General features: G+C 38.3%; 2 protein-coding genes across 9 annotated transcripts; one reads left to right on the plus strand and one right to left on the minus strand.

Moving 5' to 3' along the window:
- The first annotated feature begins 3,283 nt into the window (after positions 1-3,283).
- Polr2C (RNA polymerase III subunit RpII33) lies at positions 3,284-11,304 on the plus strand. Its single transcript, XM_083138497.1, has 5 exons — positions 3,284-3,455; positions 6,109-6,280; positions 7,341-7,521; positions 9,037-9,243; positions 10,847-11,304. The coding sequence occupies exons 1-5, from the start codon at positions 3,370-3,372 to the stop codon at positions 11,026-11,028; spliced, it is 828 nt and encodes a 275-aa protein (XP_082994623.1). The 5' UTR covers positions 3,284-3,369; the 3' UTR covers positions 11,029-11,304.
- Positions 11,305-12,326: 1,022 nt separating this feature from the next.
- Positions 12,327-117,255, minus strand: LOC146001547 (uncharacterized). Of its 8 annotated transcripts, none has more exons than XM_083138999.1 (8): positions 117,025-117,255; positions 94,426-94,463; positions 42,647-46,493; positions 33,529-33,592; positions 28,986-29,109; positions 25,456-25,615; positions 23,063-23,219; positions 12,327-17,961 (listed from the first exon to the last, which is right to left on the minus strand). In XM_083138999.1, the coding sequence occupies exons 3-8, from the start codon at positions 46,396-46,398 to the stop codon at positions 15,091-15,093; spliced, it is 7,128 nt and encodes a 2,375-aa protein (XP_082995125.1). In that variant the 5' UTR covers positions 46,399-46,493; positions 94,426-94,463; positions 117,025-117,255; the 3' UTR covers positions 12,327-15,090. The 8 variants fall into 8 exon arrangements, with proteins under 8 accessions (XP_082995125.1, XP_082995128.1, XP_082995127.1 ...); XM_083139002.1 differs by lacking the exon at positions 117,025-117,255 and adding an exon at positions 96,890-96,924; XM_083139001.1 differs by lacking the exon at positions 117,025-117,255 and adding an exon at positions 96,375-96,460.
- Positions 117,256-144,179: the final 26,924 nt, after the last annotated feature.

The raw sequence follows: 144,179 nt of genomic DNA on the forward strand, positions 1-144,179 counted from the left end.
ACTACTCTCTATGAAAAATTGTGTTTGTTTTTGTGTAAAAAGCATAATGGCACCTTGAACTATGTTTCACAATACACAATTGGTAAGTACGAACCATGCGAAACACAAAATATCCAATTTTAATGTGTCTCCGATATAACGAACTGTTACCCTAAACTCTTTACCTATTTACACTAGAATGCTTTGGTGCACCAAATTAATTTTTAAAAAATCATGTTCTAATGCAATTTCCTCTCATTGTTTAAAAAATTACGAACCATTGTTATAACTGTATCTTTAGTCAAAACAAAAATAAATGTCTGATGAAAGGAGCGTGTGTTCTCCTGAAACGTCAGAAAGAAAAACTGTTTTCTTATGCTTGTAATAACCGTAAACTACAGGAAAATATTTCCTCTCATGTATTAACTATTTTGAAAGTTATGTTGTTTTACAATAATTGCTACCACAATTTTTTAACCGTTAAAAGATTAGTAGTGTTACATAATTAAACATGAATGTGCTGAGGGGTTGCCAATAGAGGAAATATAGTGCTTCTTGTTTATAATAGTGATATCCCTAATATTTTATATGCATCGAAAGATGTTTTATGCTGGCTGATACAGGATTTGAACTGAGAAGTTTATGTACAATACACTTCCCAAGCACAAATCCCATACCGTGCCTTGCATTAATGCTCCTGAGTCTGGATCCCAGGGAAGCCAGAATGAACTTGGAACCTGAGAAAAATAAAAAATATATACCTATATAGTTTGCACATGGTAATGAACACATAATCGTCACAACAAACTCTAAATGTTTACATGTGTTTGTGTCAGTACAGTGTACTGTTTTGTTCTAGCAGATAATATGTGCTCTATCTACACTATGCCCTAAGTATACAACGTGCTCTATCTACACTATGTCCTAAGTATACAATGTGTAAATAAAACCTGCTGTAAAGTACAATTTTTATCCACATCTAATTTTTAAATGACATATGTTTCAACAATTTGTATTAATGCATGATCATTATAAAAATTATTTCATAATAAATGCATAATTATTGTGCTGTGAAATTTAGTTATAAATTAAGTAAATGCTTAATAAATTTATGTAAAACTATATTTCACACAAATCTTGAGCACTGCACAAAGAAGAAAAATAGCTCTCATGGGACTTCATTGAAGCCCATGTTAACAATTGAGACGGTTAGGTTGATTTGATTTGCTTTATTTTGCTTCACTTTTGGCTAATTTGCGAAGATGGGAATGAGGGATGATATGATGAAATTGATGGATGGACACTCAGAAACAGCCATGCCCAGGTCAGGATTCGAACCCGGAACCCCTAGCATCATAGCACGATGTGCTAACCACATCGCTGGCAATTGAGAAGGCGAATGGAATGGCATGGATAAATAACAATAATAAAAACATCATCACAACGATTGTACATAACTGGCAAAAATATAGGCTGCTATGATAAGTGGTGTGTGTACTGTGAACATTTTCGATGCATGCGTTTGTATGATTTAGCAACCTTAAGTAGCCTATCAAGAGTTTTCATTTCTTTTCAGAAATGTTTTCACTATTTACTTTTGTCCTGTTACAGCCATCGATAACCTATGCACATTTTTTTTTCACTTAAGTTTGTGCTGCTGCTTCTCATCCGTCTGCCTGCAAGCACGTTCGTACAAAACCAAACTGCATACTGTTGGGGCTTGACTTCCGTATAATTACGATTTTGTCATGGCTTATGGAATGCATAAGATTCAAAATGAGTCGTTATTATTTATGGTCTGTAGAAGATGAAATTGCTGTTTTTAAATCGCATGAAATCCTAGGTAACAGTTCCGAATGTTTCATGATTTTTCACAAATTTTATAGGAGTATTAGGAAGTGTTTACAAAACTGGAAATGATTGTGGGAGTAAGTTAGAAACTTGGAGAAACTAATTAGCACAGTTAAAAGTTGCACAAAGTATTAATTACAAGATAAATTATGTTTTGAAATGTATTGTGCACGAGCAGGAATGCCTGCAAAGAGGTGCTAACAAATTATGCCTACCAAACTTAATCTGCTCGTGGAAGTGTATTTTCATATAAATTAATGCAAGATATGGATAATTATTATTATTACTAACTTGGATTACAGGAGGTTGAGAGAGAAACAATCCTTTTGTTGGGAAAATGAGGTTCCACAATTTTGATCAATCCGGCACCTCCTGTTCAGTGACAAATTACCATGAAGATATTTTCGAAACAGAAAAAGGATTTCCGATATCTCTAAGATGTGTTTTAAGTACACGCAAATGCCCACTGTCATTTCCTTCTGCTTTTCGAAAACGTGAAAACACAGATTATGGGCCATTTTGGAAGCTCTATTTTCTTCTTTGAAGTTGGATGTCATACACAAACACAGAATATGACGAATGTAGTTCGCTGTAGCCCGCTTTAGGAGGGTTAAAAAGGGTCCTACAAGAACTGTCTACAACTGTAGCCCGATATGTAGTCGACTGTAGCCTGTAGACCGCTGTAGACAGTTTCAAGAATCGCAAATTCAGGAAATGACTACAAATTTGACCACAAGCCTGACGCGGCTACATATTAGACTACATATCGGACTACTAACAGTTCGTGAATCGCGCCGCAGAGGACGCAGCACACGAGCGGTGCACACTAGCGATCTGTGCTTGCTTTTCATTTGTTAAAAAAATGGACGTCTGAGGTCAATCAGCTGGTAGTTGTAGTTCTTCCATTGTGTGGAAATGTAAGTAAACAAGTTTTTAAAATACTATGTAATTTTATTTATTGGTTTTATTCATATATGCGTGGTTTCTTTCTTCTATAGTGAGAAGGTGTTTAAAAGTGAGAAAACAATTTCTTTTCCCGCGATCGTAAACCATGTTGCGGAATGTGTGAAAATTAATTTGAAAGAGCAAATTTCTTTTATATTTCTATAATTAATAACGTGCTGTGTTATATAAACTGCACGCCGAGTCATGTGTGTGTTGTTCATGGAAAACAAGAGTGGCACATACAGTCGATGTTTGATAATTTTAGTTTCGAAGCAACTTTTGTTGCATTCCTCACTTGTGTTGGCGCTGCAGTCGAAGTGCAGTTCGAAAGCTTTCCGCTTCCAGGCTTCAAAACCGCACTGCGAGTATGCTCTCGAAGTATGCTCGCTTCAAGTATGGTCTTGCAGCTTTCGGACACAGCCTTAGCTAGAGAGGGCCAGATGTCCAAGGCTTGTGTTTGTGTGTGGTAAACTGGCAACACTTACTTTTGATTCCGGATGGATGAAAAATATGTTTTAACAAACTTAAACTGTCATCGCTGTCACTCTCCTCGTTAGGCGTGAAATCGAACTGCATATATTTTAAGAAATAAAAATGCCTTATGCTAACCAGCCTTCTGTACATATTACAGATTTGACGGAAGAAAATGTTAAATTTCAAGTTGAAGATACTGAATTGAGGTAAGTTGAAAATAAATATGCATATTGTAGTATTTCATAATTATCTAAACTGATTCGGTTGAAAAATTGCCCCTTGTACTTTTAATTTGGTTAGTATGCATGCATCTGTTCTACATTGCATCAATTCAATACATGGATAAATTCACATGATCTTGATATTCACACTTGTGTCCTGAAATTTATCCGGACAGTCTTCAATGATTGTGACAGTGAAATGAACATAATTCAAAGAAAATATGTAATGAAATTGTGAATGCTACTAATAAACAAAAAACAATTTGGAGTATTATAAATAAACGGCGAAAGGCAACCATAAAATATGAGGATAACATAAAAATTATAATTAATGATGAAGAAATAACAACCAGAACTAATATGCAAGGTAACAGTACTATAAGTCGGAGACGGATTTCTTAAAATTTACAGGAGAAAAGATGAGAAAGTACTTACGGAATTGTGTTCTTGAGGAATATGCAACACATTCAACAAATATTTTGCCGATTTCCCTAATATAAATCACAATGTTGTTAATGATAATGACACAACTCGGAATCCAACACATAAACATGTTATAAATAGTTTACTTATTTCTGAGTTAACAATAAGCGAACTTAATGAAGTCATAAGAGGAATAAAAAATAAGAGGACTTATGGTCCAGATGAATGGTCACATGATTTAGTAAAGACATGTTCACAATTTTTTGAGACACCATTGCTTTATGCAGTGAATTCCTCAATCAGAACTGGAATCTTTCCTAGAATATTGAAAACTAACAAAGTTGTACCTATTCATAAAAAGGGAAATAAAAATAATATTGAGAACTACAGACCTATTTCACTTACTTCTACATTCTCAAAGATTCTTGAAAAAATTATATCTAAAAATATACTCAATTTTTGCAACAAATTCAATGTATTAAATAAATGGGTATAATTTAACAATACAGGGAATTTCTCCAATTTGTTTGAAATTTCGGATACTTACTAATTCGGGTCTTCTAATTACGAATCTGCACTTAAAATTTGGCGCTCACGTATAGAAATTCCTGAATTATGGCTAGCCCCACGGACCATTGGCGCTAGCCCCACGAACCATTGGCACGTGGTTAGGTTAGGTTAGGAAACATAGTTAAAAAATTTTAGGGTCGTAGTAAGTATTCGAAACTGAAAATCTTGCGATAAATAATGAGCAATTGTGCATTGTCGGTTGCGATGACTGACCCTCTTATTTTGCAAGTTTGACACATGAGCGCCAAATTTTAACTTCAGATTCGTGATTAGGAGCCCTAATTTAGTGAGTATGCCAAATTTCAAACAAAATGGAGAAATTCCCGGTATTGTAAAATCGCTCCATAATTACTTATGCAGATGATACAACAGTTTTGATTAATGACAAAGATATTACCAATCTTGAAATTAATACTTTTGTAAAAACTAACCAAATAATTCAATATCTAAACCTAAATAAACTAACTATTAACAATAATAGAACTAAATTTATGACCTTTAATCCAAGTAAAAACAACAAAAATGTCCCACAAACTACCTTCATTGATAATATAGAAATAGAAGGAGAATATTCTACCAAATTATTGGGTGTTATCATAGACAATGATTTAACATGGGACGAGCAGATTAACAATATATGTAGTAAACTAGCCACAAATCTTTATCTTTTGAAACAGCTAGAACATTATAACGTAACTGAAATCAATAAAACTATCTATTATGGACTTATTTACCCTCATATTGAATATGGTATTGTAGCATGGGGTAGAGCTTCTCATATTAAAATCTCCAGAATACTAAGACTTCAAAAAAGGGCATTGAGAATTATGTTTAAATTAGGTTATAGAACTTCCTGTAAAGAAACTTTTAAAGAGCAACGAATAATGACTGTTTTCTCTCTATGCATATACAAAGTCATCTTATTAGTTTTAAATACAGGTCTAGTGACCAAAAATTACCAAATACATGACCACAACACTAGAAGCAAAAATGACTATCATCTAAAACAAAACAGACTGCAGTTATCAAAAAACACACCATTGAATTCTGGAATATGGTACTATAATAATCTCCCAAACAATATTAAAGTACTCACACCCGAAATTAAACAAACATTAGCTATAAAAGACTATTTTCTAAACAAAACACTGTATAGTCTAACTGAATTTTTGGAAAATCCAGGTCTAGAAATTAACTAATGATAGGCTACCTCTAATTTTTATCATATGTAACTACACCATATTTACTCATTTTATATATATATATATATATATATATATATATATATATATATATATACTTTGTTTTGTATTAGTTGTAACATATATGCCCTCATGTATGAAATTCTGTTCAGTAATATCTCCTTTTGTGTATGATAATTTTTATGTAACTTTTTTAAGGATATACCATATTCTTAACAATCATGTATCTTAAACTATTTGTAGAAAAACTCTCAATAATGCACATGTAATCCTTGACGTTTTCCATACCTATGTATTGCAGGTTTACGGAAATAAAATTATTATTATTATAAAAACAAAACAGTAGGATTGTGTTGAGCATAACTTATTTGTTTTTGATTTACATTTCCGAAGTTAGTGGGTTGGAAAGAATAATGTGTATCTGTAAACTTTCATATTTACAGTGTTGCCAATAGTATGAGAAGAGTATTTATTGCTGAGACACCTACCATGGCTATTGATTGGGTTCAGTTGGAGGCAAATTCCACAGTTTTGAGTGATGAGTTTCTGGCACATCGTATTGGACTTGTACCCCTAACATCTGATGAAGTTGTTGATAGGATCCAATACACAAGGGTTAGTATTGAAAATGTATGAAAAACACAAAAATATCTAATACACTTGTCTATAATAAATAATGTTTTGGAGCAATTTTACAATACCGGGATAATTCCCCGATTTCCTTCATATTTCTCATACTCAATAATTTAGGGCTCCTAATCACGAATTTGCAGTTAATATTTGGCGGTCACATGTAGAATTTCGAAAAAAACAAGGGGGTGGTCTGTGATCACAACCGACAATGCACAATAGCTCATTATTTACCCATTTCCAATACTTAAAAAACGAAATATACATTCCCGATATTACTACAACCCCAAATTTTAACTATGTTTACCTAACCTAACCTTACCGTGAATGGTTTGTGGGGCACCGTAAAAAAATGTGACCGCCAAATATTAACTGCAGATTCGTGATTAGGAGCCCTAAATTGTTGAGTATGCGAAATATGAACGAAATCGGTGAATTATCCGGTATTGTAAAATCTTACCTAATGTTTTATGTTGTAACAATTTTTTGCAGGAACAAGGATTATGTGAATTATCCTGCAATATTGGTAGAACCTTTCATAAATGCAGTCACATTTGTTGTGCAAATGCTTGGTTTGTTTGTTAGATAAACGAAGCATAAATGCACCATAAATTATGAAAGTAATCACTATAAGGAACACTGAAGTAGTTTAACATGTTATTTCTTCTCCAAAGTGGTGATTTCAACTAACCAGCCACCAAAAGAAAGTTTGTTGTTTGTCAGCTCAGGATACAGATCAAATTCTGCAGCTGTACATAGTTACAAATCAAAACTAGAAGAAACTATTAAAAAATGACGTTTTACGCAGAATTGTTCAAGTATGAATTTTTAAAATGTGTCATGTTCAACATGGAATAAATTTAAATGTTGAAATCTGTTTTACTACTAAACAATAATTTATCTACCAAAGAGTACAGAATTTCACCATTAATTCATTAGTGGGAATGGTTATTGTCAGTTAAAATTTTCATGTGTTTTTATCTGCATTATGTAAATAGATTGCTTGAAATAGACTGTAAATAACATGCATGTATCCTGTTTCAAGGATTGCAGCTGTATAGATTTCTGCCCAGAATGCAGTGTTGAATTTTCTCTGGATGTGAAATGCTCTGAAGATCAAACACGCCAGGTGACTACAGATGATTTGAAGTCCAGTGATCCTAGAGTACTTCCCGTTACATCCAGGCATAAAGAAGATGAAGCTAGTGAATATGGGGAAACTGATGGTATGCTTAATTTGTTATGGTGAATTTCTTAATACAGTTTTTACAGCCGCAGGATTTCTTTTCTCATGTCAGTTACTTTTTTTTAGTATGAGAGTGTAATGTTTAGTTGTTCAGAAAATGGGTAAGGAAAGACAAAAGGTCTGCACAAAAATAAAAATAAAGCAGAGCATTAATATTTATCTAAAGGGCTATTAGAGGCAATTTTCTGGGAAAGCACTTTGTGAACTTCTTTTCCATGCCATAGACTCTGCACACAGCATTCTTGTAGACAAAAAGACTCAACTTTATATCAGTGATGTACAGATTTCAGTTCTTTGATTTGTTTTACTTTTTCCTTGATAGGAATATCAGCTTTTAACAATGGCATAGTTATTTTAGTTCTTCAGTGCATGTCTGCCTTTCATTCACTGATTGAAACTTCTGTTAGGCATGTGGAGTACCAGTGTCCCCCATCAATATTCATTGCGAGATTATGACACTGTGAACTATACTGCTCACGGGTGCATTTGTGTAGCTGAACATTATCTCTTTGTCTTTTCTCTAAGTACAGCAGTGTTGTTCTGTTGCACTTCTAAGCCAGGTAATATTATAAAGGTAACGTGAGTCGCTTGCTTGGGGGACACATGTACTAGAAAAATATCAAAGCGTTGAAAGACAGGGCACACAGGAGATTTCAGAAAATGACTACTTGACTGAAAGCGAACTTGACTTGGTATGTATTTAGGTGTGTGCCACAAGTGACGTTAACTTTATAGTACTATGTCCCTTAGAAGGTGCACAAACTGGAAGAAAGACAAAAGGAGGATTACGAAAAGTATAACCTAGACGTGACATAGGAGAAAACAGCTAAAAGAAACTAAGGAGAAGGAAATAGAAAAAGAAGTTGAGAAATTTAGGGGAGAAATCGGGTGTGTTGAAATAGTCAGCAGAAAATTGCTGCTGATCTTAAAAGAAAATCAAATAAAGAACATTGCACAGTATAATTCATGGTGTATTTCATACCTTAAAGATACTTAAAGGGTTGGGGGACAGGTGTACCTCCACATGCCTATGTATGTTGCAGAAATTTATGCCCCTCACACAGGGTTAAATTAATTCAGTTTCGTGTAATACAGGGGCTCATGTCCCGGTATTGATTGATTGATTTTACTTTGCTTCGCTGCCACTTTTCGCTAATTGCAAAGATGAATGAGTGAGGATATGATGAAATTGATGAAGACACACTCGCAGAGAGCACCCATGCTGGGTTTCAAACCTGTTACTCCTGGTGCCCTAGCATGCCATGTTAACCACTCCGCTATGGAAGGCCAGCTTGTGTCCCTGTATTAGGATGATACAAATAGCCTCAGGGTTGATACACACAGCATTATTTCTTCATTATTGGTTTGTTGGGGAAAAAAGTAGAAAAAGAAATATCAAATTACGATGGGGCATCATTTGCTAACTTAACCATAATGTGCATCTTAAGAATGTGATGTGTATTTTTACATATTGAGAACTTGCATTTGTTTGCAGACATACTGATAGTAAAGCTTCGCAAAGGACAAGAGCTGAAGCTAAGAGCATATGCGAAAAAAGGATTTGGAAAGGAGCATGCCAAATGGAATCCCACAGCAGGCGTTAGCTTTGAGTATGATCCAGATAATTCCATGAGACACACGTTGTTCCCAAAACCGGACGAATGGCCTAAGAGTGAATATACAGAGCTGGAAGATGATCAGTGTAAGTGAAGATAAAAATAACAAAATCTGAGTAAATCTTAATTTGACCTTGAATTAATATTTAATTATCATGACTTTTTTTCAACCAGATTGTTTATAGCAATATAGGATTAGTAAAATTATCAACAGACAACTACAGGTACTAATTGCTGATTGGAATTTATGATTTTGTTCTCCATACTTCAACACACAAATATTTTTAAACTTATCATTGGCAAAGGGAAAGAGACAGTCTGTGTGTTTGTATATTTGATATTTATGTGTGTACATTTTTGCATGTGGGTCGCATCTGCAGTCTTAGAAAGTTGGCGGAAACAGAAGTGAACATTTTACCTGCAAAGTTGCCAGGACGAAATTGAAGATATAGTTGGTACACAAAAACATAGTTCATAGTTCTTTTGCCAGGCTCTTTGAAAACTGAGCGGTATGGTGGGAAGCAATGAGTAGAAGGGAGAGAGGGTTGAGAAAAGGAATCAGGGGGTGGAGATGCAGTTGTTTGGGAAAGTTGCCGAGTAGCCTTATTCAGGCCAGAGGATGTGATTGCACTCGTGGCCTATTTTCTGTCCTATATATTTTATACCGGTCATACCACTTCCACATGGCAGCAATTACCATGTCATTTCTTTAAACTACACATTCTGTTCCAGTTGTCTTTTTTCTTCATTGGTATACATACAGTATGAAGGTATGACATATTTGAATCACAAAAACAATATATCCATTGTTATGAGGTAGATCTTTTAAATGGGCCATTTACTCTTCAACCACCGCTTTTTGCTGATATATTTTACTTTTACATGTAATCGTGAAAACAAAAGAACATGTTCACAATGTTCCAGCAGGAAAACTTCAAATTTTTCTAAATTTCTTGAAAATTAATTTTTCTAAAAAAAAATTCGTTTTCAATTTTTTGTCCTTCCCCTACCCCAAATTTTGGGGGTGAGCATTACATGTCCTCAAAGAGTTGTCTTTTGTTGTGCTTCCCTGCAAATTTCGTCCATCATGTGTTCATCCAACACTAGAAGCGATTCTCCAAAAAATCTTTCCTTAAGCTTGCAAGACTGCTTTTCTAACACATTATAATTCCCCCTTTCCCCAAGAAGTGTCAGCCTATTTCAATGCATTTTTGTATGGTTCTAGGAATCTACCACTGCTATTGTGGTGACCACAGGGGTGTGTTAAATTTACATTTTTTTCTTCTTCCTTTAACTTTCATTGTTGGGAGGTACAATGTATAAATTTCACCTCTGCTGAAAGCCATGTCATTCCAGGGGACAAAAATCATATCTCCATGACAATGAGTTCTCAAGTTACGGATATTTTTTTTACATTGCAGCACTGTTGAAAATCACACACTTGAAAGGCTCCCTTATATGTGGGTTGAAATTTTTATGGTCTTTAAATACAAAATACTGTGTCGATATCATTTCTGATGATCTTATCAGTTTCCACTGGTATGATGCAACCATGTAAATATGCCCTGTTTCAGAAAAGGATTGGCTGGTATCTGTGATACACAATAAATCTGTGATACATGATAACTGCTAAACCCTACCTGAGCGCATTACAGAGTGAATTTGTAAATTTAATTTTTCATTTTACAGATCAGGCACCTTACACCTGGGATGCAAAGCCTAACAAGTTTTTCTTCAATGTGGAAAGCAGTGGTGCTCTGAAACCAGAGAACATAGTTATGATGGGAGTGGCTGTGTTAAAGAACAAGCTGTCAAACCTTCAAACGCAGCTTAGCCACGAGCTCCGTAATGATGCTTTAACCATCAGTTGAACAGGAAGTTTTACTACCATTGCATTCTCTGTCAATATGTACACACTAGGTCTGCACGATGGAAAAAATGTAATGTGCGTTTCACCTTTAGCTCTTTTTCTGAAGAAGATGCTGGTAATGACTTAAAGAGGTGTGTATTATGTGTACTTAGAAAGAAAAGGGAGGGAGTATTTTATGAGTGACGTGTATTCCAATATCTGTTCAGTTCTCAGTTGGATGAATGGCAGATGTATTTCAAAACATGTATAAAAGGTTAAGCCAATAAATTATCTAAAAAATGGAAGTACATGTTTTAGTTCTGAAAAAAAATCTCTTATTTCCTCCCATTGCATCTAAAAATATAAACATTTTATTATTGTTCTTCATAAATGTTGGCATTAATGCTAATTTGATAACTGGTAAACATTGGTAAAGTCTATGATACAAGATGGATACTATACATAAGTTCATAAGGCTTAATAATACTAATTTATTTAATGAACATGTATGCTGGTACCTTTTTGGAATGTGTTTTTAAATATGACCATAAAGAACCATTAAAGTTTTACTTTGCAGAAATAGAAAACTGAAGAATCCAGCAAGAAATGTCTCTTTGGGCTATTAAGTATTCCCGTTGGAAAGTCATATGGATAAAGAAAAATCTTCCATAACTAAAATGAGGTCTTGTGTTATTCAATAGTAGCACCAAAATAAAATTTTCACATTACTGAACAACGGTGTAGATGAGTTGTTATGCAACATTTTTGCTTCCACTACAGTGCCAATATTTCAGACCAGAATAATGCACACATTATGTTCAGTCATGTACAAAGATGAAGAGCCGTGGTGATGTATTGTCAGATTTTTTCAGACCATGTCCACGCATAAAGTGGCTCTGGGGCTTAAATGAATGCGTACCTAGGGGATAAATGTGGCCAGAGCATGGTGCTGATCACATCACCTCTAAAATGGTAGAGATCGAAAATGTGTGCCTTCATAGTACGGTGCTATATCCACAGGGGACTTTTGTTTCTATGTACAAAAAGATGTGTGTGTCCATCACGTGGACAATGCTTATGGTGTTGATCTAATACAAAGTAGCAAATGGTTGCAACGGAAGCTATTGTGTAACCTTAAACTAGACAAGGAATACTTTATTTCTGTACAAATTTTCAGGCCTCCTTCAGGTGATAGAAAAAAAGTAAAGACATATTACAGACAAATATCCCAAGTCAAGGTTGAAGTTTTATGGCTATTACATGAAATGAGTTTCAGTTTGCAGGAGAAAAAACCTTAGACAAACATCTTTTTTTTGAGTAACTTTATTTAACACTGGATGTATACATAATTTTAAAAAAGTTCATACATGTGCAACGGCACCTACATACTCACTTTTTTCACGCACGCACACACAAATTATATTTGTGCATGTATTACACATTCACACACACAAATGATGCAAGAAAACTTTTTTTTTTCACACTCAATGATAACCACATTAGCACTTTGACTAGACATACCTCTGTTATGCAATCACCCAAAATAACGATTATGTAAAGCCATTGTTAACCACTCTTTGCAACTGCTGTGTTTGACTTAAATGTGGAATCAAGTCTTCTATTACATTGAAATGGGCGAAGGAAACACACTACTAATTATACACAAACATTGTAGGTGCAATCTTGCATCATACATATCAGTGTTTCACTTCTTATTCACAACAGAAACAAGAAAATAATATTAGTTTGTTTTGTTTTACGATGCTTACATTGGCACTGAAATTATGAATATTTTTTTTTGTGTGCGAGTTTCTTATGCCGATAAAATACCACAAGAGTATATAAGAAGGTAAAGCTCTGCAATAGATTGTCATATGAGATCAGAGTATACAATAAAACCACACTTCTCTCTCTCTCTAAGAATCCTGAATATAACTGAACCAAGCCAGATTTAACAGAATTTGGAAAAGTTGCATATTAAAAAATATCACATAGTTATATAACTGAATGACCGCAACTCAAAATAAGCTGTAACCAAATCATCTGGTACCCATGAACATTTTATATTAAGTTCTCCCTTGCCCCCACCCTATTATTTAATGCATATTGGTACTTTTGTTTACTAAGTGTAAAAGCACTTTGATACACACAAACAACGTAGAATTCAAATGAAATGAGAAAACTGCTTTCATACAAACAACCAGAATGGACAATGAGGGAAAAGCGACAATTAAAATTTTTGTATCCTGCATGTATTGTATTGTATTATATACCAAAGTTCTTACGAACTTGGGGTATTACAGTGCTTTAAATTGCACTTCCTTCATCGGATCCTTGTTTCAAAACCAGAAATCTAAATGAAATGTGAATCTGCAACACTGAAATAAATGATAAAAGCTTGTTTAACAGCCATTTTTTTTATCTTAAAGTGTTACATTTTACATTGCATCAACCGTAATCTTTATATTTCTTGTTCTGAAATAAAGATCTAATAAACTCGGCATGCGATTCACGAAACATACCAGATCGATGTCAGAGCATGTAATATAGTTGAATAAAAAAAAAAACTATATGTAACTCGATGTGTTATGCTACACAATATGAAACTCGCCTCATTCCTATTGGCGAGTTCTCTATTTCCATGCCATTGTAGTAGCACCAGGAAAGTTGCATTCTTTTTTTGATTGTTACCTAATGCACATCATTTTCAAAGAGAGGTATAAATGGCTTGTAATCAATCATATATATATAAGTATAAAACACATATGAACATTTGGTCCACCTGAACTTGACAAAAATAGATAGTTCCAAACTTTAAAACCATAACAACACACTGATTCTAAGCAAGAAGCAAGATAATTTAAGCATGCAATAAATATAGGTGATTTCTTTGAACATACTTTTAATACATGTATGGATAAATATGAAAGAAAATATAAATGAATGGTATGTCCTAAAGTCGTATTTTAATGATATGGTAACACATGTGCAACATGGCCACAGAATCAGGTTATGTTCAACATAAATATATACCTGTTGAGCATATCATTTATGGCACATTTTACAAGTGGCACATGCAAAAAAAATGACTGATTATGTTGCAAAATCACAATGACTTGAACTGTTGCTTTACAGTATATGAATTTCCTGTTTCTGTGCCTTGTAGGAACTCATATTACCCCTGTCAAGGAACAAAGATTGTGTTTAATAAACAATATCTCATATCTAAAATGCGAGAGATTCCACTTTCCATGTGGATCAGCTAAAGTTAAGCTTCTAAATCTGCCCAGAATGTTCAGACATTCCCACACACAAACACAAAAATAAATAAATAAAATAAAAACATATCTTTCCACTGTGAACCATAACTAATCATGGTGCACTGCTTTTTACCATTGATTTTTCTAGGTGTCTATCCATTAGAATACATTTCTTTCTTCAGAGAAAATAAATGAACTTTAGTGTTCTGGTAAATTCACTAAAATTCTACCAAACATGTGTTGTTGCAGCACTATTGATGGAACTCGAAGAAATGCATATGTGGTGTAAAAGCATGCATAAATTAAAGTATATTATTTCTGTTCTGGATTACTGGAGTTTTTTCCTCCACAGGATTTTGTATAACACAAGTTAATTGGGGTAATGGTATTCCCATTGCAATGAAAAAAACATGAAATTATAATCACTTGTGAACAAGAATATACATAAAATTTTCCCTCCTTGACAAAGAGTACTATCAAGCCACTCCACATACACAAACAGGAATGTTTTTCACAGTTGTAAATATTTGCATTTGCTGGTTCTTTAATGCAAATATTTGTTACATCAGTCATACAAACACCCCTCTCCACCAAAGGACTGGAATATGCTTTGGCATAACTTCACGGACAGTATCAAAAGACTAACTTGTGCAGTAAAAACTTTGGTATTCACTAATCGGTGGCAGTGTTGCATATGAAATATCAGTCTATAAATTACACTCACATTGGGAGGAAAAGTTCTTGAAAGAGTCAGTTATTTGATACACTTTTGTATATAATATATCTACATATCTTTTATGAATTAGGACTAAAACAACAAAAAATTAACTAGATGTTATCAACTTATCTTCCACACACTTATCATCACAGTTCAATAAATCAACCCGTTTAGACTCGCTTGCAGGTTCTATAATGGCCTCACTACCACATTTTTCTGTAGTTAATAATTTACTCTCCTCAGAGACATCCTTACTGCTGTCATCTGATTCTTTGTTGTTTTCTACTTGAGAACTGCTCTCTGTCTCCACAACACTAGGATCTAAGTTTGAAGGTGTCGAAACACCACTATTTTCATCTTCCTCCTGGACTTGTTTTGTATCTTTGGACTCGTTAGAATTTCCACTTGTGCTACTTGTACTGGGATCAGTCTTATCTGAAACCCTGCTTCTTTGCATCTCCTGCTTGTCGCTTACTTTCTCACCATTCCGAAGGTCGATGTAAACAATTGACTGATCGCATTCAACCTCTGGTTCTGCAGTTGGGTGAAATCTTTCAATTCCCTTCATTCCATTACCCTTATCTTGAAACACCATCTGCTTTTCAACTTTATCCGTGCTGAAAGCATCAAAGCGATCCATGCTGAAGCTCAATCTTCTGCTCTCGGTTGTATCGACAATATCAACCTTATTTTCTTTCCCTTCTTCATCTGGATACGACCAAAGTTCCATTTTCTCGCACTTCATGAAAGCTTCAGGCTTGAACATTTTCTGCTGTCTAAAATGCAGCTTATTGTGCTCTCGCAGGAAATGAAACTGCGGTACGGTGTAGTCACAGTAATTGCATATGTATGTGCTTCTGCTGCCATTCACGCTAATGTGTCTCCTCATGTGGCTTTCTAGCGCATCCTTCCGGTGGTTATTGTATGGACAATAGGAACAAGAGAACATCTTCCGTTCCTCCTCTTTCACTGCAACTGTCACTATTCGTCTCTGCTGAAGCAACAATTGTTGTCTTTCTACTGTCGACAGTTCTTGAGTGGGGTGCAGTTCCTGAGCAGCTCCGATGTCTGCTCTTGATGTTTTTCCTGATGGAATGTCATCTGCTACTGACACTGCAGATACCCCAACTGGTTCGGATTTTATTGCATGACTATTCTCTGAATTACTTGTTCCCTGTGCCTCTTCACTTTTCTTATGCTTTCTCATATGTTGCACATAATTTGCATAATACTTGACAGAGTAGTCACACTTTTCACAACAATATCTTTGATTTGATCCATGCAATGATAGGTGGACCTTATACTGCTCCCGTTTCTCAAATGCAGAAGGGCATTTTGGGCACTTGTATCGTTTTTCCTTCAGTTTTCCATTCTTCAAATATGTTGGGTATACAAATGCTGGGTTACCACGCATCATGCTAACCAACAGAGGATCTTCAAGTAAAGGTGGTGGTGATCTGGCTGGAATGCTGTTCCTTTGTTCCGAATTCTCATTACTCAGTTTCTGTGCCTCTCTGTGCTTGAAGAGTTCTGTTCCTGACAGTGGAACAGAATGTTTATGCTTTGCTCTACGTTTCGGAATCACTGATTTCACATCAGCACCTTGTTTGTGGATCATTTCGTGTCTCACTAGATTGCCGTAAGTTTTCACAGCGTAGTCACATTCGCTGCACTTGTATGGACCCATGCCACCATGTAATGATAAATGATACTGTAAGGCCATTGATTTGAAAAACTTAGCTGGACACTTTTCACATGGATACTGTCTCACATATGTGTTACCTGAGTCCAAAACTTTTGTTTCAGAATTCTGGCCAACACTCTGCTCCTGAGCATCTGGGGTTCTTGTAGCTCTTGGTGAACTCACCACCCAAGCATTTTGTAAACCAGAAAAACCTACACATTGCACAATGACCGTTGGAGGCATTGGATGTGCAGGGGAAACATCATGTATCTGGACCAAATTGTTTGTCCTGTCTTGATATTCTTTTTTATGTACTTTCAAATGTGCCAACAAATGTGGTTTCTGTCTTGCAGCATAGGAACATACCTCACACTTGTGAGTCAACCGTATGCCATGAAAACGCGTGTGAATTATAAGCTCCTTTTCAAAGAAGAATCGGGCAGGACATTCCTTGCAGAAATACAGCTGGCGTTCTTCCTCAGGTTCAGTTAATGCATTGCAGATTGTATTCTCAGAGGTGTTTACATGAAAACTGCTATTTTCTTGATTGTTTCCCGGTGGACAGTTCTCTTCAATAATTGAATCTTCATATTTTCCTTCTGCACCCAACTCATTCAACTGTGCTTCGTCAGTTTTGCTAGAGTCAACCAACCCGTGAACGTGCATGTACGAGCTTTGGTGAACCTTCACGTGAGAAGACAAGACACCTGCATTGTTGCAGCTGTAATTGCAATTTGGACACTTGTGCAGCTGCATTATAGTCTTCTTGTGACGATGCATCTTCTCATGCTCCTGGATGTTAATTTTTCGAATGTTAACATGAGGACAATGGCGACACTTGAACATTTTGAAAAACTTCCCACCCCTTGACACCCACACCAGTGGAACATCAGACATCCTGCTTGTTTCAATGAATTTTGGTTTCGGAATGTTCAGAACCTCTTGTTTCTCAGGTTCGTTCTTCTCCTCGTTCCAATCGACAATCTCCTCCTCTTCCTGCCAATCATCCACTTTCTCAGTTTTTATTTCTATCTTCCACTCCCCGGTGCCTTTTGCAGGGCTCTTTTGAGGTGGCACCGTGATACCATGCACCCTCAAATGCTGATGAAGCAAGTGCCTACGAGTAACACTGTAACTGCAATAGTTGCACTTGAATGGTGCACCCCGAGGTCGGTGGAACTGCTTGTGGTACAGGAACTGGCTTTTGCTGTTGCTGACGTAAGGACAACTGATGCACTTGTATCTCTTATTGCAGTCTGAGTTTGGTCCTGTGAATGGTGCAGTCGCTGGCAGCTACAAAGAAAATTAACAAATTTGTATAAACTAAAATTGTGCAACAAACACTACACAGTATATCTGAAAGTTACAATGCAATATGAATATATCCTTGAAAACTGATATGTAAGGATCTTTCAAATTTTCTCATTTTTAAAAAATTTAGAAGTCAAGAAACAATTATTAATATTATACAAAAGTTTCAGTAAATCTGCAGTCCACTTTAGTCAGGAGAATTTTAGTAGACAGTGCACATTACATTCACTGAAACTGTCGAATAAAAGATTGAAACCACATTTGGTAAATGTTATAATGTTAATACTCAATGAAGTACAGAGTGTTCCGTTCAAATCTCCCTAATTTCAATTAATTACTGTGAACGAAGTACAATGAATTGTGAAATAACTGTAACACCAACTGAAAGGCCAGATCTTCAAGTTTTGTTTTCATGACTTGAAGTTGTCCGTTTGCTCACTACGCAGCGCCACGGTCGCGTAAATAAGAATGGTGACTGTTCAACAACGTGCGCAGGCAGTGGTGTGGTATGCTGAAACAAAATCTGTAATTGCAACACGACGAAATTTCAGACGAGTGTACGGAGGAGTTGCACCTGATGCTAAATCAATTAGGCTGTGGTTTAGTAAGTTTCTAACAACCGGCAGTGTCCTAAAACAATCTCGCCCTCGTGTGTCGGAGGAAAAGGTGGAAGAAATTTGAGCGGGGTTTCAGAGAAGCCCGAATAAATCCATCCGCCAGGCATCTAGGCAATTCAATGTGCATCCAACAACAATGCATTGAGTTCTGCACAAGTGGCTTCGGTTGTATCTCTATAAAGTGCAGATTGTGCAACAATTGAAGCCAGATGATAAGCCGCATCGCAAAGAATTTGGTATGGAAATGCTACGTCAAGGATCGTGTGTTTGCGACTCCAGTGAATAACATCCCACAGTTACGAACCCACATACGTGATACGATTGCAACAGTAACAGGGGACATGTTGGAAAGAACATGGCAAGAAGTTTAATACAGACTGGATATTGTTCGTGTTACCAATGGGGCACATGCGGAGGTGTATTAGTGTGTGGAAAACAAAATTTATGAGTTTTTCTTCAATTCTCTGAAATTTCATTTCTCTATCATTCTTACTTTCTTTTCTACGATTAATTGAAATTAGGGAGATTTGAACGGAACACCTGGTATGAGAAAATACAGACTGTAACAGACTACATGTATTTTCACATTACTTGCAGATAAAGGGACCAGTGATAGGTTGATTACTGTTTACTAATGAAATGCATAATACAGTAATGTTTAGAAAGAAACAGTAGTTCTGTCTAGAAAGTAAACAGCAAATGCTTTAGAGCTTTCTATTTTGTAAGAAAAAGATTACAAGCATAATTTTACTTTCAAACAATGCAATTAAAAATAACACCATAAATATTATAAAAGTTTTATGGTTTCTACGAGAAAAAATCATCCATTAAGTATTTGCATACGAGGTGTGGCTAGAAGAAAAAAAACGGATTGATGTTGCTGTCGACAAACAACAAGCACGTCAAGGTCAAGCAGTGCGTTAGTGTATAACGTGATATCCTGCCTATCGACACAGAAACTTAAGGTTTGTTGAAGGAAGTATACGGAGATGAGTGTTTATCACGTACGCAAGTGTTTGAGTGCTTTCAAAGGTTTAAAGAGGGACGAGAAGTGATCGCGGACGACTCGCATCCTGGACGGCCTTGAACTTCAAAAATGGAATCAAACATTGCAAATGTCGGTGAATTGATTCGAAAAGATCGTCGCTTGAGTATTCGAGCTATTGCAAAATAACCAACATTATTAAATTACGGTGCTGATGACCCTTCGTGAGCGAGTAAGAAGGCAACATCCTGATTTGTGGAAAAGCAAGTCATGGATTCTTCATCAGGACAATGCTCCTGTCCACATGGCATTGTCAGTAAAGGCATTTTGGCCAAGCATGAGATCCCAGTGTTAGAACATCCACCCTATTTGCTGGATATCACTCCTTGTGACTTTTTTTTATTCCCAAAGGCAGGGCATGAAATTTCAAGTTTGAAGTCAGTCGCCGGACTAAAATCTTTGGTCGCCACTATTTTATATTGATAAATAATAAAAATATGAGCAATTATTAAAAAGAACATACCTTAGGAATTAATGTTTATGTAGCGCTGTCGTTCGGCACTGAAGTACCACTTATCAATCGCAACTGCTGGGTCAAACACTGACGGGGGGATGGGGTTCATTTACGGAAACTCTGAGCAAATCATCCAGTGTCTCAGTCTTTAGAGAGTTCCTGTAAATAGTCTTCGAGTCTGTTGTGACAGCTGAAACCTCTCATGAAGCTGTGCTCACTGGTAAACAGCACAAAATGTCAAAATCTGGAGCAAATTGGGGAATCCTGCTGAACACTCCTCACTGTGAATCTTCTCCAGCATCTGATTCAAAGTCAGAGAAGGAAACAAAAGTTTGTATCCTGTCCACTCTTCTAATAGAATATCTATTTTCTCATTATAAAGGCTCGGGTTCAAGTACATGTAGAGCTTCTTTATTTCTTCTATCCCAAACTGAAGAACATTTTCTTTGGGAGGCCAACCAAAGGTGTCGAAAACATGCAGAGATGCAATCACATCTGTTGATATAGATTGCAATCTTTCTGTGATGTACACCTTCGCATTGTTAATTAAGTTTCCTCTAACAGTCTGAAACTCTTGCTCTCTATTTTGAATGTTTGTGAGCTGCACATCCCTGATCTTTCCTGAAATGGATACATGGTCCAAGAAATCTTGTTCGCTTGGTCCAACATTAGATTCCAGGTCAGCCAAAACTGAAATACAGTGTTCAATTCTTATTTTCAGAGATGAAATCAAAAGACACTTATTTAGTAGTGCCACGCTTAAAGGGTTCAGTTTCCTGTAAAAATCCAAAAGGAAGTACAGAAGCTTAACAAATTTAAATTGCTTCAAACTTTTCAGCAAACCCTTAGGTTTAGTATTATCATTGTCTTTTCCATCGGTCACCTGTTCAAGATGGATCACAACAGCTTTCCATGATTGCAAGAGTGCTGGCTAACCACCTAATAGTGTGGATATCACTCAGTTTTAGAATTTCTTCTCCTATAACTTCTGCCGTTTCTCTCAAGAGGTGAAGTCTTTAGCAGAGCCATGATAAAACTGAAAAATATTCCTAATCACGGAATCAAATGCTCTAAGATATTTAACTCCAACACAGCTAACTGCAAACGGTGTGCAAGGCAGTGAATATTTATAATTTTATTACAAATATCTTTCATTTGCACATCCAATCCTGATTTGTGCCCGACCATATTTGCTGCACCATCAGTACCCAAGCCTACAATGTAATACTTGTTTCTGTATTTATTTGAACCTATTGCCCAATCTAAATAATCAGTTATGGTTGTGAAGTGACCAGCAGAAGTAGCGTTTGGGAGCTCTAATACTCCTAAAATGTCCTCTTTGATGTGACCATCAATTGCATCCACGTATCGAACATACACATTTGCATGCTCGACTGACTATCTATCTGCGGATCCATCAATCAGAAGGCTGATGTATGTACTTTTCTTTATTTTCTCCACTAGATCTAACTTCAAAGTTTCAGCTATGAAATGAATAAATTCTCTGCATTGCTTTTTATTGCCATACTTAGGTAGAACATTCACACTTAATTTTCCTGCCAAACACAGCAGATCTGCAAAGTATTTAAATGGTTTCTCATGTTTAGCTACATAGTACCCTACATTAAATAAATTTGTAAGATGGGGTCGGCATTGAGCGGACACGGGGTTTTCAATTGGCTCGCTTTCCAAAACCATGTATGAATGTTGGATTGAGATGTTCGGGCATGTTTGACACACATTTGAAACAACAAAATTTTAGTCGCCAGCCCCAAACGTTTGGTCGCCAATGGCAACCTGGCGACCGGAAATTTCGCGCCCTGCCCAAAGGTCAAATCAGCACTGAAAGGAACCAGATTTACGACCGTAGAATCTGTGAAAACAAAAGCGACGGAGGTCATAAACATGGTTTCAGAAACTGATTTCCAGCATTGATTCCAGCAATGGAAGATTTGTATGGAGCGGTGTATCGATAGTGCAGGGGAGTACTTTGAAGGGGATAATGTTCGTATTGTACCAAATAACCAATAAAAGATTCTGTAGCAACAATCAGGTTTTTTCTAGCCACACCTCGTATTGTGCTTTTCTTGAATACATGCATGCTTGTGCTACCCAGGATGAGAAAAATAATGCAATTGCATATTCTATTACAACTCTTGAAGCTAATGTTTGTCTGATGTATTCATGAACAGTATACATCAGTTAATTTATTTATTTATTTACAAAATTTAAAATGAGCCCTCATAGAAACTTACAAGTTTTCAGATATATGAATTAACATTTATACACTGCATCACAAAAGGAAAGATATTAAATGGAACAAATGTTACTTTCTGATCAAATATCCTTCATGTTCACTGCTCTGAAATATATAATTTTTAACAGTAATTCAGTTCAAACAGGAAACCTCAACTCTTTATTTATTGTTGTTATACAAAGTAAGGTTGTTTCATAAATAAAAATGTCAGAAGCAATTTATTCCAAGAATGAATGGTAAAGAGATGGGGTATATTGAATTTCAATTTCTGTCTGCATATCTAATTGATTGATTGATTGATTTGCTTTATTTTACTTCGCTTTTCTGCCACTTTTGGCAAATTTGTGAAGATGGAGATGAGTGATGATATGATGAAATTGATGAATGGACACTCACAGACATCCATGCCCAGGCTGGGATTCGAACCCATGACCGCTAGTGTCGTAGCACGATGTGCTAACCACTCTGCCACGGAAGCTGGCTGCATATCCAATTGTAATGATTAAGTTTACATAATCAAGAAGACTTAAAAAAGATCTGGGTTGTGAATTAGGTGAAAATCAATGTTCAGGATTTTAACTGCAATAACTGGGTTGGAATGGCTAGTTTTTTTGAATGGACAGTGATGAACTTTGTTTCTTTGCAGCAGTGAATGAGTAAATAGAAGAGTTTAACTGTATAACATTTGAGGACACAAATCATAAACTTACATAATCCACAGTGTTTTCAGCAGCTTTTTCTTGAACAGTGTTTCCATCTTGTACTTTGGAAGGAGATCGTTTCTGCGGAATTTTTGCCTGCATAGCTTTTGATATATAATCTTCTGGTTCCTTAATTCCATGAAGCTGCATGTGCTGAAGCAAGTCCCTGGAATATCGCATAAGTTCAATGTTAGAATCATTTGAACGTACCACTCATTATATCTATATATAAGTTAAGTTGAGTTGTTACCAATATCAGTATCAGTTTCATTTTGTCACGACAAAAATGAAGAAAAATTAACATTTATGAGAGTTTCATAAAGGAAAGGAATATCATAAAATATTGGGAAAATTATGAAAACATAATGAAAACGTAAAAGTTACCAGAATACTGAAAGGTGCTTTTGACAACACAAGAGGCATGGACAAGATAATAAAATACAAACTAGAAGGAGCCAGAGTACAAAGAATACAATGCATTGATGTAAAATAGCATATACAAGAACAACAGGAAGAACAAATATAAAAGAACACCTGAACAAGATCAAAGAAGGGAGAATGGCCTCAGGAATCGACAAGCATGCTCTTATAAATAAACATTAGGTGAAACATGATAATTATAAAGAAAGATGATGAAAAAACAAGATAGGTATGCAAAGCTCATAAACATAATAGAAGGCAGAAAGTGAATAAAAATGATAGAAATACGCAATTATTGGATTAAAGTAATCAATAAATAGATGATACATTACATCTATATATTGAGAGTAGGAAAAATAAATTAAGTTAAGATGATAAAGAAAAAGAAATTTAAAATTAAACGTAACAATGTAACTGTTTTTAATGATTTCTTGTAAAGCTATATTGTTATGTCCATGATAACTGTCTTCTCAGCCTATATATGTTATTTAAATGTATTATCAACATAACTCTTGGAACGGATGCACACTTGTCGCATCGAGAATATAGAACATTGTTTTTATATTCAAATCAAATTAACACTGTAGTAAAATGGACAATTGAAAAGAATACTCGCATGCAAATTTACATTTTAAAGCAAACAGTCTGTTTAATATGGCATAGTTGCAATCACTGTGCGAATTAAGCTTCTTGCATTGGGGGATGCCCACTTGCGGTGTATTTGCGATTTCATTTTGGCAGGTAGGTTTTTTTTGGGTATGCAAATTTATACATGTTACCAGTCAGTAAGCTAACTATTGCCTTGCAGTTATAAATACCTCTCAAACTTGATATCCATATAACCTATCTACAAGTTTCTTGTGAACACTTTCATGTATGTGAAATACCAGCACTATGCCATGGAAATGTAGGTGGAAAATAGCCTGCTGTGTCTTGGTTTAGTGAGGTTGGTCAGTTGGAGAATGTGTCCACCTTTAATCCACAAAGATGCATACTTTTCGGCACAGAAATCTTTGATGACTGGACCATTTAAGGACATGAATGATTTTTAAGTTAAGAAATGGTATAATATGTGCTTTCATTTCCACATTCTTTGGGAGGGGGGATAAAAGCATCCCTGGCAGGAATAAAAGTAATTTTCTTTTGCCAGGGATACCATTTTTTTGTGAGGGGGGAATCCCTGGCATTCCCCCAATAAATTTGCACACCGGTTGCAATAAAAGTTTTTATATTAATATTTACAAATATTCTGAACAACTTTTAAATTGTTACAATGTTCATTGTCAATATCAGTATCAGTATTGAAGAAAAGAGCTGTAGCAATTCAGATCTCACACCCCCACACAAATAATTATTTTAGAATGAAGTAATATCTGAAGTTCTTCAACTAACTGAAGTAAAACATCACAAAATATTATGTTTCAAGTGGAGGTTTCTTTTGCCTTCTCTATAAATATTCTGTAGGGACTAGAGGTTTCAACGCAGGTTTCAGTTCACAAAACCATCATTTTCAGTTAAATGTGTAAAAGAAAAGTAAGGTGCTCCCCTGTGCTTTGCACCATGCCATGAAGGCATATAGGGGGTGTGGAGTTAGGGCTCCACACTTTCTTGATCACGGCTGAAGGTGTGGGTGATGTGATCAGCACCATGCCCCTGGCTGCCTTTACCCCCCAGAGTTTCCTCCAGGTACCCACTTTATGCGAGGCTGGTGGGCGTGGGCGCTGGAGCTCCTTGAACAGGCGGGGAAAAAATCAGTTCTCCCCTGCTGGGATCAAACCCGGGTCTCTTGCATGGTAGTCAGATACCCTAACGACTGAGCTACCATGACTCTAGGCTGAATCACCAATCAAAAATAAACTGTTTAGTTGTAAATTTTGTAAAGATTAATTTTATCAATAAAAGAAAAGAAACTGGGTACAAGCAATGTACAATTAAGAACAATGGCATATTAATTACATTCAATGGAAAAAAACAGAGCATACCTTTTGAGAGGAACGTAGAAGGGGCAGAAGAAACACTTGAAAATCGCTCCAGGCTGCGCCACATGCTGCTTTTGATGGGATATGAGGTCATCTGAATTCTGGCCAACAAATGGACACTTGTCGCATGAATATTTACTTCCGCTTAGAACTCCATTCTCACCTAAAAGACAATAATTTATTCATTCACAAGATACAATATGGGATATTCATCAGTGTCAATATTAATGTTATGTTTTTTCAACATAATATATCATGGGTTCAAGTTTGTGTAGAGCAAATCTGCAACAGAAACTAAATAACTCATGAAAGATTTCTACTGAAGATGCTCATTTCAGAACTGTACGAAGCAAATATTATTATACATCTTGCATCATAACTATTTGTGATCAAATCAGGACACAGTTACAGCACATAAATCAGCATAAAAATAAAAGGCCATCAATATTTTTATGTCACCATTGTCCGGATAAATGCAGCCAATACAAAATATTTAAAAACTACATGTCGAAAATTATCTTTTAGCATGATCAGCAATAACAATAGTCAATATGCTTACTCCTTAATTATTTTCAAGGACTTTGAAGACAGTACTAAGAGCCGTATTTGCAACACCTATACCTGATCCAAATATGCAACTCTTCAAGCAATTCAGAGACTGACGGCCAAGGAAAGATGTGTCAACATTGGAGAGTGGAGTTGTATAAGAAATTGTAGAGGAATCTGTTCTTAACAACACTCATGGCAAAGTATCACAGTTATGTTTGAGTTCTCTGCAACAATGGCAGTATAGAGATGACAAGAAAACTCCTGGAGTTCACTGTAATGCTTCTGGGAAGGGAAGGGTCCTTCTAATGGTACTCCACTCCACTACTCAGGTACCTTTCATTATGCCAGGTGGGAGTCAAGAACAATGCATTGCTAAAAAAATCATGTTCATAAATAATTCAGGAAAACAAACACTTTGAGTGACAAGCTTGTTTATTATAACCACTGATCTTGCCCAAGAGAGGAACAGGTGGAAAACTTTTCTGCAGCAATAAACCTTTAGGTTTAGGAATGCCAGAGTGTTGGTTAATTAGTGGTATTTTTTTAAATTTCAAGAGAAAACCATGCCTTTGTTTCTGAATATAGAAAAAAAACTGCTTTGGGTCAGGTACAACAATGTCAGTGCTACTGTTTGGACTGGAATCCACACGTGTATGTACATGTAAAATCAAGAGAGTATTTCATCCATAACTTGAGAGGGCACTGGGGCACCAATCTAATTGGGTTGAAATTTTATACACTTTAGTTTCGTCATAAATTAATTGACTTTATTTATTTCACTTTGCTGTCCTGCTAATTTGCCTAATCAAATATGTAAGGATGAGTAATGACATGATGAAATTGATTACGGGACTCTCACAAAGAACACTCATGCCCAAGCGAGGAATTGAACCCTGGACCCCTGGAATCATAGCACACTGTGCTAAACAATCAGCAGTTTCATCATAAATAGAAGCATTCTAGAGGGTGCATTTCAAGAGATCTCAAAATCAAAAAATAAGGTCCACCTTAAAATATATGCACATATGATATATATGAACTGGTAGAAAAAACACATTAACGGAGAGAAATTCTACTTTCAAAAGAATTGTAAACCACATGTACCTAATAAATATTGCATGTAAGAAATACATAATTGTCCAGTTTATATTTTACATTCATCAGAATATTCTTACAAAATATCTAATCTGTTGACAACATACATTCATGGACTAACACACTTGTGACCAAATTATCTATCTATATATAGTGTTCATAGAAGTTCAGTTGTTATTGTAGAGTTATAATTATTGATGAACTGTTGGAGGAGGATTTATCAACAGGAAGTACAAAAACACTGTTGACCTTGTTGGTCCTCAAAAACCATGCTCACACATGCAGTTTGAAATTATGACTTTTATTCCATATAACGTGTATTTATTGTACTTTCAGTCTGTAAAATTATTGTTCTCATTCAATGTTCAATGCATTAGATTAAAATAAATTTTTAACTATATCAGTAGAAAATATTTGTTGCGTATTTAAAATACATAATATTTCTACCTCCCTTCATATGCACTTCTTGGTGCTATATTCTTATTGATAATTAAGGGATCTCGAGTTCAATTTTCCATTTTGTGCACATAAAGAGGACTTAAATTAAACTTCTTTCCTTAATCTAGGAAAAAAATAGTATGAAATTGTACTTTTCCACATAGCTATTCAAAAAGAGCTTGAAGGCTGTATTTGACACCATCTGCGATTAATTTTGAAAGTTAGGCGGTCTTATATGTTGTGTACCACAGCCAAAATGTCATCAGTTTAGTTTCCCCACCTGTGTGTGATCGCTACCTCCTCTGCATTCTTTCTACTTTCTTCCCAGTGTGCAAGTGGTCTATGGGTGCTGTTGTAAGTTGTGTTCAAAGTAAGTGTTTCAAGATAAGTCTTCTGATACAAAGAAGACAGTTTACGTTTCATAAGCCATGGTTAGAGCAAAAAAAATTTCACCTGTGTTTGAAGGACTTTTCAAGGATAATTGATCCAGGACAAGTGTAGAAAGTAAGCATGGCAAAATACACATCATTACATATTTTCTATTATTAAAAAAAAAAGTTCTAATTTTTTTTAATGCAGTCTCCCAACTTCCCTACACCTGCTCCTTTCCACACCTTTCATTTCTTAGTATAATGATGGTTATTTAATTTTTACAATTAATACAGAAAAAATACAAAGGTAGAAAAAATAAACACAAATAAGTTTATAAAAAATTACCATCTTGTATTACAAATAAACAAGAATAATATCCTTAGAAAATTTGGAATATTTAGGATAGCAGACCCTTTTTCTTAACCATTATTATTATCATCATATTGTCTACCTCTGAGCAATACAAAATAATACAAAAACGCAGGGCATTATACTTCAATCACAAACATAAAACTTATCACAAAACTATGACTACAGTACACAGCAACGTGACATAAGTAACTAAACCACTGTCATGACACTGGCCTGTTTTAAATGAAAACTTATTGTAATTCATACAAATAAAATGGGGCAAAGGAATTTCCAGGACATTCTCCAAAATTCCAGGTACAGCTTGGAAAAATGTGAAATTTCATAACATTTCCATGCCTGGAAAGAATATTTTAAAATTCCAGGTTTTCCAGGACATGTAGGAACCCTGGTACTGGCTAAATATAAATCAGATTGCAAATACTACAACAAAGAATTTTCAGTGACACATGGCAGTCACAACATGCTCGAGAAATGGAGTACAAGAATACGCAGTATCTTCTAAACTGGAGCATCTATTAATAGTTCTTATCATAAGAAAAAAACTCTTTCTAGAGATGAAAGGGTGAGTATAAATTCTTACGATTTGTGATTTGGTCCCACATTTTCATCTTGACAACCATGTACTTAGATCAACTGGATGGCAATAAATAAGTAAATCTTCGATTACAATAAGCCCACATTAAGGGTGATAAAAAAACCATTAATACCTGTGGGCTGGAAACTTCTTTCTGCTTCTTGCTCATCTCCGATGACTCTCCTTTCAACTTTCAACCCATCCTTCAGAGTATTAACAACTCGGACATCTCCACTGTGTTTCAGGCGACAATGTCTCTGTAAATGGGAAATTAATTGCAATAAGTGAAAGGTTACAAAAATTCAGGTATGAAACCTGAAATATAACCAAAATTATCATTACTCTTGAGCTGTACAATAGCCTAGTGTAAGAACTTTGAGAAGTTAAATTTTGATATAATACCATCAATATCAATCAAAACACTTATGATATAATTACTCCAAATTACTTATAAGAACGTACCATGCCTGAAGTTGAAATTGACAGCCAGTAAATATATTAACTAACAGCAAATGAACTTATGAAATGGAAAATAATTGGCTCACACGCACATATACAACATCAAATTCACAACACAGCTTCATATATCACATCAATAAATATGAACATTCTGTCATAATCTAAGCGCTTACACCAATACATTCTCCAGGAGCTGGAAAACCAGATGCAAAAACTTAACAAAATATCAATCCAGAACTAAAAATAATCTACATATCTTCCAGTACACTAAAAACAGCAATACATGAAGCTCTTTGGCAAAACCTTTATCGCATAATCAATAAAATATGAACACAAAGCAACACCAGAGATCTAGCAGAAAATTTGTATTGATAAATATGAAAATGAGTTGTTGCTATGAATTTCATAGTTTAAAAAATACACTGGCCATTGCACTTCTATTTATTGAAACATTAATCAGTTTAATTTCAGTTGTCTTCATCTCTAGTTGGAGCAATTTTATTACTTACAAAGCAGACAAGTTCTACTCTCTCAATAATGGTTATTTATAATAACTTCATATAAGTTTCATAAATATTCATTTCAGTAATCATGAGATGTTCAGATTGTTCTACACAACAGAATCTTTAAATTATTACTAAGGAAAAAGAATAAATTGTAAAAAGAATACACCTTCTCTCATGACTGAATCTTGAAGAAATATGAAAAGAATATGTAAGCTGAAGCAAATACCCAATGTGGAAAATCTGTCTTACCTATGCCAAGAGTTCAGAGAAGCTGAAATGTAAACACTTTGAAAAAGAGCAAAGGTGATTGTGACAACCAGTTCATCGTATTTAAAATGTGATTACAGTTCTATTCTGAAGAACATCCTCCAAATAGATGCATTTACTTTGAATCTTATTTCTGGTTCTAAAACTTCTCACTGCCTCATGTAGAAAAATGGTATATTAAGTACAATATGACATTAATTTAAGATTTTGAATTACATAAACATCAAATATATGATTGTGATAGAAGAAACCTATTTGTTCTGAATGAAAAGAAATAAAATTGTATGCGATGGCTGTGGCTTAGACTTTGTGCAGCTACATTTATCCTAGCAACGTGAAAAAGTGCAACTGGTTAATTCACATACATAAATGCAATGTAGCAATTTTCCCTCAGCTAGCAAATTTTCACAAAGCATCCCATCAGATGTCTCATTGTCACCATGTTCAGCAACAGAGGCATTTCCCACACGGCTCCACCGAACATACTTCCCCCAACTGACACTTTCAACTTCTAGAGCTGGATTCGGGATTTGAAACTCTGACCTAAAGAGGCTAATAATATCTATATTCCTAACTGCAACTATACTTAGAATGGTATTCATAGAGGCAGTGTTCGAATTGAAGGGGGTGGGGGAAGAGAGCCAGGAAATTTCCTCCCTTCTACTTTTTTTGTCACCGGCTCTACATTTATACACTGACTTCCAAAAGTTAAGTACGCAATGCAAATTTTCGAAAGCATATGTGAATTTGAATGGCTGAAAATCGCTTCAGATATAGATGTCAGTTTATGTGTGTAGCTTCCTTTCTGTAAGTAGAGAGTGAATCATCTGTACCTAGGTGCTTAATCTGTGCTCTTGAAATAGCATAAAAGCGAGGATTTTGTGCAAGAATCATCACCCTTTCGTTCAAGACACCAGATATTCTGAAGGGTTTGAGGTGCATTTAAAAGCTGATACGAAGTGTTTGTAACTTTTGTAGGATTATTTTTGATAATATTCGTGTTTCTATGGCTGAAAGAAGACTAATAACAGATAGCGAGCGCTGGTGTGCTGTCAGATGCATTGAAGCAGGACAATCAATCCAAGATGTTGCTATTTTCTTTGGCGTTGATCATTCGGTAATTTCTCGATTATGGAAACAATTCCAAACAAGTTTAACAGTTGTAAAAGACCTGTGCCCAGTCATCCAAGGAGTACTGCCCCCTCTGATGATTGACATATTGCTATAGTAGCCAAGCTAAATCGACGAGCGACCTCCACAACTGTTAAATCCATGGTTGGAGTGGCACTTGGTAACTTGGTAACTTGGTAAGACAATATCTGCCAGTACTGAGTGCTGAAGGCTCAACATGAAGGGATTGTAAGCCCGAGTACCACGTGTGTGAGTTGCACCAACCGTCCAAGACATAGGGGCAAGATTAAAGTGGTGTCTCCAACATGTCAATTGGACTGTCTCACATTGGTGCAACGTCCTGTTCACGGACGAGTCCAGATTTGCCCTGGAATCAGATGATAAGCGTGTAAGGGTCTGGAGAGAACGAGGCACACACAATCAAGCCAAGAACATCATCAAACATCACGCATTCAGAGGTTGCAGTGTCATGGTGTGGGCTGGAATTTCAATGGGATATCGCACCGAGCTGCACATCTTTAAAGGCGGTTCTGTGATGGCTGCGCAATATCAGGATGAAGTCCTAGACCCCCATTGTGAGACTCTATGCTGCAGCAGTTCGTCCTGATTTCCTCCTTATGGACGATAATGTCCGTCCCCATCGAGCCAATATCGTTGACAAGTACCTGGAAAGTGAGGGCATTTCTCATATGGAGTGGCCGGCATATTCCCCCGACCTTAATCCCACTGAAAACCTTTGGGATGCCCTCTGACATGCTATCTCTGCATGTTTACCTTCTCCAGCCAGTCTCAGAGAGTTGGAACTGCCCTAATGGAGGCATAGTCATTGCTCGCATCTGCGATGGTTGATCACCTCATGGAAAATCGTTGTAAAGTTTGTGTGAAGGTCCGGGGTGGTCACATCCCATATTACTGTAAGTTTTGTTTGGTTTGTTTGCCTTTAAACATGACCCAAATGTGACGTCATCATATAACTTACGAAAAGTATTTTTTTTCCTTCATCTTTGTACACTATTGTTTTCTTTAATGCATAAACACATTTGCTACCTTCATGTGCAATTTTGTGTTAATCAAAGCTTACTTTTCCATTTTTGTTGATTTTACCATCACGTGCTTAACTTTTGGAAGCGTGTTTATTTTCATTTCCAACCAGGGAAAGAAAGTCCACCCCCTCTGAATGTGTGTTCTTTATTATTTAGGATTTCATAACAGTCATTCACTGTTTAAGTCATAAATTTGAGCTTGCTGTTCACGATGATGTGAAAGAAGATACAGTCACTGCACTTTATTTTATATTCAGTCAAAACAGCAAAAATCAAAAGGATCTGTTCGAGAGTGGTCAAGCAGTGGCAACAACACTGATGGAAATTAACAAAATGTTTGACATTTGTTGAGTGGCATCTTATCAATCTGTGTCTGCAGTAATAAATAAATAAATAATTATCTCACCCTGGTACATTTCTTTTTGAGTCATGCACTCAGTGCAGATATCAGTTGAAAAGAACGAGAAAATGGACAAAAAGTTGGGGGGTAGAGGGCAAAAGCCCCAACAGTTGCCATCACAGTAGTTCTGAAGTCCCCTCTGCATTTTCTTCAATTTGAACACTGCATAAGGGGATAAGATTGTACATTTCCAATGAGAAGAAAGACTGCTGGAATTTCTGGAAAGGTTTCAAATTCCACACACTGGCCATAGACAAAACTTAGGGAGGGGGCAAGGGGGACAGGACACTTGCTTCCCCAAAATGTAAGGCTTGCTATGATTTACAAGTTAGGGGTATTTTTTGTTAACTTCCTGAAACGTATCCTTCCCCCACCCCACAACTACTAGGCTCAATTATTGTCCTCACACTGATTGTACGGTATACTGTGAAACAGGTAGTGTATGTACTCATACAAATCGAGGAGGAAAGAAGCACTGCTTGCCTTCAAAAACAAGAAAATGTTTTTCAATTAAAGGAATATCATTAAGCTATGGTCCAAACAGATGCCTAAAGAAACTGTACCTACAAATAACCAATATCATACACGCAATACAAAAGCTAGAACTAACAGTTCATTACAACAGCTCTGACACAATATAATTTCAGCAATTGTACTTTCAGGAACACACAAGATGAGAACATCTCTACAACATCTCTTTTCCTACTTACATGCAGTTGCAGGGCGATTCCACCCAGAACAGCTACAGCATGCCCATGCAACTGATGTAGGGGTATGAAAAAGTGATTATACCTGGATTACATGTTTCCAATTTGATACCTGAGCACAATGCCCGCACCGATATGGTGCCAGGGCTTTAGAATCACTTGCCTCTGCCTGCTGCTGCTGGTAATGTTGCCGAACATGAGCCAACACCATCTCTCTACTAGCATCTCTGCAAGAATAAAATTAAAATTCTGTAATATGATAGATAGATGAATCATGATGATTCAAACAAACACAAATTTACAATAACAAACTGTCCTACACCTACATTATGCTATTTACCATATATTTGCACCAATACAACAAAAAATACATACAGTTGCACATGTATGTCATGTATCAACACTCATAGGACATTGTGTTCAATGCTTCCTAGTGTGAATCATCATGCAGCTCTCTTTACAAATATCTGAGAATGTCTAAGAAGTTTGCAAAGTTCTTTCATTTATTGCAACTTTTCTGTTTGGAATTGCTTTGAAAAATATGGAAACAAAATCTTCATAATGTTACAAGAAAGCTAGAAAAATTCATCGACTTTCATACTGAAATATGTTATATGTAACAAGATGACGTGTTCTATATGAGCAGTAGTCCACAGAACGAGAATAAATTCCAATTACAATGCAAGATGAAAACCCATATACTAAGTATGATATTATACTCATCGTCATCTTTGCGATTAGCCAAAATTAACAGAAAAGCCAAAGTAAAATAAACCAAATCAATCTATCAATATAATACTAACATATACCTAAATACTGTAGCACCAGAATAGCTATGTCCTCGGAAAATATGCAAAGTACAGGCTTCCCTGTGGTTTAATATTTGACACTGCATCCAAACTAGAGCTACAAATATGTTGATGGATCAGTTCTCTATTTTATTGACATTTTGTTCAGTGCTGGGAAATTTACCTGCTTCATTGCCACCAGACTGATTAATACAAGCAGCCCCATCCTATCTCCAAGCTTCGAGGAAACATCCCCACCTTCCCTACGAATTTCCACATCTTGTATAGGTTTGTTTTGTCTGAAGCAAAACAGTTTAATTGGCCTGTTCTGAAATCAATTGCAAATTTAAGCAATCATAATTTATTTCTATTACCAAAATTTAGTGACCTGTGACTTCATGAAAATCCATATTGAATTTTTTTCGAATATATGAAAAAACAGCAAAGGTGGAAATTTTAAATTTTGAATGATAAATAAATTCATTTTAAATTTTGGATCTGTAATATTTTTAAAAGTTGAAGAAGAAGTCTGCGTGCACAAAAGTTAGAAAATAATGACCACCAGTATCTTGGCCTTCTAGTATCTTCATATAGATAACTTCCCACAACATTTCTTAGGGCTGAGGAATACCACGACGATACTCAGATTACTCCGATGCATATACAACATGAAATATTAACGGTACCAGTTTCATAGATCGGACACACATTAAAATCGAATATTTTGTGTTTCGCATGGTTCGTACTTACCAATTGTGTATTTCAAAACATAGTTCAAGGTGCCATTATGCTTTTTACACGAAAAAAAACAACACAATTTTTCAAATAGAGAGTAATTTTTTTGACTCCTTTTTTGCTTCCATAACACAGAATATGGCGGGCAAATCTTGACTACCGTAGTGGGCATGCAGTGTTTCCAACATCCTTCACCAAAAAATACCTACTTTCATGTTCGTCATTTATGCAAATTGTACATTATGCACTGGTAGCTGACTGATAGCCCCATGAACCATACATGGATAGCCCCATGAACCATTCACGGATAACCCCACAAACCATTTCCGATAAGGTTAGGTTAGGTTTGGTTACGTTAGGCAAGCAAAGTAAAAAAAAGGGGGGGTTTGAAACACTGACAGGGGCTTACGTCATCAAACGTATGCAGCATCCAGTTGTCGTAGGGCATGCAAATGAAAGCAAAGGCAATTGTGAGTCGGTGAGATATTTCTCTTGAAAAATACATGATTTCCCAGTCAAATATATTCCACGATGAAAGAAAATACCTCGACGAACATTGTGAACCTTGGAGAAACTCATTTCTGTAAGTAGTTTCTTGTGTAAAATCGAAGAAATGTGTCTCCGATGTATGAAACTGTTACCAAATTAACTCATCCGTTGAAGCACTATGACTTATACTTTACTTTCACTTTACTGTATTCATAAAACAACACTTGCCACATTTTTTAGCATCTTTGCATTTATGAAACAAAGTGTGTTTCGCTAAAATACATAAAACTACTGTTAATCTGGTATTTAAATATGCATGGACTAAAATTATCTGTAAGCAAGCCAATGGAGCTCTTTGGCCACTACCACTAATTGAAAATCCATACATATCTCCTCCCCCCCCATTAATTTCCCATGGATTGGTAAGTGGGAAGAAATACATGGCTAGCAGCAATGTAAATTAAAGTAAGGAAATTATTGGTTTAAAATAAAAAGTGTATTTCATTATTCCAATTTCCATTCATTTATCTCCTTGTTTGAAAATAACGTAAACCCCTCCCCCTTTGGAAACTTTAAAATCATTCACCCACTTTTCCAGTAGCTATGAAAAACCACATCATTTAAATATATGAAATTTGTGTCCACCCACAAAAAATATTTCTCATCGCTTTTTGAACAACTCCATATTTGTAAACAAATGCCCTTTGCCTTAAATTTATAAATATGCCCAAGAGAATAGGCTATATTGCATTTGTGGTTTCCTTAACTATCTCTATTTAATGTTGATACTTGAAGAAAATATTTTCCACAACATTTTTGTTATGCATAGATTGCGTAATATTGTCAGCTAGGTATTGCTGGTGCAAGGAGCAAGGGAGTCGGTATCGCTCAAACAAGAAGAGGTGAAGCCTTTTATTGATTGCTGGTGCTTCCACGCATCTCAGGATGTTTTCACGGGAGGACGTTCACCCTTCGCAAGGGGAAAAACAGAACAGAACCTTCATCCAACACCACAGTTATGTAACGTAAGGAAGGGAAAAGGTTTCTCGCTCAATATTACTGCCTTCGAAAGTCACTAGAAAGAACTATCCATAGCCCAATAACATAGCTATGCTGACATCAAAGAAAAGAGGAGCAAAGGTGACAAAAACATCACGAAAGTGCAATTGGTTATTGCCCCGTTCCCCTAGTGACGACGTCTCAGTAATCCAAAATTTAGAAATTATTTGCCATCGGATATCCCCATCTTTGCACTAAATAACGTGAAGATCAATTGATTTTCGACAAGTAAACAAATAACATTGAAGTGAGCCGGCTACTTATAAGTTAAGGGCATTTAATGCTTATTTTTCTACAAGTTATACTTCCACAGTAATGTAACCAAAGACAACATGAAAAGTACATTACCCTGCTCAGAAAGCTTGACTGACATCACATAACAGGTTTAAGACAAAGGCGTCGAACTCAACAGTTCGAAACATTAGTGGTTTTCTTTACGATATGATACCAACGAACGCGTAATTCCGACACAGGTCGAGATTAAACATGTATCCATTTGGTATTACTGACTGTCGTGGTGAAAACTTACGTGTTGGTTGTTCTGTTTTTCAATGAAAGATGCAACAAAAACGTACAGACGCGGAGGTCCTGACCAGAAGCTGCGTTGGGGTAGAGGTTCCTGCTATCGATCCCGCTTTGCCATTTCTCGCGATCCTCCTACTTGGAGGGCCACCAGATACAACACGCCAGGGAGTGCAGTTCTCACGGACCTTCTAAACTCATTCAAAGCCATCGAGTTGCGTCACAAGCTTTGTTGTCAAAGTGAGGCGCGCGCACGCACTAACACATCAGCATAAAAAATATCTTATCTTGGTTCACCTTCCCCCACCTCTACTCTCCCCTCCGGAGCAGATCTACTTCCACGTAAAAAAAAATGTACATGTGCGTTCATTCACGCTCTGCTGTGAAGTAGGCATCCCCAGCGTCGCTGCCAATCTGGTCACCCCCTCGCTGTTGGGAACTCAACCAACCAAGAATGCAAAACCAGAGAATACGCAACATTCGGCCAACGCGGAACAAATTAAAACGCGATCGACGACTGCCTGCACGAAAGTCTCAACAACTGTAAATCATTCGTGAATGTTTTGGTGGTGTCCACGCAGGGTCGCTGGTAAATGATGCTGTACAGAGCCGCAGGGCGTCTGACTGCCACGCGGGAGACCCGTGTTCGATTCCCGGAGTGGGTGATCTAAGGACGGAATTTTTCCGGCCTTGTCTCCTCATAAATCGGCTTTGGGGCTCATCCAGCCTCAAATCAATGGATACCTGGGGTCAAACCTGGGGAACAAAGGCATCCGGAATGTAGTGCTGATCACATTACCTCCAAAATAGCCGAGATCGAGAATATTCCCCAAATGTGCCTTCGTGCTACGGTGCTATATGCACGGGGAACTTTACCTTACCGTAATGCATATTACCAGTGCGGCATTTGAAAGATTTCCAGTAACTACCCTTGAAGCATAAGATTGTTATATAAATTATGTATAAAGTTCACCCTAAGATTTGGTTGGTTGAGTTGGTGTTTTAAGTTGTTCACTTTATGCAAAGTAAGGCTAATTGGGACTGGACCTACAGTTTAAAGTGGGATCCGAACCACTATGAGCCTCCAGCGGGTATCGAACCCGGGACCCCTTGATTACAAGGCAACGACGCTACCATTGCGCCATCGGGGAGGCCCTAAGAGTCAAAAATTACAAACCAAAGGAGAGATGCTGAAACCAGAGGAAGGAATTCCTCTTCATCCCCCCCTTCAAATATCACCATGAAATTTGCCCTGCCTGCAAGGATGCTGATATTACACTTTCTAAAACTGGCGTTACTATCCATGCCGATCTCCGTCGCGGAGTGGTTAGCACAGCGCGCTACGACGCCAGGGGTCCCGGTCTGGGAGTAAGTGTTCTTTGGGAGTTTTCCTTCATTATATCATCACTGATCCTCATCAGCCAAAAGGGGGCGCTAAATAACAAAAATCGAATCAAGTTGTCCATTAGCTACCTTACGCACACATTTATTATGGGTGTCATATAAAACGTGGCAGTGACTGGTGCGTGGCATTGTGAATTAATGAAAGTTACAGTGTGCTCTATATTTTTCTTAAGAAACTTGTTGGAGCTACATTTTCCTATCCTTCCAGATCCAGCTGATTTCTCTACTTGGCAGTGTCGGTCTCGTCTCGGTTTATAAACACCCGTCTTAGTCTCGAAGGGCAAGTCTGGTCTTGTCTCGAAATACATTGTAAAAACGACATATCATATCAACGTGTCATCTTACAAATTTCCACATCGTACTGACGTCATTAAGGTACTATTCTCTCAACAACTTTTTTTTTACTTCTCGTTTTGGCTAGCTACGAACCCTCGAAAAACGGAATATTATCTGAATATTATATATGGAACCAACCACGCATCACAGACGCACAGATTATTACTTAAAAATATTGCATATCTATAAATACTAATCAGGTAGATATCCGCTTGGTATATCTGTAAAGTTAATTTGGTTGAGATCGATTTTTTAATATCATACCGAAGTCTCGGTCTTCTCGTCTCAATTTTACACAGGTCTGTCTCGTTCTCGGTCTTGTTTCGACAGGTCTCGAAGAGTCAGGTCTCATTCACTTCTCGATTTTTACAAGCCCGTCTCGGTACTGTACCAGGCGCGGTTCCACGTGGAGGGCGATAGGCACCCCACCCAATTGCCAGGTTTCTGGATCTATTACTGTATTATACCTAATACTTTTGAAGACTCAAATGTTCTCTTTCTTTATCACCAAGTGTAACAGCTTCGATATTTTTAAAACTTCATTTAAGCCCACTTTATGCTCATAATAGCCTAATCGGAATTGGACCTACAGTTTAAATTTGGATCCGAACCACTTTGCAACATGAACCAGAGACCTCTTGAGAGAATAGAGTTTTGTTTCCTTTGTTTATTGACTTTTTTCCACATATCTGATCATTCCGTTTACAGTGGAAAGGTGGTGAATTATGTATGATAACCATCTATTCCAGCCCTAAACCCCTGTTTTTGCAAATCAAAATTCTAACCTCTAGAATACGGAAGTCAGCTTCGTTCCTGTTCACAGTACTATCCAATGGCGGTGATTTGCGTGGGAGGCAGTTGCCTCTCACTTTCTTTGCCCCACACTTTGGTCTCTTAATGTTAACCTTGTTTACCAAGAGAGTAAACTGCTATTGCCCCCCTCCTCCCCAGTTTTGACACCCAATCGCCGCCACTGATGTTCACATAAAACAGTGCAAATGTAGGCTAATGTTGATTCTCCGTAAGGTGAGGTACCAGACCAAAATTCGCCCCTCCGAACTGGAACTTCTGGATCCGCCACTGTACCATACGTACATCGTTGCAAGCCAAGCATCGGAAGTTGATGATGGAAAGCCATTTCCTCAGGACCTTGACGTTAATAGTTCTTCTTTTTTAACATTAGAACCGGGGAAAATTGTTTGACTTCAGTTTTATCAATTTTGAGGTCCGTTACCTGCATTTTGCTGATTTATGCATACTTTCGTGCATTTTAATCATATTTATTTCTTCGAAAATTGTACAATGGAAAAATCTATATTTTACTTCGGCTCATGTGCAAAGAGATACAGCAGACATAAGAACTTGAAAGGTTATTAGCCTACCCAAGCCTCAAGGTGTATTGTTGTATGCAAACTCAACTCAGGTCAAGAAGTACAATAGCACTTGCATCTTTCTTCAGCTTTAGTTTAAACCAGGGTGCGAAATCCTGGGTGGGACAGGGGGGATTCCCCCCCCCACCAACAATCTTGACCTCAAAAATCCCCCCACCAAAAATCTTCCGGTTTTTTGTTTTCTTGTAACAACAAAATATAAGCAATTAGTATTTACTTCTTATGTACTTTACTAAAGATAATATGGAAAATACACAATATACAGGGTGGCTCAAAAGGTCACTTAACACCCTCGGTACAATGCCACTGCAGCGCGCAACGTGGAAATGGTGATGACCAATCGTTGCCAGGCCAAGAGGAACCACAATGAACGCCACCCGCGTGGTCAACGGCCATCTTGTTGTCCGCCTCTTGAATTCAACTTCAGAATTTTAAATGGGAAGGGGGTGATATATCAAATCAGGCTAGAATTTCACGAGAAATGCAATGGTGAATGTTTTTTCGACATATCTTTAACCAGTAAAAAGTTATGATGAATTCTTGTACCAATTTGCTCCTTTACGAGGTGTTAGAAAAATGCCTTAAAATTTGTTTAGCGCATCGGTAACGCATCGAGATCAAAGTGACGTCTAGGGAGAGAAGTTCGCATGCCATTGCACAAGATTTTAATCGAATACATCCATGAAGAGCTGCGCATTATGAATGGTTGTCGCGAACAATTACAGTGTGATGCTTCCATTAAATTAAAAGTCCTTCACAGTGACAAGACTAATGTTTATGTTCATAAGGAAGTTCATAAACAGAATATTCGATGCTTTTTATCTGATAACCCATTTTTGACAGATCAAAGCTGAATGGTTAGTGCTGGTAATTTAATGATGTGTGGAACACGATTGGTTAATCAATTTTCCATCAACGGAACCTTAAATGCTTAGGGCTACTTGGATTTGTTAAATTAATAGGTTTTTTCATCCTTGCTTATGGAAGAAGGTACCTTTTACAGAGTTTTTTTTTTCAATAGGGAGGAACACCAGAACACTATGGGAACGTTGTGAAGCAGTTCTGTCCAAAGTTAGTTATCAGATGACAAGGGTCGCTTGTAATGAGTGCAGAATGGTTTCTCTTTCTTTCAAGAGACTATTACTCTGTCTACATCAATAACAATATGCTTGCAATAAAAGAAGAATGCAAGTCAAACATAATTATAAATTATAATAGTTTCGTAGTAAAAACTAAACAAAAGCTTCTACATAACACAACTATTTCGTAATTTATTGACATCTTTAACCAGTTAGTAAAGCAATTAATTTGCTACTGATGGATCTGATTAATTACTTTTGTATTTAATAATAATGTTTCTTCAAAAATATTTAGTAATTAATTGACTTTTATATTTAATAACATTATAAATATCCATATCATAATAATTTATGTATATATGTATGTATATTAAGATTTTCTCCCCCCCCCCACCAGTCTTCAATGATTTCGCACCCTGGTTTAAACCGCCAAGTGTCGAATTATTCAGACACTCTTTTACGCGTACAAGTACGTGAGTTGTTTGGCATTTTTGAAAAACTGAAACTTCTATTTTCTTGCCCACAGAACTTTGTAGGCGACTTATTAAAAATAAGTTTAAAGTCCTTTAATATAATATTTTTTAGTATTTTTATAGCATGCAATACACTTGCATATTACATAGTTCTGAATTATTTGGAAGGGATGTTCTTTCCAACCGCTTCCCAACAGGAATATTTCTGGAAACTGCATACTTGTTCACCTGTTTGTGACTATTTGTCAGTCGAAATATGGCGTGCGGAAACAGTAGGCGCCAGAAGTATAAACAACTTACCGTGTGTGTTTACATATGTTATCAAATCGCCTTTTCTGTTAAGTAACATTTTCTCTTGTATTAAATACTTCTACACCAATTGATTCGCTACTTGGTAACTGTTCTCGAGTGAAGCAATATTTCTTCTCGAGATTTGGGAGCACGTCATAATATTCTTGCAGCTGGAACAACGAATAGGCAAACATGGCGGTGGATTAAAATAAATCCATAACATCGATGCTACAGTTTCCGAAGGTGTTATCAGTACCATGACTCACCTGCCTTTATTCCCAAAGAAACAGCCAGAAACTATTTTCATGGAAGACCGAATGTAGCCTGGAGAACTTTGGAACAGGATTAAAGATCCAAAGTCATGCAGAGATACATAATATCTTATCGAAAATGAGTTGTCAAATTGTTGTCAAGATCTATTACAAGTTAATATAAAAGATCGCAAATCTGTAATTAGCATGCCATGCCTCATATTGTTTCTTCAAAAAGTTGAAGTACTCAGGTCTATAATGGACAAAAAAAAAAAAAGATCCACCAGCAGCATCCCACCCCTCTGCGCCAAATGTAAAATATTTTGCACACTCCTGTTCACATAAAGTTGCACATTTTATAAGGCTGGACAGTTGAAGTATGTGCCAATTCATCTGAACAGGAGTATACATACCATATTTGAAAACTACATTATTAAAGTGGAATAATGCTTATTACACTTACCTAAAGTTGCACTTCTTGCATTTGAACATAGTCTTCTTCCCATCTGATGCAGCAAGAGACGGTGCAGAAAATCCTTCATCTTGGCTATCTGGTGGCGATGACGTTAGAATTGCAGCATTCTTCATCTCGGCCAGGGCAGCTTTCTTTCTCAGACCGACTTCGTGTTCATAAATCTTGCCTTCATCGTATAGCATCCTGGCCGGCCTCTTTAGCGACTGACGTGGTCTCAGGGTGGACAGCTCAGACAACTGGGATTCGTGTCTTTCTCCAGGATATGGCGGCGGGGGTGGATATTGGTACGGATCCTGGAGGGACATTCCCATCACTTCTCCACCGGAGAGGAAATCTCTGCTTGAAGGTACCACAACGCTCCTTTGCTGCAGACGCTCTTGCAGAAGAGAACTAGTGTACTCTATACTCGGAGGAGACGTGTACATTGCTATTGACGGCATGGAAACTGTATCCGGTGAACAAGTGATGGAAGCCATTCTGCTCCCGAATCTCGAGAAGACGTGTTGAGCTGCTCGTAATGGCGGCGGTGGTCGTAGAGGAACAGGGGCACGCACGTGCGAGGATGGATTGCTTGGAATGGGGTTGGGGGCTCTCGTAAGGCGTGGCGGTAGAGGGAAAGTTGCGATTGGAGTGCTGCACGTCACTTGTGATGATGAAACAATTGAAGGTGACGAGGTAGCAGACGATACATTCAACTGTATGCAGTCTGCTTCTTGACTAGTAACCGGAGAAGGTGAACTTGACTTTTTCTCACTTTCATTGTTGTTCTCGGATTTAGAAGCTCCGCCATCGGCGTCGTGCACTTGCATCACTGTAAGGTACTTACCATACTTGGAATAGTTTCTTCGACCAGTTTCATCAGTCATAAGCACGCGTGCCTTCAAGTGGCCCGAATCTCTTACAGATTTTATCTTGATATGTTTGGTTATGTCCCATCTCCAATTGGAACGATATGCACACAAGGAACATTCGAAAGGTTTCTTGTTCAGGTGGCCAACAATGTGGACATGAAAGCGAGAAGCTGTCGTAGCCCAAAAAGGACAATCGGGACATTTGTACACTTTCTTCATCGATGATGGACCCTTTGCTTCAACTTCGATGTCCTGCTCTGCTTCAGATTTACCCGTAACAGCTCCAATGCCTGGACTAGTTTCAACCCCAACAAGACTACTGTCACTTGGTGATTTGCTTCTAACAGAATTATCTTGACTCTCATCTTCTATCGATAGTTCAGAATTTATGTCATCTGGGATTTCCGAATCTGCTTTCCGTGATTGATTCAAGATTTCATTATCATTTTCCACTTCTGTATCCATCTGTGCACAGCTGTTCCACACAAACACTTTATTTTCCATTGGGTGTGGCTCCCGTTTCTCTCTCGCTTCGTCACTTAAAGTTTCGTCGGCCACAGAACTCTCCTCTTTGGGTGTCTGCTCATCTGTTGAAGTTTTATCCAGGTCACTCACGTCATTCAGAGAACTTGAAAGTACATCTGCTTCACATTTCCTTTGCATTTTCTCGCAAGTTTGTAAATGGACAACGAGATCGGCGCTTGTCTTGCATCGTTGCCTGCAATATGGACATCTAGTGGAGGAAAGAGTCTTACTGTTGATATTTCGAGAAACATTCCTGTGAAATTTCTGATGCCTAACCAGTTCCGAAAGACATTTAGATTCATGCCCACATTCACAGCATACTAAATTAGAGCTGTCAGTCTTAACTAACTTCTCCTTCAACCTATCGAAGAATGAGGCGTTCTTTTTCTTAAAAGCCAACCCACCACGAGTTTTTACCTTACCACTTTTGGCTTCTGTTACATCTTCTTTCGGGGCAATCTTTGGCTCGTTCTCATTGACAGTGGAGTCTTTGCCAACTGGTTTGTCGTCGTCTTTTCCAAGTTCAGAACTTAGATTGAAAGCGTCTGAGGCTCCGATGAGCGAGGCGAAATCTTTCAATGAACTGTTTCTGGATCTTGCACAGATTTCCTTCATAGCTGCTTCGCTTATAATAGGTGATGGTTGTGCATTATCTTTATTCTCTGCCTGCGATGTCAGAGAGGACCTTCTTCGAACGTGAGGGATCTTCAAAATTGGCAGTGTGTTCTTCCCTTCGGAAACGTTCTGAATAGGAATCAGGTTTGGCACGGGTCTGGGAAACTTCTTGGGCTTTATTGGAGAAGGGTGGACTATCCCGTGAGCTTTACTTTCATGTCTCAGAATATCAGTCTCCCACGCAGCTTTGTAGTTGCAGAAATTGCACTTCAAGTTTTTGATGTACACGTTTCCGTTCTTGTGTATGATATCATCAGGATGTATAAAGTCGCTTTGGAAATTGTGCCTCTCGTGCTGCTCTTGGAAACTGCTTGCTTTCGTTACCTTCATCTTCTTGAATGTCATTTTGATTTTTGGTGTCTTCTTGTCGTTAACTGCCACGGGCTTTCCTTTCTCAGAATTTTCCGCTGAACTACTCAGTTCAAAATTAGAGACTTCAAAGCTTGGATTATCAGGTTCCCCACAATTCTCTCTTTCCATGCGCAGCAATTCCATCTCTTCTCTATCGATATCACCTCCGTTTGTGTCGCTGGCTCCAACCTTATTCCTCTTTTTCTTTGTTTTGTTTGGGGAAGCATGGTGATTCTGGATGTGAACCGTAAGCGACTGTTTGATATCAGCAGTGAAGTTGCACATGGTGCATCTGTACGTACCATCGCCAGTGTGGTTCTTGTAATGTCGATCTAGGTTCCACTTGTAAGGAGTCCTGAAATCACACATATCACATTTAATCATTGGCATGGAGTGATACTTCACATGCTTCGTGTACCGAGCTTTCATGTGGGTTACATAATTGCATTTGCTGCAACGGAAGAACTTTTTCTTCAAATGTGCAATATGCTCGTGCCTCTGGACAAGTATTTTGCTTCGACTCGTAAAGTAGCACACGGAACACTTGAACTCGTTGGAATCCCTTAACAGTAGCGACTTTATGGTGTGAGGAACTGGTACCTTTTTGACAACATATTGTGGTGACTTATCTTCAGTATCTTTGGCAGTATCAGTCTCATTGTTATTCTTAACAGCAGGTGCTTCTTTCTTAGCAATTATGCTGTGCACTGGTACAAGGGGAGGTGGAGCATCCTTAACCTTAACTTCCACATGTTTGTCTTCGATTGTCGTTTCCGGTTGTGACTTCACACGCTTCACTCTTCTCCCAATTGGCTTTCCCGAGCTCAATTTCCCGGTTAAACAATGCACGGGCTTATGGATGACTCTTCTGGCTCTCGGTTTGGGAACCTTTGTGTTTTTCGACAGGTGCACCATGTGAACGTGGCGCTGCAGTTTTTGACTGTGCTTAGAGGCATACAAACAATGCGGGCATTCATACACCCTAATCTTTTCACTGTGGACATCCTTTAAGTGATACAAATAATGACGTGGGTTTTGTGTATGGTAATCGCAACGGTTGCACGCGTAGTTTCTCTTAACTTTACACTGTGGTAGATTTTCCTCTTTTAAAATAACGTCAGCATTCTCCTTAAATATTGTCTCAGCTGGTTTTTCTGATTCACTAGTAACACCTATTTGTTCACCACAATCCTTTCGCGTTATAACCTCTTCTTTATCAGTGTTGCATTCTTCATCGCTTTTTTCTTCTGTTTTGATCTCCGCGAGTAGTGGCGGAGAATCGTTCACTTTTGTATCTTTGGAAGATCTCCTGACAAGTCTTTTACCCGCTGAGGACATCCTTGTTTGATGAAAGTGTTTCCTTACATAAATAACCTTTGGTATGAAATGGAATAACTGCTACAGAAATGCTTCTGGGTTCTTGGGCTTGACACCTGCAAAAGAAAAAATATCGTGTTACCATGTTATTTGAAGGTGTACAGTTAGGATAAATGGAGCTTTGTTGTGGAATTATTGCAATACACACTGATATTCTACAATTTATACCCTTACTGAAAGAACATATTGTACTATATTATCCCTTGACTTCTACCGTTATTTGGGTTATCTTTCAGGTAGATATCGAAAGAAATTGCGTGCGTGTTTTAATTAATGATTCCACAACAACGTTAAATACTTAAAATACATATCTTGAGACAAACTTGTACCATTGTCATATATAATACAGAGATAAATAACAAAAAGGGGTTCAATTTTCAATAACACAATAACCTCGGGTAATTGCCAATAGTCCTAGTTTTTCATTGGATTTAATGTAGTGTTCTTAAAGAAATTCTCAAACACATACATGTACAAAAATGGCATGGAAACTGATTTATTGAGAATCAGATTTATTTCTTATTTACATGTAGTATGCTACAAGAGGTTTTCTCACGTCCGTATATTGATTAACGTTTTCCTCGATTATGGGCTATGTAGTTTTTTCCCTGCCAAAAGTGGAAAGTTGTATCCATTTGATAATATCTAAACTTTCAATATTAGTCCCCTTTACGAACAGATATGCTAATCCAGATTGGATCTACAGTTTAAACCAATGTGTTTTGTTCCTGTATCCGGAAAAGGAAACGATATATTACTAAATGCGGCTTGCAACGGCTCTCATCGACGACACTCTCGAGAATTTCGTAAAGAAGAGGATGACTATAAGCCTTTTTTGAGCAGTCGTTGAGCCAAAGATTAGAGAATGTGACCTCCACTAACCCCACCCTGAGCACCCCAGTGGACCTCAATACAACAACAAACCTTGACAAAATAAACTTTAAATCCAACGTGACAACGAATGTCGCAAGCATTATGTCTCTTACAGTTTACGGCCGAGCTAAATGGGTTTGTTATGAGGTTTTTTTTTTGTTTTAACTCCACTTCATGTCATGTACAGATAGGGTAATCGGGGTACTCGAGCCACTCTGTGCCTCCAGCAGGTATCGAACCCGGGAAACCCTTGATTACAAGGCGACGACGTTACCACGATGCCAAGTTAAATGGTAAACTGTGGTTGACAGTGTCTACAACACTGGTACAGCAAGCGGCAAAAGTAAATTTTCCATCATTATTTTCATTCTTGTTTATTCCGGTACTTCTGTTGTTTTAAGGAATGTAACTCCGTTGACTGAATGATAGTGGAGATGGATACTATTTATTTTGTCGCTGAGTGTACAAGTATAGTCAGTATTGAGAGAGCATGATTTTTATATGTGTTATGTGAATCTTTGCACATCACTCCAAAACTACCAACGTAAACATTTAATTAATTTAAACATTAATTAAAAGTGAAGCTACCCCTTGTGCATTACATCGTGCCATCATGGCACACAGGGAATGTGGATATTGGTTCCCAACACATGATCGGTATTGGCTATGAAGTACGTGATGTGATCATCATCACGATCCGGTCACCTTACCCCGCCCCTTCCTGAGAAACCCATTTATTGGAGGTTGGGTGAGACGTAAAGCCGATTAAATAGTAACATTGTCTGAAAAATTCGCTGAGATCACCCACCCTATGAATCGAATCCGGGTCTCCCACGTGGGAGGTCAGACGCCCTAACTACTGGACCACCGCAGGTCTAATAGTCAATATAACCAACCATACTAGATATCTGAAGTCGGCGAGTCCTGGTCCTGGTTCTTTTAAGGATCTCATTCATCAATTTCATCCTCCTCGTCGCGAATAGCCAAAATTTTCAGAAAAGCGAAGCAATTCTTTTTCAAAAAGCTGTGCCATGAAGACACAATGCGATGGGGGCACACGCATTCTCGACCTCCACCATACTGGGGGTGATGTGATCAGCGCAGCACTTCTCCCTAGGTCAACTCACAGGAGGTTTTGAGGCTGGATGGATGAGCTCCTTTGTGCTAGGATTGTCGGGGGGCAAAATCAAACTTGAGGAATGGAGCATAGTTATTTCCTTAAGAACTTTTAAATATATAATGTGCAGAGTAATTGCGATTTTCTGCGTGGAAATATATAACGAAATATTCAACAAGCCTTGCACAGAGTAATTTTTTGTCACAGTGTTGTCTAGTTTGTCATAAAACGCAGGCAACACTGTCGTGAAAATTCAAAAAAAATTACATTCTAAGAGAAGATCAAGTACTGGCATCTTGCATTGTCCACATCGCAGCAAACATTCCTCTCTGTGCATTCCACGTCTTTTATGGATGATATGCAACTGGAATAACGGAAAAATAAAACCTTTATTGTCGCTGTTTCACTTTAGTTCCACTGCTCATGCATGGTTCACGCTTGCTGCTCAAGTTCCAAGACCTCGTTCCAAACATGGCTCTACGCGCATCACGTAGCCTACCCATATGGATCTGATCACGGCGTCAAGGACACGCCCCGAAGAAATAAAATGGTTACCGCGCACAACAGAACGCCAGTATTATAATTCGAACCTTTTCGTTTGTTGGTTAAGATGGAAATATAACGACCCGTTAGAGGTTAGAGCAAACCGTAAACGCCAGAACGTTGACTGTCGATTGGTACTCGATTGTAGAAAACACAACTATCGATTTCTAGTGCACATGAGTGAAAACCTGGTCTTGTTGAATTGTAGGCATGGCTCAGGACACTCTTTAACAGTGTTTCAGAAATAAAGTTATGCTATGTCGGTTATGCCTATAATTGTGAGTATCACAGAGTATTTAACTAGAAAGGCCTCGCCCGCACTAAAACTGAGAAGAAAAAGAAATGAGCATTGATAAAAAAAAAAAGAAACGTGCCATATCATCCCCTTTACGCTACATCCACCATTACAATTATTCTGGTCGATTTCTTAAAATTTTGCACATAAACAAAAGTATATGTTCAGATAGGCTAATCGGGACTGCTCCTACAATTTAAATTAATAGCCTTACATGTAATTTTCTGTGGTAACGATTACTGAAAGACGCTGTTCTGTGAATTTGAAACCCGGCAAAGACAATGTGTATTTGCTCTTTCATCTATTTATATTCGTGTCTCGTACGCTCAGAAATGACTGATGTACGAAAGCTACAAATGAAATGGATTATGGACAAATGTTTCATTCATCGATGATACGGCCTTTCATTCATGCGGTCTTGTCCCCGCATGCAACGGCTCTGGGGTTCACCCAGCCTCAAATCAATGGGTACCTGGGGACAACCCTGGAGGGTAAAGGCGGCGGGAGCGTTGTGCTGATCACATCACCTCCAAAATGGCAGAGATCGAGAATGTGTGGGGCCCTACCCAGTATTATTGACATTGATCTGGAGATTTGAACCCTGAAAGCTGAATTTGTGCCTTCATGGCACGGTGCTATATTACCGGGGATCTTTACCTTACTTATTTGCACAAGCATGTGAACTCATGAATGCACATCATAGCATTCTCAGATTCTAAGTTTCTCTTCTAGGCATTCATTAGCAAACTTGAATGGTATATCCTTCCATTACTGTCAACAAGAAGTTAGCTTCGAAATTTGATAGACCTCCTTGGCCTTGCTTTGTTTCCATCAAGATAAACAACAACTATAATATGTAATGTATGCATGCATGTACAGTCACCATCAATAAAAATGGGACCCCAGATACTGAAATACAGGATTCTCTTCAATGCGTTGTGTGTGTTGCCCAACTATGCGGAGATGGTAGAACTTCCTATTGAAAAGTTGCTATTGAAGCTGACTCATCGCCGAACATCCGAGTGGTTATCACAGCGCGCTACGACGCCAGGGGTCACGGGTTCGAATCCCGGCCTGAGCAAGGATGTTCTTTGTGAGTGTCCCTTCATCACTCATTATCATCTTCTCGATTAGCCAAAAGTGCAAGAAAAGCGAAGTAAAATAAACGAAATCAATCAATGTATGGAAGCCCCGCGACAGGTTCAGTTTGCAGCAGATTTTATGTATTAATCCGCGCGAGAACGGCGCTCAGAATCTTCCTTGCCAGTCTCGCCTCAACCGTCGAGCTGTTTATGTCGCAGACAGTGATAAAATCGGCAGTATTGCAGCGGAACTATATTCTGCGCGCACCTTTGGGTCTATATATGCGAAACGTTGCTGCAAACTTAACCTGTCGCGGGGCTAGCTTGTAACTATTGTTCACCTTTATGAAAGAAAAAAAAACAATCCAAGGAGGATTCAGAGTTTCTTTTCTAGGCATTAATTCGCAAACTTGAAACTGCATTTGTGGCACTGACAAACCTTCTTAACTGAGGTTGATTCGCTACAGTTCATCTAATTCACCCCTTCCCTAAAAGTTATTTTCCTGTTCACTTTCCTATTTTCTTGTACCTGCGCCTCAAAAAGACCGATATGTAATTGAACTTGATTATGCTCTCTCTACTTTCACGGGCTCTGTCCATGTGAGAACGCGGATAGAAACGAAACAAGAACGAATACAAACAAACAAAGAAACAAAAAAGAGGAAAGGAAGTTTGTAGCTGTATATCGTTGAATACTATTCATTTAGCTTTATAAGTATATTCTTCAAGGTCAACACATATTTTACAACTGCACATCTTTTGCGCCCTTCCAAAGAAATTCGTGTTTTCATTTGACCATAGCTACTCAAGAAGAAAAAGGATATGTTCGCTACGCAATAGTTAAAAATACTATAATACACAAGAACAATGCCCAAGCGGAAAACTGGCATTCCTTCTTAAAGCAAGTCAACACAAAAACTTTGGTGATTCTTCCAAGACGTCTGTTGTACGAAAAAGCAAAGCAATAATTATTCAAGTTACCTGTGATCGACGTCCATGCTACAGTGTGAAAAGAGTCTCCCGCAATTTCTACATCCTCCAATGAACCAAAGAGAGAAGTTAAAGGAATTAGCAAAGCCTTCTACTTCCACTCAAACGTTCGCACACCTGAGGCCTTACCGAAGCTGGGCTGTCTGCAGAGTAAAAATAGACGACGCTTCTGAGAGCCAAAAGACCAGTAGACAACGTCTCAACTGAAAGTCGTCCAGGGAATCGGTGGCCCTCTTATACACACAGAAAGTTCTTTTGCTGTAATGGCACGCCGGACGGCGAAGGCTTGCCTGGCTAGCAGCAAGTCAACAGAAGACGTGGCAGTTTCTTCGCCACGTACATACAAGAGAAACTTCCACTTCAACGTAATCTTATCGGTAACGTCTGCCGCCTTCCTTCTTTTCCTTGATCCGAGAGTAAAAAACAAAGAAGTTGCTGCAAGTTCAATTCTCTGGGCGTTCCTTCTCCAGTGCGACATATTGGAACTGGAGATCGTTCATAACATTATCGCTACTGATTTGCAAGCGCATACACATACTATCGACGATTTCTCCGATATTCTGAATTTTCTTCTCATCAACATGTAGAACTGAACTGAAGAAATGGTTATTTAATTGACCCGCCAATTTCTGTTTTCTATTCAGAGAAGCAAAGTATTTGCAAATCATTTGCTTTGGCATTTCATCTATTATGACAGAGAATACGGGGGTTTCCAGGTTTCTTGCTATTATTTAACTCATCTCTTCTTTCGCTTTTTAAGATATTTATAATATTATTGACATTGATCTGGCGATTTGAACCCTGAAAGCTGAATTTGTGTTTAACTTCTATTTATGTACAGAAAGGTTCATCGAGACTGGACCTACAGTTTGAAGTGAGATCTGAACCACTACCTTCACCAGGTATCGAACCAGGGACCCCCTGAATACAAGATGACAACGTTTAGCACTGAAAGATTGTCCTCTTCGACAATCACTAGGAAGCCTTTTTGACCCAGCATTCCTAAAAAAAGAATGTTAAATGGAGGAAAAGATGGGAAAATATAGACAGACTACACAATAACGAAAACGTGCCCCTCCTTACGGAAATCCTGGGCACGCCAGTGATAACAATCACCACTATTACGCCTTGTGCAAAGATTGAAAGTTGATGTTAGCCATCTCCAAGAAACGAACACGATATGAAACAACTACAACACGGTATATGTCGCTCATCGATAGTGAAACTGCTCACATGTGTGGTAAAGGGATACTGGCAACACGATCGCTGATCTAACCATTTACTATTACCAACTTCCTTCTTTTTTTGTAGGTTGTGCATCCTCGTTCTCGCATGAACAGTGCCACAGGACATCCTGCTTCCCTTACCAAACCTCTTCTAGACGCTTTACGGCGAGTCAATTGCTTTGTTGCCAAGCACTAATTGATACACTTGCAGATGCTGAAACAACTGTGAGCATATTTAGAAACAGGCCACTTATGTCCTGTCATCCAGAAGCGGTAGAAAACAAGATGCTAATAGATTATCATGGGGGTCGTCAGAAATATTGTAGGGGGGAATTAGAATGCCGATAAACTTGAATAATAGTAAAAGTAACAATACAACAGTAACTATTGTAAACCTATCTTGTTCTAAATTTATAATATTATATTTTTATACTTGGAAAGACTTTTCTAATATATCCACCATATAAGTGGGTCCAGCATAACTATTTTTCATTATTCTTTACAATTCGTAAATACAGTGTACTGAAACGCATATACATTAATCTCGTTCACCTGGTTTCTGTATTTTACACTCACTTTTTTTTTTTTCAATCTAACACAATTTTTACTTTTGTTATTCTGTTCGAATACTAAATGAGGCCTCCCCGATGGCGCAGTGGTAGCGTCGTCGCCTTGTAATCAAGGGGTCCCGGGTTCGATTCCCGGTGGAGGCACATAGTGGTTCGGATCCCACTTTAAACTGTAGGTACAGTCCCGATTAGCCTTACTGTGCATAAAGTGGACTTAAAACAACAAATCAATCGAATCCAATCGAATACTAAATGAACTTCATTTATGTTATTAACTAGAAAGCTTTTTTGTTTTCGTAACTTGAAATAAACGATGCCAATTTCCGGTTCAACCTCACACCCTCGACGACCATGTAAACTATAGACAAGGGCTTACCGAGAGGGTGGGTTTTGCGTTGGGAATTGTGTGTGCTGAAATAAAAATATACACAAACACACACACAGTACATCTGAAAACGATGATCCTGTGAAAGTCCTTCCCCATACCTTCTGGACACAGCCTTCACTATATATGAAAACGATAACGATATGAAGAATGAGTCTCCCACTTACTGTGGCAAGGCACTTTTTCTTGCTTACTTTGCATGCAGAAACTAATCGGGACTGGAATTTCAGTTTAAACCTTAAGCGAAACACTGTGTCGCGACGAAGTAACAATGTTAACCTCTAGCCTATCGAAGAAACCAGAAAGTTACTGACACATAATTATACCGATTATAGTTTCACAAGACTGGATGATATGCAGTATGAAAATAAGGTTTTTCATTTTATCATCGTTATATGGGTGCACGCAGGAAGTGTGGAAAGAAGCACGACTCATTCCACACGAGGATGGGTTGGGTGAACGCCAGACCGTCTTTATCACTGGACCATTACATCTCCCAAATATGGCGACCATTCAGCTACTGAATGTGAGGAAAGTTAATAAACGAAACGACGTTTGCTATAAAGAGGATCATGATGACTGCCAATGGGTCCACGGATGACTATTGACAAGTATTACAAATGTTGCACAAAAAGTACAATTGCAAATTGTGATACAGTTCGCTACCCGGTGGACGTACACAGTGGTTCGAATCCCATTTTAAATTGTCGGTTCAGTCCAAAATAGCCTTTCTGTGCATGAGGTGGACTTTAAAAAAAAAAACAAGGTCGTGATACAGACACTCCCAGCATGTCCCTAACACCTCCCCCACTAATTTCCTGTATTTTGGCATTCAATTTACCGTCACAGCCACCTAAAAATGGCCTTACATCCCCAAATGGGAAATTCTGTATAAATCCTTCCCGCAGAATAGAAATGAAATGGAGCACGAAAATAGTATTGCCAGTAGTCTGTCGGCTCACAATTTTGTACTATATTGTGGCAACAGTCCTTACCTCCCTCGCCGCCCGCGCACACATAATCCTATACTTCTGACAGCGCACAAAGAAGTTTATCCCAGACAAATTACTTGCTTGTTACTAAATTAATGTTATTTGTGAAATTTACTTTTAAGCCCATTTTATGCTCTAATAGGCTAATCAGGGCCAGCCAACAGTTGAAACTTCCGCGAAGTTGGGAACTACTGTACACTTCTACAATCTTTCGAAAAAAGAGTGTGGCCCCTGACGCAATCCTGTACGCGCTTTTTTCTTCCCAAAAAATGAAACTGGGTTGGCAATGCCGACGCATCTCAAGCAGCATCTGATTCTACGCTCTCGAAAGAAATAAACACCTGACACAACTCTCCTAGAGAACGCTGCCGAACGCAGTGGTGGAAATGGAGAGACATAAATATTCCATAAGCCGGCCTCCGTGGCGGAGTGGTTAGCACAGCGCGCTACGACGGCACGGGTCCCGAGATGGAATCCCGGCCTGGGCATGGGTGTTGTGAGTGTCTCTTCATCAATTTCATCACGTCACCATTCATCCTCATCTTCGCGATTAGCCCAAAGTGGCATAAAAGCGAAGTAAAATCAAATCAATCAATCAATATGCGATAAGTAAACACTTTGCCAATAATGTTTGGTTCTAGCTTAAAACTATAGTAATAAACACCCCTATAATGGCAAAATCAGCAACTCATTGTAATGTGTAGAAATACGAACCACTGCCCCATTCCTCACAAACACGAAACACACGTGAATACATGTATACATGCACAATGACCAGGCACGTAGCATCCTTAACATCACCGTGCGAGTACAGTAGGAATAAAGTTTATGTTGTACAATAAACCATAAATGATTATTTACTTCAGCTCTTAGTTACTTAGGCCTCCCAGATGGCGTAGTGGTACCGTCGTCGCCTTGTAATCAAGGAGTCCCGGGTTCGATACCGGGTGGAGGCACTTTAAACTCTAGGTCCAGTTCCGATTAACCTTACTATGCATAAAGTGGACTTAAAACATCAACTCAATCAATCTTAGTTACTTGTTCACGATGGGTGGGGGGGAGGCGAACACCTTGGACAGTCTAAATGCGTATTTCCTCAAGGACTTACTTGACGTAAAAAAAAGGTAAAGTTCTCCCCTCTACTTAGCACCACGCCATGAAGGCGTATAGGGGGTGTGGGGGTAACGCCCCACACTTTCTTGATCCGGTCGTGAGTGGGGGTGATGTGATCAGCACCACGCCCCTGACCGCCTTTACCGCCCAGGGTTTCCCCCAGGTACCCATGTCATTCGACGCTCGGTGGGCACCGGGGCCGCTTCCAAAGTTAGAAAAGTTCCCGGATTGGAACCGGCCGGGGATAGAACCCGGGACCTTTGGCATGGTAGTCAGACGAGTTACCGACTGATACATACGAATACGTATACAAAATTCTAATGATATAATATGTGGGAATCTGTGGAGCAACGCCGCGCATAAAGGTAGAGAAGAGGAGAAAGTGAGTAGGCAGAGCGAAGAAGTACGCGATGCTTCTGACATAGTTAACTCTTCATGCAATACAATCACTTCCACTCTCACACGTTCATTGGTCTAGCCCTCTCGAGACTTGTTTTCGTTCGCTCGTCCCAGAGATTCGTGGGATAGAGTATAGTTGTTCTGGGAATGAACAATTTAAGGTAATTCATCACCTACTTCGGGCGGTGTCCTCACAAACTAACCTTCTGTATAAGTAATGATGTTGACGAGGATGACAGGGTAGCGAAGTGAGTTCGATTGTCCGTCTACCCCCTGTTTCTCGGAAGGTTCAAACGAAATAATACAACGCTTGTTAGAGCTAGCTGACGAACTGCTAAGTATAAATCATGACAAATATACAAAACGTCGCCAACTAACTCATTTTTTAGTTGGTTCCATCCAATTTATTTACTCAACATCGTCATGAAGAACAATAAACCTCGTTGTTACAAACAAGTAGCCTTAGGTGGACAAGCGCGTTGAGTGGTCGACTCACGATTTCGCCATCGAAGATTCCGAGATCGAGCCTTCGTCTGGGTATAGGTGTTCCTTTGTGAGTGTTCTCACATTTAATGCATTCATCATTCATCCCTATCATCACGATTAGCTAAAGCAGAGGAGAGCCGTCAAAATAACAAAAAAAAATCAACACATAATTAGCTGTAGAACTTCACTTTGCTGCTGTGCATTATTTGTTACTATCACTAACGCTCTATTCTAACACGAATAAAACGCACAAAAGTTAATCACCCGTGGCGGAGTGGTTAGTACAGCGCACTACGACGTCAAGGGTCCCGGGTTCGAATCCCGACCTGGACATGGGTGTTTGTGAGTGCCTTCATCAATTTCATTGTATCATCACCCATCTTCGCGATTAGCCAAAGGTATCAGAAAAGCAAAGTAAAATAAACCAAATCATTGGAGTGTTTTCTACATCATTGTAACTAGAGGGGTGATTTCCCCCATCCCCCTTCAAATACCACCCTGAATTTAACCTGATAAAAGCTTCGTACGCGAAGCTGAAACATTGCTAAATAAAACGTTTATGCTTGTCTTTTTGTATGGAAAAATAAAATATTAATAGTTCTAGAACTTCTCTAAATCCTTTCTGGAGAGAGCGCCATTCTGAAAACATCTTTGGCACTGGCGCATGCCTTTATCTTCCTATATACCCTAAGTATCAATGACCTTACTATGTCCGACTCTCATGATATGTGAGAATGGATGACTTACTGATAAGACGTCTGAATCAACACCATATAGTGCAAGACTCGCTGACGAGAAACAACAAGCTGAAGAGCGGCATTGCAAAGAATCAATGGAGTTCTTTATCCTGGCTTTCAACGATATATTCCATAGTCGACTTTCAAAAGAGGAAAAATGAGAGCGAAGCAACTCGTGTCTCCTCCTGCGCACCATGTACTTTTCTTGCCATATGTTGTCCCAGAAACACCGCTGACTGAATACTTCCATATATTTCCTTGGAAACTTGCGGCCTGCGGGCCTTCGTTGTCCTCATATTCCATCTGTAATTCCTTTAATCTACATCGTTATATACACTTGCAGGCAAGCAACCAATCCGCATTACCTGCTTCTTCTGAACATAGTGCGTAGCCTATGTTCATGGTAGATATCCACGTACCTATATATTTCTATTTCGGTTATTTTACATCGCTTAGGATGAACTGGTGAAATGGGCGATAGACAAACACAGTGTTAAATCCGTGCTTTACCCAAGCTTCGAACTTGAAACCTCATGTTACGCTGACTAGTCCGCTGCGGAGGTCGGTAACCTAAAGAAGCTCGCTAGAAATAAACGAACTCCCATGCTTTACAATAAACAACAAATAATTACCTACTTTGTGATCTTAGCTACTCTTTCAGGGGGATAAAACCCTTGGACCGTCTAAATACGTCTATCTCAAAGGAACTTATTTGTTCGTAAATAAATTAAGAAAAGTTCTAATGATACAATAGCCGCCTAAAGGAGTGATCAATTTAAAGCAATTCATCACCTACTACAATGACAGCCCAATAACCATTCGCTTTGTCAACTTCCAATTCTGTTACAGCACCGGAAGATCCCAGGTGTAAATACCCGAATGTCGATTCTGCGCCAGCGTTGCATCATCAACCTGTTGGATCAATACCATCAAAAGAGGCAGCATTCATTCCAGTGTTCTTGGGCACGGAACGCATTGGTAAGAAATAAGTGTGAAAGGAACCATCAGCGACCATTGGCTAACATCGTAGGCCGAAGCATAAAAATAGCCAACCACCACGTCGCATTCTAGAAAACATGTCTTCATTTATGCCCACTCCTAAGATCTGTCACAGAACCTGTTGCCAGAGGACTGCAATGGAAACTGCAGCATTTGACGAGGCGAAACGAGCAACCCACTTCATAAATTTGCTATTTACAGAATGTTGTTATGAAAATCACTAACTTTGATAACTGCTTGACTGAATTTTTAGTGTAAATCACAAAGCTTTCCTTCTCCAATGGAAATTTCCCATATATTCCTCACTATTTTCATAAATCTTTCGCACATCGCCGCACTTTATTTTCAGATTTTAAGAAATGCAGTTAATTTAAGTTTCTGAGTAATTACAAGATGCAATACTCTATGCATCAGTGGCACAATACACATCAGATTCCAGGCATTAAAACAATATCCGGAGAGTGACCTTCCCTAAGTTTTAAATCTGCTTTTAATTCATCATTATTTTAAAAAGTGAAACACTCCTGGATCAGCGTGGTCATTTGCACATTTTCCTAAAACAAAACTATTTGAAGTTGTACTACACAATTCGTTAATCATTGCATATGATTAACACAGATGCCGATCGTGAGGTTTTGGAGTAAGTTCAAACACTGATGCTTTTACGGAGGACCTCACCAAGAAGAATGCACCGAAGAAATGCAGCCGAAATTTCAAATTTATTTGGATTTATTAGTTGGTGTTTTCATAAATGTACCCAATACGAACTAAAATCTGTTGCAGAGAAAGAAAGGTTGCAATGTCTCAAATTCAGTACTGGAGGGCTGTCATGACCCCGAACAATATCGTTGCTTTTACTCCATTATGCACGTTACAGAATTTACATTTTCGATACAGTTTTTCCATTGTTTTAACAGAAAAGTGGGTAAAGGAACTACATCGTCACATTACGTCATTGAATTCCGTAAAAGTAAAATTATTTACATTCCATAGATTTTGTTAACAGCTCTGACATGTTTTTAGAACATTCCTTCGATGTTGCCTCATGGTTTACGCTTTTAACATCCTGTTGGCTACAACAAAGGTTGTTGTGAATGTTTCACCACACAAGAACATGAGCAATAATTTTATCAGTCAAGCCACGGCCAGGGACGTTGGAATTACACATTAAGTACACAACTTCTTCCAGGTCATATTTTTGGTATGATTCATTCGAATCGAAGTAAAATTGTTCCCAAAGTATCTGCGCATAAATTAGAAGTAAATTTGCCAATATTGAGACGATGTGCTATTCGAATAATCATGTACAACATTAATTACATATAATACGAGTCATCTAAGCTCATAATTGGCTAGGAGATAAATAAACAATGAAAGGATTTTTTAAAAAAAATTAACAATAAAATCTTGATAGCTGGTGACACAGACGTTGTAACAAGATGTTATAGAGATCTAATAGAAACCGATATGGATTTTGCATGTGGGCCAAAATAGGGTCACGTGATATGTGTTGAAGGAATCGTTTAGTCGGAACTGAAAACGAGGAAAAACAACACAAATATCCAGGTTCATTTTCTCCTTTAAAAAAAAAAGAACGCCCCCAAATTCTTAGAGAATTGAGTTAGTTTCGGGGTACAAAGTTCGCCAATTCGTTCCGCTCTTTCGGGGTCTTTAATTTTACGACGCTTTTCTACCTCCTGGGTTAATCGAGGCGATGAAGATGAATGATAACTGATAAAATGAACGATAAGACTAACAGAATGATAGTAATGTTCGAACCTGTGACCTTTGGCTTCGTGGCGCACTCTGCATTAACACATTTTAACAGTGGCGTGTCCAAGGAGGGATTGGTAAAGGGGTTCATACCTCCCCCCTTTGGCCCAGTATTTTTAAAAAAATGATGGCACAATGATGACTGCTAAAAATGTATACGTAACCCCTCCCCCCTTTTCGAAAATCCTGGGCACGCCACTGCATTTTAATAATCTGGAAATGTAAAATTCACTAGGCATATATGCGACTTTTGTAAGAATTGGATAATTCTTGTGGAGAACAATAAATGTTCTCGGGCAGGAGTTATTCCGTGCATATCCCTGCATAAGCGACTCTGGGGCTCATTCAGTCTTGGATCAATGGGCACTGAAGGACGACCTTGGAGGGTAGGGAGTTGATCGCCGGGCCGTGATGCTGATCACACCACCTCCACTATGGGCTAGATCCAGAATGTTAGGGAACGTTGCCCTAAAAATCCTCCTTGTGCGTTCATCTCATGGTGCACCGCACAAGACCAACTTTACTTTTACTTGAACGTGGGAAGTGTCAGATTGGTTAACCCACACAAACAGAACAAACGTTTTCTTTTTTGCTTACTGAAGTTTGTTTCGATTGATTGATTGATTTGGTGTTTTAAGTCCACTTTATGCACAGTAAGGCTAATCGGGACTGGACCTACAGTTTAAAGTGGAATCCGAACCACTTGTGCCTCCACCGGGTATCGAACCCGGGACCCCTTGATTACAAGGCAGCGACGATACCACTGCGCCATCGGGGAGGCAAGTTTGTTTCGAGTCCACTTTATGTACAGAGAAACTAATCGGCACCAGTCTTAGAGTTTCAAAAAGGATTCGAACCAAAAAGAGTCGGCCTCCCCGATGGCATAGTGGTAATGTCGTCACCTAGTAATCAAGGGGTCTCGGGTTCGATACCCGGTGGAGGAACATAATGGTTCGGATCCCAATTTAAACTGTAGGTCCAGTCCCGATTAGCCTTTGTGTGCATAAAGACTTCAATTCAATTCCAAATTGTGCATTCGCCTACATACACTCATGAACTTGTAATATGATCTCGGCACTTTGCTAGAATTTTGAAAGGCATGATTTTACCAACGTACCAATACGGAAATCGAACGACCATTGAAGACAATATACATAACTAACAGGTTAAAAGGAGCCCATTTGCCAGCAAATAGATAAAATACTGAAAATCGTATTCCATGTGATATTGCAGCGGCAATAGATAGGTAATAAACATTAGCTTAATCAACAGGAACTTCGCACCATGGCATCTACTTCATGAAAGTTGTGTGGAATACGCTCGCAAGCTGTAACGTCAATTCAGTTCCTATCTCCGCCAGCCATCATCCTGCCTTCTGCCATTTGATGAAGGTCAACGAGAACGGTCACTGTCTTCACTCAAAGTTCCTCCGTTCCCATACGCTACAGCGAGTTCTGTTCATGGTCCGCTTGCTTGGGTCCCCTTCGCGCTCCCGTCCCACCAGAAAACCCCCAACACACACACGCACGGGCAATGGAAACGTCCAGGCAACCGGTTATCGACAGTTGGGGGACTCCTGCATTATTATGTGTGAAAGAGATTATGCTTGAAGACCACATCAACAATTCTCGTAAAGAAGTTTTTACTGCAGCCAAGACACACCTAAATGGGTAATACTATCGCAATAAAGCATTACTTTCAAGCAGATTCTCTTCTTAATGTGGCTTATTTAAAGAGGCACTATAAAAGAGATGGCACGTCCTTACAGATAGTGTGGGTGTTCATTTCTCTTCGCTTCTTTCGAGTGACGACTCTTATCAATGAAAACTTTGCCAAAGTTCCCGAAGCGTTAGTTTGAGTGAACTATGGAGGAGGAAACAATGACCTGTTTTATATACAATATCGCTTTCGTGACTCATCCTATGACATTACGGTTGTTCAAATTAGAAATAAATAAGTCGACAGGGCAGCTATAATACATAAGCAGGCGCTGAACAGTTTCGTTACATGCTTCTGCACCGCTGGAAATAACCTCGACTATCAAAACAATCTACATTTGAAAATACTATTGCAATACCAAAGTTACTTCTAAAAGAAGTTAACTTAAACCTGAAGGTTACCTTATCTTTCAAGGTACATTGACACTAGAACAGGAAGGTCGAGGAGCGAAATGGACGCTGAAACAAAAAAACAAGAAGTGGAATCTAAAAATAACTACGTCAGTTCCTTCGGCTTTGCCTCATTTCCGGCTGAGCTGCGTTCAATACGAGAGATGGGAGGAAAAGGACAAGAAATTGTGACATTCTGGCCTAGAGTGCCGTAAAACGATGACTCAGCGTGCACAGAGAATGTGTCGCACTGTTTTCATAATGCGGCCATGTCGAACGTCACGAGAGGCAATTGCACAACGCCTACCATTGCCCTCGCCTCCCTTTCCTCACACAGCGAAACGTAAAAAAGAAACACGAAAGAAAGCAAACGGAAGCGGAGCAGCAGAGGGTGTGTTTCCCTACCTTCGATAACTCCATCCTGCGGTCCTGAAGGACGAGTAGAGGACGCCATGGCCGTTGCCTTGCCAGGAATGGTGCCAACGATGTGGAGTCAGCCAGCGCGCCTGCTTCCGATGTCTGCACAGCCCGACCTCCAATCCAACAACCTGGCGATCCGACAAGAACTCTTCTTCGTAACGATCTTCGTAGGCTAGAAAGACCGCATGCGGATGACACAACCCTTGCGCTTCCCCACGACGCCCAGCCGATTCAAGCTGTTCTTAGCACTTTCCTGTCCACGCGGCCTTCGAATCCATAATGTTTGTTGGCCATTGCTGCCGCCTGGTACGCTGTGTCTGAAAGAGGCGAAGTGTAGTGCTCAGAAAATACCACAACTCTTTTCTAGCTTGTATTCCTCACTAGTCTGCACGGTCGCCCCAAAACAAATTCAATCTTTAACATACATGAATTCGATCTAGCTCTTTTGTTTTGTTTTACCTCTGAAAGGGCAGGCACACGAACGAGAACGATGAAAGAAAAATCGATAGAAAGTTTTTAAGCCCCTTACGTTCAGAAAGGCTAATCGGAACTGGACCTCCAGTTTAAAGTGAGATCCGAACCACTGTGCTGTTGAGCCTTCACAGGGGATCGAACCCAGAGCCTTTCGATTACAAAATGACAGCGTTACCACTACGACATCATGGAGACTAGAAAGCGAAAGAGCGTTCGTGGCTTCAACAAATGAGCCACTACAGCAGGCGCTTAGAAAACCCAGAGGGTAAAAGTAAACGACAAAAGAAAAATCTCACAGTATCTATTCTTCGGCCTTCTCTCGACGTCACAGTTTCTGAACTCAAGAACCGCGTCAACTAGAGCTATATTTTGACACTCAAATAGTTCTTAACGAGAAACAATGCTAGAAAATAGTTCTAATCCAGTCAAGATAGCAACCACCGCATCACATTTCTAAAGGAACTGGGTTGTGGTATCAGGGTCAATAGACAATAAATGTAGATATTTTACAGCCCTAACGCAATAAATTAACTTGATTCTCTTGTTCTCTGTAAAGGTTTCAGTGTTTGCTGAATTTTAAATATAGTAGCGTGTGTGTTTCTGTTTTCCGTCCTAATTTAACCAGTTTCTCAAGAAGTCTCTTCGTATCTTGGGACAGTGTAATCTGAAGATAAAACATGCGTGACACAGCCGTAGCCACTGGTGTACACAGAGGGGAGGCTGATGGGGCTCCCGAAATTTTGAGAAAATCAAAATTTTCAAATGAAAACAATAAAAATCTCTGAGAAAACCAAAGTGGTGACTGAAACCCCCGCCTTAAAATGACTCCCCATTTTTTTGTCTTTGAGCAGCCTTAAAGATGAAGTTACAATTGGCAATTATGAAATATTTTTATTGTGTATCCCGCCCCTCCTCCTAGAACGCAGCTATGTAATATCCACCTTTACAATTCCAGCCCCTACCGAAAAATATCCTGCGTACGCCAGTGGCAGCAATTACACATTTCTCTTCCCGGGGTGACCCTTGCAGAAGGTGGTGGTCTCCTCCCTGCTTGGGTCAAATGTAATTATCCTAACTTGCACTTGGTTTTTTCAAATTGAAAATTTCAATATTCGAGAGCAAAACGATTATTGCAGCATACAGAGAATCGTTGATATAAGTGACACATGATTTTGATTCGTCTTCAACTTTCGAAAGCCCCCTTCCCCCCATACCGTGTATATCACGTCATCATAAACAAATCGTATGAACTACCTGTTTTTAAGAAGTAAGTATAAACAGAAATTATAGATAGCATTGCGAGCAAAGCAAAGAAGAAACTGGGAATAATATCCATATAAATAGCTTAACCAACACTTTTAAATGGTACCACAACGTTTATTTTCGCGAACTTCTCTTCTCTTTACTTGATACGGTGCCATTAGATGCATTAACACTAGAAGCTTAATTCCAAGCTCCCAATTACCTCATATTAGTTCAGCAAGCAAGCATCTTGAGCTCTTACCAATGTTACAGATCATTTGGTCGGAATGCTCCATGTATCTCCTTGTGATTTTACTTAAGATTTTAGTCTTCAAAACAAACAAAACGCTAGATGTTTTATTTCGATTCTTTGCGACAATTATTGTTGTATTGGAAGATAAGCATCCTTCAAGCAAGGGAGCCATTATTAGTAATATTTGATATCTACAGTATCAGTGAACACACTGCAATCTTATCCTGGTTCTAATCAAACATTACCGTTCATGCAATTGCGTCATCTGATGGCCAACAAGCACAACAGCAAATGCAAGTGTTGAAAAACCTTTCTTGGAACTAAATTTTTAACTGTGTGGTCCAGTTCTGGCAAATCTGGCAGTTCTGGCAAATGCCTGAATGCCCGGTCTTGCACAATAAATTTATCATAAAATGCATTCAAAATGAACATTATATTTAACCAGCGGCAGCGTGGGGCGTGGGGGCAGTTTCCCCACACACACCCGTATTGCCACTTTTGCCCAGCATTATGACTTTTTAATGCTTAGCCTTGTCTGCCAAGGTAAGTTAAACTGTTCCCCCCCTTTCCCCCCGTACCAGCCGTGTTGGCACCCAATCGCCGATACTGCATGGAGCATATTCTGTCAGAAGGTGGACAAAATCAATGCTTTGAAACTCACAATTATGTTGTGGATTTTAAATGCAAAAGCTATATATACATCTCCGTGGCGGAGTGGTTAGCACAGCGTGCTCCAACGCCCGGGGGCCCAGGTTCGAATGCCGGTCTGCGCATAGGTGTTCTTTGTAAGTCCCTTCATCAGTTCCATCATATCATTACTCATCTCAATCTTCGAAATTAGTCAAAGTGGCAGAAAAGCGAAGTAAAATAAATCAAAATCGACCATCAAGCCCCGAGTATGGGATGACTGTTCTATTATGTGTTCTTTCGCCTACGTATTCCCTTCCATTTCAACCACATCGTCGCGATTAGCCAACAGAAGTAGAAAAATGACGTTTAATAGGCGAAATACAAAACAGAGTCTAGTTAGAAATATGGGAATGGGCCTCTTCTTAAGACTATACTCCGATCGCCTTCATTAGAACATTTGATAGGAGACTGAGTGGTCTCCAGAGTCACTCTCTGTGATCCAGATATGGCCACCCTTACTCGAGACGCACGAGAGACCGTGTGAACCGCGCCGCCACTTGCACAGCCAGCGGAGAGAAAATTAGAATCAAGGACAGCTGTTAGCGCAGTCAGATGACCTAAACAGATAGAGGCGTCAGAATGTTACTTACATCAAACAACAAGCATTGGGAGACAAACAACGCTGCTCTTCACCAAAGAGCGCATGCACATCATTCTCTTTCCTCCCATTTATTGACCGACATTCGAGCGTTAACACCTAGATCTTACTTTCTGCAAAATTTCCAAGTACGTCAGCAGTTTGGATATTAAGACCCGTCAAGTCTCACTATCTAAATGGCTAATCTATTGTTCTGTATTTATACCGAACAACACTTGATCTTTAGCTGCTTTGGCAAGAATACCCCGCGTTCTACTTTTATCGGAGACAATTCGATTGTACCATTTACAGCGAATATTGAGTTCTGCGACATCAATATACTTTAAATACAATAAAGAAAAACGTTCTTAGTAGTTATCTACAGAAACGCTTAAGAACAACATTAATATCCATTAGAACTTTATCACTAAAAAAATAGCTTCGTTTCGCAGTGCAAAATTTCATCAGAAGTGAAAATTTTAATGCAGAAAATGCATACAGTAATAACATGTATATTGTGACGTGACTCTATTCCATCTCTAAAAATTCTATGTGGGAGAGGGGGGGATAGGGCATCCAACTTTCCGGTAAGGTAGACGGATGAGAGAATGCATAGAAGAAAACCAAGATGGTTCGGCCGATTTTCGTTGTTCTTCATTGGTTATTCGGGAAACAGATCCTCATTGAGCGTACTCAGCACAGAAAAAAAATATGTATGAAGATGGAATTTAATTCTTTAACAGAAAAGTGAAAGAAAATTGTAAAGCAAGAAGGGAAAAATCTCTGGCAATTTCTTCACCGGAAATTCTGGATTAAAGAAGAGGAAATGATACAGTTCTTCTCTTCGATAAAACACCTTTTCACTTCGAGAATTCATAACTTTGAGAAATTTCTTTTATCCAGAGGTTCTGAATTGAAATCCTGGATGGATCTTGTGAATTGCTGAGCTCGTCAAATTGTTGTCTCAAGGCGGAGTGAAGATCTGTAGAAGCGATGTGAAAATGTACCAGAAACAGAAAAACATAATAGTAATAATAAGGGAAGAACTCTCATGGCAATTCTCCATTTCAAATACCCGACCTCCATGTTCCTTGTTCGACTATGGTTGAAGCTTGGCAATCTAAAACACGACGAAAAATGCAGTCGAGTCCAGCAGTAATTCTGTTTGGTCTTAAAGATAACTCCATGCAATAAAGTAAGACTGGAATTGGAATGATCTCCTCAATCTAATAAAGATCAACAAGACACAATGTTAAAGGATAGGTTCACATTATGCCACGTCCGATTAAAAAAAAAAGTACTATTGAAACTTAATGCGAGACGTGCATCGTATCAATTTCATTTGCAAGTCAATTTATGCAGCAAGACGTTCAACCACACACGTAAATGTTGCAAACAGAACAAGCAGCTGAGTCACGCTTGAGAAATCGCATTTTCAATGCGATAAAACTCGCAGACGTGCGTATAGGAAATGCGACAACCGACCAATGTGATAAAAGTCGTGAAATGAGTTTTCAAAGCAAACGTCGTTGGGTGAAGTCGATTCCACTGATATCGCATTCCATTCCACATAGTGTATACTTCGTTGCTAGCGTACTCGCTTACGTAATGCGACGCAGGACTCAAACTGTACGAGAACAGGGTTGGTACTGCCTTGAGAAAGTGAGCAAAATATGTTTAGCTTTTGGTTCCACCTTCAAATAAAATGTAACCCTCACCTGCTGGATAAAACGATTATAGCACATCTGGACTTGCATTTTAGTTGTCTTACGTCATTTTCTTACAAGTTCAACGCAATGGTGGGTATAAATCATGAACTGATGAAATAGGCGAGTAAACGAACAGAGAGAATCAACTCCGAATTTCACCACATAATTACAGTGAGTCAGAGGTAACCACAGGCATGGACGTCCGGAACCCCCCCCCCCCCCCAGGAAAATGAATGTCCACCTGAAAATTATACAATTTCACACATAATTTCATTTCAGCCACTATAGATACGTTGAAGGAACATGATAATTTGAGACTGAAATAGTGTTTTTTTTAGGGGCATCACGATTACGGGGAAACATATGCCTCCTTTGCCCCCTGGAAAAAAATTACATTGCTTGCCCCTCTCTGGAAAAAATCCTGCGGACTTCCATGCCACAGGGGGTAATAATGATAACGCTAATCACTACGACGTAGACCAGCGAACATCCACTGACTGGACGATCATGAAAAAAAACCTCGCAGAATTGTTACAAACTGCAGTACAAATTCTTTCCAGCAGAAATGGGTAAATGAAAATTCATCCTTTTCTATGACGCTACACCTGTCACTTGTTAGTTACAAAGTTTGGATATTATTTTCTTTATTTATATCACTCCATAAAATATCCTACTGGTTTGCCACCAAACGTAGTCAGAATTGGTGTGACACAACAGTGTGTTAGGGTCTCCCCGATGGCGCAGTAGTAACGTCGTCGCTTTGTAATCAAGGGATCCCGGGTTCCATAACCATTGGAGACACACAGTGGTTCGAATTCCATTTTAAATGTATGACCATTCCAGATTAGCCTTTTCTGTGCATAAAGTGGACTTAAAAACTCAAAACTCTAAGAACTGAGTATTTAAGGCCACTATGTTTGTTGTTGTTTTACAATCATTTTGTGTAACAAGACATGATAATATGGAACACCAAGTCTGTGACCACTTTGCACTATAGTTTTTACAGTAGCCAAGACTCCGAGTGTTCAAGCTAAATGGAAATTTTGCTCTAGCATGTATCAGTGGACGATTCCCAGGTAAAATACATTTAGCCTCCAATATTTTCCGCTGCACAAAGAACGATAGGCATTTTTCTTTAGTGTGTTATCTTACTTGTATAAAATTAAACCTCGTATTTAAGAGGCCGAATTTTCGAGGTGGTTCTTGGTAATTATACGCGAATGCTGCTCTGGCACCTTTAACGAAAGCCACGGACGATTGATTCCTTCTACTTCCTTGTCCATTTACATAATTCGTACTCTCATTTCCCTACAGAGGTTACCCCAATAGTATAAATAATCGACGACGATGTTAACCAACAATGAGGGATCGACTGTAATTCATTTATCTCTGTTATGACCATTAGGTACTCAACACTTGATGGTTACAACAGAGCCATCTAAGATTATGCGCTGCTTAAGCCAAAGCCCAAAAGCAAACATGCTGAAAAAATATACTGCATAACAAAAATTTGTGAAAAGGAACAGTAACAGCAATGTTCATGGCTCGCGTACCTCGCATGGTAGAAGCAGCATAATCTACGTGATGGGAATATTGATCACCTAGCTCCGCAGCTCATAGTCTCAACCACCTTGGCAGGTCGTTATATTTTCTGGAGTTCCTCCACAGAACTCGACAAATGGTGGGAAATGAAGAACTGCTCGCGTAACACATTATTATGCGAGGAATGAGAGGGGAAAAGAGGACGACATCAGTAGGCAGATACCATTTAAATACCGTATCTACATATAATGTGTCTGTAGTGTCACGTTCAGGAAAAGAAAGGGCAGAGGGAAGCTACGGTGAGGGGAAAATCTTACGTTGTCATATGCTCTGGAAGACAATATAAAAACAAGCTCCTACCTTTGGACTATGTTGAGGATTAAGCCCTGAGAAATTGCATTTACAGGTCTTTGACCTGCATCATATGTTGCCACAACGAACTACTGCAGTAGTATGAATAAATATCAGTGACAACCATGAATCTGTGCTGTTCGGTTGCATACACGCAGGATAGAAATTCTGTATTGCAATGGCTCCAAACTAGGGATGGGGATTCGAATCCGACACCCTGCTCAGGTCGTTTAATATGGCATCTTATAAATTCCATGTACATGCTTACTAAACAATATGAGTAGTTCAATTGAAGCTTCAGGTGAAATACAAATTTCCTGAATTTAGGAAACCTACGGCCAAGTGTTGGAATCCCATATGTGCCTCTGTATTTTCCATCTGCGCTAGTTACCCTAGCAACCGAGTTTTTTCCCCTTTTCTCTCAACAGCAGGGAACCTTCCGGAAAATGAGACGGAAGGAAGTAGTATCATTCAAAATAATAAAACTGAAAGGTCGATTTATGCAATTAGCCACACTAAGAAAAACAAAAAGGAAAAAGAGTATTAAATAACTATTGAAGGAAACAATTTCTTTCCATTTCTTGAGTTACTTTAAAAGTACAAAGCGAAAGTAACTGGCACAAGAGTTCATGGCCGAGAATCTTTCATTTGAGTTTTCAAGTCCACTTTATAGATATATAGATAGGCTAATCGGGGCTAGACCTACAGTTTAAAATGGGATTCGAACTACCATGTTCAAACCCGAGATCCTTTGAATTACAAGGCGGCGACGTTACCACTACGCCATCGGGGAGGCCCGAAGCTCTTTCGTGGACTGTTCTATGGCTGTGTTATCTTCGCAGCAATACAATTCCTTTACAAATGCCCAAGTAGTCTAAATAAATAAATTCAGAGTAAGTTTTAAATGTGTAAAAATACGAAGAATGTTACAAAGCATGATAATCGCTTCGCTATGAAGCGATGATTTCCAGGTGCCATGGAATAATAATTTATAATAATGTAGGCAAAGAGTTCGCACTTCATGATTCGACTCCGGGGAGCAAAATTTCGGTCCTGACTCAGCACCATGAAAGCCAGATAACAGCGACGATGGGACTTGATGTGTGGTCACCCGATGAAAGCGCCTTGGCAGGTCTTGGCTCTGAGTTTAGCAAAACAGAATAAAAAAGGTTACATAATCATCTTCATCACTCGTAGACCTTATGCAGTTATTACATGCTTCGATGACTGATCGCAATGAGTGTTGGAATAATGATCTCGCTCTCTAAAGCTTTATGTTCAATTCCCGGCATATCGTTTTGTTGTTGTTATTATAATTATTATTATTACCTACGCGATGAATTTAAAGAGATTAAAAAATGAACTTAAACAACCAAAAAGTACAGTACTTCGTCATTGGAAACAGTTACTAAGGTTCTGGAATAACACGATTTGTTTCTCACAAGATCAAAGTTCCCCGAAAATCCCCTTTCAATTGAAAACAAACAATGGGAAACTTGTCTGACGCAACGACTGGTAGTTCCGCGGAAGAAAACTCGACCACTTTTCTCGAGAAAAAGTAAGATGTGCTTTCTGCTATCGTACGGAATACAAGAAATAATTACTATTCGCGAACAGGACACGTATAGGTTACAAGTTTAAAGGTCTGATTCCGCTTTTAAACAGACACGCAGGCATTGAGGAACGTAAGGCAAGCTGGCGGTAGGTGGGAAGTGACGTGTCCATCTAGGGGTGGAGGCGTCTCTGTCGTCATCCTAGTAAGCTGATAACACAAGAAGTGCATCGCTCGCATGGGAGGGGAGCATCCGGTTGCATGGAACGCAAACAAAAACCATTAAATATGTCTTCGCCCTGTTGTACGGGCGACTTTGCTGAAAATTGTGGATATCGGATTTCTTGCGACGTGTTTTGCGGTCGTTCAAGGGCCGGTCCTTTAACGACCCCTAACATTGGTCCTAATTATTGCGTGGCAGCAAAGTTCTGAGCAGCAGGAAACCAGGGGCCGACGCTCGGCTGCTGTATCGACCGTCGGTTCGCAGCCAACGACAAGTGAGGGGAGAAAAAAAGAGCGGTGAGGCGTGGTCGAAAGCACACAGGCCATAAAAATCCACGTGCAAAACGTAAAAAAGCAAGGGTAGAGAGAGAAAGAGGGGGTTTAAATAAGTACAAGCATGATTCGACAATCTTACCGGTGACACAAGAGATTTGCCCTTCCATTGTTCCGATCCGCAAGCAATGGTTCTTGAGGAACTGGAAGGAGTCCGCACGCACTAACACAAAAGCACTCCCGCAACGCCACAACCACGCAACCAGGCTCGCCGCATCGAGTCCAACGAAGCCAAAGTCCAAACCAGCAAAGCGAGCCCGTATGGTGATCTAGCTAACTAGCGTGGTGAAAGTCTGCAGGCGACACGGCTCCATCATGGCCGAGACCAGCAACAGCCAGCCAGCGCGGCAATCAATATAGTTGTAGCAGCAGAGCAGCACTGCGCTCGGGAACAGACAAAGCAAGCGCCTGGTCGACATCAGCCACGCCGGCTCGTTCCAATTTTATCCCACATTCAGCAGCGACCCCCCCTTACCTGGTCAACCTCCCGAAGGCCTTTTTCCCTGCCAAGCTTTGGAGAAGACAAGCGACGGTCCTCACTTATGCCATCCACATCTTTGCAGACACGTCTGGGAGTATCGATTGTCCTCCTTTACACACACACACATACACATCGACCCTCCCAAACGGAATCGGCACCAGCCAGCTCCCTCCCTTCCAAGTAAACAAATACGTTTCCCGACACACTATAGGCCTTCCCACCTTCCACGCCGATAACCGCACATACACTTACGAAAGTCTTGTGGCTAGCTCTGCCTTTGACACACCAACCACATAACTAATCTATCAACAATGTCTAATCACCGAAAGATAACAACATACCAAACGTTATCTTGGGATTTCTAAGGGGAATGGGCAAAAGGAAACGGCCAGATGAAAATTGACTATGCTTCTGCCAATAGCCGAGTAAAACATTGCTTTGTTTAGCGAGTCACCTTGGGTTTTTCTTGTTTTCTGTTTGTTTGTTTGCTTTTAAATTCTATATCATTCTGTCAGTTTTTATTGGTGTTTTCAGTGTAACACTGGGAGTGTTGGCATGTGAGATTCTCCCTAAAGTAACCTTTAAGTCCAATTTATGCTTAGATATGCTAATCGGGACTGGACCTACAGTTTCAAATGTGATTCGAACCAATGCAGTGCCCCAAGACTCTCAGTAAAGAATTACGTAAAGCAGTGCTATCAAATGTATATCAATAATTACCCTTCTTCTTCTGTCAAGTACTTCATCACATTTCTCTACTATTATTTTCTTTAAGAGGAAATGATGCAACAGGGAGAGAGCAGTTACAGTAAAAGAAAACCTAATGAACACTGAAGATAAAAATTACATTAATCAAATTATAAGTTTCAACGTGCATAAAAATCAGTATGGATAGATGATGTAGTATAAAATTTTGACATTAAAAATTAATCCAAGAATTGGAAAATGCAATTGTGGTAGTCGTGCATTTGTAATGATTTGCTTCTATAGTTTTCCATGGGAGATGTATGTCCATGAGAAGGGTATCGATAATGTGGCGTGGATGAATACTTTCTCGGGCTACGAAAACTACTGACCTAAACAAAACTATACCCAAACGTTATTACCATCTTTGTTTTGGGTATATTTTTGTTTGGGCCACATTGTACTAGGCGGAAGTGGTATTTCAATAAAAGCTAAGCTAAACATGACTTCAAAGAGTGAGTGGTGTGCCCGGGAGAGATATAATCGCAAAATGGGGGTTGTGTCTTACTCTATGGAAGAGTGTTAAATTTTAGCATGTTTACATGCACAACGCGTTGTTTAAAGCTGGATCAACGGAAGGGGTTATAAGCCTCACCAACACGCCAGTCATGCTACTGACTTCAAAATGTAGTGAATTACATAGGCTATCGAATCTTGGGCGCGGCATTCAGGTTTGTTCTTATCAATTTGTCCACTTGATAAATATTTGCCTACCATCAAAATTATGGTTACCGGCAGTGAACATGAAGTAAATCAACCATCTATGAAGAGAAAGGGGGAATTACTCTAGATAATAAGGTCAAATGTTTAATTTTAGATCCAGTTTATGGCACAGACAAGCTGACTACGACCGAAACCACTATGGGAATCTGGAATCGAACCCGAAACCAGCTTCATTTGGAATGTAATTTCAAGGAACATTCTTGTACCCAATGCATAAGAAGTGAACCACGCCATATGTGCAACAACGTTAGGGTTAATTATAGTATGTGTACTTTGAGTAGATGTTAAAACCATTCCACCATTAAGACACATCACAGTGAGTTGAGATATGGTTCCATCCTAACGCATATAAACTCAGATTTCACAAAGAAATACATAGAATAGTGTATACAACCAAATTACCTACAGTTATTGTTTGGTAGAATAAAAATGAAATCAACACGTTAGTGTCCCTACGTCACAAGTTGATTTCTCGTGAGTCACTCTGTTCACAGGTTCTCTGAATCTTAAAAATCATTAAATCTCCCGGCGCAGGGACGCTTCCAACCGACTCCAGAATCACAGAGCCTGGTTCTTAAATGGCATTGGTATTGGAAGGACGCCATTGCGTTTAAGAACAACAATAGCTAGAATGATTAAACCTAATGAATGGCTGGACTCCATTAGAAATAGCTTTGGTCTCATCTTGAACAGCGTATTTATGTTTCGTTAACTCTAACAAGCCTAGCAAATAGTGATATACACAGACCTATTTACTTTTGCTGGGAGGGTCCAGGGGACACAACCGTGTCTCAACCAGATCAACATGCGTTTTTCCAAGCAAAAACCACAAGAAAACACGCAATGAAATTTATATTTAATGGTCTCAGCGCTTCGCTTGAGGCCTGTCTTATGAGTGAATTCCATTTATTGTAAAACTACGTTATAAAACACTCGATAAATAGATCAATATACTAATACATTTCCTGTTTTATAACCTTCACGCAAATAAGGTATTGCTGTTTTAAGAAAACTGAATAGATGAACACGTGATAGGGACAACTTAAAACCCGAAAGTTAACAACACAAAACTTACCACACGCCTCTCGGTTCGGGTCAATCATCTACAACCGATTTTGATTAACTATTAGTCGCTTTGAGTGAAATTGGTATTTTTCAGCATCTTTAGCCGTTGTTTCAAAAATCTATTGTCGAACACCGTGATCAATAAATGGAGAACAGAAAGGTAGATTAGAGTAATGCAGACAAAATACAAGAAAAATTGCAAAATTAAAGGATCATAACCACATTAATTAATTAAGAATGTAATCGCTCTCTTCTTTCTTTCCATTGACATTTTGTGTGTCACATATATATGACTAATTTTCATCCTGTTCCTTCAATGGACATACATATAAAATATGTGTTGAAAAAGCAACGACAACGCTAACATCAGGTGCCCGTCGAAATTTTGCAAGAAAACTGCAAGTAGACTATATCGCTAATTTTACGATATAGTATCATGGAGAAACTGCTGCAATTGAAAGATATTGCCATTTCGTGGTGTTTTCTTAAATAATTACATTTACAACAGTATTGTTCAAGTTCACCTAACCTAAGTATATAGCCGACGGACGACAAATGCATGTAGATGTATACAGCTACAAATGGGCGACTACAAATCTGGTGTATTGTCACATGCAGATCTGTGACATTCCAGGAGAACAGGGTGAGTGGGGTCATCCCCCCCCCCCCCGGTCCAGGAAAATTTCAAATACGTACATAAGACCGACGCTAAAAAGAAGAATGCCTATCCCCCTTACACTATTTATGTAAGACCGATGGCGTAGTGATTGCCTTGTAATCAATGGGTCCAGAGTTCGATCGCTGCACAGTAGTTGGGATCCCACTTTAAGTTATAGGCCAGTTCCGATTAGTCTATGTTAGCATAAAAGTGGACTTAAAGAGAGTTTTTGCCTTCACGAACCTTGTCACCGATGCAGACCTCTATTTATTCATTTTTTTTTTTTTTTACATTTCAGAGCTTGTTCTCTATTGGAAATCTATGAAGTGAAACGGGGTTTTGATTCGTTCAATAGTCAGCTACCCGTAGAAGTGTCCAACTTCTACGAGAGCCTTCTCTTCCAGCGGATATTGATTTTAAAAATCCAGGTGCATCAGCCTCCTCATGCCCTGGAAAATGTGTAGACAACCCTAGAGTTAATGCTATGTCTAATGTGAGGCCTCAGTCCTAATGAGAAGTTAATGTCCACATTCTATTAGAATTCGCCAACATATGGACTTCCAAGAGCGGTAGCGTGTCAGGAATTTCGTATCTTGTCAGTGATGTTTTTTACATGGAGGCTCGCCTGCCTTCACATTCCGTGAGGGCTTTCTGGTGTTCCCTATCTCATTTTATCCATTTTGTCGTCATCAGTTGCCTCTCTTATTCGGTACCTCTGGCGGTCTTAATTTCTTACTCGTCATATTTTGTTTATTGTGGGCATTTTCTCATGTTCGTACACACAGATAAACTAAATGTATCAAATTTATTTGATGCACCAGAAACGTGTGTTCTTTGGCCTCTGCCACGAATCAGTTTTTTACATATTTGAAAATAATTTGTAAAGGTAACACCAAAGCGCATTATGATGCAGTATCTCTTTCTATGGCCAACTGTACTTTAATGCATCAATTGATGGTTTTTATACACTTTCCTGCATATTCCTCCATGATACACATAAAATATTTGGTCTAAGCTACATACTTTATGCAATGGTTTGATTCAGCGGATTCATTTACTCTTCTGCATAGGCGTAGCTGCTTTATCAAAGAGAATTAAATACAGATATTTCAATAAGAGAGAAAATAAGCGGCAGTTTGTAAGAAGTTGAAAATGTCATTACTTGGTACAAACGTGTGTATTATCTCTGATGAAACTAATGTCTATAGATTTTCGATTTTTTGATGTCATTGGAGAAAGAAGATATTTACTGCATTCTACTCTGCACTACAGCGCTTTTCTTCTATACCTGTCACAGCAAGCTGCACGTGTGAGAGAGAGCATTCTCCAAGCTTACCCAAGTTAAAACTAAATTACGAGCAACTCAGAAGCAGGATAGATTGGAAGCCCTGCTCTTGCTATTTGTGGAACAGGAAAAAGCTTAGTCTATTGATGTAAATGAAGTTATTGATGAGTTTAAGAACAGTGAACATTTTGACAGGCGTCTCTTGTTATAGATGACGTGTATTTTGATGTATTTGTTTGCATTTATGAACATTTTGTGTGTGTATAATTTCTATGCAATTTGATTTTTTTTCTACTACATATATTCAGAAATTTTCAACACTGTCATTTAGTGAATTTATATTCCTTTACAAACATCAGTGCAGTTAAAGAGCCAAGTGATTCTGTTGCAAAATATGGTATTAAAAACGTACAAGACCTCATTTTTTTTCTTTGTGCACACCCAAATATAAAGTTCTAGCTACGCCTATGCTCTTCTGTGAGGATCTGCATCTAGGGATGTGACCGAGAAGGGATAAGGTTTCTGCAAAATCCGAGTACAAACCGAGACTTGCTGTCCGAGACTCCAATCTGGTTCGATATTTCAGTACAGTAGAATACTGGTTCGATATTTCAGTACAGTAGAATATAAAGTACATGAAAAATTCTGTTTTTTACAGTCAAAGTTACATGTAAGTAATTCTCTGAATATTAGTGACAATGGTTCTTCATTAGCATGCAATATTAATTGGACATTATCCATTGTTTAGTGTTTAGTGAAGACAAGAGAAAAGATGCTCTCTCGAAACGAAGAATAAGTATTATAGGTAAAACACTAGACCATGGATAATGTTAAATAATATTGCATGCTAAGAAAATTAGTTACATGTGATGTTCAACGTTGCAAAAACTTATATTCTGAGCTTGTTTGAATGTGTTTTGAGACTCGAGATCGAGACAAGACCAAGGCGAGACTGAGAACTTTCCCTTCGAGATCGAGATTGGAGTTTGGATATCGAGAAGAGAGAGAAAACGAACCGTAAGTTGAGACAAGACTAGTAGGCACCGTCCCTACCTTCATCCTTAAACATCCATTTTTGGTTACAACAAAGTGAATAACAACTCCTTCATCACGAGAATTCCCAGTTTCTTGCAGCAATGTATTTATTTACACCATTTACATGGCACTAGCAGGCATACCTGATGCCATAGTGGTAACGTCGCCGCCTTATAATCAAGGGGTTCCGGGTTCGGATCCCATCTTAAACTATACGTCCAGTCCCGATTAGCCTGTGCACAAACTCAACTTAAAACAAAAACTCAGCCACAACTACATGACGCAGGTACACAATAACGAATTTATTAATGCAGACTGCACACAGACTAATACACCATACCAATTGTTTTCAGAATTAATGATCTCTTAGAAAGTAGATACATTACCGCATGACTTTCTGTAGACTCTCTCTCTCTCCAGACGTGTTCAAAAACTCCATAGAAAATACCATGGTCGTGGGTGGAAAAAATGACTATGAGTAGGAAACAATTTGGACCTATTTGCCGTTACATCCAAGGGATCCAATCGAAATCCATTATTCATAATTGCCAACTCAACGTTATTGATTGTCCTTGTGCCTATTGGCTCTAGTGATTCAACGTATAGCTCATCACAGTACATGTGTCCAAAGGTTTAGGCTAATGCCCTTTGATACATTGGTTCCAGAAAATCATAGGAAACTTATCCATAAGGGAGTCAATGTCATTACATGTACAACACTATAAATGGGCATTTGCCTGTAGTGTTTAAATTTTAAATAAATGTGACACATAAAGACCGCGTCCGTCATCTCTACACCTTAAATCCTAGATTAAAGCTGAGATCGGGAATGTGTGGGGCCCTACATCCACATCCACCTGTGCGTCTCTATGTAACGGTGAAATGAGAACTTGTTAACGATATTTCTTTTATTTCCTGATTTGAATTATGTATATGTCCGTTAAGTTTGTTTAATTATTTATCACGATTACAGAGAGTAATCAGATGGTACAGATGGTCTGTGAAAAGAACAAAAAGTCCATGTTTTAGTTTTTACTTTATCTGTTTATATATTTTGATGTATTTGAAGCATTTTCACTCATTTCAATGCTTTATTTTAGTAACTGCAGAAAATCAAGAGTGTGTATACAGAAAGATGCAAAAGACTTTTCAATATACATTTGCGAACGCATACATAGCTCGTTTAACACAGAATGTTAAAGCCAGTTACGTCTTTAATAAATAGAACATAACAGAGTAGAAGAAAGTCATTAATTGAAAGTAAACGTAATGATCACGCGAGAGAAAAAGTAGGAAAAGAGAGACAGAACACAAACAAGAAGGAAAACACTAGAAAGGTAAATGTCCAATTATAACACCATTAAGCCTGGTTTCCATGATTATGAAAAACTAAGTATGCTGGCCAAGGCAGTAATTTATTTTATTAAAAACAAACTAAACGTAACGTTTCAACCTTCTAGCAAGGTCTTCATCAGACTCTGTATCAAGTACAAAAGTAACAAGATACACAAAAATGGCATTATATATAACATCCTAACAATTTCTAATAGTCTGGAGGGAGTAATGTGTGTGTGTATATATAATGCCCTTTTTGTGTATCTTGTTACTTTTGTACTTGATACAGAGTCTGATGAAGACCTTGTTAGAAGGTTGAAACGTTACGTTTAGTTTATGTTTTTAATAATATAAATTACTGCCTTGGTCAGCATACTTAGTTCTTCATGGAAAGGTAAAAATCTAGAGAGAGATTCTTGTCTTAAAGTGGCAAGGTTCTTTATTATTTGCATACAATCTTTATTGGATGTTATCCATTGCCTGTCTTTTCCCTCCAATATATTCTATTACACGTTTCGAGAGAGAGAGCATCTCTCCTCTTGTCTTCAGGTGAAAAAAAATGTTGGTAAAGTATTTAGAATGCTTTGCCTACCTTTACAATTTCGATATTAATTGCTAAATTTCGTACATTATTTTTTATATAAACATACATGTCTCGTAAGACGGTAAATATAGGACTTTTTCAAAATGATAGCTATTGGCTTGTGGTTGGGGATCGAAATTACGACGGCCCTGTAAACGATCAAAACTATTCACAAGATTTCATAATGTCGGGACATTTCGGAGACCTGAGTTTCTCAATCTGAATCTTGCGTTATCTATAAACTGGTATTAAATAATTACGATATCCACCATGACCGAGTTGCCCTTCCAGAATAACGCCCTGTTTTTAATATCTCGCATATTCCCTTGCCATGAATGAACAGGAAAGTGAACGATGCTCCCTTCTCTCCTGTGGTTTTACCAAGTAAACCTGACAAAACCTGTAGGTTGTGGTTCCACTATCCTGACAATCCATCCACTTTGTTATCTCAGACTCAGAATATTGTTATGGAACAGTAGCGGATTAACGACTTTCGTGGAGGGTGGATTTCTTTCTTTTTACTGCTGACCGCTCGGTTCATCGAAAGTTTGTTAAGTTTTTAGACCGCTGATAGCTTCATTTTAGACGTCAATATAGATGATTGCTTAATTGTGTCTCAAGAAGCTGATCGCTTAACTTTAGATGTCGATGGATGATCACTTTAATTATGTCAGGAAAACAATCGCTTAATTGTATGCCAAGAAGATGATTGCTTAATTTTAGAGGTCAAGTTTACTGATAGCTTAATTTAAGATGTCGGGCTATCACTTAATTGTATGTCAAGAGAACCATGTCGACGGAGCGATTATTTATCTCTGCACATCGAAGAAGGAGCAATAGTAAATAACACTGGGTCTAAGACATTTTGGTCCAAGGTAATTTTGGTGCCACACTCTTTGGTGCATGTCTCTACATAGCTACGTATAATTACTGGAAACGATGTTTCATTTGTTGTATACTGCTGGACAAAAAAAACCGGACACTTGAATTTTTTGTGATAACGCAATGGGTCGATAAAAGCTCTGGTACAAGAGCTAACTAAATGTTGCAGAAACTGAATTAAGTACGAATGCATAAACAAAGTCCGAGCCTATGAATGGTGCATATGGTACTACATGATCTGCCGAACATTCTGTAATATACCTGCGAGCTGTTATTGCAATTCAGATGTCAAATATTAAAGTGTCCGGTTTTCATTGTCCAGCAGTATAGTTTGTTTGATTGATTGAGTTGGTGTTTTAAGTCCACTTTATGCACACTAAGGCTAATCAGGACTGGACCTACAGTTTAAAGTGGGACAACGCGACAACGCTACCACTGCGCCATCTGGGAGACCTTGTTGTAAAGACTGCAATTGTATATTGTTTTATGCGTACATGTATTTTTATTTATTTAGCGTTCCATACATTTATTTATTGTTATTTATTTAATGTTACATACATTTATTTATTGTTAAAATTATCCTTTTCAGGTCACCGACTTTACTCCAAATACAAGACTACAGCATGTAATTCTCGATATGGAAGTGGCAGCCTCAAATGAATTTCGTCATGTATTCCAAGGAATACAAGTGAACACATAAGCTCATCTCTCTATTTCACTGCCGTCTAGATGGCCGAACGCGTCAAGTGGTCCACTTGCGAGCTCGCCACCGAAGTTCCCGGGTTCGTATCCTGACATTGGCATTGGAGTTCCTTGTGAGTGGTCTTCATTAATTTCATCTAATCACTCATCTTCATCGTCGCGATTAGCCAAAAGTGGCAGAAGAGCGACGCTAAACAACAAACATTTGTGTATTTTTATAATGTGTGCGGAGACACAATTAGATTAGATGAAATTGATTAGGTACACACACAAAGAACACCCATTACTAGATAGGGAGTCGAACCCGGGAACTTTGGTGATGAGTTTGAAAGTCAGTCATTTAACGCTCTCGGCTACAGAATCGAACCCATCACTGTTCGCCCTACTGAAAATTACATCCTTGATAGTATGCAGCCAGAAATATTTGCAATGTAATTTGGGTTATCTACCTGTAAGGGTGCACATAGAAAAAAAAGGGAGGGGGGTTTCTTCTGATGAGATACAGCCACTTCTTGGCTGTTATCATGTTAACCGTAGACAGTGGATGGTAAAAGTGCAATAGTCAAGTTTCAATCCTAATCCTGGTGAATTTGGAATGGTACAGACACAAAACCGTGACGTTTCGTGATTTTGGTATGATACTATAAGTTTCGTGATTTTCGTATGATAGCGATGCGTGTGTGCAAAAGTTATCGAAATGAAATTTAATTTAGTATGATACTTCTGTTACGTTCAGACAGACCAAACTTGAACTTGAGTTTATGAAGTCCACTTTATGCACAGATAGGCTGATCGGGGCTGGACCTACAGTTTAAAGTTACCTAAACAAAATTTACTTTAGCATGAGACGTCTGTCAAGTTCAGACAAACCAAGCTTGAGATTTTAAAGTCCACTTTATGCACAGATAGGCTAATACCATCGGGGAGGCAGACAGACATAAAGACACATGAAGCAGATATCTACCCGATTATTTATAGATAAATCATATATTATGTTTATAGCAATTAAAAAGTGGATTCATTAGTGGCAATTGTGAGCCTATGTTGCGTAGTTGCATATTAAGGATAAGCTAAATTTTTCTGGGACTCGTAGTGCCGAACTGAAATCTATAAGCTGTCCGTATGGTGACACGTTGTATGATGACCGTTTATAGTATATTATTCGAGACTCGACACGAGAAGGGGACGGATGTTTATACATCTAGAAAAGGCCGAGAAGAAGGAAAGCATTTACATCTCGAGAAGAGGTCGAAAGTGCTCGTTCCGTATCGTCTAGGCCGAGACACCAGACCCAACAACGTCTCGATTCGTTTCGTGAATGAGAAAATCTGTCTCGTTCTCGGGCTCCCCTCGTTATATTATGAAGTCCATTATCGTTGCGGTCTCGAAGAAGAGTCTCGTAATAATGTATACAAAAACTGTGATAAAATAATATTGGGAGATCTTTTTCATATACCTTACAATTCTAATTTAATAAAATCTCGAAAGAGACGAAATCCTCAGAGAGTAATTGCATGTCTGACCTTAAATTTGAATTAAATTTGTTTGGGTGCGTCAGCACTGGGGCTATTTTGCACCCGTCACACTATACGGGGTCCAGCCCCTTATTATAACAAAAATAAAAGCGTGTCTGAAAACTAAAATTTCCTTACCTTGGTTAAAAGCTGAGGCTAAAAAGGGGGCTCAGCATAAATAAGGACAAAACAAAGGACGTCACAGAATTATACTGGCCATGGGGCCAGTCGCCAGAGCCTCGTTAGTCTACAGTTCAGGGTGTACTACGTGGAAGTGAGTTTGACTATTGGGTGCACTACGTGGAAGGAGCACCCCTTACACCCCTGCCTAACCTCAAAGTAGTTTGAGACGGCTGTTTGGTCTTGTTCGTGTTTTCTGTGTTGGTCTCGCCTCGAAAAATGTTGAAGGCTCCGGTCTCATTTTCGTTTCAATTTTTAGATGGGGCCAGGGGTCTCAGTACAATTCCAGGTCTCGGGTTCCAATCTGGCCTTTCGTCTATTTCGTCATTCATTGTCCATTGTCGCTATCGACGTTAACCGACTGGTCGAAGTACACTACAATAATCCCCAACAATGAAGAACTAACCACCTGTCTGCCATGTTGTCAATACAACACGCTATTAGAACAAAAAGGGAGAGTTAGAACTGCATATATTATGCAGCATGTGTTGAATAATTGACATCCAATCGACACTTCAAATGTTCGTCTCGCCTACAACGGAACCACGCGACATTGATAGAGCAGACTAGAGTAACTAACAAAGCTCTGCTGTGTCTAGTTCAGTGCCCCAAGCAGGCCCGTAGCCAGGCAGGGGCCAGGGACGGCTCAGCCCCGCTGGACCTACCGTCAGCCCACGCCGGCACTACCATCAGCCCCCTGGCACTGCCATCAGCCCCCTTGACATTAGATAAAAACTATTTTGTGTAATTTGTTTTCAGTGAAGAGTGAAAATGTAGACAGCTCACAACTTTAAGGATAAATCCACAGAACATGAACAGCAGCTATTCGTTCATCTTGTTTATGAGCTGAAGTCTAAGTAGCTGCAAGTATTTAGAAGATTATCTAGACTTTGTAAGTTCTTTCATAGGGGGCTTCTTTATCTGTACCTTCACTGTCCCTGTTGTGACATTCCATTTAGACAGAAATTTGTAACTTTGATTTGGTGTCATCATGCAAATTCCCTTCGCATCTGCATCAAAGGTCGACAGCTCCCAAGTTTTGGGAACGAAGGAGAGTGTCATTGCTTCGGACGGGGGTGAAATGTACTGTAGGCAATGCGACTGAATATTGTGCGTTTTTGTGTGTGTGATATACATATCTGTATTATCTAAAGTAGTATTGAGCGTGTAGTAGTCCCCGAAGTGTGCGCCGTGGTTGGGTTTTGGGGGTGCCGCCAAATTTTACATTATTTTCACTGAAATAATTATATTGTTCCAAATATTTGCTTATTTAATACTTTTCACATGTAAAATGTTTCTGAATTTGAAATATGTGTATATTTTTTAACTGAGGCAAGCAACCTAACCACACTAATTGGGCGTTGCAAGTGCAAGATAGGCCCACATTCTGACTAGGACGCCGCGGAAGAATCTTGAAACACTAGGGGCGCTGTGAAACGAAAACGTTTGGGAACCTCTACTGTAAGGGATGATTTCAGTATCAATCAATTAACACTTTAAGAGATGATTTAAAAGATGTAGAAAAATGTAGTATCTGCATGATATTTATACATTTTATATAAGTTAATGACCCCCCCCCCACACACACACACACATCTTCATTTAATTCTGTTATTTTTTTAAAAATGGACTTGATTTACAAAGCCCCCCTGATAACCCGTGAGCCCCCACTGGAGATCAATTCTAGCTACGGACCTGGCCCCAAGTTAAAAAAAAAATCATAAAGCAGATTCCCAGCTAGGATAATTTGCATAGGAATCTACCCACCTACAGTTGATCCATACAAGCATCCCACGCCTATTCCCTAATTCGACCAAGCCCCCCAGCAGTTACTGTTATCAAATGCTACGTTTTTCTTTCTCGTAAAATTGACTACACACTGTGCCCGTACGTTTGATTTAGGATTTGATTTGATTTGCTTTGACCTTTGTTACTTTGCCTCGCATTGTGCCGATTAGCCAAAAGTGGCAGTGGATGAGGATAAGTGATGATATGATGAAATTGATGAAGGGACACTCACAAAGAACACCCAGTCACGGAGGTCAACTGTTTGATTAAGGAACGACAGATCAGGGATTTATAAGAATGCAATGCTGTGTGTCTATTGCTATCAGTTCTGATATTCTCCCACAGTGTTTCTCAACCTTTTTGGGTTGTACCCCTTGAAAATAATAGGCATTTCCGTGTATCCCCATTTCAATTTCATACCATAACTTTCGGTATCTCTTTCAGTCCGTTTCTCTCTGCCTTCGTCCCTCCCTCCCTCTCACTTACTCACTCACTTTCCTCTTCTTTTCCTCCATCTGAACACACACTTACTCTATTCTATTCATCCTAAAGAATTAGTTCATACTTCTCTTTCTGTCTTTCATATCTCCCTTTGCATTCCAGTCTCTGTCTCCTTCTTTCTCTCCGTTTATATCCATGTCTCACTTTCTCTCCCTCTCTTCCTCTCCTTCATGTACTCTCGGCTTTTGTGTCTCTTGCACTCTCTCTTTTTCCCTTGTCTATACTCCTGTTTTTCCTTCTCTCTCTTTGCTTTAACAACACATAATGATGTAGTTCAATAAAAATAACTTTCCAAAACACGTCTCCCCTTCGTCTCACATCTAACAATACTCACGAAATATTTGTGAATGAGTTATACTACTTTATGACTGTGTATGTTGTGTGTTCACGTGTATTCGCGCACATGTGAGAAACTAGTCACCATCTTGTTGTTGATTTTAAATGTGTGTTATTTTGCGCGCATTTCTGACAGTTTTATCTAATCGAGACGATTAACGAAGATGAGGATGAGTGATGATATGATGAAGAAACACTCACAAAGAACACCCAGGTCCAGGCTGTGATTCGAACCCGAGGCCCCTGGCGTCGTAGCACACTGTCCTCTACGGAGACCGGCGAACGAGTAGTAGTAAATGACATTTAGTGTGTTCCTAAGAAGTAACCAACAAAGAAAAGCTGAAACAAGAGGAAAACATGTGGAGCACGGTAGCACCGGCAAGACGTGTTTGAAACGAAATAAAAATAACCGACAGTTCGAAAAAAACATACGATTCTGAAGTTTCGGTCCGACGCTTTGAAACACCAAAGAATCAAGTCTTGGCATCTGCAGTTTTTCGGCGCGAAGAAGAGCATCATTCTCTGTGGTCATTAACTATCCCTTCTTATTGAGGACATGGTGTTAGGCCAACATCTGCCAAACTTGCCTACTCATATGGCCCAATCTACGTGGAGGAGGCCTCCCACGCTCTGCAACATTGGATCTGCCTCCTATGTGGTGGATCAATACGAACAGCGACTCCAGCAGATGAAATCTCACCCTCTATCTGGGTAACAACGTCACATCAAAAGCCAAAATAACCCAACGAAAGTACCGCGAGCAAAATGTTAAGGAGTTAGGGCTACCATAACAGCAAAGGAAGACCTACTTCGAGCTGTGGTCTGAGGGCACACCTTAACCAGCAATCTTAGGCATGGGAAACTCCCGCTTGGCACTCGCACGTGACCACGATTGATTCTGGATTATGGAGAGAGTCAATATGGAAACGAGCGCCCTCTCTCCACACACATGCACACACACACACACACACACACACACACACACGTACACAAACACACAAGCTAGTGCACTCCATTCCTCTGTAAATTGATGTGTTGTGTAGCATACAAAGAACCATTACCTTACCATTATGTACTTACTGGCCAAGTTATCCCAGACAGATGAAAATATAAGAAAGGTTTAAAACAACTTGGTTTTGTTAAAGGTGTCATAAGTACAACTGTACTGTACATTTGGTATCCTTAGGGTGGGCACGATTTTAATGCATATAACAGCGTTTACCGTGTACCCCCACATAATCCACGGGCATTAATTAGATCCTCGCATATCCGTATTCTGAAGAATAAGACTATTATAATTTTAATGATACTATTAATTACTCAAATCTGTGTGCACGTACGTTGCATTATCCTTGTAAAGCCTAACTGAAAAAAATATATAGAATTTAATTTTCTTTCAAGTTTGTGGTGATATCCAACCTACATCACACGAAAATTCCCGAATCTCCCTTCAAAACTGCCAATGTGCCTACGAGTTCGAGTAGACAATTAGGCATCATCATTAGGTTATTGATGAACCTTCATTTCAACATCTTGTGAATGCAGTTCAAATTTATGATTAACAAACGACATAGAAGATATAATCTATGGAGACATAGAAAATTAGTTCAATAATATAAAAAGTAATTTACTCACTTGGAACAGGACATAGCATAGCGTAACGACTGCACTTGAATCCGATTCATTCTATAAAATATACTGCATGGTGCGAGGTAAAACGTGGATGATTTCTTTCTGTCCAGTTGAGTATGTGTGAGGTTGACAAAGCAAGGAAAGTTGACAAGTGTGTGTGTGTGTGAGAGAGAGAAAGAGAGAGGGGGGTTGCGCGTATGTGCCAGTGGTTTTAATACTTTTATTAAACACCTCCTCCAGAAGATCAACACAGTTCTGAGATTTGTTCTGAAACTTTTGTAGTCATTGGATTTTATTTTTTTCGGTTGGGCCTAAAACCATATGCATATGCCTAAAACTACTTTGGCAAGATAAATGTTGCTAAAGCGGTTTGCTTTCAAATGTTTTTTTCAAATTTCGGAATGGATGGTAATCAGAGGGTGTCACATCAGGTGAATAAGCAGGGTATTCCAAGATGTCTAACCTCAATTCAGCCAGTTTCTGCACCGTAATAGTCGCTTTGCAAGGTGGTACATTATCCAGAAGGGAGACGAAGACATTTATGGAGAACTTCTCCCTGCGTGTTGACTTTAGTTTCTCCTTCAGATGGTACAGAAGTGATGCGTACTATGTGTCTGAAATACTTGCACCCTTCACTTCCACCTGATCCCACTCACTCACTCCCCTGAGGTGGGAGATCATCCAACTAGTTACGGGGGTGACGTGAGGTGAGCACGACGAACCACCAGTCGTCGTAGATTTCCGTGACCGGGTTAGGCTACTCATTCGTAGCTCCCCAATTTGCTCACGACGGTGGGTGGCCACCGGTCCCATACACAGGAGACTCGAACCTGAGCGCGCCCCGTAGCCGGAACCCAAAGAATGACACGACCGTACGGCTACGGTACGGGACATGTATACATCTTACTTTATCTTTACGTATATCTGTCTCTGTTACCCTGTCTCTTTCTCACTCCCAATGTGTGTGTGTCTGTAGTTCTACCTCCTTGAAAATATTCACCCACCCCCTAGCAACGACATTCATTTCAACATCAAAATGTTTCATTTACTGTAGCTTTTAGGAACAAGATACTTGCTTAATCGTTTATAAAAATACCTAATCTATCATAAAAAATATGACCCATTTTAAACAGTTTTTGCTATTAGAAATAAGAAAACCCAAGTCCAACATGGTCTTAAAAAAAACTTCTTTAGTAATGCTCTATCATACGGGAATCTTACAGAGGTTTAAACAAATAGCTCCTTGAAGAAAGAAGCACCGAAGATGGCGCTGACGTACCAAAAAGAGAGCATTGTAGCAAGAATGAAGGCAAGACGTGTGACTGCGTTGGGCGCCTGAGCTTCCTGCATCGTGGGGAGAGGCGAGGGGGAAGGGAAGGTCACGTGGGATGCCAAGAACTGACATTTTCTCTGCACACACGCAAGCTGACATATGCCCGATACAAGATGTGGCAATTGGAGCACTGTTTTCAAGAGGGAACTCTACTGTTTTCAAGAGGGAGCTTTCGAAGTTCCAAATGGAAATCTTCCTGTAACATACCGAAAACACTAATCAGTAGAGAACGGAAGTTGATACGTAAAATGTCATCTTTTCTCTGACATCTCGGAGATGTCATTAAATATACACAATATTACACTTCGTCTAGAACCCGAAAAAGGTAAATTTAAAGTACTTTTTTTTTAATTTTTTTGCCAATTTTCAGGTTTTATGTAATTTTTCCCGCCCGTCATTTTTCGCAATATTCGGTGTATTGTCTAGTCATATTTCGTCACTTCTTTCATTTTGGTAATATTCTTGAGTCTTTTCACCAAGGTGATCATAGGCCTATATATATCTCTCAGGATTTTCAATTTACGAGCAAAAGAAATGCTGAACTGGTGACAGTCTTTCTTGTCTCGGGGGAAACTACTTTTTCATTAATTGTTTTAAAATTATTCGGTTGTTTTCATTGGAAATCCTCGTTGCATATTTTAATTGAATGTGTATGTGGTATCATTTGGTGCCTTTTTTAAAAGCAAGATTGAATTTTGTTTAATTTCCTTTTCATTTCAATTTTTAACCTAAAACTAACAAATTTAATGGTCAATTTTGCATTTTTTACGTCATTTTTTCCATTTTTAGGACATTCTATAGGTCATATACCTATATTTTTAGATCATCAACTTCCGCTTCCTACTTATCAGTATAAGTAGATTTGTCCTGTTGCTAATACGGCGTAATTTATAGTATGTGTTTTCTACTCATGTTGGCAAAAGAAATGTCCTTATTCTTCTAGGCTTTCCAGTTAATTTTAAAATAAATTTTCCGACTTTTCTTTGGTGTTTTAACATATTCAGCTGCTTGCTATTCAAGAGAATCGCTTTGATTTAACGCCTCAGCGATGGCGTAGTGGTAACGTCATCTTCTTGTAATCAACGGACCGCCCCTGGTTGGTTTAACCAATGGTTACCTAGTGAAGGAACGTAGTGGTACGGATTCTGCTTTGAACTGTGGCAAAAACTGTAACCTACTGTGCATAAAGTAGATTAAAAACAAAAACTCAAACGAGGGTTTGACATTATTCACAAGAATTTATTTTAATTCCCAAATCCTGGCAAGCATTTCATTTTCCCTGACTCTTCCAGGTTTTTAAATGTATTCAAATTTTCCTGACTTTTCCTTGAAATGTTTACTCATGGGTTTATTTCGATGTTTCTTTTTCAGATTTCCAAGTCAGTGTGAACCCTGAATTGCCATTAAATAATGTCACAGTTTATCTTCCCAGCTCTATTTTTAAAACTAATATTTACGTCGCTTTAATTTCTCACCTAAGTTCATCGGAACGATGAGGATGAATGGCAGATGAAGAGATCAACAAAACAAATACATAATCATAACCAATCCAATGCTCGAACACTACCACAGATAACCTGTTGGTAACAATGAGTTAATTGCCAGAGAAGGATTCCTTCCATCCGGTTTTAGGATTGCAAGGAAAAAAAGTTTCTTTTTCTTTGATTTCCGGACAGGAAATTCACAAGAGCTTTTCGCTATTCTTATTCCTTTAAGATGGATTTGGATTGATTGTATTTTTCTTAATTTCCTTCGCTTTTCTGACTCCTCAGGATAATCACGACGACGAAGGTGAATGTTGCTTAGATGAAGTTGATCGACACTCACACAGAACATCATGCCCACTTCACGGCTCGAACGTGAAACCGTCGGTAGTGAGTACAGAATTCGACGTTATGGTTATGGGTAACCGAAACGACTCTATAAGGTAGTTAGTTATACATTATTTTTAAAAACCATAGCTAATATCAGTGGCGCCATCTTATATGGGCCAGTCGGGCTGGAGCCCACCCAATAATTTGTGGCGTTATATTGATAATTACTATATATTTGTTATTGTGATTCGTGGTAGATTGCTTATTGAAATCAGTAAAGAACAATTTAGAAAAAGAGTAAGGGTGCATTGTTGGTGTGCATTAATATCATGATACACGGTAGGATTTATGAGAATTTTTTTTAATGTCTGAGCACACCCAATGTTTTTCAAAAGTTGTAGACTAAGAATTCTAGCTCCAGTTTCGATCCAGATTTATTAGCTTAAGTACCGCATGTCTGCATGGGGTACAACTAAGACTGGGAAAGATTCAACAACAGGATATTGCTATCTTTCACACACACTCTCTCTCTCTGCCAGGCTAGCTCGTGTAAACTTCTTGCTAAGCCTTCCACAGAAGCTTCCGGGCAGAGAGCCATTCGTGTATGTGAGTCTGGAGGTACTTAATATGGATTTATTGCTAGAGGTTAAGGGGCCTTGACTCCAAACAAACCCTTATTGTCAATGCGTCTCCAAACAACGAAAGGTGAATCGCTTGAGCTTGTTACTTCGATTATAGAGGCAAGGGAGCAGAAGCTCATACAACAAAATACAATAATGCTGCCTAATCGGAAAGGCCACAAATAGAAAGACACCGGAATGCTATGGGTTTAAAATTCTGGATTTTGTTGTAGAATACTTGTGTAATTCAATCGCATTTATTCGGTTGTAATCAAGTCGTATTTATTATTTGTTTCGTGAGACTGATCCCTTAATTCCTCTTCGTTGTTGAATGTAATGTATGGAATTTTCAAGTGAATAAAAGGCTACTGTATATAAATCGGAACACCGAAGTTCGCGGGTTCGAGTCCCAGCCTGGGCATGAATATTATTTGCGAGTGTTCGTTGATCAAATTTCATCTAACCATCACATCCTCATCGCCGCGATTAGCCAAAATTGGGAAAAAATCGACGCTAAATAACAAAAAAAAAATACAAATACAAATCGTGAGTTGCCCACCCAACACACTCGGCAACTGAGGCGACTAAACTAATATTGTTGCCTTTGCATGAATTTGTAAAGGATGTCGTATGGCCATGAGAAGATATTGCGCTTTTAGCAGTGAATGCTATATACAACGTATTACATTGTTTTCACCACAACCAACACTTATTTTAAGAGAGAAAATAAATCTAGTAACTAGGAAAATTTCCTCAGATTTGTCATTGTTACCATGTTGAGCCATTCTCCCGCCTAATAATTTCCACTTGTAGTTCAGGCGGTCAGGGGCGTGATGCTGATCACATCACCCCCACTCACGACCGGATCAAGAAAGTGTGGGGCGTTACCCCCACACCCCCTATACGCCTTCATGGCGTGGTGCTATGCACAGGGGAACACTTTACTTTTTACTTTTTTACTTTAGTTCTGGAATAGTGTCCGATTGATTGACTTGATGATTTATTTCACTTCGCTTTTCTTCCACTTTTGCCTGATTGAGAAAATGTGAATGAATTGGTGATGTGATGAAAAGACAATCGCAAATACACATGGATGGGACACAACACAGTCCTCACAGAGGATTATAGGCTGCAAGTCCAGTCGCCAGAGCCTAGTTAGTTTGCAAAATGCAGCCCAGAGAGAGAGTAGAATGCGAATTCAACAAAATATAGAAGCTGAAAACTCACATTTTACTGTTTTTGCTTGTTACAAACTACGCAATTACCATAAAAATAGCGACAAAGCATGCGATACAAGGTATATTGATTAAAATCTGCAAACTATTTTGTGTCTTCAGAGCTCGATGTTTTTTTCCATTCTTCTTACAAGGAAGGATCTGACATGCCAGTAATACATAGCCGGCAGTAAATCTTAGTACATGAATTATTCTTAATGAACAAGAAAGTATAACGAAGAAGAGAGAAAGAGGGATGAAATACATTCTCAGAAAAGAGAGCGAGGGTCTTACTCTGGAACGAATTAGGAAACATGTAGAGTCTGAATGCAACCCAACCAGTCCCTACTTTGGGCACGCCCTTGACTATATAGATGTATTCTTGAAGAACAGTACTGCAGCTCTATTACTGCCCGCTTGGACATTATTTCAACCAGGGTGCGAAATCCTGGGGAGGACGGGGGGGGGAATTCCCCACCAACAATCTTCGCCTCAAAAATCCCCCCCAACAAAAATTTCCGGGGGGAGAGTTTTTGTTATAACAAACAAAAGATAAGCAATTACTTTTAATTTCAAATATACTTTACTAAGTATAATATCCAAAAACACACAAATTAGTGTGGTTGTGAGTGTTCAATGCTTTTTCTCTCAGGAGATCATTAACAAATCTACATCAATACGCACAATTAAAGTAAAACAAGAATGCAAAAAATAATAACTATGAAATCTAATCGATTTATGTTAATATAAAGCACAAACTAAACAAAAACTTACACATAACAAAACCACTTGAACTATTTCATAATTTATTAACATCTTTAACCAGTTGGTAAATGAATTACTTAGCTTCTTTACAATATCTGATATGTATAAAAGTAGCAAATTAATTTCCTTTATGTAATTAATAATAGTAGTAGTAATAATAATAATATATTTTAATTGAGTAATTTATTTTTACTTTTAATAACATTACAAATATGTATATCGTATAATATACACATATGTTTGTGGTGGAAGGGGTTTGTAGATGAAGAACTTTCTCCGCCCCACCAGTTTTCAATGATTTCGCAACCTGATTTCAATTGAACTCATATTCTAACATGTAAAAAAACCTCTAGATCTAGACAGAAGAATACACACAGATTGAGGGGTTCGTCATATAGTGCGCAATTAACTTATTCATCCTTGCGCAGAACATTCAACCAAAACGACCAGGTACTTAGTGCTTGAATGAGACAGCGTATCAAGAAAGGACAACACCGTTGTATATTGTGGATTCACACTTGATGCGAGCTTCTTTATCCAAGAACGCGAACAAAAAAACATTCTAGATTTCCAAGCAGATGCCACTGCTGGAGGAACGTTGCCTTCCGATCCGGATCACGTGACCTCGCGTATGTTTACTCCAACGAGCCTTTTGCTTCAGACAGATGAGACAAAAATTAACACTCTACCTCCACGACGGCCAAGAAGCTCCAAGGAGTCCTTCAGCAAATGCGTGCTCGTGTAACAAGGCTACACTTATGCAACAATCATGGAAAGTGGTAACGAAACACCAGAAGCAATTCACACTCTACTCAGGAGTAGTAAGAAGAAATAATGTTTGTACAACACACGAGGAGTTCTAATATGTGTGTACACTAGCGTACTCTGGATTTCGGAGGGAGTTGGAATTGTAATAGTACGTTTTACGTAAGGTCGGGACACACTATAAAATATTTCACAATTACCATTTTCAACCTTCGTTTTAAGAGTGGTTCAAAGACGAAAATAGTATGTTTATGTTCGTTATATGGTTTGTATTTACCATATTGTCCCCCTCTCTCCCCCCCCCCCCGAGTTCTTTGCTGCTTTCACTTGAAAATTTGGATTTTTCTCAAAATTTCGGGAGGGTCTGCAGCCTCATCAGTCCCTATCCTCAGTTCGCCAGTGCGTGTGTATGTGTGTGCGTGCATATATGTATACGAGTGTGTATAAGTATATCCCCACTCGCTGTAAGGGAAATGAAGTAATCATGTCTAGTAGTTCTTCTGACTGCAAATACACTCTCACTCACTCTCTCTCCCATACACTACCTCTGTACCTCCTTCTCTCCTCCTTATATTGTACGAAAATATAACGGTGAAATCACGCTGCCATTTTGATACTTGAATTCTGATTGGCTGGTAAAAGACGAAGCAAAATTTAATTATCTTAATAATTTCTCCATTGGATCTATTTACAGTAGACTGAATGTAACAAGAGGTGGTTCTTTACGTATTTCGTTCCCAATAAAATTACAAGCCTAGCATAATAAATTGAAACTCTTCTCGCACAATATTAATGCCAGATCATGAATTACACTAAAAACAAAACATGCAAAATACCTTTTCCTGATACTACAATTATACTAATTCCTTTGATTTCCCTTTAGATTCCCTGGCATTAATCACAACCTAACATTATTTATTTTTATCTTCTCGTACTTCACTTACCCTGTATAACTAAAAAACGAGAATCTTGTACACTTACCTCATCCAGCAAGCATATGCCCAGGTTTGGCTCCAATCCTGAAGAAGAAACAATATATGGTGTAAGATGTTTGTTTACTATGCAAATTATTTTAAGGGCTAGCCAATATTTTTTTCACTTAAAGACAATCGTAAAATAAACTATAGGAACTAGAAACTCACTGTGAATAAAAAAAATAATTCCGTAATAATTCAGGTAAAAACTTGCAGACAATGCAGAATAAAGACAAAATAGTAACGAAATTCCTCCATTTGATAATATTATTCTTAAACTTTGAGTAAGATCCCGGAACATAACGCATTATTTAACATATATAAAAAAATGAAGATTTTGTCTAAAGGTTACTATGCATAAGCTGTAGTCGTTGATATTATGTAAGTGCTGAGTAGTACAGATGTTTGCAATTCAATGGCATGCGATTGGGAACTTCAATTTAATAAATATTATTATTTCTCAGCTATAATGAAAGGCAAGAAATTATCTCGACTAAAAATTACAGAATTACTAACGTAAGAATCTAGTTGCTCACTGCCCTGCATTTGCTGTCATTAATCTCTTCATTGTGTAATTCTCCCTACTTCAAGCCATTCATCGTCATCGTCACACTTTGTCAATTACTGATAGTACTCAGGTCGTAAAACATCCCCCCCCCCAAAGTTTTGTTTTGGAGCACCCTGTATATATATTCAACAATTCAAAATTTGGATGAACATTCGAACCACTCAACTGTATCGCTGCCCTTGAAATACGCAAATTTAAAATAAACATTTGAACCACTGGAGACTGAACTGTCTTGCTGCACCTGAGCAAGATACAACCATCGCAATAACTATCAATAAAAAATGACACAATGACAAAATAATACTACACTGTATTACATTAACTGAGACAGCACGGCGTAAACTAAAATTAACAAACCCTCACCTCACCCGAATCTTCGAAAATTATCTCTAACACAGAATAAAGTAATTAGCAGACAGTCAATAGTAGCGAGTTACATCATCATAATTGAAAAGCAGATCAATGGACTACAGCTAGGCGATTGACTTGGTGGTAATTTAACGCAGCAACTTGTTTATACCGCAAAGTTTACCATAAACACTATTGAAGATGAAAAGACAAATAAATTATTCTGAGCTACAAACCATTCTAATAATCTTGATACAAACCCAGTGCCGATGATATCGCAAATACGAAGATGTAATCGCTAGACAACAAGGTAGGCTTCGTCAGAGCCAAAAGTGTCAGCAAAACGACTTCAAATTACAAATGCAAAATACACAGAGGCAGTCAGTCAAATATTTGTTGAAAAAGTCCAATTGGACCCTACATTTTCGATTAGAGTACGAACTATGGAAACAAGTTAATTGGAAATTCAATCTTGTCATTTTATATATTTACCATTTGTCATCTAGCAAGGTCACCGTGTTGCTACTTCGTTTAATTAACCTTGCTTTTTACCTATTTATGGATGATGATGATTATATTAAAAAAATGGAAGAACAAACAGAATAGACAATAGGGGGGGAGGCAATCCCAAAATTCACGTAGGACACATTTTATGTATATTTACATATATAAAGTATTGTTTATGCCGATCTTGCCCCCCCCTCTCAACAAATTTATCTTAAGTTGGCGCCTCTGGAATAAGCCCTGGTCGATACTTGAACCCAGAACCTTCGGACGCTAGAAAATAAGTAATCTGTAATGCAGTGGACTTCTGCGACCTTTTTTGTGTAAATGCAACTTCTGGCAAAACCGCAAAACCTACCTATAACCAGCAATAACAGAAAGTATAAGCTTATCACAAAGACTAATACGACCTGTTATGTATGAGGACACCGAAAACCTAAAGTTCTACACTTCATTCGGAAAATAAAACATGAGCAGAGACAACATTAATAAAACATATCTTGCACATTTCTGCTTTTGTGTTTCAAGATACTTACAAGCAGCCTACACTAAATCCTATATTACATGCGTACTCTAAGCACGAAAAAGAGCAAAACCAACCATCAGCCCAGTTACTTCTTGGTGCCACGTTTACCGTCAGGTGTGCGAAGAATAGGTAGGGGACCCCAACAGAACTGGTCGCGACACCAAGGTCACAGAGACACATTGTGCTCAGTCTTGCAGGTCTTTTGTTCAGCAACCGAAACGCTAAACTGGAATTCCTTGCAGCTTGGGGTCAGCCCTGAGTACCAAGAACCTAATTCTGTTATTCGAACTTCCATTTACCACTAACCCCCATGCTAGTGCACGTAGTACGAGATCTTTGACCTTGGAACGGCAGTAAAACATTGCCAACAACTAGCAAGACGACGAACAAACAAATACGTACTGGCTTGCACAATTTCCGTCCAAGACGTACGAAACTTCCAAGAACTTAACATTGCTCTAAAATCTCAAGAACGCGGCGTGGACATACATAGCTAGCAAAATGCAACTTAATATCTAAACTTACATAAGAGAAAGGAAAAGCGACAGCCTTGGCACAACCAGAGTTGAATGTGGCGTTGTTCTGCGTGGCACTGATAAGAAGAAACCTGAAGGAACAGAACGATAAACCCAATCCAGAGGCATCGTCAGACCAAAGGGTATTATTGCACGAGAAAAGAATGCGTTTTACTACATACGTCGACGGATAGCTTGCAGTGCAATTGCTTTCGTTGGAAAAGGAACAACTTCGTCTGTACAATGACACATCAATTATTGTGTGTAAATAATAATATTTCTTTGGACAGTGCTGCAAGTGGTAAATATCTGCGTCGAATTATCCTCGTCAATGGTGAATTTTTTGCTGACGTCCGTGGCGAAGTGGTTAGCACAGCGCGCTACGACGAATCCCAGCCTGGTCATGAGTGTTCTTTGTGAGTGTCTTTCATCATTCTCATCGTCGTGATTAGCCAAAAGTGGCAGACATGCGACATAAAATAATATCATTAATTCAATCAAAAGATTTATTTATTCGTTCAATGGTGTAAAGTGGATGGAATGCATCCAAGCAAATTGTCCATCACTATGTTTAGTGCCTTTAGACGCAATAGGAGCTACAAAAATTGAAATAAAACGCTCCGCAAGCTGTTGACGTATTCTGCACCAAAATATGTAAAACTGCATTCCTTAAAAAAAAAAAAAAAAGTAGGATGAAAGAGAAAAAATAATGCAAGATATTAATTAAAGGAATACTTGTCCATTCCACTGCAAGTGCATAATTTCCAGCCTTCGAAGGACTTATCTATCTATCTATCTACGGCTTGTCGCTTTTCTCTTGAACTATGCTGTAAGTCAGGAAATGTAGGGATGCATAAGTTTTCTTCGGTAAATTGTCCATAACTATATTCATAGATTTTTCTTCTACATGGACAATATTCATTGATTTTTCTGCTACATTATACGTGATTTTAATGAATGGGTTTTCACTGTATGGTGCAGAAGTTGTCAGCAGCTTGTCTGCCGTTTTCTTTCGATACTTTAACCTCCCATTACGTAAAATAAAGAGACGAAACATAGCCATGGAGAGTTTGCTTGCATCACACTTTACCGTGACACTCTTGTAAAAATCAAGATAAAAAAAGAAGCTAGACCCTTCGACATTTGTCGAGACGAGACCGATAATCTTTGGTCTCGTCTGAGACTTTGGTATGGAATTAGAAAATATATACTTAAAATACCTAAACCAAATTTACTTCACTATGCGACCTCTTCGAACAAAGCAAGCAAATATAGGTATATGGGAGGCAGGAGCGTATATTCTAGGCTAACTAAGCTATCTGCGAAGCCTCAAGCTTAGAGAATAAAATACAGGACAAAAATCGATCAAAAATTGTTCATATGAGTGAGATGATGATGGTGATTCTGGAGTTGGTAATCTGATTTCCTATGAGTCGGCAACCTGATTTCCTATGAGTTGGCAACCTGATTTCTTAAGAGTTGGCAACCTAATTTCTTAGGAGTTGGCAACCTGGTTTCTTATGAATTGGCAACCTGATTTCTTAGGAGTTGGCAACCTGATTTCTTATGAATTGGCAACCGGATTTCTTAGGAGTTGGTAACCATATTTCCTATGAATTGGCAACCTGATTTCTTAGGAGTTGGTAAACTTATTTCTATTCATAGCGTAGAACCACGTGACATAGGAAGATAGCCCATATCTTGGACTCAGTATACGCCACTCATAGGAGGTCATGTTAATGCTGTATAAATTGTTCATATTTTCTATATCGAGACGGGAATTCATCGGATGTTTATAAATCGAGACGAGATACATTTACAACTCCAGTCGATATGGAGAACGAGAAAGGCTTACAACTCGAAACAAGACAGGGACTGCCACCAGGCGCGGATACACGGGGAGGGCAACCCAACTGCCAGGTTTTATAGGTAGTACAGTATTAGGTCAAATATTTTTCAAGACTCAAATGTTCTGTCTTTTGTTTAACAAGCTCGAGAATATTTTTAAAGTTTGATTTAAGTCCACTTCATGCTCATGATAGGCTAATTTGAACTGGAGTTTACAGAGCCGCGGTAGCTCAGTCGTTAAGGGTCGACCTCATTGGCGGAGTGGTTAGTACAGTGCGCTGCGACGCCAGGTGTCCCGGGTTCGAATCCCGGGTAAGACATGGATCTTTGTGTTTGTCCTAATGAGAAAACTGAGAATTTAGAAAAACCGAGATATGTGAAAATTGAGAATAAAGAGAAGAACGGGGGATACTACAATTTACAGGTATTCCTTTAAAAATAAAAAAAAAGTCGTTAGGGCGTCTGAATACCATGCCAAAGACCCAGGTTCGATCCCCGGTGGAGGAGAAACAAATTTTTTTCACCTGTTCAAACGGCTCCGGCTCCCATCCAGCGTCTTATAAAGTGGGTACCTGGAGGAAACTCTGGGGGTTAAAGGCGACCAGGGGCGTGGTGCTGATCACATCACCCTCACCTTCTGCCGTGATCAAGAAACTGTAGGGCCCTAACTCCACACCCCTATACGCCTTCATGGCGTGGTGCAAAGCACAGGGGTGCACTTTTACTTTTTTTTTTTTTACTTACGTTTAAATTTTGGTCCAAACCACTGTGCATGGTGCCTCCAAAGGGGATTGAACCGAGAACCCCTAACAATAGGTCTTGATTTATTTGTTTATTCATTTTACTACTTATTTCAGTTTACCGTACCATAATAACTATCTATTCCAGCCCTGAACTCCTATTTAAGCAAAACGATAGCTACTCTCATTTCCAGATCATGGCAATCAGCTTGATTTATTTTCACAATGTTTACGTAAAACAGTGCAAGTGTAGGTTACAATTGATTCTCTGTGAGGTGAGGTACCCAACTGAAATTCGCCCCTCCCAACTGTAATTTATGGATCCACCACTGACTGCCACTACTAATTTGCTATTGAATATACAGACTAGACGTGATCACACATACCGTTGAAAATTCAAAGTGAGTCTTTTTATTTACGAGCACTCATTTGATTATTAGGGGCTGGAGCATGCACAGAAATGCTGCTTCTGCTATATACGTGTAGTAATAATAGTAGACATTAGCAAGCAAATTGTCCATCGCCCTGTTTATGCTCTCTGTTTTACGCAAAGAGAGCTTCAAGAATTGAAACAAGACGATAAACAAGCTGCTGACAACCTCTGAACCTGCAAAAATCCAGTCATTAAATCACGTAGGACGCAAGAGAAAATTTAATGAAAATGTTAATGGACAATTTGCCGAGCAATACATGTGCATCCCACTGTACAATCCAAAGTTCACACTGGAGGGGTTCTTGAATGCAAGCCCATAAGAAGCAGTGGGGTGTAAGGGGTGACCTTCCACGTAGGCGCCCAAAAGTCAACCTCACTTCCACGTAGTACACCCTGGACTGCATTTTGCAGACGAACGAGGCTCTGGCGACTGGCACTATGGCCAGTATAATTTTGTGTGTGTTGTCCTGTTTTTTGTCCTTATGTGTGCTGAGTGCCCGTTTACAGCCTCAGCTTTTAACGGAAGTCAGAATATTTTAGGATTTTTATTTATGCAACGCTAGAGTTGTTATTTGCAACGATAATGGGCTGGACCCCGTATAATGTGACGGGTGCAAAATAGCCTAAGTGCTGACGCACCCTAAATTTTAAAATCAAACCATAAGAAGCAGCGAGCACCGCAGTTTACATCACTGCATCCAAGTTGTATATTTTCCCAAATATATGGCGTATGCGGGAGGTAAATTTACCAGTAAAGGCATCTTCGAAGTTACATTCCTCAGCAGAGGCGATTTCTTGGATAAGCTCCGAAATGGGTGACTCCATTCTCTCAATGATTATACTTAATCGAATGGATTTTGGGATAAAACTGTTTTCTGTAAAATACTTTATTGGAGGAGATGGTCTACTTATTTGTCTGTGAAAGAAAGAGTCCATGTCAAATTGGTGTTCAGATTTTTTAAAAAAAAGGGAAATTATGACCTCACCACCAAAAGTTCCAGCTCGAGTTCGGGTCTCTGGACGTGGATCATGAGTACCCGCAGGGAGGTTCAAGGGGCAGGGTCACTTGACCCTTCCCCTTGAAATAAGGAAAAATTGTCAACTCTCCTTTCTCCCTACCTTTATTTGTAACTCTTTTGTCTATTTTCCTTGTATCTTCTTTCTTGAATCCTTGTATCTACGTAGCTTTCGATTCCTTTCTCTATTTTGGTACCTCTTCGTTCTTTACTTTCTCTATTTTTGATCATTTCTTTGTCTTTGTTTTCCCTACAATTTTCTGCCTATTTCCTTATTCTTTATCTATATCGATGTTCTGAGACTTCTCTTCCTTTTCTATCTCTGTCTGTGTGTGTATCTTATACATTACTATTTCTCTCTCTCTCTCTCTCTCTCTCTCTCTCTCTCTCTCTCTCTATCTCTCTCTTTCTATCTCTCTCTCTCTCTCACACACACACACACACTTTTCTACTTCTTGCTCTGTCTCTGCCGCGACTTTATTTCTCTTCCCTCTTTGCGTGTGTCTGCCTTGCATCTGTATTTCAATTTTTGTACCCTCTTCTATCTCTCTCTATGTATGTGTGTGTGCGTCATTTCTTTGTTTCTCTTTCTTTACGTTTCTCACTTATGTTTTACTCCCTCTGTCTGGATCTTTAATTCTCTTCTTTTCTCCCATTCTCAAGCCCTCTTTTGGTATCTTAAAACACTACTTTCTTGTGATGAAATGTAAACATGACCTCAGTGTATCTAAGTTAAGGACACTGCTTTTCAATATCGACAGTCTCCCCTTTTTTTGGTAATTTTTCTGGGGGTGCAATGACATGATTTTTCCTTTGTGAGTATCCCTTCATCCTCATCATCTTGATTAGCCAAAATTGGCTGAAAAGCAATGTTAAATATGAAAATTGGTACCTTGCACGCTCTAATTTACTCCAGTTTCCTACCGAAAGGATAGGTGCAGAATAAGAACATATTAGTAGTACATGGTCGCCTACAGGGAGGGTCAAGGAGGTCATTTGACACTATTGGAACATAAAAAATTATTTACTTATTAATAATTTCTTTCTTGCACTTGTATTCCTTCTACCTCTTTCTGTTTTCTCTTTTTTTGTTTAGAATTTCGCCTTCTTCCCTGTGTCTATTTCTTCTCGTTGACTCTCTCTCTCTCTCTCTCTCTCTCTCTCTCTCTCTCTGTTCTTGATTATTTCTAGTACTACCTTATCTCTTTCCTCTGTATTTTCTTTATCATCTTACTATCACCCTATCTTCATCAACCTGTATTTCTATGACCGCTATTGACGCACAAACATGATGTCTCACGATTATCAATATTTTCCACTACAGAACAAAACTTATTTCGATTGTTTAGAGAATTTCTGCAGGCGTCCATGGGAGAGTAGGCTACACAATGCTGGTTCATGCAGAGGACACCATGGGATAGCCCTAGCAAAACGCAATAATTGAAAGTTGGCGAATGCACGTTACAGTAAAAAAGAACGAAAGAAATGGTGACCCAAAGAATGAGGAAAAACCAGTAACCACCAACAAACGCTACTCGAGTTCATACATGTGATTCATCATTGTATGAAACGTGATTGTAACGCATTCTGCACTTCCTTTCTTACCAAAAGGTAAGACTTTCTAGACATCCCTTCAACAAAGGGATATTCTATGAAACGAACAGTAAATAGTTACGATGCGTTCCCCGCTTTAATTCCCCTACTTCAAAAAGTCTAACTTTGTCCTTTTGCCGTAGCTGTTTTTAAGATTGAAATTAATGTGACGTATTTGTCAGAAACCAATTCGAAACCTAATAATATTCATACTGCTATGTTGTACGATTAATACTGACAACAAATGCCAGTTCCAGTGGAGTGCGAACATTCTCCTGCTTGAAAGATTGGTAAGTTACATCGGAAAAATTGCATTTTCAGATTCTTTTCTTTGAGGTCAAGTCAATATCAAGCACACAATATATTGCTGACCTGGAACAAATCATAGTATATCAATAACAATAAGAAACGCAACACAAATAATGAAAGCGCATATCAACATTCCTTATTCAATGGCAAACATCTCAAAGGACTTCTTTTAAAAAATAATGAGTATATTCAAGGCCGCTTTAAAGTGCAGCTTCAGGGCAAAGGATAAAGGAATAAAGTATTGGACGTGAATACCTTGCCTATGGATCTAGTCGTTTCGTTAGCCTGAATTGGCTATCAGGAGCAATGCAAGAAGGGTTAATACTGACTTTATTGAGTGCACTTAACTAAAACCCATTTCTGCCAACTAACCGATACAAACATTAACATGATATAAGTTGAGAAAAATAGTATTTTTAAAAGAAAAATCCAGGACGGTCGAGTAACCTCCTTTGACCTCAACGGGTATTCATCTCACAAACCCCTTCTCTAGATATGGCAACAGACAATGTTTGTGTGTGTGTGTGTGTGTGTGTGTGTGTGTGTGTGTTAAAAACGACATTATTTTCCTATGTACTCTGAAGAGAAAAACGTATTTCTTATACAAGTTTGATTTCTAATCTCTCATATTTCAGTCACTGTACTGTAATATATGAATGTATCCGGAGCTGATCATTGGTTGCTCCTCTGCAAAACCGTTAAGATTCTAAATATAGTATAATAGAAAATGAAACTTGTACGTACAGAACTGAAATTTGCCATTAATTGCCAAAAAGAACTTCGGTTTAATATGTGGTACAGTCACGGACACTTCTGGATTGTAATGGAACCATAAACTTTCAATGTAATCTTTACAACCCAGAAGTGTCCGTGACTGTACAATGTCATTTGGCCACAGTAACTTCTATTAGTTTACTTCGTACACAATCTACCAGTTTAGTTGTTACGATGTGAAAGTTAATAGCAGTTTCATATTATATTTGCTTCCACCTGACGCTCCTAAAATAATTCCTCCAGTTACCACCACAAACTCCTCAATTAGTTGACCCTGGTTCAATACGTATAGCCTGTTTGGAGGTAATTTGACACGATACACAACAACCAGAACGTTATTTAGTGTCAAATGCTTCCGATTAAATTAGGTGTAAATGCCAAAATAATCTCAAACCTTTTTTCTTAATCTTAATCTTATATCAATTCTTAATCATTACACGTGCTCCTATCATTAGATGAAACAAAAACATGATCTTTTTATTCAACTTGCTAATCGAAGCTTTCCAGGCTACTGTCTATGACAGTATGTTCTGGATGTATGGAAGGACTTCCAGAAACTAAATCTGAATATCCAGTATTTGCAGGAACATTAGATGAAAAATTTCGGATTACGCCCCGTGAATAATGATATGACGTTCGTATCTTCTTACTGTTTTCCTTATAAAAACCAGCTCCATTTATCGATCTTCCGTCACATTGTGTATCTTACGGTGGTTCTATTTTACTGGGGCTCCTTGCACACGTTTCACTCCGAATTTTCAATATTAATTGCCTTTTAGAAAGAAAATAACGATTCCAGGTACGAACATTTCATTCTGCTGCCGATTTGACGAAACTTTCGGCACCAACTACTACACCAATGACCCGAACCGTACGTGCACTGCACATTATCCTACAAAGATGAAAGTTTGCATAATTTGTATCATTTTTGTTTTCATTATTTGTACGATTCATTTTCATAGATTTGTTTTCAACTGTATGATCAATTTTGTATAATTATTAATTACATACAGAAGTTATAACGTGCCATTAGGTTATTTTTCCTAAATTCAACTTCCACAAGCCTACTCTTCTATGGTGTTTATGCAATTATACTCTGTCCCAATTATCTGTGGAGCAAGTGAGCGAAAACAAGTCTGCGCAAGTAATGACGCGAGACGACTCCACCAATAAACACATCAGAGGGAGGGATTGCGTGTAGAGACGAGCAACTGCAGTTACCATCCTTCCCAGCAGCGTGTTCTGCTTCGCTCTGCCCATTCGACCCCCCTTTTCTGCCGCTATACGCGGCCTTGCTCCAGAGATGGACCGGATAGAGTATAGATAAAATATGCCTTTGTTGACTAATAATGCCTTTGTTCTCGTAATGCGGATGACGTACGTTCAATTTTGTGACGCAATGAATGTAGCAGTAAACAACTAGGCGTAATGTAATATTTTCAAAACTTGAGGTTATCTGCAGAATTATAAGCATTCGTTTAACATTCTCTAAAGAAAAGAAAAGTGCCTAAAGCATTGCCTTTGCAGCCAAGAGAAGTACGTTTATCATTTCTTGGTCACAGACCACGTTCCCCATTTGGTGTGTCTGCAAGATATGTCGCAGGTGCGGTAAAAACTGTTTCTCCAGTCAATCCACCTGTTAAATGTGTCGACACCAGCTGTTGCATCATTATATACACAGTGTTCTCTGTCTGTTTATCTTGACTAGATAAAAAAAAAACGCTGGGAAAAAATAAACATAGACTGCAATACAGGAACTACATCATGCCAATAATCCTATGCCGATGGTCCCAAAATATATTCGACCATCCGTGTTACCCAGTTACTTGTGGCGTACATCTTCATACTATGAAGTGACGTAACAATTTACGTAACTTATGCATGAGGATGGATACATATACGAGAATGGAAGTTTAATGTATTCGTGTGCCCAGCTGCTCAGTACTCGGCTGTCTATATTTCAAGAGAAGCGACTTTCTGACTGCGGATGTGATAACCCACAATCCTCGCCCTCCGAACGCCATTGGATGAATGGGAAAAATGTCAAGATGAAAGATCCTCAGCCAGCCAAGTAAATTGATTAAGGTGGGAAATGATGAAATTCTCACACGAAGGATGACAAACATAACAGAATACTGATACCATGAACTCATATACTCTCATGTAGAATTCGGTATCAATGCATGAGGACTCCCCGCATTAAAACTATCAGAGTACTGAGGCTTTAGAAAAGAGCGTTAAGAATTATGTATAACGTAACACCTCCCCATCTCTCTAGACACACACACACAAAGTAATTCTAAATGATTGATTGATTGAGTTGGTGTTTTAAGTCAACTTTATGCACAGTAAGGCTAATCGAGACTGGACCTACAGTTTAAAGTGGGATTCGAACCACTATTTGCCACCCAGGACCCCTTGATTACAAGGCGACGACGCTACCACTGCGCCATCGGGGAGGCCCAGTAATCCTAAATGTTTCAACAACAGTGAAATATCTAAAAGCAGCCAAACTCATAGGTCCACTCCACTCATAACACAATACGTAGTAACGACTATTATCTAAAACAAAGTATGCTGAGGAATATGAAAAAATACACCTCTAAATGCAGAAATACACTAACATAACAATCTCCAAAAGCCACCAAATTACTTCCCCCCCTCCCTCCCCAAATGAACAGATTCCAGCGGTAAAAATTATTTAACTAAACTCAATGGCACAACCGTCCAGTGAGGCCTAGGGCATGCCAAGCGGTTTTTCATTGGTTGACGCGTTGTCAGCGCATCGAGTCCCATTGTCGCTCCTATCTGGCTTTCGACACTGAAGACCGATTCTTTTTCAAGGAGCGAACAACCATGACATTTTCCATGTCTATTTGCATCACAGGTGTACGGAAATAATCTTAATTATTATTATTAATAATAATATTATTGTTTAATTAACTGGTAATACAAAAAAAATGCGTTCCACTGTATTTCAATTAGCTGAAGAAAATATCGAATACACCGTGTGGTTTTGGATGAGTTACTATAGATGAGTTGTATTATTGTTTTATTATTATTTACTCGTAACTTGGAGAGGGTACCCATTCCCCCCTCTCTCCAAATCCCGCCTGTAGTGGAACAGCAAAGGTGCAGAACATGCGATTCGCTATACAGCAGAAGCGAAATTTGGTCAAATATAATACAAAGAGGGCTTATCCAATAATTAAAGCAAATGTATTAATGTTATTATATCTAGTATTAGATAATCCATCCCTATGCACACGCGTGCGTGTGTGCGCGCACACACAACCCAGTATTAACACAAATTAACGTATGTAGGATTCATATGTATGAACTTCTAGAAAGACTTTATCAGATTTCTGGGTAATTACTAAATGTCAGAATGACGAAACACGACACCTTGTAGTGGAGTTTGTTTTCTGTTTCTTCGAATTTATTTACATTAAACTTATTGTATATTACTCTTTAACAAACACTTCCACCATTGTTAGGTATTTCTTGATAATAAGTTGGTATAGGCCATCAGTGTTACAAAAGGAAGATATGTCTCGTCGATTGCACTGAAGACATTTGAAATATATATGTTACGATAATAAATATGATTTTTATATTGTTATCGTGAGGAATCTCGGGCATCCTCTTCGTTAAATCACATCTTGCTGTTAGGAAAACCTGTTAATTGTAAATGTAACTGCAATTGTGTGTAATAAAATAAGGTTTGAATTCTGCAGTGTAAGATCTACACAAGACAGTGGGCAAAGCCAACTTCCTCGCTATTGATCCAACAAGGGTGTTGACATCCAACAAATGTCTCTATGGAGTTGAACGCGTTTGGTGTTCCAGACCATGCATCACCTTTTAAAGGTGGAACAACTGTGCATTGGAGTATTTGCGACTTTCTGTTTATTTGCTACCTTTACCCCGTCTCGGCACATTGTGTTTGTAAGCCATGCCATGAGTTTCTGAAGGGGGAAAAAATGAAACATGGTCGCATTGGATTGGTTAGAATTGATGTGTACATTCAGCGTCCGAATTGGAGGGGGAAGCCATGGATTGTTTCCCTTTATATGTTTTCTTTCCAAAGTTCTAGTTTTTATAAATTCCAGCTACAGAACCCCCCCCCCCCTCTAAAAATACACGTTCTATCATCTTACACATTATTGTTACTATTTAAGGATTTACACTAGCAGAAGTGAATTGTGAGGACGTAAAGTTATTAAATTGTTAGTATGTCAAATCTTTGCTAAGAGCATAGACCCACTGCATCACAACGTATCTACTCATTATCTGCGTCCGGCGAACCAATGTGTAAAAATTACGAGGAAATATACAACTAATCTTTCTTGATCTGCGAGAGACTCTGGTAACCTAACGTTTTGGGTGGTGGACTTCGTTCCGAAGATCCCAGCTTCGACTACTGCCAAATAAGCACGTAAAAGAGTTGGATTGGATTGTGTTACGCCTTGCTTACGCGTATTTTGATAAATTTGTTAAATCATTTATAAAGAAAGAAAGAAAAATGTATAAGGTGCAAAGTAAAAAGTGAAAACTAAAGGATATGTTATGGCAAAAAGAGTGGAGTTGATTGTTCCGATAAACTGAATGTTATGACGAAATCGAATGAACGCCATTTAAAATTTAAAAAATATGCTGATGTACACCTTTATGTAATAAACTAATGGCGGAAGTTTTTAATTTTATACTTCTCGATGTACAAATATTTGTTAACTCAAAAAGGTATCAGAACCTTATGGATAATTTATCAAATCCAACTTATGTAAAATCTTCACATTCTATTGTAATTTAAGGAAGATTTTGTCTTCATAACTTGCTAGTCAGGGGTTCGAGAGTACAGAAATCGGGTATAAATACGCCGAAATTTCATTGCTGAGAGAGGCCACGATAGATACACAACTAATCAGCAAATACATGAAGATCTCGAAATTGATAAGATAGAAGATGTCATCAAAAGACTAACAGCAAAGTTCTGGAACGAACTAAGAGGACACCACAATCCCGCAGTAAACCAGATTGGAACTGCGGAATTAGGACGCCACACTCACCGCACCCCACGGCCAGAGTGAACTTCAAGTAAAAGAAGAAGAAGATAAAAACCTCGAGCGACAGTTGCAGAGGAAATCAAACTAAGATCGCACAAACATGAAAGAAAATGGGGAAAAATGGAAATAGAAGTCAAGGAAACGGCACTTCAAAAAGAAAAAGTCAAGAAAATGCAACGTGCAACGTGCTGAGAGAGTTGTTTCTTGGTATGCGCGCCTGGGTGGGTCTGTTTACAGTCCTAGTGTTGAGTCGCTCACACCCCGCAGGTTTTCTATACTGAGTAGAGTTCATAAGGATGATCCCAGGTGGATATTTAAGAAGTTATCGCGTTCAACATTTGCAATTACCCGGTTTCTCAGTCTCGCGCTCCTATCTATCCCGATGTACACAAATTGACTTACCTTCATAAAACGAGATAAAACCTATATCCGGAGGTTCGAGTCTTTCTTTTGCCCACCTGAGATGGTTCCAGTGCGGACCTTTGGAGTTCCCACGATGCTGACTACAGGAGCTGAGGGAAATTAACTTTGTTCCTGCAACTGCTTGTGTCTGTTTACACATACAGTGTCGAGCCACTCACACCCTGCAGTTGTGGGAACGTAACAAATGGAACGAAAATTTTGGGTTCGTCAGCACTAATGCTTTTTTCATCTACCACACTATACGTGGTCAAGCCCCTAACCATAATGAAAATACGTGTCTCTGAGGACTGAAATCTCCTTACCTCATTTAAAGGTTAGGCTGTAAAGTGGCGCTCATTACTTATAAGGACGAACACAGGGCAACACACAACCCTACAGAGGATTATACTGACTGTAGGCCCAGACGCCAGAGCCTCGTTGGCCTGCAACATTGCAGCTACGGGAGTGTACTACGTGGAAGTGATAATGACATTTGAGTGTCTTTAGTAAGGCTTGTTCTTTACATCCCTTAAGAAGTTGGATCGAGAGAAAGGTCAACCAAAACTAACTAAACCTGATATTACATTTTATCATGTATATTATTCTTCGCATACCATCAGCAATTCCTACGATTTTGTAGTCTTCTTACAACATTATGATAGATGGGAAGGGATGTAAGACGATTGATTCAGCCCAGGGCCATCACCCCTTAGGACCGTAGGGGGGGGAGGGATTAACGGACCCTAATCCCTCCCACTTGTTTAGTAAACATTTTGCAGAAATTGTATAATCAAAGAAACAATACATCAAAATTGGTCAAACACTACACTGGTTGAAATAGATTATGAATTACATATGTAAATATCACACATAAAGTATGAGCTTTAAAAATATAAAAGTTAAATGTAAAAGTAATAATGGTATGATCAATATTATTAATGTACATGAAGCCAATAATTACATTAAAATTGTTTAGAGAGAAAACATTGTTGGTTATATTTCAAAAGTATTATTGATAATAAGTAAATAGTAACAATTAAACTATCACTATTAAAATTGTAGCATCCTTGGGTTGCTAAGTTAAATCCCATTATTTCACACGTACGCACTATGCTATTCAGGCCCGTACTCAGGATTTTTTTGAAGGGGGGACAGACCACATAGGCGCATTTTAAATAAATTTTCTCTCATATTATACACTGTATATATATATATATATATATATATATATATATATATATATATATATATATATATATATATATATATATATATACCAGGTGTATAAGCTTAAATCTGCTGTTTTGTAGTCAGAAAAACACATAGTTTGTTCATAGAAAGCAATAAGAAATTTATTCAAAGTACTTGCCCTCGTGAGCTACACATTTTGCCCACCTCTTGGGTAATTTGTGGATACCACACCAAAAAAAAATCCTTCTCTTTCGAGGCAAACCACTCATCAAGCCATTTTCGGACATCTGCATACGAATCGAAGTGCTGCTCAGTGAGGGCGTGGCTCATTGACGAAAACAGATGGTAGCCGGAAGGGGCCAGGTCTGGTGAATAGGCAGGATGGGGTAGCACCTCCCAGTTGCGTGTCTCCAAGTAGTTTTGGACCAGTCTTGACGTGTGCGATGGGGCATTGTCGTGGAGGAAAATCAGCTTGTCATGTCTTTGTTGATAATCTGGCCTTTTGTCACGCAGAGCACGGTGCAATTTGATCAGTTGTTGGTGGTAGTGGTGGGCAGTGACAGTTTCACCAGGTTTCAACAGCTCAAAGTAGACAATACCCTGTTGATCCCACCAAACACACAGCATCGTCTTCCAGCCGAAGCGATTTGGTCTCGAGGAAGATGTTGATGGTTGGCCGGGATCAACCCACGATTTCTTGCGTTTAGGATTCTCGAAATATATCCACTTTTCATCGCCAGTCACAATACGATGCAGGAAAGACTTTCTTTTTTGTCTGGCAAGCAAGATTTCGCATGTGTTGTGGCGTCTCTCCAGCTGCCGATCGGTCAATTCATGCGGCACCCATTTTCCGATCTTTTGAACCTTTCCCATGGCACGTAGACGCATGAAAATGGCTGCTTGAGTAACACCCAATTGCTCGGCAAGCATCTTTTGCATTTGGGTATCGTCTTCGTCCAAAAGAGCCTGCAATTGATGGTCCTCAACCTTCCTGGGCCGATTTTAACGCTTCTTGTCGCTCAGGTCAAAATTGCCATCTTTGAACCGACAAATCCAATCCCTGCACGTTGTTTCCGATACAGCACTGTCACCATAGGCCTCCACAAGCATTCGATGCGATTCGGCAGCCGATTTCTTCAAATGGAAGCAGAAAAGCAGAGCTTCCCGTATATGCTCTTTTTCTAGACATACTTACCACAGGAACACTGTCTGTTGTTGTCTGGACGTGCTGACGATGTGCACTGATTTGTGTTGGCAGATTCCAACTCATATAAACACCAGGTATGGCATGCCCATGGTAACTTCATATGCTCACTAACGCCATCTATGAGCAAACAGCAGATTTAAGCTTATACACCTGGTATATGTGTGTGTGTGTGGGGGGGGGTATAGGAGAGGGTGGGTAGAGAAATTTGCTCATTTTGTTACGAAATGTTGAAGAACAGCATTCTCTAACCTATATGTATGCAACAACGTGACAAATATTTCCAGTTGACACTGACATTTGTTTATGTCAGAGAGCGAAAAAAAAATTGTGTAAACTACGTGTGTGTGCATAATGCAAACAATTCAAATAGTCTACGAAAAGCAACATATGTGTGTGGGGTTGATGAGGGATCACACCCATTTTGAAAAGTCCCTGACTTTTCCAGGTATTTTACATAACTGTGTAATGATTTAACATGCTAAAAAATAAGAGTTACACTTCAACTTTGTAGGTTAATCAAAATAATCACGTTTGTTGAACATTTTTTTAAAATAAATGAAAAATAAAATGAAAGAACCTTTTTATAAGCAATATTACCCAAAAAGGAAGATTGTTGGGAAGATAAAACGAAACGAGTTTCCGGTTACAAATTCTGCCAAGCAAAAATCATTTAATTCCCATGACTTTCCAGGTTTTGAAAGCTTTTTAAAAAATCATTTGTTTCCAATGACCTCAGTCCTAGTCTTGCTTTCCTGACTCCTCCAGTTGTCCAGGACTTGGAGTCAGTGCGAACCCTGTAAATAAATTATCTGAAGGGAACGGCTAAGTGACTTCACCCTGGCAGTGTGTCTGCTGGCATAATATTGTTTCTATGGTGTATTTTCGCTTTTAGAATCTTATTCGACAGTAAAAATAAATGCCAGTGGCAACCAATAAGCTATTAAGTGGGGATGCATACATGTGGGATAGAAAATGCCATTATCAGCGGCTCGTAGCATCGAATTTTTTGGCCTTGATGTCTTCTGCACACTGTGGAAGTTGTCTGTTGTACGGTCACATTTATGTTCAAGACAATTACAAGTAGAAAAGAACAAAATTTGTAGTAAAACAAATTCCGATTGGCAGAATTTCGTAAATAATAATGTACTTAATTTCTTGAGTATTTTGGACAAATAACAATATATGTTAAAAGTACTTCAGACAATTTTTTGCCCCAAAAATCTAGCAACGATTCTGCTGTGATTCTCCTATTTACATAATATTAATTAGCCCTAAGCCATTGAGTGGCAGAATGGACATCAGTTGCAGAAAAGCCCTGATATCGGAGAGGGCGGAAGGGGATCACAGACCTTGCCGTGCGGAAGGAGAGTCAAATGCCCCTTATATGGTTGGTTTTGTATTGCAGTCATTGAGGAATTCTTCCATAATGTAAAGAGTATAGAAAATTCTAATCATGTGAAACATTTGTGACCGAGTAGAGGCGAAAAGGTCGGGACATGGATTAAAAGGAATGGACTGTCCCGATTAAATCGGAACGTCTGATAACCTTGTATCAATGGTTATAGAACTAAAATAGCCCAATATTGCAGACTGCAGACTTCTAGAGCCTGTCTCTGTCCAGAAACAACCTATTCATTTGTGCAAGGACAAAATCGAAATTCATGCAAAATTTTGTAGGTTTTTATACGTTCAAATTATTTTTTTTCATGGCTCGAGGGGGGACCATGGCCCCCTGCTCCTTTGTAGGTTTTTATACGTTCAAATTATTTTTTTTCATGGCTCGAGGGGGGACCATGGCCCCCTGCTCCCACCCCTTGGATACGGGCCTGATGCTGTTAGTAATCTCGGTAAGACCCAAAGTTAGGGGTCTTTTGAGAGGATACTGTACTGTGCAAGAAGTACACTTAGGATCGAAGGGATTACGGGGGTTTACTGTCCCCCTTCCAAAAATTTACTGCAGAACAGACAATGCTCGAAATGAAAGTCTGAGCTGGGTTGATGTTTGGTCCAGTTTAGAGAATGGTGAGGATGCTTGTATGGATGTATGGGGATGATTATGCAAATTATACTAGATTGGAGGATGCTTTACGAAAATGTTTTTAACTTTGGGGATAGCATTCCCACGTTCCCCCCACTTCGAGCACTGAGAACAGATTCAAATATCATACTTCGTTGGCCTGCCATGTTGAACATTTGGTCAATAAATGTACGAAAGCGTTTGCATCATTTCATGCTACACTGCAATGGTTGCTACATTATCTGTTGTATTTTTCCAAATTTAAAAGTAATGAACTTTAACGGAAACGGATTCATAGGTGAAGCGACTATCAACGAATGAAATTGACAACCAATCCCAATTCAACAGTATGACCATGCAACTAAAATTCTTCATCTGTTCTATTATTTAATTACCATAACTTCACTATTTGTATCACTTTGCACATTTACCTTACAATATTCATATTGCTTTAATTTAAACCAGGTCTTCCGCACATCAACCGCACCAAGTGTATTTTCCAAAGTTATGCTACAGTAGGTTTAAAATCCACCATCTTTAAATACATTAACCAGATACCTAGTGGTCACGAAGATTTCAGCTTACAAGTTCTAGATTTACGGCAAAAAAAGTTTTTTAAAAAAGTAAAGTGCTCCCCTGTGCTAAGCACCACGCCATGAAGGCGTATAGGGGGTGTGGGGGTAACGCCCCACACTTTCTTGATCCGGTCGTGAGTGGGGGTGATGTTATCAGCATCACGCCCCTGACCGCCTTTCCCCCAGGTACCCATGTCATTCGACTGTGGGTGGGCGCTGGCGCCGCTTCCAACGTTAGAAAAGTTTCCGGATTTGAACCAGCTAACATATTCAAAATATAGGTGACCTGTCCACCTTCGGACTTCACCTAAATCACGAACAATATTTTAAAGATTTTATTGCCAAATTAAAGCAAAAGGAATGTCATAATAGTGACACTAGTTTGGTTTCATGAACTCCAGCATGTAGCCTGTACAGTATTTTGAAAATATATAACATGGGCAAAAAGAGAGAGCGACAGAGATAGAAAAGGTTTAAGTTTCTAGGCCCACTTTATGTACAGATAAGCTACTCGTAACTGGACCTACAGTTTAAGGTTGCATCCGAACTACTATACTCTGTATCAAGTAGTGACTCGAGAACACCTCCAAGGGAACAGGTTTGCAGAGACTGCAGCTACCAGAAGTTTGCAGCAGTATGTACTGCTCCACTCCGTCCACTGGCTTTCTCCTCTTCGCTACCGTTATGCGTGTCCTTGGTCCAGAGACTTCCGGGACAGAGTATATAGATTGGGAGAGAGGCTAAACACAGCGAAGGTCGCGACCCATGTGAACGAACCTTCCGCCGCCCAGAATTTTCCATCTGGGATGTAAGTTTGTACTTAGGTGGGTGTAAGAGTTAAATTAGAGCCAAAATAACTACAATTTGGGCCTTTGTGTGTGTGGGAGGGGGGAATGGGTGTGTGGATAAATCACTGCCTCATGGCGTGTTCGAGATTTGAAGGACAAAACGTTTCCGCAGAACACAGAAAACAAAGCATTCTCCATGGAGTTCGATTCACGGAATGTCTTGCGAAGCTTCCATTTTCCATGTCTCAGATAGCACGTGGACTTAGGTCGTGACCTTCAAACTTTACAGAAGGGAAGTCGCCTAACACTACGTATTCTCATTCGAGAGCGAAAGAGTGCAGGAATCTTCTGCCCGCATGAAAGTAATTACTTTCAATTATAGCGCTTGTAGGGTTTTTGATATTTTTCCCTGATAATTTCTCTTCCCTCCTGAAGGGACAGAGTGTAATTATAACAAACAAATATTAGACTTGGGCATAATATATGCTTGTAGATTATTGGGAATTGCATGCTCATATAGGCCAATCGGAACAAGACTGCAGTATAAAGTGATATGCGAGCCGCTTATCAATAACCCTGTTGGGCAAAACGGTGACAATGGAAATTATTTAACGTTTATGCTCCCCTTCTTTCTCTTCAAAAACTTATTTGTCGAGAACAATGATAGGCAACTTCTCCACCAACTTATAACCCATCATGAGGCCACAGGCGTAACTTGGCCCCCCAATTTTCAGGTTTGTTAGAATTTACAAGTTAAGGATACTTTCGTTAACATCCTAAGACCTGAGGAGCTAAGTAATAAATAATAATATTTATGATTTCGCAAATGTAACAGTTATTTAGCAGATAATCCTGGACATTATTTTCATGGGATGAAAAACTTTTCGACTCTGTTCTCCCAAAAGTTAAGTCTCAAGTTCGTACCTGATCCCCCAAAGTTAAATCGAAAGTTACGCCCATGCATGAGGGATCACAATTCAGAAACAATTTTTATTGGTAGCACATATTTTTCTATCGGAACAGTCATTCTGCACTAATTCCTTGTAGGTTGGGTTTGGTTTGTCGTATTATTTCCCTTATCTCCTAATTAAGTCTTCCGATGGCGTAGTGGTAATGCCGGAGACTTGAAATCAAGGAGTGCCGATTTCGATACTCAGTGGAAGCACAAGTGGTTCGGACCCCGCGTTAAACTTTAGGTCCAGTGCCGATTAGCCTATCTGAGCATAAAGTGGTCTTAAAAAACACTTTGTGCAATACCAATTAAATATTAACTTTCATATTGCCCTACATGAAATCGGGCTATAGAACACGGTTAAGTAATGTCTGTATCTAGCATGTGCATTCGTCTAATAACATATATTGTTATTAGATAAACGCCATATTAAACAACATTAAATAAAAACTCGCTTTTCCTCGCTGTAAAGCGGCCTGCTCGAGCAGAGTTGAAACTTAACGAACATAAATAATTCAATGTTCAGATAAGTCATCAATTAATTTACGTAACTGTTACGTTCGTTCTACTCTCCTGTTCTTTACAAACCAACGTATTTACATGCAACATTTTCTGCAACAGCTCTGCGCAGCTGTTATCCGTATCTAGCAGACGATACGTCACGTGTCCAATTCCTAATCTCCCTTCCTCCACATGTATACACATAAACACGACACCAAAAGTGTGGAAGCAAAGCTCTACAAAGTGTCTCAAAGCTGTTTATTTGAACACGATTGGGAAATTTGTCAGAGTGCTGAAAATCAATATAACGTGTTAACAAGAATGTTCGTACGGTATTTTCCGTTTCATCGTAGTATATATTGCTTGGACTCTGATCTTGATGGCACAAGACAATACCGAAACATTCTTTGCCCATCCTTACAGTTACAACCAAATGCTTTTTTATAGACAGTCACATACTCTACTACTTGTAATGGTATAGATGTATTGATGTTTCAAGAACCCTGTTTCTATTTTGAATGTCAGGTTGCAATTGCTAAAATAATCTCAAATTTCTGTGGTACAAATGATGACTGTTTTGATAAACAATGGCAATACCTCATGATTCTGAATTTAAAAAAGAAAATACAAAGTAAGCCACGTGCAAAAACAGTCATCCAACTTGCCCGCATTACTCAACAGCATGACACAAATTCCAGCTAATTTGGTCTAGTAAGACGCTCCTTCAACTTACCATTCGAAGTCTCGCTGCTTTCGTTCTTCTTTTCGCCCCTCACGAGTCGCCATGCCAGCCAGCCACTCCTCCTCCTGCGCACAGAAACGAAACGTTCGATGTCCCAGAGCTTTGTCAGTGGTGTGTAGAATTTCTTCTTTACACTTTAACTACCGACACGCTGGCAGCTTCTTGTTGAACTTCGTCGTACTTGATGGTAAGGTGCTATGCTAGCTCTGTTCACGATATCTATTTCTTGGCACCTGGCACGAGCAACCGATCACGGCCTGTACACATCAACGTTCTGGCTGCCGCGGCTGTGCAGGCCTCACCAACAGCAGCTGTTGGGAGAATCCAACTCCAGACAACACCAAATAGTTAATAACAGCAAGCTTCTGAGACGTTTTGAGAGGTGCAAGCGAAAACAGTATGCGTTTCTTCTAAGCAGAAAATACCCTCTTCATTTAGGTCATGGTTGAGCGATTTTGCGGGACGGGATGCTATTAGTACTTATCTAATTTTCTATAGGCTAATCATGGAGTAATTATCGTTATCGAACTATGGGCTATTTATTGACGAAATTATCACCAACTTTGATTTGGAGCATGGTTTCACGAAGATACTAGCTGCTATCGGAATCGCGGAAATTATAACTATTTGACAATGAACTACGAAATTCATCTTCGTCTTTATTTGCTGAATTGAATAAAACAGTTTCGATATGCGTTCAGTTATTTCCATTTCAAACATCACTCAAACACCAACAGAGAAACAAATATTCTTTCATTTGAAAGGACATAATAAAATTTATCTAAGATACACAACTTGGTTACAAGAATGATTGTCACGAAGAACTGCATTTCTAACAAGGAGTCACTTGCTCACTTCAACTCGACGGAAAACAATTTTTATACTCCGAGGCAAGGGCGTATCTAGAAAGAACATTTGGGTTTGCCCAGTCGGTATAATTCAAATCAAAAAAACTGTTTGACACGTAGCTACATTCCATTTGTGTGTATATTGATTTAGTAGTTAAGACTGATTAATTAAACAGCTAGAAAAAGAACCAATAATAACTAAAACTCCAGCAAAGGGAATCGAAGTGTAAATTGAATTCGTCTCGAACTTTCGTTGTTGTTTCAGTATTTTCTAACAGTGAATGAGCATTTCTCACACTATGAATGTTTTCTTTCTGGCTTTTATACAGTTAATTTAACATCGGTGGCCTCCTTTAGAATGTTTGCCGTAAGAGGGGGAAAACGAAAACATACACGGCCATGATTTAGACCAAGATTCCAACTCAGAATACTGGAAGAGGACTAAATAGTATGAATATGTGCAATCATGAGCAAATCAATTCACGTGTGTTGAAAAGCATGCATGTAATAAGAACTAGCTTCTAACTTGTCATTATTAAACATCCAAAGAAGAAACAAAAATTTTAAGATACGAAACACACTGTATCCATTCAGTCTCGTAAAATGAAATATTGCCTATTCAGGCAAAAGTCACTTACATTAGCCAGTAGAATATCGTATTTCTTTCTTGTTTTTTAGGTGAAGGCAAAGAAAGCTTCGCAGAACTGAGCTTGTATTGATCGGAAATGGTAACTGACTGTCATGTCGTGCAGAAAGAGCACTAGACACACAAACACAATTTGCAATCACTGAAAAGCAATAAATAAGATTTCTGGGCAAAAATTATTGTTCTTAACTATATGAAGTCACAGTGGTATCTTAAAATACTAAATTTCGAATGGTCTTAAGTTGACAATCAACAATACGTTTTATAGAAGTTCAACTGTTACCAAAACTTGGTAATCACGTTAAATCTTGCGCAAAGGTACAGAAGCTTCCTCGGATAGATATGAAAGCAGCTGCAAAGGTAGAAACATCGAACCCACTGACTGGCTTCGTTATTTAATACAGAGTTCGATTCCACGTGTAAACGCAATGAATGTTCTGATTAATGTTTGTTTTTAAAGTAAATATGTTCTCTATATGCATTTAACCATATTATGCCCCCCGAAATCCTACAAATATCTAATTTAAATGTTATTTTTATTGTTAATAAAAGAAATAAAGTTATAACCACAGTAGGAATTGCATTATATCGAAAAAAGTTTAGTCTATAATAGAGGAACCAGGTTTTATATTCTACCATTTAATCCAAAGAATAAATGGATCCACAGTTTCCAAAATTTATAGTTTTCTTTGTGAGAGGTCACAGAATACAAACTTTATGAGTAAAATTTACCACTAACTGTTAAAGCCTTTCTTGAACGATTGTGTAAAGTTAATAACAAAATACAATAACTATGATTTTCAGTACACTAACTACAAAATATAAGAAAAATAATGAACAACAATTGTGTTAAGATATTCACTGATACGGTGGATCGAATAGCAAAGTCTCTCCATTGATGTAATAATAATAATAACAATAAATTTGGATTGAAATTGATATATTTTAATAACTTATAATAGTTATTATCAGCAGCGTACGCAGGATTTCATCAAGGGGGGGAGGGGGTTATTTCTACAGCTTTCTCCAAATTCACATTACCATTGTTTTATTTTAGTAGCCTACTTTAATTAAATAATAGTAATTAATTAATAATACTTATAATTTATTAATTAGTTGAATTACTACTAATACCACTACTACTATTAAATAGTAGAGGTCTACATAAATATAGTATATATGAAAGGAATAGAACGAAATTTCTTTCTATTCATTCGATTTTGACAAATTCTAGGAGCATTTTTTTGTTTCTTTGATACGAAATAATTGTCTAGTCAACGAGGTGAGACATTATAATTGTGAAGAAAATCCATAAAAACAAGAAAATATATTACAATAAATTGAAATAATCAAAGTATGGAACTCATCCAAGGAGCTGCGGTGGTCTGGTCGGTAGGGTGTCTGACAACCACGCGGGAGATCAGGGTTCTATTCCCGGAATTGGTTGGAATTTTTCAGCTCTTGTTCCCGCATAAGTGTCCCCGATAATTCACATCTGGAATGTCTCGCTGTTCTTACCAACAAAACATTTTACAATAGTTAATGTTATTGTCGTTTGAAATCAGAAGTTTAAACGTGCCAGTGTAAACAATGGGAAGGTGTACTGGTGGCCGTGTATTCTTGTCCGCCTAGTTATACATTACCCGCTTACAACGAACCAAGAACTTTCTTTAGTTAATGTTCATTGTTCACACACACACACACACACACACAAATACATGTTCATTGCAGCTGAGATACAAAAAAACTTTTTTGCTCTTTTAAATCAAAGGTGCCCTCATATTTTATTTTCAAGAATTCGTGTTTATTTTCAAGGCATTAACTCTGAAAGACGCGTGTGTTTGGAATGCTGTACTTTTCTCCATGCTGCATGGGAACAACAATTCAAATTATTATTATTAGTAGTAGAAGTAGTAGTAGTATTGTCGCAGATCTTTGACTGTGATAAATTGGCCATTTTTAATTTTCTTCACAGCATTTTTCATATTATTTCAAAAGCTCAAAGGGGGCGGGGTTAAACCCCGTAACAGCAACTGTCTGAAGTACTTATTTGTTCTTACTTCTCTCTGGTAATTTACAATGCATTGGAGAAAAGAAATTGCGAGCGAAGCGAGCAAGAAAATATCTCGATCCAAATTTTTGCAAGTTGAAAACAGTATTTATTTAATAGGGCGGAAAAAATTTCATGAGACGCCATAGCATATGACATCTTCTTTTACAATTTTTCTCAATCAGATTGTTCGGCACCCAGGGTCAACTCCCGCCGCTTCCTAGCTACGGCTCTGAACTTGACGAAGACTACAAGAAAAGGGGACATTGCGAGCGAAACGAGCACGAAAATTTTACGAAATGTATTTTTATTTGTATAAAATTTGAAGTCGAGCGGGCAATTGTCCCTCTGTGTCCCCCTGCAGGTGAACTGGCCGTCTGGAAGAAATAATGCAAGAAAGACGTGAAAACTAAGTCCATCTTGAGTATCCTTTTGTCCTGCTACTCGTAGATTATGCTAGTCCTGCTTTCTTTTATTTCAATGTTTGCCCCCCCAATTGATTTCCGTCCAAGGTTGGGAAAAGGCAAAATGTAATGCCCCCCTGCCCCTTGTGGTTGCGCCATTTCCTTTTAGAGTATAATATTGTTTAATAACAGCGATAAGATTCCTCTCCACTAAATTTCTAGGTGAAAGTATAATGATATAGGGGCGTGGAACGTCTGGAAGGGGAGCAAGGAAGACTACACCTTCGAAAACGAAGGTCATCCTAAAAGTATATATTTCATACGTATAATTTGATTTCAGTCATAGCAATTTACATTAATTATTATGTAATGTGGACGCAGGAATGCAATAATTTCAAATTCAAATGGTGTTTTTTGAAGGGACAGCACTAGTATTGTGGTAATATGCCCCATGGAAAATACCTTGGTTGTCCCTTTGTGGAAAAAATCTGCGAACGTCCGTGATTAGAGGGGGCAATTGCCCCCCCCCCGTGCGCACGCCTATGGTAATAACTTTCATATGCAATATTTGATCACGTAGAACACAACCACGAAAACCAGCTATTTCGCTTCATTGCCCTCAAGTTAATGTAGTCAGGTTCAATCACGTCATTCGGACAGTCTAATTGACATACTAGGGTCATCTGTTAAAATAACCATGTAGCTACTTGGAAACAGTAAATAGGCCATATTGGGTTCAGTTACTTTAGTTGATGAGAGTTTTATAGGAATGGAAAAATTTCAATGGAATGTCCATACTCAGGTCGGTGGTGAGATCGAGATTGATTGAACAATATATGGGTGATTTTCTACAGAGCATTCCCTGACATTCGATACGAGACTCGGAAGCAAGTGGCCCGGCGTCAGCGCTTGTTTTTCCCGGTGAACGGGGTCCGCGACAGTCGCACGCTACAGTCTGTTTTTTTCGCTCTCTTTCCCTTTCTGTTGACGTTGTAGACTGACGCCAGTATAATCCTCCCTCGCAAGTTGTGTTGTGTCGTGTCCGTGTGTTGAAGATTGTGGCTTAGGCACCACAAAAGTTTACATTACAAGAAAGGATTTATCTTGTAGAGTGTTACTTCGGAAAGAGGAATTGTGGAGAAGTGCGACGACGTTTTGCAACGAAATTTCCTGGTGTTCCCGTGCCACATAGGACCATTATATTAAGCCTCGTAAAAAAGTTTAGCGTAACAGGGTCAGTTCTGAATAAAAGTGGAAATAAAAATGGGGAAATCTAAAAAATAAAGTATACAAAGACAATCCGCACACCTTCCGTGAATTAGAAGAGAGTATTGTACGAGAAATCGGGAGAATTACAGTAGACGAACTTGCACGTGTAAATGTCAATTTCCTTCGGAGATGGCAGGAATGTGTTGTAGCAGAGGGACATCATTAGTGTGGCCCACGAGACGGGACAAGCGTTTCAAAATTCGAGACGAGACGAGACGAGACTGACCACCTGTCTCGTTCCGTACTCGAGACGAGACACAGGACGAGACGGCTCGTGAAAAGTCTCGTCTCGTCTCGAAAGTCTCGAAAAAGATACAAAGAAAATAATTAATCAGTTACGAATATTTATTTACTCGGAGTAGAGGATATTCTTTGGAAACCCAAATCAGCGTCTATTACATAAAAAAAGGCTATCTTATTTAGTTTTTATACTCTTCCGAAATCCAGTATTACTTCCATTTTTCAATCTATTCAAGCTTAGTAATTTTAAGCTGTAATAGTACTCCAGATAGAAGTACTTTGCTAAAATACCGATTCAGATATCTATCTGTATAAAAATATTGGGAGAGAAAAGTATTCTCGATAATTTCTTTGAATGGAAAATTTATGAAAAATATTGTAAACCTTACGAAAATTACGAAAATTGCGGGCTATGTTTGCTTTTCCATAGTAACAAAATGTATTATTTGTTTATCCTTAAAACAGCTTAAAATATTTAACGCCTTTAAAGTAAAAACTACTGCTATAACGCGCAGGGTGGTATTTGTAGGGGGATGGGGGGATTTCCCCCTCTGGGTACTTGTATCCCCCTCTGCTTGATCAATTTTATCCATGGGGGGAAATGTTATATGGCTTAAAGTCATTATCTCATGCTGTCCCTAGTCAGTAGAATTTCCCCCCACTGGAAATTTCTTAAATACCACACTGAACAGTTAAGTGAGACATACAATAGTTGTTATCTTCACAACACGATTTTTCCCGCACAAGGAATAAGGAATATTCCACATAAAATCGTGCCATCTAAGGAACGGACCTAAAGCAATTTTTGTAGTCTTCTCATGGAAGAAAGTGATGTGATTTTTGACATGTAACCTCCCTTGCTAATTTTAATATTTCCCCATCCAAACCCCTTCGCGGTCAGTAATCATTTTCTCTAGGTATCTCTCACCTTTTAACTTTTTATTAAGCATTCTGTCTGTTTAAACATGAAATTTCTCAGCGGAGGAAGAATTCCCTCCCTTCAAAATAATCGGCGAAACGGGAATTCCCCTTTCGCCGAAATTTTTACTTGAGTGGGAAATATGATATAATGCGCCTCTGGGTAATTGGGCGAAACGGGATTCGGTAAAAAGGGAAGACATGGAAACTAAAATTGGAGCAAGAAATTACCTGAATTATGTGAGGAAATGTAATCAATTTGTGGCATAACTTCCCTGGGTGATCGTTATCCTCTCCTGCTTGTCGCGACGCTTTTGTCGCGTAGGTCAGACCGAAGTAAGAAGTGACCAGACCAAAGTAACAACCTACGTCAATTTCCGAACCTACTAAGTAGCACTACCAGCTGCACGTGTCGCTGGGAAAAGGTATTTTTTATCACTGCCCATATCAATAATCTCATTTCTAATTAATTTCTTGCGTCGGTTAAGCATTCTCTTCTTTCTCCATATTTCTGGATGTTCCAACATTTCTTCGATTCTTTAGCAAGCTCTTTCGAGTTATTTCTGTAAGATTCCCCCTCGCAAAACGTAATTCGCCACACGATGCCCGTAACGAATTTGCCCAGACTATACCCTCGTGTTGCAGGTATCTTTACTTGAAAAATCCTGAAATTTCCTCAACAACTCCTACCCCAAGGGTTTCCTTCTATTCATCCTTGCGCCAAACGATGTGGAGGTAGCCACTGACATTGTTTACTGTAGGTCATCTTCCAGCCTTATTGGGGACAATCGTCATAAAATTCTCGCCAGCACAAACAGTTCATTCATTGCGACCCCTCTTCTCAAAATCAACAGCTCCATCCGCAGTACTGTTTGCAAACTCTAAAGATTTCGCACCAAAAACCTGGTAACAGGCCAATATAGTTAGATACTCTGCGTTGACGTAAAGACTCTATATTGCCTGAAGTCAAAGGAGTAAAAAGCGGCATGCAAGAGGCAAGAAGCGACGCCTGCCACTTGGAAATGAACCCTCAGTAATAAATATAACCTTCAGAACTGAAGCGACATGACGAGCGGGACGTGTCGCTTGTCGCTTTCGTGTCGCTCGGACTTGACCGTTTTATAATGTAGTGCATCGTATTGCCTCTGTCCGTTGGTAGCGCATGCGTGGGGAAACCCTGCTTAGAGACTAAAGGAGCTTGTGTCGCTTGTCACTTCGGTGCGAAAACCTTGTTTCGCTTGGGGATTCCACCGATCGAACGCAGGCTTGCACGGCGTCTCATGCCGCCACGGTGTGCAATACTGCTGTTGATGGGCTAGTTCCCAAGCAGCATGCGTCGCGTGTCGCTTCAGTTTGAACTCTCCCTTACATGAAACCTTGCAACCGAAGCGATGCAACAAACTGTTCGGGGTCGATTGTCGCTTGCGTGTTGAACGGATTAGAGAGTTTTCTGAATACCGTGCGTCATGTTGCCTCGGACTGTGAATGCTTGCTAATAAACTGAACTTGCCTGTGTCACGTGTGAACTACCATGTCGCCATGTCGCTTGTCACTTCGTTCTGAACGGTCCCTCAAGGGAGCTTGCAGACCAAAGCGACACGCGAGAAAAGACAAGCAACCGCATGGAAACGAACCCTCAGTAAATGTGACCTCCCGAACCGAAGTAACACGAAAAGGTGTTCGTGTTCTTTATCGCTGAAACTTAATATCGTGCATAGTGTAGCCTCGGTCTGTTAGTTGGTAGTGCATACTATGGGGTGAATATTTGCCTATATACGGAAGGGGTTCGTGTTGATCGTAACTTCGATGCAAAACTCCCCATGCGGCATGTCGCCTGTCGCTTGTTGCTACGGTCTGAAAGCTCCCTTAGTGTACAATGGATAAAAGAGTTGATTGGAGGCAGAAAAACAACACAGTAGATTTCATTCTTTACCTATTGGTAATTAACAAACATTATATTAAATACTAGCCGATTAGCCGTCGTTGCTCGGGTATTTATATATCCCAATCTTCTATTAAACAGGAAAACATTGAATTCTAACAAGTGTAAAATTAACTTGGAGTTGAACGGCATTGGGAGTGTCACTATTCATCTTAGGGACCCGAAAACTATGGATTCCACACTAATATCGGTCGTTTTCGATTATTTTTACATGTCACCCCATTGCCACCCTCCCCCTAGGGGTAACAGGGGTGTCTTGGAGTTAAACGGCATTGGGAATGTCCCTATTCATCTTATCGACCCCGGAAACTATGGATTCCACACTAATATCGGTCGTTTTAGATTATTTTTACGTCACTCCCTTCCCACCCCCGACCCTAGGGGTGCCAGGTGTGTTTTACTCCCACAGTATTTCTTTCCAGAGTGTAGTTCATATGTGTACTAAGTTTGGTCATCGTTAATGTCACCAATTAGCTTAGCGACTCTAAAAACTATGGATTCGATACTAATCTTGGTAATTTTTTACATTTTAATTTTCACCCCCTCTCAACCCCCATCCCGATAGGTGATGATGAACTTGGGAGTTGAACGGCATTAGGAGTGTCGCTATTCATCTTAGAGGCCCCGAAAACTATGGATTCCACACTAATATCGGTCGTTTTGGATTATTTTTACATGTCACCCCCTCCCCACCTCCAGGGCTGTCTTACCCCCACAGTATTTCTTTCGGGATTTCAAGTGCTACGCTTACCAAGTTTGGTTGAAATCGCTCCAGGCGCTCGAGAGTTATGCCGGAACAAACATACACACACACACACACATACACATACATCCATTTTTATATATTAGATTAATATCGTTATGGTTAACGAACCTTATTTATTCTCACTATACAGTGTACAAAATATTTTAAGGTTTTGCCCACTTTCGGGAATAATATTTTGTGATGTCTTCCAGTTTTAACTTTTGTTGGCATAATATCCTGCATTACTTTTACGAGACGAGACGAGACGGGACAGAACCCTTCGAGACGAGACGAGACAAACGTATATTTTCGAGACGAGAAGGCATTTTCACGAGACGGGACGAGACAGACCAAAGTCTCGTCCCGTGGGCAACACTAGACATCATTTTCAACACCGTCTGTAGTCAAGTTTAGTACACAATATGAAAACTGTAATATTAATAGCCGACTTTAGCGACTGTTGCAGACCCGTTCACCGGGAAAGACAAGCGCTGATGCCGGGTCGCTTGCCGCCGAGTCTCGTAGCGAATGTCAGGGAATGCTCTGTAGATGTAAAGTGTCAGGTTATGTTGAAATGAGAGTTTGGCCAGATAGTGACATCTTTTGGCCGCTCAAATGCCATTTTAAAACGATTTGGATAACTTTTCTTCTCCATATCAGCATGGTTAGTGTCCTTGCCTTTGGCGAAGGTGGTCTCAGGTTCACTCTCCGGTGGGAGCTCGGTGTTGACCCAGCATCGTAAAGACAATGGCGAGCTCCTTGCCAAAGTTTTTCTAAGGTCAATTTAGTACAAAGGGTAATCAGGACTGGGCCTAGTTTAAAGTGGGATCCGAACCACTGTGGAACAATGTATCGATCTCAGAATCCCATGATTACAAGGCGAGAACGTTGCCATTTTGCCACTACACAGTTGTAATTGAAGAGTACCGATTCTGGTCTGGAGACCTCATTTAACGAAAAGCTACTTGGCAGGATTTCGCCCACAAAGGCTGTTGCGTCACGGAAAAATTTTGTGTGCAGTGCACGCTATCAAGGGAACGCGTACGTACGTACCTTTTAAATTTCTGAGTACAATTCTTTTTTTTTTAGGTTTCCAGAAGTTACCATACAGAGAAGTAATCGCTACAACAATAATTCCATTGCACTGATAAAATATGGATCTCAAGATTGGACAGTTATTTCGCAGTGGCGTAGCATGGACATTTCGGGTGGGAACGCCAAGTCCGAAGGAAGGGTCGGCCCTTTCTTGCTTAATAATTTACTTATGGTATTAGTCGCCACAGGTATTGTTTATTTGCCTGAAGTCAGCTGGGTTTTCAATAAAGCATCATCCATGCATGTTTTAGCTAGAAAATTAAATGCCTCACTATACCACAAATGTTTTGAACTCTGGTGTTTTATACCTTTCTGCATGACCTAAGTCATTAAAAACCTACCTGAATCACAAGCGCCTCTGCACAACAGTAGACTTCATTGTTGTGGTTGATCCAACTACTGATTGATTTGGTTTATTTTACTTCGCTTTTCTACCACTTTTGGTTAATTGCGAATATGAATATGAGTGATGATATTGATGAAGGGACACTCACAAAGAACACCCGTGCTCACGCCGGAATTCGAATCGGGGACCTCTGTCGTCTTGGCGCGCTGTGCAAAACACTCTGACACGGAGGTGGGCAGATGATCCAACTATCGTACACTCTACTAACGTAACAGTGCCGATTAGTAATTCAGACCACTGTTTATTACATCTTGAGAATGTTGATAAACATTTTAAAATAATTTTGTCCAGAGACAATTCGATGTTAAGAGTTTTCAAATGAATGCTAAACATTTCCATTGACACAATATTAAGCAGTTAGATAATAACGATAAAATAATAACAATAAAAAAAATAATAGTTTTGCGGGTTAAGTGGTAGAGCAGCCACAGGCTGAATTTCTACCACGAGGACTTCACCAACTTATTTGACAAAAACTGTGTTGATCTTTTAGTTTCTAATGCACATCGCTGTTCGTGCGATAAATTGTACAATGCAGTGGTTATTAAGCAGCGGTATATTTGAGATTGGTAAAGTTACGTCAGTCAATATTGCGTATTGTAGCATCACATAGCACGAGTTGCATGAGCGCGAAGAACCAGGTAGGAATTCTACCGCTGTCGTCTGCTTCAGAAGGCAGGAAGGGTCACATGAACCAATCACGGTAGTCCTCTGCTGCTCCGTACGCTGGCGTATGAGAGAGCATTTACGCGCGTGCTGTAGACATCGAAGCTTTCCCTCCAGAAAGGCAGCAAGGAATATAGTCTTTTTTACGCCGAACCTGCTCGGCGTCCGGCCAGGAAAGGCATTGAAAAAAGATGCTAGAACGAGTGTTGAGAGTGGAGCGTTTGCATGCGGATCGCGAAAAAGAGCTATTATAATGCCATGAAGGTCAAACATATATGGAATTAGTCAAGTTTTACTTTATATTCACAGCATTTACGCATTTTTGAAATTTTAAATCTGGGAACGCCGGGCGTACTATAACGCTACGCCACTGTTATTTCGGTAATTATATAACGATAACATTCTGCCAGAGTCGTCGTCGCTACGAAAGGGGGAGACAAGGATCGTCCAGGACGTCAAACTACAGTATGACGGGGAAAAGTTGGAAAAGGAGTAAACGGCACGGCGCCGTATTATGTTAATATGACTGTCGGTTTTGCTCGCAAATCAATCGTTTCAATGAGTCGCATCACATTTACATTTATTGCTTATAAAAACGTTTGTTTTATACGATTTGTTCTTGTTTCGCATGATATTCGTAAATTAAAAACAGTAAAATATCGAAGTATGTGTGTTTGGCATTTTGATGAATTTACTCACTTATTGTAGAATTATAGCTTTATTAAGACCCAAAATAATATTCTGGGCATTGATTAACGTCAGCTATAATAATATACTTTGACGTGGTGTTATCGTGACTTTAAAGCACATATATATAATTTTTGTAGCGTTGTTCTATTTGTACTATTAACGATGGCGTAGTAATCAGGCCTATACAGTAACACATGGAAATTACCTATAAAAGAGAAATGAATAAATGTGAATTCCGAACTTTTTGCCGCATGACAATGTTGTCTTTCAATTGTTGAGACAAGATGGTTGTACAGGAGAGCGGCCAGCTGAGACAAAATTGTTATAATTTTTGTTAAGGATTCTTTATGTGGTCAGGACTCGGGAGTTCGCCATTCGTCCCAATCAATCGGGGTTGGAGGGGGATGCAAAATTATATTCTTGCCCCGGGCGCAGAAATCTCAGGTTACGTTTCTGCATTCTGCTCTTGGTATAAGAATAAATTAATACTTAGTAAATGAGGTTTCTGTACTTATCTGACCCATATTTATGGTTGACATTTTTCTCCTTTGCCAACACAGGACACAAACAGACCGGAAATGTAAAAACCAGTTTCTATAATCGATTGATTGATTTTACTTAGCGTTTTGTGCCGCTTGGCTGATTTGCGAAGATGGGGATGAGTGATGAAATTTATGAATGGACATTCACAAACAACCAAGCCCGAGTGGGATTCGAACCCGGGACCCTTGGTGTCGCAGCGCGATGTGCTAACCACTCGGCCACAGGGTCCGGCGGTTTCTATAGCTACTGGAGCACACAACAAAGATTGTACAACAATATAATATAGGACGTCCTGCAAGACGACGACATCTAGCCACTCTAGTTACGGTATACTAAAAATGGAAAAGTATACGATTGTATTAGTCAGGAGCCCCGCTTGCCGCTCCCCGATTTTTTGTGTGGTGGCCTGCTCCTCCTAATGTGGTAGACATTTGCATTTTTATAATTACAACGAAATAATGTTACGAGAAATATTCAAGTAAAGATTTTATTCTGTTCATGATTATAGTTACACGTTATCTTCTACGTTCGTATACATAATTTAAATTTAGGCAACATCTAACAAAAGTTTCCTTTATTATATATTTCGATTTAGTTTGAAATATTATGCTAAAGATTATTAGTAATACATTTTTCTACTTACCGCATCTACCGACGTCATTCGTTTTAAGTTCGGGTGTGCTTTCCTACTGCTCTTCAACAAATTTTATTTCATGTGAAGCGATCCTAGTAAATCTTTCCTCTAATAGTAATAGCGAAACTCCAACCTGTTTTCTAACAGGTTACATGGCTGAAATCTCCATAACTTGTCCGGACTTGCAAGGTTTTTTAACTGCTACAGTTCGTTACCCATAATTCCAGTGGACAAGAAGGGTGCATGGGTATGGGTTGTCACGAGATCACGTGAATTTACGGGAGTTGTTAAAAATTACTTAATAGACCGTAGTAGAGTTTCATGAAATTTGACACAAAACGTTTATAGTAAAATGAAGAACACAGTATTGCATTTATCCCTGAAACGTATGCAATGTGCCCAATTGAAGTGTTTTGAGTTGCTATCTGCAAAGATAAGGTGATTGATTCAAATTCTGTTTCACTTTTCTGTACCGTTTTTTTTTATCTCGACTTCAACCCATTCTTGCTCGTGATTATACCTACAAAGCTGCGAATGATTTATTTGCACATTTAATTTAATTGCGACGAGACACTTGAGCATAGGAATTGAATGTAAATAAAAACGTCATTGGCCTCTAAATGAAAGTGTATAATTACAATGTTTGATAGAATGGCATCAAGTATTGCAGAATTTGTGTGAGGGGAGCACATTCCCATAAGGTAACACATGATGGAGAATTAAGTTTTAGTTTTTAGGTACACTTTATGCACAGATAGAACTGTGCCTACAGTTTAAAGTGGGATGTGAACCACTATGTGCCTGCACTGGGTATTGAACCCAGTACCCCTTCATTACAAGGAACTTTCAAACATCATTAATATAATTACTGACATTACAATAAACTAATCTGAAACTGACAGTATATACCTACAGAACGGAGAATTACAGATTACCAAGTTGTTTTTTTTTTAAAAAAATATATATTAATGACAAATCGAATGCTTTGTCAAAAAAGTAATCTGCTCCTAAAAGTAAGCCCATTTATAATAACAATCATAATCTTTATTCATTCATTGACCCATTTCTTCTTAGCATCTCCCCCAAAAACAAAAATTTGCATAATGACTACTATTGCTATTATCATGGCCTCAACCCCCCCCCCAAACAAAAAACGTCTGGCATGTTGGATTAATGGGAGTTCAGAAACTAAAATTTGTAACACAATTTCAAAAAATTATTCGCAGTTGCACAAGATACAACAGAGAGACAGTTTTGAAATGATCGAGCTAGAATTTTCAAACATTTTGAATTCTGAAATTTGAGCAAAACTGGTTTAATTCTCAGAATCCTAGCCCACCCGCGACCCCTTCATTTTCACTTCTGCTGTCCTCCTTCCAGTGCTGTTCCTGGATCACACTGAAAATTCCCATTCTAACTTTTAAATTTGCTGTTCCATAGGGGTTTAAATTCCCCTTTATAAGAGTTCAAACCTAGGATATTCAGCTTCATAGTGCATTACATTCACTACCCTTCACCCAGCGGTCGATATAGTACATATATTTAACCTATATGCAGTCCTATAAAGCACACACTTGTATAGTGCATAGTGGTTTTATATAATGCTGCTTGGTAACTATAGGGACAATATGAGCATCGGAAAGTGGGATCGAACTGATCTATAGACCCCTCCGAATTGACATCGTTTATTGCAAGTTACAAAATATCAGTACGTTTGTTAGTTTTATTGTTAATAATGGAAATAAAGTCTAGTTAGTTAGTATTCGAACAGAATAACCGAAGAAAAACCACGTTAAATCGAAAAATTGTTATGCACCTGTTATGTTTTACCATTTAATCCAAAGAATTACTGGTTTCCACAGTTTTCAAAATTAAAAAAAACAAAACAATCTTTATGACTGAAATTTATCTCTCATACTTTTAAAGCTTTTTCTTGAGGTATTCGTAAAATTTAATAACAAAATATAATAACTATGCATTTCAGTATACACTGCATGAAACGTAAGAAAAAAAAATTAAGTTGTATTGCATATTCACACTTCTGATGGATAGAGTAGAAAAGTCTCCTCAAGGATATAAAGACAATAATAATAATACCTTTGGAAACAATTAGTTATTATGAAATTTTAATTATTGTTATTTATTTTACTCAAATTTCTTGAGACCCCCCTGGCAACAATTATGAGTGACCCCCCCCCCTCCCCAACTTTTTTTTCCTGCCTACGGCCATGGCTATTATTATTATATCCAGGGAGCCCCGTTGGCATGGCACCTGAAAATTTTCAAATTCAGTGCTAAAAAAATATTTTTTTTCACTGTTGCTAGTTGAATTTTAAAATCTGGAGATATGGTAGAGTTGGTCATATATTAGAATGTGTTGCATATTTATTTATGCTGTTACTACGAGGGTCACTATTTATATTTTGAGCCTAACAATGAAAAAACAGGAATTTGGCATTGAAAACTGCTTGATTGTTTTTCGAAGTATTCTCCTTTATGGTCAATACACTTTTGCATTCATTCGAACCATTTGTGAAAGCAGTTTTTCCAATCTTCTTGAGACACCTACATAATATGGTTTTTGAACGCATCAACGGCATCTTCCGCCGACGAAAATCGTTGTCCACGCAATTTATTCTTGACATTCGGGAACAAGAAGTCATTGGGCGCCAAATCAGGACTGTATGGCAGATGACCCATCAATTCGATTTTTTGAATGTTCATAAAGTCTGTTGTTAGACGAGATGTGTGACAGCTGGCATTGTCTTGATGAAGAATGATCCGACGGTGTTTGTTTGTTTTCCATATTTGAGGGAAGACCTCTGGCAAACAAATTGTTGTGTACCATTCAGAGTTGACCGTTCTACGTTCCTCTAAAGGCACAGTTGCCACATGACCAATTTTCCCGAAAAAACAAGCGACCATTTGTTTCAATGTGCTTCGAGCGCGAACAACTTTTGTTGGATTGGGTTCATCTTGAAACACCCATACAGTCGACTGCTGTTTACATTCCGGCTCATATGCATATATCCATGATTCGTCACCTGTTACAATCTTATATACGTCTTTTGAAGCACCACAATTGTATTTATTGAGCATATGTTTGCACCAATTGACGTGAGCGTCTTTTTGAGTTTTTGTCAAATTGTGTGGGATCCAACGAGAACATACCTTTCTCACAGCTAAATGATCATGTAATATTTTATATATGCTGGTGGAACTAATGCCTATGGTTGCCTCAATCTCACAGTATGTCACATGACGATCTTGCAGTATTAGGTTTTGCACAGCATCAACGTTTTCTTGAACAACAACTGATTTTGGACGACCTTCGCGAATCTCGCCGGTGAGCGAATGGCGGCCACGATTAAATTCGTTATACCAGCGTTTCACAGTGACAAAGGATGGGGCTTCATCGCCAAATGTGGAAGTAAGTTGATCGACACACTCTTGTCTTGATAATCCACGTCCAAAATCGTAAACAATCATTGCACGAAAATGTTCACGAGTTAATTCCATTTTATTGTTATCTTGTTATCGCGCAATCTCCAAGGCAACATAAACAACACAAATCAAGCTATTGACAAAACATTTGAAGTACGTTATGGTCAATAATGCCAGACGATTCCGCGCCTAACTTCAAGGAGTGTTGCCAAGGCTCAAAATATAAATAGTGGCCCTCGTAGTTCAGCCTTCTTTAGGTAGGCCACTCTGGCACAAGAATTACTTTAATCCAATCTTGTAGTAACTTTATAAAATAAATGTTTTTAGATCATATTTCAAAACGTGTCGCTTTATCTTAGTTGGATTCATGGATTTCATAGACAATATTTGAAAAAAAATAATAATGAAAAACTGGCTCCTTCATTACTTTTTCTACCCCTGATTATATCCCTGGGGATACCCTTCTATTTAATCGACCAGATGATTGACTGTTCAGCACAGTTCTCCTCTTCTTTTTTTTTTTTTTTTTTTTTTTACATATCTCACTGTTAATATATTGAAACCTACAGTTATATCCATTTTGTTGTAACTTTAGCACACTTCTTATATAAAAGTTTTTGAAGGTTAGGGGGAAATTTTAGTCCTCATGTTGTGAAGTCTCGAGCATAAAAATGGATGTGAACAGGCTTCCTTATGGCTGGAGTTGAATGGGGAGGGGAAGATGTGCGAAGGCTCATTTGTTTGTGGAGCTCTATACAATAACACAACTAAACAATGGCCCCTTACACAAACACACTAACAAAAAGGGAAAGTTTCATTTGCAGTGGATGCTTTTCTTTCTCAAAATGAAAAGTTTTGATTTCTCAACCATAAATGGAAAAAAATAATCAATTAGTAGTAGCATTGCTTTCATAATGCCAGCATTGCTTTCATAAAAAGAGTAAATGTGGGGACATAAAGCTCTTTCAACAGTCCAATCCAAATAAACCAATTACAGATTTTTAGTGTTAAGATTCATTTGTGAAGTGCGAAACCATCAAATCTAGTTGCAGTTTTCTACTCTAGCATTAAAATCACCCAACAATGTAACACAAATACCTCTCTGGAGGCAGTGCTCTAGTCCCTACATTTTCACAGGGTGTATACAAAGTTTCGTAAATTGTTTCCATTATGTTTCAATTACATACTATGTATATCAAATTAATTAACTTCTATGTCATTTGTGGTAGAAAAAATATTGATGAAATACTCATATTTTGCATACAAGACGCATAATGCAATAGAGAAGAGCATGTTATTGTATTTCATGTTCTGGTTGCTATTGCTTTGGTGAACTGTAAGTTTGTATACTGTTAATAAATTAAATAATACTGCTAATTAAACTAAAAATGGAAAACTTGGAAACATACTCACATACAAAAGCGAAAAAATTGACAGAAAAAGCAACAATTCTCATTCTTCCCATTATCTCAAGTGTTCAAAACTGAACTGCTAATTGTTGCTGGGCATGGGGTTGGTTACTCCATGCTTCGAAATCTCAAAAGGCAATCTCATAAAGTTCTAAAATTAACCAACCCATCGAGATTATTTCTACAGAATTATTACAGTAGTCAAACGATGGTGGCAAAATGCTGGTGGGCACCATGTTTTCATACCCTCACCCCTTTGCAGCATTATGTTCCCGATCATGTGAAATAATAAGCTGAATAACATTAAAAATGTACACTAACCGAAAGTATATGCATTGTATCACATGGTATATGCTAATAATAAGGTTAACCAGAGCACGTACAAAGCATACCTCCATATACCCTCGATTACAGCCGTTTGGAGGCAACACTTACCAAGGTTTAATTCAGATTTACTGAAATTTCCCTATTTTTCTTGTTTCCACAAATAATGTAAGAGTTATGTTAGCAACACATCATCCAAATTATTACAAGAGTGTGCTTTACTCCTGGTGTTGGTTGAATATGGAAAGATAACTAGTAATATGGTTTTGAGAAACCAATTAAGAAATAATTTAATTATGTTGATTAACACACAATGAAGTCAGATTTGAACCCTGGGAAAGGCATGGGTTTTTCATTGCATTTGTCCTCTCATTCATCATTCATCCTCATGTCACAATTAACCCGAGAGGTGAGAAAAGCAAAGTAAAATAACCAAATTTGAAAAAAGAAAGATTTTTTCTTCTCATACATACAAGTAGTTACAACAAAATATATTCAAAAGTTCTAAGATGAGGCACACATGGATGATGTCAGAAGACATACAAGTACAAAGATTAGATCTTAGTGAACATACATTCAGGACACAAATCAAGGATTATAAAAAGTATCCAGATGCAGATTTTCATAGCAATCAAACTTGGTAAGGATGCTGAAGTTCAAATGGTTACAGTATAAAGACAGTGTGTGAAGCATTCAGAGAAGCTTAAGTATGTGTGTTTAAGTTCACTTTATGCACAGTAAGGCTAATTGGAACTGTACCTACAGTTTAAAGTGGCACTATGTGCCTCCACTGGGTATCGATATCGAACTCAGGGTACCTTGATTACAAGGTGATGGCATACCCCTATGCCATTGAGTAGGCAGTTTAGAGAAGCTTATAAAAACTGAAACATGTTCTGCAATGGGGCAAAAAAATTAACGAACTGAGAAACAAGGATGTTGATTTCAATTGTCAAAATTCCTCCATATGACTTTCAATTGTTGGCATTTAAAATGTTTGCATTAATTTCTTTGAGGAATAATTGTTTATATTGAATATAGGTTACATGACCTCACATGGCTTCTTTTGCAGTCTGCACACAGACTAGCACTCCAGTTACAATACATTACTGAAAATAGGGTTATGATGTAAGAAATTATTTACAAGAAGTCAAAAATTATCTACACTTTTCACCATAACTTTCTTTAGGTTGGCCACACTGTCCACAGCTCTCACATGCTGATAAATGGTATTCTTGTGGTTACGTGGCCGAAGTTTCATATAATTCGCTCCATTTTTCGTTCTTTTATAACAGAGTAATCATGGTCGTGCTGCTGGTAATGTGCACCAAGGGAAAACAGAGATCAGTGATCTGAAGCTTGTCGTGGACGATTACGCACACAGAACCATGACTAACAGTGGCATGCCCAGAATTTTCGAAAGGGGAGGGGGTTATCTAAATTTTTTTTAGTAGTCTGTCCTCATTTTGCCATCTTATCCTGCCTTTGACGTTCTTTTGTTTAAGAATACTGGACCAAAGGGGATGGGCTATAACCCCCAACCAACCCTTCCCTCTCAGGCATGCCACCAATGACAAATTTGCAGAGACCATGCCACCTCATCAGCTGTCACCCTGCGACTCATCTCTTCGTCAGAATCATCTCTTGAGCTTGTTGAATCTTCCCATCAGTGGAGGAGGTTGATGGGCATCCAGCTTCGCTTCGTGCTTCCTGCTTGTCCGGTCATTTTTAAACCTATCGATCCACTCGTATACACTTCTACGGAATAGAGCACTGTCCCCGTATTCTACTGAAAGCCCAAGGTGAAAAACAGCCCCGGATACACCTTCAGAGCAGAGAAATGGATCATTGTTCTCTGTTTTGCGCTGGTGCACACTGCCAGCAGAGAGGCTATGTTTACTCTGTTACAAAAGAAAGAAAAATGAACCGATTAATATTATGACAATATAAATAATACATTGTCATAACTACATTTGAAAATGGTTAGGCTAAGTCCAAAGTTCCACATTTGTGCAATATTTATAATAATTTAGTCATATGATTGCTCAAAATTTTATTCAAATAATACAATTAAATGTCTGAAATTACTACTTAAACCTATTCCATTAAATATGATGTTTAAAAAAGCCAATTTGTATATCATGACAAAATTATCAAATTGTGAAATATTCTGAATTCATATTCGTAACAGTTATTTTTGACTGACAAAAAGAAAAACAAATATTTTAAATCATATGTGTTCTTTCTGACAAGAAAGATATGATACTTTCAAATTTATAATTAAATTTCTTGAAATTATGTACATTTGCATTGGCATCAAGGTTTATATACAAAGGTCAACTCTTTAAAATTGTTCACTGTATAATATGATGTCATACTTGGTATTTTGTATCAACATTCAAAAAATGGTATTTGTAATCATTAGATAAGTATATTGTGATATACATAGTAAAATAGCTGTAACAGAGCAAATATGTACATTTACTAAACAAACATTCAAGGTGTTAAGCAGTTATGGACAAAAATATAAAACAAAAACAATTGAAGATAACTCATACTAAAAAATCTGGCTTGAACTAGTTGCTCTAATACTAGTTGTCTGTGACTTTAGAAGGAATCTGAAGATGGATTGGACATAAATAAAAATGTGACTATTGGTGAAGGTTTGATATAATTAAAAATCTGGATATTTTGAGAGATTATACTTGATAAGTTAATCTTTAATAGTTTGTTTAAACTATATGGAGACATTTTGTTGATAACAGAAGCTTGGAAATGCTTTTATAATGGAATAATCCGTAAAACGAAAAAGAAAAGATTTGGAACTGGTGAAAAGTGCCTAGTTTAATAATTGGGAGCAGGAAATTATTATCTGCTGGCATCTGCATTAACTAGCTAGTAAATGAATATTGCATTATCTAAAATGAAATGTTATGAGAAATAAGACTAAGTGAGTGTAATATTTTCTGCATTTTTGATGTGAACAAGCCAAATGTGAAGTTTTGAAAATTGAAGGAAGCCATCTTGTGGACCTGATTGAGGAATCTGACATGTTGAGTGTGCTCAGATGTAGAACTGACGCATGCCCAAATATTTAGAGAAGGACTTGCTCTGCCTCGCAAGGAGACAGTAAAGAAGTGTTTTCTTCATATAAATGTTCTTTCAAATAATTGCATAATTTGATGCTATTGTAATTTTGTTGTTTCTAGTTTTTCTTTCATTTTTATCAATATAATAATTATAAAGTTATCAGTATATGTAAATTTAAATTTCCTTTCCAATATAGCACCATAGCTGCTACCTATTGTGCTGATACTGAGTTTGAATTATACTGACTAACAGGGTTAAACTTAGATTATGAGGACTCAAATGGTACAATTATTGGATAGGAAAGAATAAGTTATTGAGTTGTGAATATTCTTGTTTCTCATATTAGTTTCAATACCTAACATTATGGAGAAGGAGATCACATTGGCTGACATTGTGATGATGCTCAAATCGCAGCAGGCAGAAATGACTGCAGTGCAAGGTGAAATGAAGGAAGGTATCTCTGCAGTGCAAGGTCAGATGAAAGAAAGCATTGAAGCCAGTAAAACTCAAAGTAAGGAACTTAGAGAAATTAAGGTAGATATTTCACAGTTCCGTAAGGAATGCTTAGATAGAACAGAAAAGTTAGAAAAGAAAGTTCAATTACTGGATCAAAGGATGAATGATGAGCTAGTTTATCTTGCTGCGGATATGGATAAAAAATTAGACGATACAGTTAGTAATGTATCCAAACAGTTTACTTCTCAACTGGATCAATGTCTTGAGGTTTGTGCTCAGTGTAGTGTATCACTTGGTACATTAAGTAATGATCTAATTAAGTTACGAAGTGAAACCAAGTATGCTCATTCAACTGAACCACAGGTTGATGTCAAATCTATTGGCATACATCATGATGAGGTTGATAAAGAAGTTATGTCTAGCAGTGCAAGGCATATTATTATCACTCGCGTTCCAGAGAATGATGCAATTAGGAGTGATGTTGATAGTGATAAGTCAGTGGATATTAGTACAAGGCATAAGTTGCATGATGTAAATAATAAAGACAATATCAACTCTTCTTTAGAATTAGGTGTTAAGAATGCACTTCTACAAATAGAAACCAATATCATGAGTGTAGTTAATAATGCATTAACACCATTGTCAACTCATGATATAATAGCAGTTAAAAATACAGCTAAAGCACAGAGTGACGTTACACCTCGAATGAGTTCTCACACTGTAAATCAGAGACAACATACAGTTGGGAATAAAGATGAAGTTTGTCATGGTTCACCTAAAAGTAGTCTTGTTAGACATAATATAGGAGTGAATACTGAATCTGAGATGTATAATAGTACAGATTCAGATCATGATAGAGTAAGTATGCTTAGTGGTCCATACCGAAATACAAGATTAGCATCTAAGCGTCGAAAATTGAGGAAGAACAAATCAGTTGCTAATAATAATGTTGATGACAAAATTTCATATGCACAACATGATGCTGGTCATATGACTAATGTTAGTCATTCAGTAGATGTTCCATTGACTAATTGTAATAAGAGTCAAATTAAAGTTCTCATTAAACCACAGGACTTGAGGCATTTCCCTCATTTTGATGGGATATCTTTAGAGTTTGCACCATCGGAATTCTTAGAAAAAGTAGAGGAAAACCTAGATATTTATGACATCAAAGAAAGTCAATTCTTGAAGTACATACCAAAACTTCTAACTGATTGTGCTAGAACTTGGTACTTAGAAGTAAAGAATCAGTTTACCACTTATTCTGAATTTAAAGAGGCTTTTTTGGCACATTATCAGAATGACCGCTGGAAATCAGTAAAGTTGACTCAAACTTTGAATTCTCCTTTTACAAAAGAGAGTAATGTAAGCCTGTTACAATATGCGAATAAGAACTACAAAATTTTGAAGTCTACTCAGCCTCATGCTGAAGAACCTCATTTGATAGCACAGTTAGCCTCATTATTACCACACAGGATTAGTGAACATATGGTGATCAATAATGTACGTACATTGCAGCAAATGTTGCAAGTAATTGAAAATTTTCAATCTTTAAGAAATAATCCTGCAAGGTTCAATGACACAAACAGGAATAAATATAATCCGACGAATAAGGCTAGAGTAGCGTATGTTTCACATGCTAAGGATCAAAATAGGAATTTGAATTCAAATGAAAGAAACAATAGAAATAATAGTATAAATAAGAATAGATATTCTAATAAATTCTATAGAAATTCTAGGACTTTTTCTAATAATAACGAACAAACATCTTCTGATGTTAGTAATCAAATTCAACAGCAGCATGATAAACAATCATGTGATACAAGGGTGCAAAACACAGTATGCAGAGAGAGCAATAACAATGGTCCTGGTTATGATAAAATAGAATATTACCGATCAGATAGTGATGGTGGCCGTAGCAAAACTAGTGACGGTGGCCGTAGCAAAACTTATAGAAACTCTGCTTATACTCGGAGTTCAGCTTCTAATTGGAGACTCCAAAGCCAATAACAAAATTAAATTTAGGAATCAAATTAAATATTTAAGTAATCATATACATGATATTTATTTATTTATTTTGTAAAGTAAAATTAGTGATCTTGTGCAGAAGTTTCTTGCCCAAGTTAAACAAGTGCAAGTTGATGTTTCTTTAGCTTCTATATCTTACATAGATGTAGTAACTGCTTGACACATCAACTTAAAAGGGTGGTTGGTTGGGAGTATCTTCTAGACTGTTGGTCTAGGGAGGTATATTTGGCCACAGTACTACTGTTCATTTTGATGGACAAAAATACAATATAATATTTTGAAGTACAAGTTTGTGATTTATTTTATGCACAATTTAGTTGCATGATCACTATATTTAAGTTTATTAGACTTAAATATAACTCCGCACGTTTGTGGGAAACTTGGCATTATTATGCACAACAAAAGCAAATTTTAAAACACTTTAATAGTTCATCTATGTAACAAACTTGAATAGCTGGTGAAAGATGTTACCCAAGATGTTAGTTAAGCAGTGGTAGTGTACCAAGAATGGAAGTGCATTTAAAATGCTTATGTACGAGAATTATTTTATTTGCTATTAGGGAATTGTTAAGTCAATAATTCCTGAAGATGAATTATTTCCTTGTATATTTTATGAAGTTGACATGTAGCAGAGACATCCACTAGATGATCCAAGCTCGTCACTCATAATTCCATGCTACAGTTGCATGAAAGCATTGTGAAGTGTTCACGTAAAGGCAATAGTAAGTCCTATTGTGACACTTAATGTAGAAATATTTATTATATGAATATATATATTTCTTTTTATGATGCACATGTATCTTTGGTGCTTTATCAAGTTTGGATTCTTCCAATAGTAATCGTGTAGTGCTGATGGGTTGGGTATTTATGATTTCAAATACACTTATCAAGCTAAGCCACACGATGATGCTGCTATATATATATGATGATTGAAGGTTGACTATTTCCACATCTTAGGGGTATAAATTTATGAAGGAAAGATACATATTAAGACCAGTTATACTAGTTTTTTCAGGGAATGTAATGTTCCATTTATGTTATAATATAAATGTACTTAATTACATAAGTGATTACACTGAGCCACGTGTCTTATATTGATAATGATCGTAAATATCAAGTATCTTTTGAGATAACCATTCTTACCATGTTTTCGATTAAAACTATGTTAGATGTATTTTTGATGACTTCTGAAATCACACATGACTACGTTAAAAAGGTTTTAGTCAATTAAGCCCCAGGGATATGTTATTTTATCAATGCACTTGCTAGGATAAAATATTTATACAGACTATGATGAAATTTTGTTGGTATGGGGTATATTTTAGTTGTTTTATTCTAAATGAGCAACAACGTTAATTTGTGACTTCCTATTACAACATATCATAGGACTTTGACATGATCATATAATATCTTTGCACTTGAAGATATTATAGTAATGAGCTTTCACAAGGTAGTGTCAGTGTGATGTCATTCTCTATAAGTGTGATCTATATTAAGAGTAGACACAGATTGATTAATTATTTGACAATTTCAGATAGTATTTTCTCAATTGCAAACTCAAAGCAATTCTGATAATCAAAAATTGATTCATGGTTGTAAATTCTTTTAAATATACACATGTATATGTTTGACAGGGTTATACATCTGAGATTATATATCCAATATTTATGTTCATACTTCATAAATGTATAATGCAATATTTTCTTCATCATTACAAAACATGATAATGATATCTTAACTGATAACATGTTACTTATTTTGTTGGTTTGAAGGACAAAAGACACTGCTTTGTTTCACAACCATACCCATGAGGGTTGGATGGTTGAGTACTTCTCTTAGACTGTTGCTTAAGAGAGGTACTGTGAGTCACAGTACTTTATGCATAATTATTCATTTGTCAGATGTCAATGTCAAAATTTTTTCATTTTTCGTACTTCTTTCCTTGAGTCTGAAACATTATTTCAGGTATGAAGTATTCATCTGTAGAGTTTGCCTTAAGTTGATCTTCGTAATCCGACATTGGTCCTCATTCATATATCTTGATCCTTAGTTGTGATTAACGGTGGAAAAATTCAATATAACAAATAATCTTTGTTATGTGTAGTTTGTAGTGCAAAAAATGTATAATATAATGTGATATCATGTGCATAATAGATTTTAATGCTAAGATTTAGCTTTGGCTTAAAACATTTACTAGAGCTCTTAAGATTCCAATAGTTGAATTGTAGGCTCAAATAGAAATAAACTTGACAAGAAGCAAAGAGATTCATGTGTTGATCCAAGCTTAAGTCAAGTAGTAGGTTCCTTTAAAATGCTAGAATGCATTATGGCTCCAAAATGTGTTCACAAAGGGCAGAATAGGAAATTCGTGCCGTGATGCTGTGAGTTCAGGAACAACAGTTATTTATGATTTATAATTTTTGTGCGCACATCATAATTTATACATTTCTTGCATGATTTGTGATATAAGAAATCTTATTTTCGGCACTCCATAAATCTGAGGATGTTTGCTTCTCGATGCAGGGACTTAGATTCTTGTCTTGTTAGCTGATGTTACTAGACAAATGGATGAATACCCAATGGGAAACTTAGTTGAATCATAGGTAACTTACTCTACATATAGAAAATTATAATTAATATATTTTTGGCTAAATAAAGATTAATATAGAAATTATGCTCTCAGATTAAGAATGAAGTTCTTAATGGTGCTTCATTGGTTCATAATAAATAAAAATGTTATGTAGCTACATTGTTTTATGTAAAAATGGTTCATATGGAACTTCATTAGATAATTGTTGGTATGTAGAATTTGATTTTTTTTTTGTTTGTTTTTCAACATTATTATGTACTAAAAACTCACTATGTGTAGTTCCACTGTATTGGTTCATGATGAACATGTTCTTGTTCTATTGTTGGAAAACAAATATTCAGTTATACTCATTAAAAAAAAAAAATATTCAGTTATACTCAGTTGATTATAATGCTAAACATGTAAACAGTTTGTAAATATAGAGGCATTATATTAATTATTATATGTTAAAAGTCTCAGTAGTGCTCAGATCTGTTGTTGTGGGTTCGTCCCTTGTTGAGCGCCAGTATGACAATATAAATAATACATTGTCATAACTACATTTGAAAATGGTTAGGCTAAGTCCAAAGTTCCACATTTGTGCAATATTTATAATAATTTAGTCATATGATTGCTCAAAATTTTATTCAAATAATACAATTAAATGTCTGAAATTACTACTTAAACCTATTCCATTAAATATGATGTTTAAAAAAGCCAATTTGTATAT

The sequence above is a fragment of the Lepisma saccharinum genome, chromosome 17 (genome assembly GCF_977018435.1).
Source record: "Lepisma saccharinum chromosome 17, izLepSacc3.1, whole genome shotgun sequence".
Classification (NCBI taxonomy): domain Eukaryota; kingdom Metazoa; phylum Arthropoda; class Insecta; order Zygentoma; family Lepismatidae; genus Lepisma; species Lepisma saccharinum.

Excerpts from the sequence above, each read along its gene's own strand:
- Polr2C (XM_083138497.1), top strand. The coding sequence starts at position 3,370 with ATGCCTTATGCTAACCAGCCTTCTGTACATATTACAGATTTGACGGAA. Across the intron at positions 6,281-7,340 it reads ATAGGATCCAATACACAAGG|GATTGCAGCTGTATAGATTT; the intron begins GTTAGTATTGAA and ends TCCTGTTTCAAG. Across the intron at positions 9,244-10,846 it reads AGAGCTGGAAGATGATCAGT|ATCAGGCACCTTACACCTGG; the intron begins GTAAGTGAAGAT and ends TTCATTTTACAG.
- LOC146001547 (XM_083138999.1), bottom strand. The coding sequence starts at position 46,398 with ATGTCCTCAGCGGGTAAAAGACTTGTCAGGAGATCTTCCAAAGATACA. Across the intron at positions 33,593-42,646 it reads TGCAAGAAGTGCAACTTTAG|AGATGCTAGTAGAGAGATGG; the intron begins GTAAGTGTAATA and ends TTATTCTTGCAG. Across the intron at positions 23,220-25,455 it reads TTCTACGTTCCTCTCAAAAG|GGACTTGCTTCAGCACATGC; the intron begins GTATGCTCTGTT and ends GCGATATTCCAG.